Raw genomic sequence first — 144,179 nt, 5'->3', positions numbered from 1 at the left:
AAACACGAATTAAACAAATCGTTTATTTTGCACTCCAGGATTTTTCTTAAAAGGTGAAAAAGAGAGAGAATGGGGTGAAACGGGCTCGATACTCTGATTTCCAGCATCGTGCGGCGAATGAAACTCTCCTTATCTGAAACTATAGAGATTCTTGCAGTTCGTGTCAAAAATTCATTCAAATCCATCCACTCCGAGCAGAGATATTGAATTTATTCGCGTTTTATACCTATTTTTTTCCATTGTGTAGCGGAAGGCCTTTTGCAGCGCAGTATGCAACAACACAACATGTTTGGAAGTATCCATTGCAGATGGTTCATAATGCAGTAAATAAACCAATCGATAGACGTATTTTCTGTTGAAAAACGTCAATTTTAACAACACATACATCGGTGGCAGTAATTTTAAAGACGAGTATAGTGACAACTGCGTTACACAGCGCAACAAAAATTAACTATTGCTCTGTCTCAAGAGCAAACTTATGTGTCTCCGACAGATTTTGGGCCGTTGAATCCGAATCCGGGCTCAGAATTGATCCAGCACGTCACGCTTAATGGCTTGCAATAAAAAAAAAGCCCTAAATCGCATATTTTGCCCTATAAATTGAGGTATAGCTCAAAACAGTGGAGCAAATCTGAGCCCGGATTTAGATTCAGCGGCCCAAAATCTGTCGGAGACACATAAGTTTGCTCTTGAGACAAAAAAAAAGTTGCGCTGTTTATTGACAAGCACACATGCTCGAGGCATGACACGCGAGTTTGCAATTTATTTCTCACTTTAAAATCACATTCAGTATCTCATTTGTAGGTAAATTGATTACATGAGCGATGCTTTCAAAAGATTTTTTTCGAATTCCTCTGAGAAACTTTATCTCTTAAATCTACATCAAAGATAATTTTTTATTATTTATTTTTATTTAAAACGTATCTGGATGGCAGCAAATATCCATTTTGACTAAATTGCTTCACCATTCAGCCGTCACGTACGTGTAGGTACGTCGTAGAGTAGCGTCAAAAAACTCGAAGAACCCTCGACGGCGAATGCGCGAGAACGGACGGAAAAAGAACGCAAATATCGTCGCCGTGCGACGACGAACGCCTTCGCCAGACGACGACGACCCATTCATTCATGTAAATTCATTCATAGTTTTTTTTTTGTTGGCCTTCGTCGTATACGAAAGGCGAGCACAAAACATATTCGATTTTCTCGCGGCGTGGTGGTGGCTTCTTGTTTGCTTGCTTTGGTTCCTGGCGATGAGGTTTAGGTTGGTGCGGTGGTGGCTGGAGGAGCGGATACGAGATAGCACGCCGGAAGAGACGGGTTATAGCGTCCAGTCCAGCCCAGCCACGAGGGAACCAGTCAGGAAGACATTGAACACCACCTCAGTGCAGTAGGGGCTGCTACCGGACGAACGGGTGACTCAATGTAGCATAGTGGCTATGGGGGTAGTTGCTGAAAGCGTGAGTGTTTGCTTCCAGTACTGTGGTGGTCAATATATGGGTGTCAACAGGGTATTATTCGTTGAGAATTGTTACTTGTTGTTGATTTTGCTCGATAAAATAGACATTTTTGAATGCTAACCCTCATATGATACAAATTTGGAAACGTGAGGGGGTTTTCAGTAGCTGGGGAAAAAAAACTAGATTTCAGATCGTGTGTTACAAATTCATTGACCAACACTGTAGCTGGTGGGTGGTTGCATGACGGACAACTCGCCTTTGGTATAGGTACCGGTCGTCATCGTCATCTCACACCGCAACCGGCCACCGGATGGAGGTCAGGCAACCCTCTTGGGGATGACTGGCTCGCTATACTGTCCAGGTTTCCTGCTCAGGATATGTCATTCTCGGTTTTTCGTTATCTGCGGGCGAACATTGACGCGCACGCAAGCTGACCTGACGTTGCTGACGCTGACCGGATAGGGAAAAGGAAGTGGGTTGCAGCAGTAGCAGCGCTACAGTGGAAGCTCGACAACCGGCGGCTGCGGTGGCGCGCGGCAGCTGCTGGCTATTCTTTGTGTGGTGTGTGCAAATATTGTAAGGTAAAAGGTAGCAGAGTTTGTGTGGTGTGAGCTGACATAATATACAAATTCCCTCGTGGGCTAGGCAGAAAAAAAACAAACTGTCTGGTCTCCTCGGTGTGGTAGTCGAGGCGATTTGTGAATGAGATTGGCAATGTGTTACGCGATAGCTCTACTTTGTGCGGGCGTCTTCTTGCTCGCCGTTGTCGCAGTCTTGTTGGTGGTTAGAACTAATATTGATCGGGAGCAGTTCATTCAAGTTTACGACCGACTACGATGGAAAATTAGAATTCGCGATTACTATTCCAAAGTTAAGTGCACATAGTCACGCAATGAATGGGTTTCGAATCGATTTTGAGCTTGAACTGGAATAGATTGGCAGAAATCTGTTTCAATGTCACAAGATTTAGGAAACGAACCGTAGTTTGTTTCATAAAATTTCCCTTTTTTCATTTTATTGACATAACGTCCTAAATCAGGCCAAACATTTCAATAGGTCCTATCTGCATTTGAGAGGCTCTCTTCGTTTACTTTCTCTTTCAATTATTGCAATGTAATGGTACACTTTTCAACTATTTTTGCAGTACAAATCAAAGGACGATTGTTTTGACCATCGTTCAATGCAAGGAGACAATCAAAATACAAATAAACAGCTGAGATTAACAAAAGAGAGGGAAACCAAAGAGAGCCTCTCTTTTTTTTTTTTTTATCTAGTTCATTTATTTGGGGCTCAATCGCGTATAACGCTTTACGGAGCCGAAGATCTTTCTTTGTACTTAATAGTATACACTATACATAGTAATAACTTTTTAATGATATCTGTTAGTAATGGGTGGAAGCCAGGGTACTCGTGGCAGCTCGAGGTTAGAAGGTCACATTTTGAGGGATGGACAGGGTAAGGATTGGGCCAAAGGTTTCACTGCTGCTCATCCGGGGGTAAATCGCATCTTGCTAGCGAATTCGGTGCCTTGTGGTGTTGGTACCAACTTGTTGTGGAACTTGGTCTTCCGGATGGCCAGGAGTAGCTTGGAACACAAAGAGGACAAAACAGAGAAAAAAAAAAGAGAAGAAAACACAAGCGAATTAAACTTTTATACCAGCAGAGCGAAGAAAGTCGAAAATACATCCCATATATGTGACATCGCGGGTCCCCAACACATCTCTCACAAGAACAAAGGGTTGTCTACCTCGGGCCTCAAGGGTATCCAAAAGTAGTGCTCTGGAGGCGTCATTATCCGGGCATTGCCAAACTACGTGGTCGATGTCATCATAACCGGAACCGCACTTAGTACAAACATTGCTCAACGCGAGGTTAATCCTGTGTAAATGCGCGTCTAGCGAGTAATGGTTGGACATAAGTCTTGACATCACGCGAATGAAATTGCGACTTACATCCAAACCATACCACCACACTCGCAAAGAAACATTAGGAATAATGGAATGTAACCACCGTCCCAGCTGGCCATCTCGCCAATCATTTTGCCAACTTTGAAGAGAACTCTGGCGAACAAAATGGAAAAATTCATCATGTGAAATTCTTCTATCATAGATCTCACCTTCCTGTGCGCCCACCTTTGCGAGAGAGTCCGCCTTCTCATTGCCATAAATTGAGCAATGTGAGGGGACCCATACAAAGGTAATCTTGTAGGATCTTTCGACCAGTGCACCCATCTGCTCCCTTATTTTTGTAAGAAAGTAAGATGGATGTTTTACAGGTTTCATCGACCGGAGTGCCTCAATCGAACTAAGGCTATCCGAGAAGATGAAGAAATGGTCTACGGGCATGTTGGAAATCATCCCCAAAGCGAAATTGATTGCTGCCAGCTCAGCAACATAAACCGAACAAGGTTCCTGAAGTTTGCGGAAGGCGGTGAAATTTTCATTGAAGACACCGAAACCAGTGGATCCATTTATGCGAGACCCATCAGTGAAGAATCTCTTACAGGAATTGACATTTTGGTACTTTTCGTTAAAAATGCGAGGAATAGATAGACATCGAAGTTGATCTGGTATTCCATGAATAGCTTGTTTCATGGACAGATCGTATTTAACAGAGGAACTGTCATTAGTGAAGTGTACACGGGGAGGATTATAACTTGGTAGGCTTATGTCAGATGACATGTAGAACAGATAGATTCTCATGAATTTTGATTGAGTGTTCAGACTGAGCATTTCTTCGAAGTTTTCAATGACAAGTGTGTTGCTCACTCCACACTTGATAAGTAACCTTAGCGAGAGCTCCCAGAATCGGTTCTGGAGAGGTTTCACCCCTGCCAGGACCTCTAGGCTCGCATTATGCGTTGAGTGCATACAACCGAGAGCAATACGCAAACAACGGTATTGAATTCGTTCCAACTTTATTAGGTGGCAGTTTGCTGCTGAGTGGAAGCAGAAAGAGCCATACTCGAGAACAGAGAGAATAGTCGTTTTGTAAAGTTTTATGAGGTCTTCCGGGTGAGCACCCCACCATGTTCCGGTAATTGTGCGTAGAAAATTGATCCTTTGTTGACATTTTTGCACCAAATACTTGATTTGGGTACCCCAAGTGCCTTTTGAATCAAACCAGACCCCAAGGTATTTCGAAGTCAAAGACTGGTCGATTTCTATTCCCAAAAGATTGAGTTTCAGTTGGGCTGGGTTCCGCTTTCTGGAAAACACAACCAATTGAGTTTTTTGCGGAGCAAACTCGATCCCCAAATCTCTTGCCCAAATTGACAGATTATTTAGAGAATTTTGCAATGGTCTTTGCAACATTTCTGCATGTGGGCCTTTTAGAGAAACCACAGCATCATCTGCAAGTTGTCTTAGCGTGCATTGTCCTTCCAAACAACTATCAATGTCTTTCACGTAAAAATTATAAAGCAAGGGACTTAAACATGAGCCTTGGGGTAGGCCCATGTAACTAATTCTGGAAGTTGTCAGTTGACCGAGATTGAAGCTCATATGTTTTTCTGACAACAAATTATACAAGAAATTATTTAAAATTCCTGGAAGTCCACTATTGTGCAGTTTTTCTGACAATATTCCTATGGAAACTGAATCAAAGGCGCCCTTAATATCCAAGAAAACTGAAGCCAGTTGCTCCTTTTCCGCAAAGGCCAGTTGAATATCTGTTGAAAGCAACGCTAGACAATCGTTTGTTCCTTTGCCCTTGCGAAACCCGAACTGTGTATTTGAAAGCAAATCATTCGATTCAACCCAATGGTCGAGTCGTGATAGGATCATTTTTTCTAACAATTTCCTTAAACATGATAACATAGCAATTGGGCGGTATGAATTATGATCAGACGCTGGTTTACCAGGCTTTTGAATAGCTATTACTTTGACCTGTCTCCATTCTGGCGGAACAATGTTATTCTCCATCAATGAGTTGAACAGGTCCAGTAATCGTCTTTTCGCGATATCTGGGAGATTTTTGAGAAGATTGAACTTTATCATATCGCGTCCCGGAGCGGAATTGTTTGATGAAAGAAGAGCCATAGAAAATTCCAGCATAGTGAATGGTCTGTCCAGAGAACCGTCTCCTGAGGATGTTTCCCAAGAAATCGGTTGTGCTGGGACTGAGTCTGGGCAGACCTTTTTCGCGAAGCTAAATATCCAACGGTTGGAGTACTCGTCACTCTCATTAGAAGAAGAGCGGTTTCGCATGTTGCGAGCCACTCTCCAAAGCGTTGTCATTGAAGTTTCTCTAGAGAGGCCCTCAATGAAGTGTCGCCAATAACTACGCTTCTTCGCTTTCAGCAGGTTCTTCAGCTGTCTTTCGAGCTTAGCATACTCTTGAAAAAGATCTGAAGTACCATGCCTACGAAAAGCTTTGAAAGCATCAGATTTTTTAAGATACAACTGGGTGCAATCATCATCCCAGCCTAGTGTGATGGGTCTTCTTTTGAAAGTTGCACTTGGAACTCGTCGTTTTTGTGATTCTAATGCACTCTTGTATATCAGTTCTGATAGGAATCGATATTCATCCAAAGGTGGGGGGGGGGTTGAATGATTCGATGCCAAAAGATACCGCTTCTGCATATTTTTGCCAATCGATATTCCTTGTGAGGTCAAAAGGAACCTGAATTGGTTGGTCTGACCTTTCACTATTATGCTTTATGGTGGTTATAATGGGCAAGTGATCACTACCATGAGGATCCTCGATTACCTTCCACAAGCAATCGAATGATAGTGAACTTGACCCCAGTGATAGGTCGAGACGACTTTCTTTGCCATCAGATGCAATACGTGTCACTTCACCTGTATTTAAAATGTTCAAATTGAAATCGTCGCACAAATCATAGAAAATGGCCGCTCTATTATCGTCACATGGTTCGCCCCACCCTGTACCATGTGCGTTCATATCACCCAGAATTAAAACTGGATGTGATAGTGCAGCAACCGCATTCCAAAGATGACGGCGGTTAATTGAAATTCTTGGAGGAATGTAAACGGAAGCTACGCAAAGTTCTTTACCCTTTACGTTTATTTGGCAAGCGACGATTTCTACGCCAGGATGAGTCGCGATTGGAATTCTATAAAATGAGTAAGTCTTTTTGATCCCCAAAAGAACCCCTCCATAATGGTCATCTCGATCCTGGCGTATAATGTTAAAATCGTGGAAGTTGAGTTCATCTTCAGAAGAAAGCCATGTTTCACAAAGGGCAAATATATCACAGTCAGAGTTGTGAATCAAAAACTTAAACAGGTCTAATTTAGGTTTTAGACTATGACAGTTCCACTGTAGCACAGTGATCATATCTTGTACCTCACTTGATGAATTATCCATCGAAAGATATGATCGCAGCAAGGAGGGGCCATGATTGTGTCAGATTCCGAAGATATTCTTCTACTGTAGGTATAAACATATCAATAATGCCTCTAAATGTTTCTGGAAGGCTGAGGGCATTATATAAGCGATCCACGAGAACCCTAAAAGTAAACAGTCCTCGCTTGGGTCTAGGAGGCTTGCTTGAAGTGCGAGGAACTTTGGTAGCTTTTTTCTTGCTACCTTGTCGAATATTTGTCTTTGAAGTGTATTTAACAGGCGGAGACGGGGATGACAGATTCTTGCTACAACATGGATCTGAAGCTAAAGGAACCTGATTATTCGGAGTTTTTAAATTTACCCCGCCTCCTTTGACATTAGGCAAACTTTTGAGGGAAGACTTCAAAAAGACCTTTCGGCGCAATCCCGGGGAAGATGATGACTTCCTTTTTCCAGGTGCGTGTACCTCCGATAGAGATCCACCCTCATCAGTTTCGCCATCGTCCTGATCATCGGAAGACAACTCCTGATAGGGATTTTCAACTGGGACAGCTGATTCAGACACGGAATCTGGTGTTTTAAAAGATTTCACCATCTCCGCATATGTCTGTTTGGAGCGCCTTATGATAGAGCGACTCTCATTTCGAATGCGTCTTTTGTAAGCCGGGCAAACTTGCAAGTCATGTGGATCTCCACCACAGTAGCTACATTTTTCCGCTTCCTGTGTGCAAGAGTCCTCCAAATGAGCTTGGTTGCATTTGCCACAACGGGGCTTGTTGTCGCAAAAGCTATCACTGTGACCAAACTGCTTGCATTTGGTACAATTAAAAACCTTCGGCCTAAAAAGATGCACTGGGTAAAAACCACCATCGATTACAACAAATTCCGGGAGGACGGAACCTGGAAAAGTCACTCGAAAAAACGCTGAAGGCGAGTACACCTTTTTATTTCCTTCCATGGAAGCCTTAGATAAGCGTTTACAGTCTAGGATAGCCACATCAGGAATTGACCTATTTTTGAATCGACCAAAGCCGGTCTTGATGTCCTCACATGTCAGCATTTCGTCGAGGATCTTCCCCTCCACCTCCACTTCTCGTGCTGGCACATAGACCACGTATTCAACAGTAAACGCTTCGTGTTGAGCAATTTCATTTGCTGCTTTGTAGCTAGGTGCGGTAACACGCAGCTTGGATGCTTTCACTTGGTGAACAACGGTCCCAGGATACTTACGCGTCAGCTCTCGAGAAATCGAAAGCATATTCAATGGTTTGCATTTGCGCCGGAAATAGACAACCCAAGGCCCAGGCGAAGATGGCTGATAAAACCGCGTACGAGCAATGATATCATTGGGAGGCGTTTCGCCTCCATTGGATTCATCCATGCACAGGAGAAGAATTAATACAAAATTGGTTTATATTTTAACACACTCTGTGTGGAACGTTAGCTAATAAGAAGAAAAAAAAACCGGCAAAAAAAAAAAAAAAAAAAAATTCACAAGAAAAAATATATATATAAAGAGAAAAAATTTTTACAATTGCTCACTCTGGCCTCAGCCCACTGTTGAGCCTCAGCCCACTGTAGAGCCTCAGCCTACTGTTATTGCAAAGTGGACAAACAACTAACACGTGATGACGTGATGAGCGGAGGAATGGGACAACACAAAACGAGATCGAATATCGATTATACTTATCGAGTGTATAGATAGCTGTTTGTTGGTGATGCCTCGGATGCACAGACAAAACGCTGCTGCTGCTTTTGTATCACCCGTCACACTCGTCACCGCCGCCGCCGCGCGCCGCCGTTGATGTCGGGCCCGCTATTGATGGCGTGGGTAATTAAATTTCTGTTGCACAGTGCACTATTCCAATGCCTGCTTCCTTCCCGCGATCGCGGATCGCCCAAGACAATCGTCTTCGTCCTCGGTAGGATAAATAACTCGCGATATAAAAAACCACTAGGTGGGCAAAAAAACTCCACCGGCTACAAAGCGATTGACTGCGATTCAGACACGGTACACACGACCGGCTGCTTCAAACGATCGGTAAGGAATGAAGAGAGCCTCTCTTCTGCAGATAGGACCTTTAGACATGTTCGGTCTGAAATAAGACAAAAACTGCTTTTCTGTTTAATGTTCCATGAAAGTATTCACAGTTTAGCAGTAGTGGTCAGACTGGAGGACCGATGGTCAATTTTAAAGCATAGAAAAAAAAATAGCGGCCACAAAAACTATCGATCCTATAATAATAAAAAAAAAAACAAAAACAACATGTTTAAAACTGCTTAGAACTTCTTTAAGAGTCGGAATAACATATTAGGGGTACTCACTAAACAGATTAAATTGCTGCGTAAGCCATGATTTTCTGCTTATTTGAAATGTTTCACGATTTTGCGAATGAAATTATCAAAGATTGCCTTGGTGATCACGACGTTCAATCAGTTTAATCAGTTATTACCCGTCTCCTTTAATGCAATTTTGGTAACCTAATGATCAATTGGTTTTGTTTTTGAAAAGTTCTTTGTTTCATAATGAAAATTGAAGATAACTAGCAGACCCAACGTGGCTAGCCACGTTCCTAAATAAAAGTATTTTTTTATCCAATAAAAAATCCTAGAATGTCCTGGAAGGGAAATCTCTAGAAGCTTCATTGAAGTTGAAGGCTAATGCATCAATACATATGTATGTGAAAATTACTCAGCATGGTGCATCTCTTTGAAAAACGCCAGAAGGTATACTATTATGTATCCAACCTTGGTTAGTATATGACTGTATAAAAAAACTATTGTAGGGTTCTAATTCCTGGAATGAAATACACTTCTAGATATTTCTACTGGATTGATGCAGCAATGTAACGATGCACCAATACAAAAATACAGAAATGAAGAAAGAAATTTCTTTATACTTGAAATAGAAACCTTTCGAACCTTCATCATCGATATTGAAACAGAAAAATCTCAAACACTCGTGGAAAATTCTGGAACAGTTTTTGAAACCTTATCTGCCTTCCTATTCTTTCTTTGCTTTTTCTTCTCTTTATTCTTTCAGTAGATCATACAATGCTGTCCCCACCATTCCGTAAAATAATTTTAGAACATTTTCAAACCTTAAAGAGATTCTTGAACTTCTGAAATAACAATTTCCAGAGGCTTCCTCTGAAGCCATCGTATCAAAGCGAAACATTTCACTCAGCATTGTACTCATCAGAAGCGCCAAATGGTATACTATCATGTTTCCGCCTTGTAATTGTCAACAACTGTTATAGGGTTCTTGTCCATTGAATGAAATAATATTCTAGAAATCACTAACGCCAGAAGGTATACTTTCAAGTACACACCCCAAGTAACATTTTAAGTTTTGTTGTGCTCTATAAGAGGTCTTCATGACCAATTTCACAAAACTTGCAGTAAAACTGATTTTTACATCAAAACCTCTTGATAACCTCTTTAAGAGCATCTTCCGGCTACGTGGACCAATATTGGAGAGGTTTTGCAAACCACATTAAGAGTAGCAATAAAACTGTTTTAAAACTTAGTTGAAAAAATTTCCATTCTCGAAAAGAGGTTATGATGAGTGTTGTTGTTTTTTTTTCAACAAAAACTATGACAGCTGAAGATGCAGAGAAGCTTCTTCGATGGTGCGAAAAGTTCAGGAGGATACATCATTCGTAAGTAGAAAGCGATCATTTCAAAGCAATATTTCAATAGTTTTTGTGATGGTAGGCTTATGCGCATTCAAATTTACCGTGAATGTTGGGGTTGCAGAAACATAAAATTAATGCGCTCCGAAACTACTGAATTTTATCATCTTGGAATGAAATAAATCAATTTGTTAATTTTGTAGAACTATCTTGATCACAGGAAAACTCAGATGAGAGAGTTTATTTATGTGGGCAAGTTATGGAAATGGTGGCAAACTATCAATTTATTGCTTATTTGAGCAAAATTTACTATTTTCCATTCACGTCAGCTAATTCTTCAATATGGCGACGACCATAATTAGCGAAAATAAAACGAAAGCAAGTTTACTTTTATGATGACCGCAATAAACCTAGCAGTCACAGTGTACAAATTCGAGCAAAAAAAACGGACGCAATTCAGTTCCGGCCGCTAAGCAAACGACAGCTTCCCATTCCTGAGCAAAAAACTCCAGGGAATCGAATGGTGCCAACCCCGTTCCTGAAAAACATCGCCAAGTGTCTCATTTTGGCCATTTTCCCCTAAATTTGTCAGAAATATTTGAATATATCAAACTTAAATCCAAAAAAGTTGAGAAGAACCCCGAATATTTCAAAAATCTTCATGTAGCAATGTTAGACAACTTGGTTTAGTAAATGTTTTTCTCTTTTGATCACAATAAGTGTCTCATTTTGTCCAATATCCCATATAAAATGAGAATCGGATGAGTTTGAACAAAAAACCATGCAAAGTCGTTAAAAAATCATGCTACTGCATGGAGAAACGCCAAACGGGTTGTGTCTTGTCCATCACATTCAGAGATGATGTCCCATTTTGTCCAATATCCCCTATAAATAAGGAATATTTGAGAATTTCGAATGAATTTCAACAAAAAACCATGCAAAGCCATTCAAAAGTCGTGATACTGAATGGAGAAACCCTAAACAGATCATCTCTTGTACATCGCATTCAGTGATGTTGTCTCATTTTGTCCAATATCGCCTAATAATTAAGAATATTTAAAAATGTCAGATGAATTTCGATAAAAAACCATGTAAAGTCGTTCAAAAGTCTGATAGTTTTTATCTTTGAATATTTTTATGATTTCTAATTTGTGGGGGAAAAAGGACAGAATAAGACATCATTTCTGAATATAATAAGCAGAGATGATCTTTTTGGGTTTTTTCCATTAGGTAGCACGACTTTTGAAAGACTTTGCACGGTTTTTGATGAAATTAATCTGAAATTTTCAAATATTCTTAATTTATAGGGGATATTTGATAAAATGAGAAAACAGAGTGAAAAGGGTTAGTCGGGCTCGCCGGTTGGGGAAAAAAAGGCCTGCCGCGTCGTCGTCGTCGCCGATTTGGCTGTGCTCATTTTCGTACGGGCGGTTTAGTGTGATTTTGGAGGCAAAGTGAAAAAGCCGCTTTTTTATTCGGACCGGCTGCGTCGTCGTCGTCGTCAATTTGAATGTCCACATCGTCGTACCCGTGTGTAGTTGTAGCGGTTCAGTGTGATTTCGGAGAAGAGGCCAGTTAGTGGAAGATGCTGTAGCACATACGCACTGGACACTTCGAAGGATGTTTATTGGTGAGCTCTTTCCATTTTATCATAATAATTAATGCTAAAGGATTTATACAATTCTGCTCTGGTTTTTGTGTATTTATCTAACAAATATTGAAAAGTTCGTCACGTCATGTGTCGGCGTTAGTACCCAATGCACATCTAGTTGATAATAAATATGTTTCTTTCATTTTTTGCATTTACATAAAAATTTGAATGGTTTGTCATCTTCGGTGTCGACATTTGTAATATTTTAGTCAAAATGAATAAATGTTTTGACTCAAGTCAGAGCGTTGATGATTGATCATAAGTTTAATCATGATTGGTGATTATTGATTAAGATTAATCAAAATCATTAATCATTATCACAAAAAAATCTCATTTAATCTTTAATCATTAATCCTAATTTTGTTTTTGCAATCTAATCATTAATCAGTAATCATAATCATAAGAAAAAATATCAATCAATCATTAATCATTCATCACCAAAAATGATTCATCATATAAAATATATGATCCAATTTAAAGTGGTTCAAATGCTGTTCTAAATAATATAATTTATGATTCTGTTTTCAAAAATCTCCCGGACAGAGTGATTAATCATGATTTTTAATCAATGACTCATTTTTAAGGGCGGACGGGACGGTCGAGGAAATATCCGCCATTGCTCTGTTGCTACTAAGATGGTAATCTCAGATTCTACTTCATATAATGGAACAAAAATCTATCATTGTGTATGCTCACTTGCAGTGCATATGCTGATTGTTTTTCAGCCTCATCTGTGCGATATAAATCGAGATTACCATCTTCAAAATCGCGAGGCAAATTGTTAGAAAGAGAGGGAAGATAGGAAAAATAACACAGCGTCCCGATTCACCTTAATCATTAATCATAATCAATAATCACAGATAAAACCAGTTTTAATCATTAATCATAATCTTTAATCATCCTAAAAATCAAATTAATCATCATCAATCATCAATGATTAGTCATGATTAGAATTTTTGTTAGTCATGAACGCTCTGAAGTAAAGGTTGCATGAGAGTCCGTCTTGGTTCGTCGTTACATCGCGTTGCCGTTCTGTGTGCGTGCTTTAAAAAAAAAAAAACTAGTTTTTGTGCGAGTCGGTCGTGTGATGCCAGCAGCGGATGACATTTCAGCCCGTCTTGGTTCGTCGTTGCATCGCGTCGTCGTCCTGTGTGCATGCTCATCTTCGTACGAGGCGGTTTAGTGTGTTTTTGGAGGCAAAGGAAGTGCCGCTTTTTTCATTCGGATCGGCCGCGTTGTCGTCGACAATTCGAATGTGCACATCGTCGTACCCGTGTGTTGCTGTAGCAGTTCAGTGTAATTTCGAGGACAGTTAGTGGAAGATGCTGCAGCTCTGGTTTTTGTGTATTTATCTAACAAATATTGAAAAGTTCGTCACGTCATGTGTCGGCGCTAGCTCCAAATGCACATTTAGTTGATAATAAATAAATTCCTTTCATTTTTTGCATGAGCACAAAAATTTGAATGGTTCGTCATCTTCGGTGTCGACACTTGTAATATTTTAGTCCAAATTAATAAATGTTTTGACTCATATAAAGGTTGCATGAATTTCTGGAAAAAGAGAGGGTCGGTAAAAGATAGACGGCAAACCATGCGGTAAGATCTTTCTGATTTATTTATCACGTGTTATTTTGTTAATACTTGTGAATTGATCACGTTCAGCATTGTCACGCGCGGAAACGCAAACTACAGATGCGTCGGTATTTAGCATTGTGTTCTCCTTAGTTGCGAATGAATAACTTATGTAGGGTGAGTTTTGAGGCACGAAAGATCGCGTTCGTCGTCCAAGGTTTAGAGGTTTAGAAGGGTATTTCTTCGCGAGCGCATTATTAATCGCGAATCAAAACATTACACTCGTTTACCACGACAAAATCCTCAACACATCTCCATTTCCCCTGTCCAAACTCCTAGTGATTTCTCGTAGTAACGCAGAGAATTCCTCGGTTATTGGCCTAAGCGAGAATCACGTCATCACTTCCTTCCCTATCCTCAATTGACCTGCATTCGGACGCGGCCGGCGCTGGTATTGCTTATTGAAAAGTATTGGGATTCCAGCATTTACACAATGAAGAGAAAGCTAATCCCAAGCATCATTTGTTGGTTCTTTGTGTAAATGCAGTTGTCCTTGCAATAACAGAGGAGCAACCGCGGGCGGTCAATCATGCTCATGATATTTGATAAAATGAGAAAACATCATTGAATGTGATGGACAAGAGACGATCTGTTTGGAGGTTCTCCATTCAGTATCACGACTTTTGAACGACTTTGCATGTTTTTTTATTGTAATTCATCTGAAATTCTCAAATATTCTTTATTTATAGGGGATATTGGACAAAATGGGACATCATCTCTGAATGTGATGGACAAGACACGATTCGTTTGGGGTTTTACCATTAAGTAGCATGACTTTTGAACGGCTTTGCATGGTTTTTATTGAAATTCATCCGAAATTCTCAAATCTATATATACAGGGGATGGCCAAAATGTTTGGGATAGGCAACTTTTTTTTCTCTCACAAAAAAGTTCAACAAGCTATAACTTTTCATAGAGCGCATCAAAAAATCTCAAATTTTGACTGTCAACCTATTATGTGTGCATCATTGGTACAAATTTGGGCTCGATTGATTAATATTTCGCAAAGTTAGAACCGTTCGGGTAAAACACTATTTTTCAGACAACTCATTTTTGAGGTGTCATATCTCGGAAACCAGTGAACCGAATTGAATGACATTTTGAACGCACACTAACAATATGTAAATGCTTCACAAACTATTAAAACATAGGTACTTTTTAAACGTTGAAAAAAAATTATCATGGATTGACACTTTTTGGATTTTTCTCGAAAAAATGTATTTTTTTACATCAATGTCAATAAATTTTAGTGTTGATATCCTAAGATTTTCCACTTCTGTTCTCAACTTATCTCTAATCATAAATATTAGAGCCTATTTAAATTGAAGGAAGAACACATTTAGTAATTTTTGTGTAGTTTTGTAAATTTGACTTACTTTCCTCTATATGGGTAAAAATTTCAACCCGTATAACTTAATTCGCCGTAAGAAAATATTATATTTTATAACGTCGTATTAAGTATCAATATATTGTTGATAAACGTTAAAAAATTCATTCAATTCGGTTCACTGGTTTCCGAGATATGGCAGTCCAAAAATTAGTTGTCTATATAATAGTGTTTTATCCGAATGATTCTAACTTTGCGAAAAATTAATCAATCGAGCCCAAATTTGTACCAATGATGCACATATAACAGGTTGACAAACAGTCAAAATTTGAGATTTTTTGATGCACTCTAAGAAAAGTTACAGCATGTTGAATTTTTTTGTGGGAGAAAAAAAGTTGCCTATCCCAAACATTTTGGCCATCCCCTGTATATATGTATATAAATGCAGTGGCATACGTGGGACCGCGCATAACTTGCGAACGGAAGGTCCGATTTTGTTCGTCTTAGTTTTGTTCTGTTAGTTTTCACCCAAGGAGGCATAAAACATGGAAACATTAATAGTTTTTGAAAACCGGTTTTCCATATCGGGGCCGGGGATTTTGTCTTGGCTAGAAACTTAAAACGTCAAAAACGCAGTAGGCAAGACAAAGTTTGCCGGGTACAGCTAGTGTTCTTTATTTATAGTGGATATTAGATAAAATGAGACAACATCATTAAATGTGATGGACAAGAGACGATCTGTTTGGGGCTTCTTCATTCAGTATCACGACTTTTGAACGACTTTGCATGGTTTTTTATTGTAATTCATGTGAAATGCTCAAATATTATTTATTTATAGGGGATATAGGACAAAATGGGACATCATCCCTGAATGTGATGGACAAAACACGATTCGTTTGGGGTTTTACCATTAAGTAGCATGACTTTTGAACGAGTTTGCATGGTTTTATTGAAATTCATCCGAAATTCTCAAATATTCTTTATGCATAGGGGATATTGGACAACATTGAATACCATCTCTGAATGTGATTGACAAGACACGACCCGTTTGGCGTTTCTCCATGCAGTAGCATGACTTTTGAACGATTTTTCATGGTTTTTGTTCAAAATCAACCGAACTTCTCAAATATTCTCATTTTATAGGGGATATTGGACAAAATGAGACACTAATTGTGATCAAAAGTGAAAAACATTTGCTAACCCAAGTTGTCTGTCATTGGTACATGAAGTTTTTTGAAATATTAAGGTTTTCGCTCACCTATTTTGGGTTTAAGTTTTATATGTTCAAGTATTTTTGACAACTTTAAGGGAAAATCACCAAAATGAGACACTTGGCAACGTTTTTCTGGAAAGGGGTTTTCACCATTCGATCCCCCGGAGTTTTTTTGCTTAGGAATAGGTATCTGTCGATTGCTTAGCGACTGGAACTGAATTGCGTTCGTTTTTTGACTCCGACTGTGCAGTGTCGTAATTTATGCTTTTCCACCAACAGATGTCGTAACTAATCGAACGGACCGCCATCTGTTGAGATTTTGAACAATTTTATTGTGGTAATAATAAATGCCAGAAGCACAGACAAACAGATGTAACACTTGCGAAATTTCCATCGACCACGCTTTTAACGATCATTTTAAATTTTCATAGTTGTGGCTTTCACAACCAGAGGCGCGCGCATCATTTTTCTATGCGTTTGACGTTTCACACTAGCGCCTTCTGTTGACGATATGGCACAACACAGTGATTCGTGCAACTTTTCCACCAGGTGATGGTAGTGTGAACTGGGCGATGGATTTCCATGAAAATCGTTCAAGATGTTACGTCTGTTTGTCTGTGCCAGAAGGTTTGCATATCGGAGAGTTTTGTTTACTCTGGCATTATGGATATCTTCAAGTATATTATAAAACATTTCATCAATGGTTTTCATAAAAGTAGTAAAAAAACTGTGAGTTTGCTGTAATAAAATCCTAATAAAAATCAAACAAAACAAATCAGCAATGGAATTGTTACTCGGGACCTTTGACTCGTGAATGCCTTTTCTGAAATGGAAAGAAACTTCTAGAAGCTTCTCCGAAACTGGGATTTTTTTTTTCATTTTATTTCACCTACCGTGAATGTATGTTTGGGGTTCATATAGCCGAAGCAGTAACTCCCGAAGCAGTAACTCGCGGGTGTTTGGCAAAACCATGTTGAGAGTGACTGGTTCGATTTTCGCATTAGAAATTGTAGAATTGAATGAAGAATTACTGCAAAAGGTTCTTCCAAAAACTTTCGGGAAGTTGTGGAACATTAAAAAAAGAGTGCTCCAGAACATTCCAGTACTTTTAGTAAGTTCTAGAAATTTTAAGGATTTTGATGTTTCAAGAACATTCCCGAATGTTCTTCTTATTAATATTTCAGGAAAGTCGAATAACTTATATCGAATAAGAATATAGCTATGGTGAAACATTTCAATGAAACATTTCAAAGTGTTACGGACAGACAGTCAGACAACGCTGGGATTTTATATATTGTCATCGTGGTTGAAACTCGAATTTTCCCCACACGCGACAATCGATTTTCCTCTGAATCCATACGTGAAACCTAACGTCGGACGTAGTGCGCTGGGCAGCGGATCTGGCCCTCTATCCAGCGCACTTTGCCCAACGTACGTCCGACGCATGGTTGAGGAGAAAAATCGATTTTCGCGTGTCGAAAATTCCGATTTTCAACTGCACGAACAATATATGATTTCGGATTGAACAAAATAAGAACTGGACTAGTCAACAAGACTAATTTTCCTGTTTCTGCGAAAAAAAAACGAAATTTGCTTTGAAGTTGAGTTTATGTTAAACTCATTGACTGTTATCAAATATCTTAACGTTTTGCATACAAAATATACTCATAAAAAATAATAAAATTTAATTTGAATGCAGCATTTATGATTCTGATGTAGTTAAATTCAAGATAGGGTTTTGGCCCCATTTTCGGCACTACATGTAAACAAAATTTTTCAATGCCTAAATTCACAACGAAACGACTGTTTTTGTCCACTTCTTCCATTTGAATCAGATACCTTATTGCGTGAACTTGTTGTTAACAGTTATTGTTGTGAAGATTTTCTGCCGGAAAGTTGATTTTGAACGAGTTTACTGCACCTAGTTCAGCACCAATTCTCGGCACCAGTGCCGAACTTCCAGCAAAATCAAATGGGAAATCTATTCGGTACCCATCTTTGTGCTGACGAAGTGCACCCGTCCGCGTGTAAAAGTTGTTTTAAGTACTTGTACAGCTGTGGATCTCGTTGCGGAAATGTTGCGGGAAACAATTACCTACGGAAGTGCGTTTGAAAAATATGCGGCAAGTGATATTTTGATTTGTTTTGCTGTGAGGTGCCGGGAACTGACACGGGTGCCCAAGTAGTTCGAAACCCTGTGTTGACAAATTTGCACTTGCTTCTTACCAATAATACACTAAGACAAAGCGTGTTATCTGTATGCTCTAATATGAAATCATTAGCCTGTCAGAAAATACCACTTCTGATTGGTCGATTTTAAAAACAAAATGTCGTTTGGTACATTGTTGTTAACCCGGGAGCAGTCGCGTTGTGTATTGAGTACACGCACTATTTGCATGAACTAGTTGGGATTAGCCATCACTAGTACAGTGGTACACTAGACTGGCCCAAATACAAAAATGTCGAAAAATGTCAACTGGGCATCCTATAGAATCGTGCCTTTGAATGAGAAGAACAATCTGCGAAAGTTTAAGGACAATCAATTAAAAGCTGAGCTGTCACAAATGAGTTGAAGGTTTGTACGGGAATTCCAGTTCAAATATATGGGAAATTGAAAGATATTAATCCTGTTCAATGAAGCAGGCTGAACATGGTCAAAGTTGCTATATCCTGCTCTTTTCGATTTGTTGCCGAAAAGGTAAGAGCAGGATGCAGAAACTTCGCTGCCATGTACAAGACGCTAATAAGACCGGTGGTCCTCAACGGACACGAGACATGGACGATGCTCGAGGAGGATCTGCAAGCAATCGGAGTTATCGAGCGACGCGTGCCAAGAACTATCTTCGGCGGCGTGCCGGAGAACGGTGTGTGGCGGCGAAGGATGAACCACGAGCTCGCTGCACTCTACGGTGAACCCAACACCCTGAAAGTGGCTAAATCTGAACGGATACGGTGTTGTCAAGAATGCCGGACAACAACCCTACAAAGTTGGTGGTTGCTAATCATCCGCTTGGTAAAAGAAGGTGTGGAGCGCAGAGAGCACGATGGGCGGACCAGGTGGAGCGTGAGCTGGCGAGCGTTGGGCGTGACCGACGGTGCAGAGCTGCAGCTGCAGATCGAGTATTATGGCGCGCAAATTGTTGATTCAGTGTTATTCATGAGTTCAACATCAAAACTAAATAAATGAAATGAATAAATAAGTGCCAAATGTTGCATTTTGGCTTTTTTACAATGCAAGTAGCATCGTTTCAGCTTATTATTCACCATTTGATTTTGTTCAGCTTAGAATGTTATAAACCAGCAATAATTCAACATACTTGATTATTTATGACTTCGAATTGTTCCTTGGAATTGTAATATTTACCATGCAATGAATGGTAGATTTTTATCTGGGTACATATGGGTACGTTTATAAGCTATTGAGAATCTAACTTTGAACTTACAATCAATCCTGAATTGCCCTTTCAGCATTTTTTGACGAAAATAAAACAGTAAAACTATTTCGATAGCTTCGGTAATCGGTTTCACTGATGCTCAGTACACCAATTGTCAATACCTGGTGCAAAAGGTAAACTGTGCAGTATAGCTGTATACAGTTGTTCTATTTTCGTCAAACATTTACCGAACACGGTATTCCAAATTAAGTGTGTATGCTTTAATTATTGAGAAAAGCAAATTTCTCAAATCTGAAAAAGCACTTTTTCCCAAAATTTTCACCAAATCGAAGTAAATAGAAATGATTGTTCGTTTTCTTAATCATGACAATCAGACATCCTTATTTTAGTCGGTTTGTTGACGTTTCTGAAGAAAAGTGCTTTTAAAAATTTGGAAAATATGTGATTTTGAGCCTTTAAAGGTTTAACGGCCACGTCCTTACAATAACACTGTTCGACAAAAAAAAACTTTTGCCGTGATCAGAGACCATATTAGTAGGGCGTAAAAGTGCATAGAAAATGTAGAAAAATGCCATTTTCAAATCTGTTGGGGCACCCCTAGAAACTTTTTGAGATGAGTTTGAATTTTATTCATTTTTGAAAGTTCTACACGAGTTTCATAAATCATCATAAACACTTTTGAAATACAATATCTTTGACATGCAGTTTTGTGCACCGCTGAAATTTTCACAGATCTGAGAAGCAACTTTGATAAATAACTAGTCAAAATTGCAACTTATTACGACGACATTCCGTTTCATTGATGCATATCCGCGAAGGCTTAACTCTGACTTATATAGTGAAAATCTTTTAAGTTTTTTTTTTTAATGAAGATGAAAATTGAATTTCAAACATCTGGTTTAACTAAGTATGATTCTGGAAAGCTATACGAGAAATTTTAGGATTAGTTTACAAAGGATCCACAGGAAGAAATTTAGATCCATTCATCGAGGTCAGCATGAGTGTTTTAAGGAATAGCTTCTCCAAATAAATTTAATGTTCTAATAGCAGTTTTCAGGAACTTTTTTGTCACTTGTGAAAATGAACAAAGTTCATTGTAACATTTGACATCACTTTCATAATCATGTTTAAATATCAATTAACTGCGATTTTGAATGGGATGGATTAGGATCACAATGCAGGCAAAATACACTACGTCCACTTAATTCAAGGAAGTATTTTGTTTTGATCGAATTTCGAGTCGTGCCCAAATTTCAATATCCATATATCGCATATGGATGCGAATGCTTTTCAATAATTTGGTGTGTACCTAAGTAACCGTTCCAGATTGCTTGCAGGAGCACCTGTTTTGGACACTTGCTGCTATAACTCAGTCAATGCCAAACCGATTGACTTGAATTGTTGCACATGCGTATCTGATCGTGTCTCAAAAATCAAGTCAATCGGTTCTAAATTGACTGAGTTATAGACACAAGTGCCCAAAATAGGTGCTCCTGCCCAAATGGTCCCAGACCCTATTCCGCTGGAACTTATAAAGCAATTTTACAAGCGTAGAGGACATTATTAAGCTTGAAATTAAGGCGAAACTGGAAGCATCTCCCCGTTATTTTTGGTTTTTGATTTTTCTGATAAAACGAAAAACATTTTCCACCACAAAAAAATCAGATCTTCTGAATCTTGATCCATACTCTCCATGTGTACGAAAACCGATTTTGAAAATATTGCTTCGTTGTTTAATAAAAAATCCAAAACCAAAAAATCAGGAAATGTTCAGTTTCGCCTTAATATTAGAATATTTTACTACATGACAAATTCAATTAATCTTAAATGTGTCTTCAATGGTAATGCCCCAACATACACATACTTTATTGCGAAACTAACTTTAATGTGATGAAAACAACAGTGGTTGTACGATTACTGATAGTAAATGAGGAATGTTCTCATTTTTGGCTTGCACTTTTTAGGCTTGCATTGTTTTGAACTGTCGTGAACTTAAACCATGTTTTCTGCGCAATGCCAGCTTCAATTCATTGTATTGAAATATGTTTGTTTATTCAATAAAGTTATCAACTTTACTACCGTGGGTACACAGTCATGGATCACTTAGTGGTATTTTTGACCTTCAAAATTCAATTAAAAATAAAAGAAAACAAAAACTACGACTTTGAAAGCACCGTTGGCTATGTTTTGATTCGAACTTTTCATTACCGATCCATTTGAAGTATAATCGCAAGTCATTTCTGCGTAAAAAAGGAATATTTCACTGTTTACAAAATGCCCTATTATGAATCAGCTTCACAGAGTCCCACATATTATGGATCAATTTTTGCCATATTATGGATCAGTGCAAAATTACTCAAAATTCCAACTCTAATAATAAATTTGCGTTTGTAAGGCTAAACTACGCAGTGTATTCATTATTTACTGATGGAGTACCCGAATTTACAACAGGAATAAAGAGAAAACAATAAAAAATTCCGAATCCATTTACTTCGATAGATGTGCGCCACTAGGGTTCAGTGATGCTCTCCATTTTAAGTGTTATTATTACAACTCTGTGTTTCAAGACACCTGGTTTTCAAGGTTACATGTTTTTTAATAATACTTTTGATACTTTAAGGTAAAAATATTGTATCAAGAGCGTTGAGTGGAACAAAAATCTATATTTGTTTAAAGTGATCCATAATAGCGTCAAACGATCAGTTTTTGGGTCACATTATGGATCACTGTTGAAAGTCACATTATTTTAGTATTTGAATCCCAGAATGAAACAAAACTTCTTTTAATAGATACATACATATCTTATCCAACGTGTACGAGCGATTTTTATATCAAAATTGATGGATTTCGACACTTTTAGAGCTTACCGCTGCAGGAGTAGCTTCTTATGGAATTCGGTTGTTTACTGGCAGATGTGAGAGGACATCACTATCGTTGCATTAAAATACATTTTATTTTTAGATTGAACTCTTGTAAATGACTTTTTATCTCAGAAAACAAATAGAATCATGCTACAAAAATGAATTTCGTGCCGAAATATATGTTTTGAGCAAGATATTCAACTTCAAACAGCAAAGTGATCCGTAACTGTGTGTGATCCATAACTGTGTAGGGACGGTACTTTGGTATGACTAGGAGGTTCTTCGAATCATTAAGTGAATATAGACAACCCACGAAAATACTGGAAACGTTTTTATGTACTGAACGCAAAACATGAATCCAATAGATTTTTTTTTTAAATTCTTACACAACCTTTCCACGTTAGTAATTTGAAAAATCGACCGGATTTTCTTCTTAAAAATTTGAATTAAATTATTTAGATAATAAGTGTAGCATTTCGAAGTCAAATCAAGGTAAAATAGATATTTTGTTATGCATAGATAAGGATAGGGGCTTGTTTTTTGTAGTTGAATTATTAGAAAACTTCAAGGATTAGTATTATATAAGTCATAGTTTGATTCTTCCCTGACATGTATCAATGAAATGGAACGTCGTAATAGGCTAAAATTTTGACTAGTTGTTTAGTTATTTCCCAGATCTGTTAAAATTTCAGCGGTGCACAAAATTGCATTTCAAAGATATTGTATTTCAAAAGTGTTTATGATGATTTATAAAGCTCGTGTCAAACCTTCAAAAATGAATAAAATTCAAACTCATCTCAAAAAGTTTCTAGGGGTGTTCCAACAGATTTGAAAATGGCATTTTTCTACATTTTACATGCGCTTTTATGCCCTACTAATAGGGTCTCTGATCACGGCAAAAGTTTTTTTTTTGTCGAACAGTGTAATCGGGAAAAGAAGCTCGAGAACAGTTGCTAAACCGAGTATACCTCTGCATCTCCATAGTTGGTTTGGGACTCAGTTGTTGTTAGATGGATAAGGTTGAGGGTGGAATTTGATCAACCTATGATTGGTAATGCAAACCCTCAAATGTTTTATGCAGTATTGTAACACGTTGTTTGGTAACCGGAGACAGTACTCTCAAAACAAGAAAAGGACAGATAATATCAATCACTAAACTATAGGGCACTGCATAAAGTTCTCTCCTTCTCTTTCACTCTTACATAAATTTTGTAAACAACAAGGCCAAGAAACGTCAATATCCCATACAAAATCAAAACAATGCAGTGCCCTATTGTATTTTGAACGTATAATTGTTTCTTTCTGTGAAACGTAACTGTGTCTCGCGAAGAAAATGATAATGTAATAAAGGAATTTGTTTTTTACCACAGCTTTGTCACACTTCGCACACAATGCCTCAGCGATTGTATTCATTCGGAGGTTTCTCGTTTCGTTGCGTATTCATTTTTAGACGCCCACCACAACGTGGAACGGACACGACAAAATCCGAACTCGGTCACCGCCGCCGCCAAGTAGACCGATTGAGGAAAAAGCATCCAGCCATTCGTTTCAGTTCGTGTTGAACCAGCAGCGTCGTCGGTCGTGTTTTCTTGCTTCCGTGGTGTGGTGTGTCGGTTCGTCACCGACGACCATCTACACACCGTCCGTCTGTCCCCGTGTATCGGCTCTCGAGCGAGCGCGTGTCGTGTCACACTACTGTGGCAGCGATTTGACGTGTTTTTTTTTCTCTTTGCTGTTTCGATGCAGCACAGTGCTTTAAAACTGGATTCATATCCACCGACGCACGACCAGGTGTTGAACCCACTTACATCCTTCTTCGCCTATCTCTAATGCCTGCCTACTAACCGATAGAGCGCTGCCTACAACTGCCGCAAGCCTTGGATATCCATAAAAATGCTAATTCGAATGTTTATTCTTTCTTCTTTTTTTCAGGCTTTTAATTAATTGATGCAACTTTATGGACATCCGATGCAACCGTTGAGCGAAAGTGCGCGGGTGTTGTGGGGGTCGACCCCCTGAAGTGAGTGAATTTAAGGAAATTTACGATTCTCCACCGTAAGTTGGGAAGAAACCGAAGAGCAGCACAAATCCAGGTTAAACTTGCGCTGGAAAAAGGTAGGCGCTGTGACCGCATGCCGCCCTTGACGATGTGTGATGGAATGGAAGAAGACCGAAAAAATGCCTTTAAAGTGCGCTGAAATGTACGAATATGTATTAAAAAAGATGAATGAATAATAACAATAGGCTGAAGACGAAGCAAAAGTAGCAGGCGCAGTGTAAAAAGCACAGAAGAAAAAAAGAAGTTTGATCAAAACTAACATCCTGTCCACTCACGTTGTGCACTCCGTGAGTGCTCGGCACTCGTTGTGCAACAACACTCTGTTCCCTGTGGGCTAGTGTGTATACGTTGGGGCCAGTGAGAACAGCTTGGGTGTGTTAGTGTTGTTTGAAAATTTCTGAATTAAAGTGTACTGGAACGCGTGCGGCGAAGACGTGAAAGAAACCTACCGAGATTTTTTTATGAATAAACTCTGGTGAGTGACCCGTCGGTGTGGTGTGAGTGTGTAGCAATCGGTTGCTTCAACGTAGCGAAAGGTGCACAGTTTCCGTACGAATACAGTGTCGAGTGGCAGTCATTCGGCAGCAGCAGCAGCAGAGCTGTTTTGTGTATACACATTCGCAGTGCTAGTTATGGATTCAATATGGCTGACGACACACGCAAAGTCCGTGTTGAGGAACAATTAAAGATAAAAATAGGTAAGTTGTGCTGCATTTTTATCCCACTATGATACCCATTATCATCTGGAAAAATAGTGCCAAGTGAGTGAACGGTAGTGCAATTTATGAGAAAACTAGTGCAACGCCATAAAACCATCTCAAAACCAATGAAACAAAACCGAGATTTCTCCGTCGGATCTGTGGTGTTTCCTCCAGCTTCTCAATGGTAGAGCAGAAATCCCTGGAACCCAAAAAAAGGTTCCAACCCATACAAGTGAAAGGAACTGAAGAAATATCTTCCAGCTAGCAAAGATCGTGTGTGGTTGGTATTGGTGAAATTGATTGTCAACAGTGAGCGACGACGAAGAGATGTACCCGAAAAAATATCTGTCAATCGACTCAGAATTATTATGAATTACTCAATGACCAGTGACAACGGCGGCAACGACGACGACAACTAAGACGAAGGCTACCAAGAAGAGACAAAAACATACGGCACCACCAACACCAGCGCAGAATACCATAGAAAAATCCAAAGAACCTCTCCGTGTAAGACAGGAAGCTGGAACAGGTGGTAAAAAATCCTGCTTTTCTGGCTGTGCTCCTCGTGGGAAAATTGTGGGACCTTGGCCGAAGCAGCTGCACCGACAGGAAGTGTGCTGCTGGGCTCGTTTCCTGGCAGGGTTTTTTCTGCCGGTTCGAGCTGTGATTCCGTTTACCGAGGTCGCTCGCCAACGCCAGTCGTCTCGGACAGAAGAAGCGAATGTTTGATTGTGCTTCTGAGGGTGATGGTGTGTGCAAATTTATTGATCTGTGTGTTGTACTGTTATGGATGATGGGTTTTTCGTATCAATGCTATTGAACTGCAGATAATTGTGAATGCACAAAGTGAGTTTAAGGAGCGGATGTGGTAGGCGAAGGGCCGAGGGTCGTCGGTGGCGATAAAAAATCGTGAATAATAATGATTCAGGGAAATTTAAAACATTTATGCATATTGAGTACACAAGAAAGAGAGGTTTTTGAATCTGATAAATTGTATACATATAGTTTTCATAAAACTTAATCTCTGATGTCCATAATGATTTTAGAAGAATATTCCATTGACTGTTCTACACTGATGTCCTTGTTAGGGAAACACCATGGAGTTCTAGTAATAATACCTCATTAGAACGTTATATAGAATACGATACTCTCCTCCAATTCTTACTATGAATCGATAATCGGAAAGGTTAATCGCCAGACGAATTTGTCTTTAGGATAATGAAAATTTCACTGCCACTCCTGTGCTATTTGAAACCTCAATCCGAGTGGTTACAGGATGGTTCATAAAGTATACCTACTGTTAGCAATTTCTTGTGGCAATTAGCCTCTCGACCCTGATATATATCCGTTTCTAGTATGCCTCCCTTTAGTTTTTGAAGAATTTTGTTTGCAGAGAGATCTTAGAGGTTCCATCCAGAAAATTCAAGAAAGCTTTGGTTGATTTTTTTTTTTTCGGAAAAACCGATCAAGAAGTTTCTTGATGATTTTTTTTTCTTGAATTAACTTTTAAGATTGGTCCTGAAACTCGCAAGAGGACATTTTCAGATATTACGAAAAATTTTCTCGAGGATTTCAACAGAACTATTTACAAACATTTTTTGTTTTCAAAGGATTTATCCGAGGGTTCTTAAAAATCCTAAAATAAACTGCACCCAATATTTCTCCAAGGTTTCCTCTGAAACTGTCTTCGAAAAATCTTCAAAAGATTGCTTCAGATATTTTTCCATGGATTTCCTTAGAAATCCTACCAAAAAATTGTCCATAAATTTCTTCGAGGAATGCTCAAGAAATTTTACCGAATTCTTCTAAAAGTTTCGGTGAGAATATACCCTTAGGTCCACCCACCATTTGTTTCAAGAATTTCTCCAAAGTCTCTCCTATGAATTTCTTCAAGGAATAATACGATCACTCTAAAAATTCCTCCGAATCCTTTTCTAAGGCTTCCTCCATTAATTTGTCCAGGATCTCCACTAAGCATGGTTAATCAAAAATTCGCCAAAGGATTGTTTTGAAAATTTAGACGAGGTTTTTTTTCTAAAGACTATTTTCAGACATTTTTGCGATGAAATTTCAAAGAAATTCTTCTGGGAAATAAAATTCTCCCGTAGATTCGTCCGAGGATTATTCATAAAATGTCTCTTCCAAAAGTTTATCCGAAGATGAGTACAGATAATCTTCTTCAAGTCCTCTTTAAGTTTATCCATATTTTTACAATGATTTCTCCAAAATTTCTCAAAAAATCATAACAAGAAGATCTCCTAACACTCTCTCAAAGACTCCTCCAGAAATTTCTCCGACTTCTGATCTAAAAGTTAGTCCAGTAACTCTTCAAAACATTTTTCCAAATTGTTATTCGAAGAACATATCTACGGATTCATTACTCTGAAATTTGCTCAAAGTTGATTTTAAGAGCTCTTCCGATGTTTTCTTGGATAATTTATGAAAGATTTCATTTAGGAACTACTCCAGAAATCCCTTTGATTACTCCTCCAAAAATTTCCTCGATTCCTCCAGGAATGTGTTAGAAAATGCGAAGCTGATGAAAAACATTTGGAAAGCTGCTCAACTGAACGCTTGAGAGTCCATGTACATCGTCATAGCTGATCGTCCTCTTATGAACGAAGACGATGCTCTTCTCTCTTTAGCCTGACAAAGGTGAGAATTCAGTGAAATTTCAACAATTTCGTCGAATACTGTGCGCAGTATGATGATATTAGTGCCTGACGTAATCAGTCGAAGCTCGTCCTGTCGATAGGCAACGTCAAACCCAAAACCGGTCGACTTAAACAGATATTTTTATATCCTTTTGTTTTGTTGTAAGAACTATAACCGATGTGTCCTGTTTCGATTAGCGTTCTATGTGTATTGTCGAGATTCTTATGTTACCATAAAACTCAACAAATCGAAGTTCCTTTAAGTATTTCTTCAGGAATTTCCCAATTTATTTATTTATTTAACTTGCAGAAATTTCAACCGGAATTATTCAAGGTTTCCTTCTCAGTTTTCCTCACTGGATTACTAAATGATTACTTATAACCATTCCATCAGATTCCAATAGTTCTTGCTTTTGTCTTTATGAACGAGTTTTTTTGCAAGTCGTAAAGTTTATCTCGGGATTTCAATGAGTGTTTTCCCACAAATCCTTTTGCGATTTTCCCGGAAATACTACAGCATTTCCTCCTCGTATTTCAGTGATTCCTCTCGAGATTATTCCACCGATTTCTCCTGGAATTATCCCAGTGTATCTTTGCTGCCGGGATTCGGTATTCTTCCAGGGATTCATCCAAAGATACAGTTCAGGAATGTACTAGAGATGCCCATATTTAGATTTTTTTTCGGGGATTTCTCCCAGGACTTCTTCAAAGTTTACTTCAGAGATTTTTCTCGGGATTTCTTCAAGAATTTTCTTTGGAAGTTTGGAACTCTATCTTCCCGGTGTTTCAAACTTCATTCTGTCTTATAGAAAACAAAACAAGAGCACTGATAATTGGTCATGCATCGGATTTAAGAATATCCTAGCCCAACAAGAGATACAGTTTTGATGTTTTCTGTAAATATGTTTATCTATCCAAACTTAGTTCGGCCAATCAATCATTAGTAAGAAATCCTAAAACAAATAGCATTGGGAAGGAAAAAAAAATGTTGCTAATATCTTGACTCAGTGAAAAGATGTCGTGAAGATAGCGTCTTCAACGCAATCATTCAAGTGTATAAAATCAATGTGTCTATATGTATCTATTCAACTATTCAGCAATTCCTCCTTATAAATGAATTTCTCCTAGGATTTCTACCAAGTTTCCTTAATAGTTCCTCCAGGATTCCTCATGAGAACCCTTAAAGCATTCTTCGAAAGAATCCTGCATGTTCCTACCAGTATTCTTCAGAATTCCTTCGGGTTTCCATGTTGAATCTCTCTTGGGATTCACTCATTAATTTCTTCCCCAGGTTTCCTCTAAGAAATCTTCCCGATACTCATTGTTTCGGATTCTTTCAAGGATTCGCCCGGGGCATTCTTTCATGTATTTCTTCAAAATTTTCTTTAGTGTTTCTTTGTTTTATAACTGTTTTTTTCCTCGTTTCCTTCAGGAAATAATCCCAAATATCCTTCGACATCCCTCCACAAATTTCTCCCAGGATTCTTTAAGAGATTTCTTCAGATACTCCTTTGGAATTCCCTCAGGGATTCCTCTTGGTATTGCTTCCTGGATTTTTTTCGGGGATTCCTCCAGCGAGAATCCTACTTATTTTTCCTTGGAGTTCCTCTAAATGATTTCTTGAAGGATTTCTCTCGGGATTCATTCGGGGGTTTCTCCAGAATTGTTATAGATATATCTCCCAAAATTCCTTCATAGATTTCTTCAAGATATTTAAAAAAACTGCTTTTGAGTTCCCTCTCAGAATAACTTCCAGATTTTTAAAGGATTTCTTCCAGGCATCCTGCAGGACTTTTACCGGGTTTCTTTCATTGATTCGTTCCGAGTAATTTTCCCAGGATTCCTTCACTGAGTACTCCCGGGATTCTTTCATTGATTCTTCTCAGGTTTCTACAGGGATTCCATCTGAGATGGAATGGATTCTTCCGGGAGTGCTTTACGAATTTCTGTCAGGATTTTTGTTGGGTTCTCTTCCCCTATTCTTTCAGGTATTCTTCCAGATATTTATGCATGGATTTTTCATTGCTTCTACATGGATTTATTTCAGGGGTTTCTTATGACATTTTTTTCAGGAAATTCTTCTGAGATTCATTCAATGATTTCTCCAGGAATTTCTTTCATGCAGTCCTCTCGGAATTCCTTCCTAGGTTTCTCCTGAAACTCCTTCCGGGATTTCTTTATCAATTTCTTCCGGTATTCCTTCAGCAATCCCTCCAGGACTCTCTCAGAAAGTCCGCTTGAGATTCTTTCAGGGAATGCTCCCGGGATTACTTCAGGGCTTTGTGCTGAGATTCTTCCTGGATTCTTTCAGGGATTTCACCAGGAATTCCTTCTGATTTCTCCCGGGGTTCCTTCCGGAATTTTCCGGTGATTTACGCTGGGATTTCTTCTACTTACGATTTGGCCATCGCAGACGCCACCTCTCTCTCTGGACTTTTGTCCATATTCAATTTTGTATGGAGCGTAGACTTTGGCCAGACATCCCCCTCTCCCCTAAAAGTCTTCGTAGTTTATGGACAGGTCCTGGTGTCCAGATGCTCCAAATGCATCGTCATTTATGGATTGTCCCTTACGAATAGATCTTGGACCAGCTGGCAATCGAATCCGAACACTCTCAGTATGGTCATACAGAGAGTGTCTACTACCTGGAAAAACCTGGAAAACCGATAATCCTCAGCGAATTTCATTTAACAGGCAAAAACCTGGAATACTGAGTACTCAAGGAAATTTTACTCCGATAAAAAATAAAACATTCGGTAGTATGCAAACTTTTAAACTTGTAGATCTACTCAAAAGAAGAGTCCATGAAAAAAAGCTTTCTAGTATGTAGCGCTATCTTCTTTAGAACATGAGCTTTTAATACATGTAGAACAAACTGTGAAAACACATATTTTTCCGGTAATGCTGCAGGTTCTTACTGGTAGCATATGATTCCGTTAAGACGTTGAAAATTCCTCTGAATAATTATTCGAAAAGCAAGTTAAATCAAGAAGGAATCTGGATAACCGTGGAACACTAGGAGAGCTCCTGTTGCAAATTCCACGTGACATGAATAAACCTGGTAGTTAAAATCCATCTAAAAATTCCGCTACAAGGTTTTTTCCAGAAATTCCGTCAGGGTTTCTTTTTGGAATTTCTTTAGAAATACCACCCAGGATTTCTCACAAGATTTCTCGGATATGCATACTTCCGGATTCCTTCCTGCATTGTTTTTCCAGGATTCCTGAATTCCGACCGGTTTTTCCTGGAGTTTTTCACGGGAATGCCACATAATTTCTTCCGGTTATTGCTCCCAGAACCCCTCGTGGGGTTTCCAAAGTTTCTCCTGCGTTTTGCTCAAAATAATTTTCGTAGGACATCTACCAGTAAAGAGAAGAACAAGCCTAGGGTTGAAAATCTCTATAATAAAGTAATATGTAATAATAATAATTCTACCAGAATTTATCCCAAATTCTCTAAGAATTTTTGTCGGGATAAATCAGAATTTCATTTTTATTTTGGGGATTTTCTCTCAGAGTTGCTACAGGACTTATTCCTGGCAGTTCTACTAGAATTTCTCCAAGGATTTCTCAAAGAGTTTTCACCGAATTTTCTGCCGGAGTTCTTCCCGCAATTTCTCCCGAAGTTTTTCCTATAATTTCTTCATAAAATTCCAGCGAGTTTTGTCCTAGAGTTCCTTCCTGGTTTTCTACAAGCGTTTCAGCTGGCATATGAAGTTTCACCTGAGATTTTTCACGGAGTTTCTCCTGGAGCTTCTCTCAGAAGAATCCTTCGGATGTTGGTGCTGGGGATGTCTCCCAGAATTTTTCTGAATTTACTCTGGACTTTCGCCTAAGATTTTTTTTTTCAGTGTGCCTTCTGGGATTACTACAAGAACTATTCTGCCGTGTCCAGCTTAGAGTTGTCCCATGTTCTATTGGAATACCTATTAACATGGGACAAGTATGCTGCACACGGCAGTAGTGCGGATAGGGATGTGGAACCATCTCGACAGGGCTCCTATTTTGAGCACTTTTCTGCTATAATCAGCCAATTTTGAACAAATTGACACAATTTTTGGAACGCGGTGAGATACGCGTAGTATATCCCTTTCGTGACGAACCAGCACAACTGTGCTGTTGAGCAATAACAGTTTTATGTAATTTTTTCAACTGTTTAGTCTTTGGTTTACCTGATGTAAATTGTTTTGATGATTGAGCCATTACTTATACTTGCATGTGTGTAAACAAGCTTTTGGATATGTTGTGTGTGCAATTTACTACATGTTTAACTAAACAAAAAGTGAGCAAAAATTTAAAAAAAAAACATGAAAAAGTTTTCTCTGTCGCAATTTTTTTCTTTTTCATTTATCTAGGTGGAAAAAGCTGGGAATCGAAAGACAAAGAGTAGCTCTAGCAAATGTCAAAGAAAAAGTATTGATATGTTAAAAAGTTTGAAAGTTCTGGAGATCCAAATTTGACCAATTTATATGGAAATTTCACGTTTTTGAGCTCTGTCGCGAAAGGGATATAGCCGTGTACAAAATTTTAAGTCAATTGATTTGGAATTGACCGAGTTATAGCGAAGAGTACCCAAAATACCGGCCAAGTGGCTCGCTACCCTATTGAATCAAGAAGGAATATTTCTCATTGAATTCTTCCCGTGATTTCTTTCAGAGCCGAGCTTTTCCACGTAGTTGTGCTGGATTTCTTGCAGTGATCCACCTATTTTTTCGCCGATTTTCTCTGGATTTTTCCCAGACCTTTTCCCGGATTTTTTACCGGATGTTTTTTTCCGAGATTCTGGATACTCCTTCAGGGATTTCTTTAAAAGTTACTCCCAGAGATCTTGCCGGGATTTTTCCACAGGTTTTCCTCAGAATGTCTGCTGGATAACTTACGATATCCCTCATGAGAAATTCGTGGAATGATATCCGAAGGAATCCAAGGGAAATCTTGCGACAAACTCCGCAAAGTCTTATAGAAGAAATCTCGAAAAAACCTGAGAAAAAATGAGACATCTCGGAAAAAAGTTTTAAGAGTAATCTCGACAGGAAATATTAAGGACATCCAAGCAGGAGCTCTGAAAGAAGGAACTCTGGTAAAAATCTCAGGAGGAACAACACTCAGAAATCTTGGAAGATGTTGTTTCAATTTTTAGAAATATGTTTGTAAAGTTTTGAAAAATAGGGTGACGTCGGCTATTAAAGGCAGGTTTGTTCTCTTTGTCATGAGGGGTTTTTGTCGGCCAAATTACCTAAAACTTGGTCGTATAATTCAATTCTATTCAATTCACTTCTATCGAGCTAATTCTACACTCGACTCAAAGTGCGTTTTTCGGTATTAATCGTAACTCCTTACGGTTACAAGAGGTCGCCTAAACCAGCTCCCAGGATTGTCGTCGCAAGAATCCCACATATCACCAGCGGTAAAAGTGCATTCATCTGGACTCGATTGCGATGTTCCACTTAAAATTCCAGCGTCATACCGTGAAAAATTATCCCATGATTGATGTTTGTTTGTGCGTTACGCTTCCAAATGAGCGAAACAATTCCAAATGACCGTTCAACTGTCTTCATTCCACCACTGCATTGCTGGCTGGATCGCCGACTTGAACATGGACAGCACTGCACTGGTGGTAATGCGATCCATATTGTTTCCTCCCAGAGCAATCTCGCACGACCTACGCCACAGTTAAGCCCGCGCGCAGCGCACACGTTAGTGCTGGTGTAATTTATCTTCTCCAATTAACATTTTGCACTAATTTACCACTTTCTATTTCATTCTATTTAATTAAAGTCTGTTCAGCCGTCAGACGCGCGATGGACGTAGGCTGTGCGCAAGCGTTCAACGCTACTACGTAAGACTACGAGTACGGACAAACGCTTCCATCTGCGCGTAAGACTTGACACTTGGCGGCGGTGGCGGGGCGTAACACTGACCCCAGCGATCGTCCCTCTTGTCCCTCTTCACCGTTCGTGCGGGGGTATTACGCCAGAACCGGAGAAGATGGTGAACACGGATAAAGTCTCACGGGGGTGCTTATCGCATCCGACCGACAGACGCGACGCACGCCAGCGCAGCGTAGTGACCATCATCATTGTCCATCATCCGGATCGGATGGTTGTATAATAATTATATCTGCAATTCATGAGGCAGAAGCCAAAACAAAATTTGCCGTTCGTAATAGTTTTGAATGGGGTGTGTCTTCCCCCAACCAGCCAGCCAGTCAGCAGCGGCGAAGCTACCTGGACTCGGGCCGATCCGGAGTGGTTGAAGTAATTTATGGCATTTCTTTTACGACCGGTCGTGTTTTCTCACCTGGGCTAAGGCCCCAAACAATTGTCGTTCGTGACAATACAATGTGCCAGTCAGTCCAGGTAGTTCTCGGAGGAAGTTTTGAATTGCAAACCGGAAATTTCGGAAGAAAATGTCGCCCGTTAGTGGCGATGAAATATGGTCAGTGGAACGTAGCACGGTGGGACAAAAATGAGTATTTGGCGACCAAATTCACAATTCACGACGAGGTAATTTTGTCGTCAATATCTCTCGCTTCTTCTTCTTCTTCTTTATGGCTCGTCGTTCGCATTGGAACTTAGCCTGCCTAACTTCAACTTAATTTTCTTAGCGCACTTCCACAGTTAAAGTTATCAATTGAAGGGCTTCCTTTACCTGCCATTGCATGAATTTGTACATTGTGTGACAAGTACAATGATACACTATGTCCAGGAAGTCGAGAAAATTTTCCCGGCCGGAACGGGAATGGAACCCACTGTCTCCGGTTTGGTGATCCATAGCCTCATCCACTAGGCTAGCTGGAGACCCTTCTTCAATATCTAAGAAATTATAATGAAAATGCAGTCAAAATATCAGGCAGCTTCTTCTATTGGCAAAATTTCATAAGCATTTATTGAAGGATTTGTGTTGTACTTTTTTTTATCTAAACTTTCTAAGAAATTTGTGAATAAAATTACGAAACCAACATGCTGTGGATTTATTTGTCAGAAAATTCGAGAATTATAATCCGGAGGTTTCTCCCTCTGGAGTGTTAAGCTCAATTCCCTTATGACCCTTCTTAGGGCACCAAAGGCTACTGCTTATATGAATCTGTGTTGGTTATAAAAGACAGATGACTTTTTTGGAAATGTGAAATTTTTTTTTCGCTCTTTCTGTTTTATTATGCAATACAGTATTGTCTCTATTTGAGGAATCATTGTTCGAATCTCTCAAGGAACCTTACTCAAAATTCCTGAAGGAATCCCCAAGGAGTTGTTGGATAAATCCTTGATGAAATTCGTTAAGTAAACCCTGCGCCAATCCCACCAGTAATCCTTTAAAAAAATCCCCGCTGGAATCACTGATGGAATATCGAGAGGACTCGTCTTAGGAGTCCCTTATGAAATATGCGAGTATCTCATGGAAAAAACTTCTGAATTAGGAGATAATCCTGGAACCATCGCATGAAGAATTTCAGCAGAATTTCCGGGAACAATTATAGTAGAAATAACTAGAAGAATCCCAGTCGGAATTTCTAGACGGATCTTAGGAGGAATCCACGAAAAAATACCTGGAGAAATTTTTAAGAGAATCCTCAGAGAAACCCCAGGGAAAATTGTTTGGGAATCCCAAGAAGAATTCCTGTAGAAATCTCATCAAAAAGTACTGAATAGAAAAGAGATATACTACCCGTCATAAGTATAGACTCACAAAAAGTATTGCAACAATATTGCATCTCCCTGACTCACTTCGATATCTCTAAAACCAGAACACCTACGAAAATACCGCCTTCAGAAAAGTTGCTGCCTTTGGGCCTCTGAATCACTTAGCTGAAGACAGCATCTTCGTAAGTCAATGTGATGCAATATTGTTGCAATACTTTCAGTGAGTTCATGCTTAAGACGGGTAGTGTACCTTGGTAAATCCTAGAAGGAATTCATGGAGCTATTTCAGCAGGCATTTCTGGAGGAATCCTAACAGAAGTAATTTATGGATGAATTACCAATTGAAGTTTTTGAAGGCACTTCTTTAAGAGTCCTTGAAGAAATTCTTACAGAAACCCAAGAAATATTTCTGGAGGAATCTTGTCAGAAATTCTTGGAGGAATTCTAGCAAGAATTCCTAGAGGTTTCTAGCTGAAATAAGTACAAGAATTCCAATAGAAACTTCTGTATATATCAAAGAAGGAATCTTTAGAAACAAATTTCTGAAACATTTTTTTAATCCTTGGGAAAACTCAAGGAGAAATCAGGGAGTGTTTCTGTGGGAATCTTATCTCCATCTCCTAGATGAATCCCTGCAGGAATTATTATGAATACAATGAATAATGATAAAATAATGTCACAGAAAACAGACATAACACTTGAATTATGTCTATCCTACACCAATATAACGATCAATAAAGAAATTATAGTTTTCCGAGTGCAAACGCACAGCGCTCGCTTCATTTTTGTTCGAGTTTAACGTTTACACACTACTGTCTCCTATGTCATGGTCATGACCAGACACCGTATTTCTACCATATTCTGCGTGTGTATGCTTCCGTGAATATAATTTTAATCGAAAAATATTTAAAATGTTCCATCTTTTTGTTTCGTGATAATGTGTTATTCATTAGTTATAACTATGAAAGAATATGTAACCTCAATATAAAGTAACGCAAATAAAAACACAGGGTTCCTACCGTATTGTTTCACGGTATTCTATTAAGCATTCTTCCTCGAATTCTTTCCGAAGGGTCATCCGGATTTCTGTAATTTCATTAAAGATTTCTGGGAACATGCTTCTAGAGTTTCTCCCAGGATTTCTACCAAAGTCTCTCTCAGTGTATTTCTTAAGGGATCTCGCGTGATTTCTCTTGTAGTTTCACCTGAGATTGCTCTGAAAGGTCCTTCTTGGCTTCTTGACAAATTTCTTCCGATGTTGCTTCCACGATATATCTTTTGGAGTTTTTCAGGATTTATTCCAGACTTTCTGCCAAGATTTTTTTTTCTGGGGGTTCTTCTGGAATACTTTTTGAAAATTGTTCTTGGTATTGCAAATATTTCTAATAAAGCTTTTCTTGCGAATTCAGAGATTTTTCCAGGCTTTGTCTCGTAATTGTTTCAGAACTTCGAAAGCCCTACAGGAAATTATCACTAAATTGTGTGTGTGTGTGTGTTCTTTTTGGGGCTTCTCTAATAGGGTTCTTCTAGGGAAGTTTTTTCGATGTTTCTCCGGTTATATCCTACAAACTTTCCTGTAACTCATTACTTGAGTATTATTCCCATGATTTCTGATTAATCTCATGAGAAACTTTGGAAAGAATTAATGGAGAAATCTAAACAGGAACATAAGAAGAAGTCCTGAGTAAAACTGAGACATAATGATGATGATCCTGTACCCACCATCAGTAGTGCAAGGATTACCTATGGTTGCAGAATTCCTGAGTAAAACTGGGACATCTCGTAAAAATGTTTGGAAGTAATTCCGGGGCAAAATATTGGGGAAGTTCAAGGGAAATCCCAGGAGGAACTCTGAACATCTCTTAAAAGTGCGGGAGAGACTGCGGTAGCAATCTTGCGTAGAATTCTCTGCAACAAGAGCTTCTACAGAAGTCTCGCCAAAATCTCAAGAGAAATTATTGGAAAGCCATCCCGGAAAACCACTAAAGGAAATCCCTGAATTTTCAGAAAGTATTCGGAAAAGTCCCGTGAGACACTCTTTGGGAGCATACCGGGAAAAGCTCCCGGGAGTAATCCCGGAAGATAGTTCTTCAGAGTCTCCATGAAAGACTCCTGCAGAAATTATGGTAGAAATTCCAGCAAAAACGAAGAAATTCCAGAAAGAGCACCGGAAAATCTGGTATACCTCTAAATGAAATCTTAGAATAAACTTCTTTGGATGAAATCTTGTAACAAACTCTTGGCAAAAAAACATTAAAAAATCTGGCAAACCTCCAGGAACATTTTTAGATAAATTCAATGAAGAATTCTGGGAGGGAAATGTGTAAATAATTCTGTAGCAAACTCCAAATCAATTTAAAGCAGGGTAGTGATAGAAATTAAGAAAGCATCCCGAAGGGGATTCAAAGAAGTATCCGGGAGAAATCCTCAGAGGAATTTCGAAACGAATTCTGGATAGGTTATTATTTAAAATATTAAACAAATCACTAAAGACATTGGCAATCCCTGAAGAAGTTCTTGAGATAAAAGTACACAAAGCTTATCGGTATATCTCGGAAAAATGTTTGTGAGTATGTAATTGCAGAAAGACATTTTAGTAAAATTCCGAAAATTACACTGAACACCACCTCTAATAGAAACCGCCGGGGAAATCATGTTGGGAACTCCAAGAGAAATTTTTGCAAAGCCATCCCGGAAAACTACTAAGAGAAATTTCTGAGGAAACTTTGGATAAGTTTTGGAAGGATTTCCGGAAGGGAGCACTCTGGGAGTCGACCTCGTGAAACCTGGGTTGAAATCTGGTAGATATCTCAGAAAAAAACTCAGAACTCCTGGAATGAAAACCGGAACAAATTCAGAAGGATTTTGGGAATCAATTCCGAGATACCTTTCTGGATAGAATCGTAGGAGGAACTTCAGAAAAAGAAAGACAAAAAACACTGGCAAACATCCAGGAAAAGATCCTCAGATAAATTCAAAGACAAACTCAGGAAGAAAACGCGGTAACAATTTTATAAAATACTGCAAAATAATTTAAAGAAGAATGGCGGTAGAAATCCAAGAAACACTTCGGAAGTAATCTCACTGAGGAACCATGGAAAGTATTTACCCTTAGAGGAATTTCTGAACAAATTCTGGACAGCTTTTTATGCGACATTACTATACCACCAAAAATAACCGTTGCGCATTACCATGCATCAATGCATTTCAACTCACGATGTACGACGAAATGTCATCCACAATCCGTAAACTTTATATAAATCGATCAAGCGTTTTACGAGTCAGCCTTATTAGTTTCGTCAGAAAACCGTGTTCTAGTTAACTTATTTTCACTGAATTGTATGCCGCTTTGATATCAGCAAACACATGGTGAATCTACAATTTGTCATCCCGGAATTGGTCTAGAATTTATCGCAGAATAATCATCTGACCGTGTAGTCGATGGGGTCTCACGAAAACCCCGCTTGGTATTCGTTGACGAAAGGTTTGTCCAACGGATTCAATCCGCTGAACAGGATACGTGACATTGCTTCTTACGTCGGATCAGGGTTGGAAAATGTCATAAATATGTCATTTAACTATTTGCGAATTTCACTGTCTCTAGTAAGAGATGTTTATCGACGACATCGGTGTCTTTCCTCAAATAAACAGCAATATTGAAGGTTTATGCTCACGGACGGAAATTGGCACAATAATGGTGGAACTAAAAACTGTCATGACATTTTTTCCATGACATTTTCGTGACATATTTCAAATCTGCGCCGGATTGAGGAGTGTTATTTCTGAAGGAGTATGATTTGACAATTGATGTAATTTAGCCTGTGTCCCTTCCTGCGAAGAGGACAAATGAGGTCCTCTAGTCAGCTAGCAAGTTAGTGTAGATCTTCTTCCCATATTTTCAACAGAGTGTGGTGAAGTATTTCTTGGAGCTGCTTACTACCGTGGTCAAAAAATTTCAGTCGGGAGTTAATAATAATAATAATTTCCAGACATCACCTTTTTTTTGTTTCTAACCCATTGTGGCACAACGTAAGCCAACACAACGCTTCAAATTAAAGTGCGAATCCCTCACACACCGTTTGCTGTCACCGCGTGTCGGGTTGTTTTATGTCCCAAAAGTGCCGTAATAGGCGCAACCAACAGCAGAGCAGTCAGTGGTATGCATGAATAGTGCAGTACTACACTACGCGCAACGCATCACCACAGACAAACAGACGTAACACCTTGAACGATTTTCATGGAAATCCATCGCGCAGTTCACACTACTATCACCTGGTGGTAAAGTTGCACGAATCACTGTGTTGTGCAATATCGTCAACAGAAGGCGCTAGTGTGAAACGTCAAACGCATAGGAAAACGATGCGCGCGTCTCTGGTTGTGAAAACCACAACTATGAAAATTTAAAATGATCGTTAAAAGCGTGGTCGATGGAAATTCCGCAAGTGTTACGTCTGTTTGTCTGTGGCATCACCATTGTATGGCCCTCGTCGTGGTTGCATCGCAACGGCGGCAGCCGAAGAAGAAGCCACAACGCGTGGGCGTTGTCGATTTCACTGCCATTGTATGCCACCGTGTGGCATCCTGTTTTGCATTTTTCTGCTCCCATTATGGGTGACGGACGACGACACCGCCCTGCCAGCTTGGACCCCAACCCCAAGCAATTGACAGGGCCCGGGCGAAAGCGAAAGCTCGTCACTCTGTCTTCTTCTAAACAAGCGGGGTGAGTTGCGCCAACAACATCCAACGCGCAGCGCGTTGCGCCGATGATGGATGAAAGTGCTACTACCGCCGCAACCGCCCCCCGGTTAGGGGTTGGAGGGCGATGAACTCCCCCTTGGAAACTTATGGAGATATCGTGGGGACTTTTCCCTTTGGGGCTGCGTTCAATGGGGCATCTTCATAAACAGGTGATTTCAGCGTAGAAAGTGAATATTGTGCCGCTACAACAGATTTTGAGCTAATAATGACAGTTAATAATGGTAATTGGCAGCAGTGAGCAGATTATCAAATTACGTTAGTAATTAGAAGTAATGGAATCATACTATGTAATATAGTTATTGTGAACAGTACAGCCAAAAAATGTAGAAGAGATAAATTGTTGTGAACAGAAAGGTATGAGATAATTCACTCAAAAGCAATCTTGTTCGGGTGTTTTCTTAGATATCGAAGGTGCTTTTAACAACGTGTCTTTCGATGCCATATTAGAAGCCGCACGGAGTCATGGTATATATCCAATTATTTCCAATTGGATTCACCAAATGCTCAAATACCAACATCTTGTCTCGACATTACTTCAAGTAGTGATTGAAATTAGGGTTCGTGGATGCCCTCAAGGGGGAGTCTGTCCTGCTGGGTTGCAGTCTAACGCTTGCTTGCAGATTTCGTTTCCGCCCCTGCGTAGAGTGTGGCCGACCTACCTAACTCGACTTTCGCTCCAGAATTTCTGTCGCAATCGGCTTCTGATGACATCGACGATGGAGCTCCACGTTGGCGATCCAATTGTGAGACCACCATGCACGAATTATATACCGGCATCTATTGATAAGACTTGCAGACGTTGAGTGTTATCCGCTGATACACACCACGTTTCACTGGCGTATAGCAGCACAGATTTCACGTTCGAGTTGAAAATTCGGATTTTGGTGTGTCGACTGATCTAGTTGTTTTTTCCATACATTTCTTAAACTCGCAAAAGCAGCCCTCGCCATCTTGATCCGTGTACCTATGTCAATCTTGGTGCCGAAATTGGCCGCCATTTGGCTACCAAGATATTGGAAGCTTTCAACATTCTCCACTGATTTCCCAGCTACCGTGTTTACATCCAACGATTTGGTCTTGTTGACGTTGATGGTAAGACCTGTCGCTGAGGAGCAATTGGCAAGATCATCGAGCTTGCTCTGCATATCAGAGCGCCGTTGAGCTAGGAGAGCAACGTCATCAGCCAATTCAAAGTCATTGAGGTGCTCCATGGTAATGGGCTGCCACAGCAATACACGATTTGGTTCACGGTCGATCGCACCTACCAGGATCTCGTCGTTACGATGAGGAACAGTAGCGGTGATAGTATACATCCTTGCCTCACTCCAGCAACGACCCGGATGGGATCGGACAAAACACCGTTGTGCAGTACTCTGCACAAAAATGCCCTGTACTGTGCTTCAATGAGGCCGATGATTTTCTCAGGAACACCCTTGCGCCTGAGGGCTTCCCACATGTTTCCGTGATTGAGACGATCGAAAGCTTTTTCGTAATCAATGAACAACAGGTAGAGAGACTCTTGGAATTCATTGATTTGCTCCACAATGATACGGAGCGTGACAATATGGTCCACATAGGATCGTCCGTCACGAAATCCTGCTTGCTGCCATTGGAGAGATGCGTCAATCTTCTCCTATATCCGGTTAAGGATCACTTTGCATAGGACTTTGAGAACGATACACAGTAACATGATTCCCCGCCAATTATCACATACAGTCAGGTCACCCTTTTTGGGTACCTTTACTAAGACGCCTTGCATCCAGTCGGCCGGAAATGTTGCGGTTTTCCATATGTTGCGGAATAATTGATGCAGTAGTTGTGCGGATACTACGGGGTCAGCTTTGAGCATCTCAGCTGATATACGATCGACCCCTGGGGTCCTGTTCGATTTCATGCTACGGATGGCTGTTTCTATCTCCTGCACTGATGGAGCTTTAGTGTTGACACGGGTAATGCGTCGAACCCTTGGTGGATCATGCTGATGTGTTGATAGCGTGGCCGACACTTGAAAAAGGTTTCCAAAGTGCTCGAACCAGCGTTTCAACTGGTCAGCCGGGTCGGTCAGCAACTGTCCATATGTGCTTTCACGGGCATCGTAGCATTCATCTTAGTCCCACTAAGGCGACGTGATACATCGTAGAGAAGACGGATGTCGCCGGTGTTTGTGGCTTTCTCGCCTTCGTAGGCTAGGGAGTCCGCCCACGCCCTTTTGTCCTGTCTACATGAATATTTCTCTTCCTTCTCGAGAGCCGAATAGCGCTGACAGGCTACGGCTTTGGCTCCTCGTGTTTTCGCTCGCTCTATCCCGGCTTTGGCGTTTCTTCACTCCCCTATCTTCCTCCAGGTATCATCCGTGATCCACTGCTTTCTTCGGGTGCGTAGCTCACCCAAATTATTCTCGCCGGTGGCTATGAAGGCATTCTTGATGGCGCTCCATTGATCTTCTACGCTTCCACCTTCTGGGATAGCACGGTTCTCTAGCTCCTCACCGAAGGACTTTGTCACCGCAGCATCTACCAGTCGGCGTGTACCGAACCCGATTTTCTCCTCCTGTCGATGGATCCTACCAATGCGCAGTCGGAACTCGCCGATTAGGAGATGATGGTCGGACGCAATGTCAGCGCTACGTTTGTTTCGCACATCAAGAAGGCTCCGTCTCCATTTTCAGCTGATGCAGATGTGGTCGATTTGATTTTCCGTGACGCCATCACGGGAAACCCATGTCACTTTGTGCAATGTTTGATGAGGAAAGAGTGATCCCCCTATCACCATGTCATTGTTGCCACAAAACTCTGCAAACAGCTCCCCGTTTTTGCTCATTTCTCCGAGACCATGGCGTCCCATGACGTGCTCATAGTCCGAGTTGTCGGAACCAACCTTCGCGTTGAAGCCGCCCATGAGGATCTTGATATCACCTTTCGGAATCTTGTCCACGACAGCATTCAGTTGACTGTAAAAGTTCTTTTTGTCTTGCAATTCGGCAGCATCGGTTGGCGCGTAACATTGGATCTGGTAAGGTTTCGAACCCGTGTTCAGAATCTGGCCACATTTATCCTCTCATTAATAGGTTCCCACTTCATGAGCGCAGCGTGGGCGTGAGCGCTGAGCAGAAAACCAACTCCACGGTGGCGAGGAGCGTGTTCACCTCGTAGGCCAGAGTATAGCAGAATTTGACCCGACGCCAATCTGTGATCCCCAAAGTTCGGCCAACGGACTTCTCTTAGTCCTAGGATCTCAAGCTTCATACGGCATGCCTCATTGGCTAGTTGCGCCAGTTTACCCTGCTGGGCTAGGGTTAATACATTCCAAGTTCCAATTCTTGTCCGTTGTTTCGCGTTAAAAGTCGATGGCACGTAAAGTTCAGGAGGATTTATCATTCGTAAGTAGACAGCGATTATTTCAAAGAAATATTTTAGTAGTTATTGTGCTGGTAGCCTTATGCGCATTCGAATTTACCGTGAATTGGGGTTGCAGAATCATAAAATTAATGCGCTTCGAAAATAGTGAATATTATCATCTTGGAATGAAATAAATCAATTTATGAATTTAGTAAAACTATGTCGAATCACAAGAAAACTCAGCAGAGAGAGTTTATTTATGTGAGCATGTTATGGAAATGGTGGCAAACTATCAATTCATTGCTAATTTGGGCAAAATGAACTATTTTCCATTCACGTTAGCTAATTCTTCAATATGGCGACAACCATGATCAGCGAAAATAAAACGAAGGCAAGTTTACTTTTATGCAATAAACCTAGCAGTGCCGTAGTTTCTGCTTTTCCATCAACAGATGTCGTTACTAATCGAACGGATCGCCATCTGTTGAGAGTTTTAACAGTTTTATTGTGGTAATAATGATTGCCAGAAGGTTTACATATCGGAAAGTTTTGTTTACTCTTAAAATCTGTCTTTATGGATATCTTCAAGCATACTATAAAACATTTTATCAATGGTTTTCATAAAAGCAGTCATAAAACTGTGAGTTTTAATTATTGCTGTAATAAAACCCTAATAAAAATCAAAGAAAACCAATCAGCAATGAAATTGTTACTTGGGGGGACTGCCACTTTAGGTATAGCTTCCGGTGGAGGAGCATTTCATACTCAGCCGCTGGATGCCAGAACAGACGCTGTTTGAGCCGCACCTTCTTGGTGAACAGACGCTCGAGAGTTACCTCCTCCTCAGTCTAGCTGAAGTCAGAAGGACAACAGTGCCCAGGCTGCACTACCAGCTAAGCGCACAACTCTTAGCTGTCAGTCTTTGTCATCGCTTGACCCGGGGAAGCATGAGGTAGGAACTTGTGAGAACCAGAGCTATGTTGGACGCTCTCCTTTTCGACTCACCGTTTTGCAGCCCTCACAGCGCAGTGTCCATATATTTTGGTAGTTCCCTACCCCAACATACTTTTCTGTGATGTTACGAAAGGCGTTTCAGTTTCATTTCCATCTAATGAGTTCATCAAAGAGCCTCATCCACATTAACTTCATGGCATAATTGTAGAGTCCATCCAACAAAAAAAAACCTTCGAACAACGCATTAAATTTTCACTCCAACGAAAGCTACCTTCGCAATTACCGCACTAATCACCAATGACGACGACGACGTTACGATGGTGATCGGTTACGCCGCGCGCGTATACTCCCGTTCAGCCAAAAGTGTGTTCCTCGTCGTAAAGTGAAATTCGACTACTGGCAGCTCAGCTCTGAGCTCACATTTCCTTCAACCTGAGTTAATTGCAAAAATTACCACGCCCTCTAACATTGCCGAAAATAACAGAAACAAAAAAATCGGAGAAAAAATCGACAACTTACCTGACTATATTGACTACTGCTGGCGCTCTGTTGTACTGGCCCAACTAACCATCCCATTAGATGCCAGTGGAGTGCCCTAGGGTGGCTCATCATGTTATGGACTAACTAATACTTCTTTGGCCTTAAGATCTACTATGCAAATTTGTTCCCAAGAGGTAGTTCCTACCTCTTTTATCAACATGACGTATGCATTACCGAAATAAACGAAAGTAATCGTTATATATGTCTTATATTCATCGAATTTGGTAGTTTTCAGAGGGTTTGTAAAGTTACGCCAAGAAGGTGGCGGAGATCCACCCTGTTGTTGCAACACTATTGCTTACCCCCAGCGAAGCGAAAACAAAATCTGCACTTCGAACACCGGAAGCAACGCGGCGCCCCCCGAAAAGCATCAGCTGCTTCCTCTCGGAGTCACAAATGCGCAGCACCTCCAGCGAAGCGGAAAATCAGTCCCTCTCTATTCATATCGACGGCGGCAGCAATTTTCTAATTGGGCTCGTGCCGTCGGCCGCCGTCTCTCTAACCATCGTCATTACGATTATTTATACCGAGTTTTGTGGTAGTCGCGCGTTCGTAAGGCTTTTTACTGTACGCGCGGCAAGAGCCACACTTTTCCTGGCTTTTTTTTTCTCTTTTTGCTGTAAACCACCCAAAGAGTTAAGTTTTTTTGCTAATGTACTGTAGATTTGGGTGAAATTACTTATTATTTAACAAAAATAAATGAATAGAGAAACTAATATGAAACGAGCTCACCAACACCAGTCCAAATTCATTCTAATTCTAACCAAATCGTACACACCAAAAATCGATTGGGGGTTTCAGCAAAATTTTGTTTAATTTTGCCGAGCTGAAGGTTTCAGCAAAAAATTTACTGAAATTCAGCAAACTTTGCCGAAAGTTCAGCAGAAAAATTTGCTGAACCCTTCAGCTCGGCAAAATTCAGCAAAATATTGCTGAAAGCGTTTGGTGTGTATCCATCACACACCAAAAATCGATTGAGGGTTTCAGCAAAATTTTGCTGAATTTTGTCGAGCTGAAAGTTTCAGCAAAAAAATTGCTGATATTCAGCGAAATTTGCTGATTTGATCAGTAAACTCTGTCGATCACCAGTAACGTTTTGCTGAAATTCAGCAAACTTTGCCGAAAGTTCAGCAAAAAAAACAATGATGAGATTACCACGACAACATGGTGGATACACACCAAACGCTTTCAGCAATTTTTTGCTGAATTTTGCCGAGCTGAAGGGTCCAGCATTTTTTTTTTGCTGAACTTTCAGCAAAGTTGGCTGAATTTCAGTAAAACGTTGCTGGTGATCAGCAGAGTTTACTGAATAAATCAGCAAAATTTTACTGAATTTCAGAAAAATATTTGCTGAAACCTTCAGCTCGGCAAAATTCAGCAAAATTTTGCTGAAGCCCTCAATCGATTTTAAGTGTGTAGTATCGGGTTTTTTTATGTACAAAAATAAGCTCAATTTTCTGAAGAACGATCTAAATATGAGATCAACTAGTCTGGGACATAAATTTTCCTTCCAATGTATATCCGATTCCATGCAAATTGTATCCATCCGTGTTGATCAACTTCACCCAAAACAACGGTAGGATAGGGCTGCGTCCGCCCGCTCCATCTTAGGTCAGCGAATCGGTATCGACAATTTCCGAAAGTGCGTCGAACGTAATTTCGCCGCGCAAGCCTCTAGCGTAATCTTGTGCTTGGGCAAATAATGGGGTCGAACGGAAAGAAGCAAAAAAAAACTTTAAATTTCAGCTGACTGGTCATCCATGCCATCCGATGGCGCTGCTGTATGGCTACAATTGTGATGATTGCAATTAAAAGCACGTTCAGCTGAAAGCTAAACCAACCCAAACACCACCACCGCCGCCGCCAAACCACTAAAGCTTAATGGAGGGCTGTGCGAAAAAAAAAAAATATCCGATGGTGCGTACTTAACTGCTCGATTGGTCAATCAAGTGCGCTGTGCGATGTAAATCGAGAAATGTACGCATTTGGGTAAATTGTTTCGAAAGTGATTTTTTTTTATCTAATGTGCTCATTGAGGAATAGGAACTATAGCTTGACTGGTCCTATTCCGTATTGTATAGCCGTAAAAAAATACACGTTTTCCAGTTATAAAATGTGTCCTGAAACTTTCTTAAAAAAATGAATTTCTAAAATAAGCGTTTTTGTTGGCTCTCACAATCTGTCTTCACTAATTATTTTGCCCCACATCCCTCTACTAGATAAAATTGGAACAATTCTGAAGTAATAACTAATAACTCATAACCCGGGTAGAGCTTAATGGCAAAAGAATGGCAAATTTTACCATTAAAATATAATGTTTGAATGGCAAAATGTGTTATTTGTTTGTTTGAAATAAGAGTTAAAATAACAAAAATAATAACAAAATTTTGGTAGCAGAAAAACATAAAAATAACTTATTTTGCCATTGTAATAACAAAGTAATGGTAAAGCATGCGGATAAAATTGAAGAAAAAAATAAGTTATTATTGAGATATTGATAACAAAATAAGACCCAAATTAACTGTTATCGGCGAATAACAAAATATGACATTCTTGAGTTATTGATAATAGAATAAGAACAAATTTAGCTGTTTATGTGGCGATTATAATAATGGTAGGTTTAATTGTTCAAATTCAATTTCAAAATAATGGTAGATTCAGTTATTATTTCAAAGTAGCAGAAGAAAGGTAAAATGAGCCATTTCTTTTTTTCTTCAATAAAATTCAATCAATGTAAAAACAGTTTTATTTTGTGGAAATTAAAAACTCAAAACGAAACGAACTTAAAAATCAAATTCACTCTGATGAACGTAGCCACCGTTATGCTTGAAATATACAAAATAATAGTTAATGGTATATTAAGAGTAAAATATGTTATGCTGCCTAATGTTTATAAATAATTTCTCACAATATCAAAATAATGGTAAATTTAGCTAGGAAAGTAAATTATGTTATTGTTTTGATATTTTATACAATTCATTATAAAAGGTGCTAAATTGCAAGTTTTACCATGATAGTAATTTTTGTTATTGATGTGTTATTTAGCATTATTCATGAATAACATATCAATGACAAGATTTGCTATGATTGTATATTTTGCTATTGATTAGCTATTTTAAGTTTTTCATAATAACAGAAGAATGGCAAAACGAGATATGATGGCAAAACCAGTTATTATTTTGTCCTTTGTTTGCCATTAGCCTCTACCCGGGAAGTGATCGATTTCTGAGCAATTTAAACATTTATAGAAGCATTATTGTATCAAGCAGAACAATAATTATAGAATAGATATTTTTTCAATAGAGAATCCTGAATTAATTTCAGACATAGGGTATTTTATCCAATCGTGAACCCCTTAGAAGCTGAAATTTGCTCTGATCGACTGTATGATATCTTGATTTTTTTTATCAAAAAGCTCTATATCAACTATATTTTTTTCCTAATCTGTAGAGCCTTTTAATCACTGCGTCCATTATTTAGGAATATTGTGGTATGACCCATATTGAATTTGGTGCTAATCGATTATCCTGTCACAATAGAGCTGTGATGGATCAGCTCTATATATGTCCTTCACATTGCACATGAAACTGCAAGAAAACAATTTATATTTCTCAAAAAAAAAAAAAAAAAAAACATGTGTAATCTATATTGGTTTGTTGTTATCCTTTAGTGAACCATCCATTTCTTCTGTCATGTTAAATGATGCCAAAGTGGCCCAGTAAATATTTACAAATTTGTTGTAATATTCGAATTAACGCTTACAGACCAAATGGAAATACCAGGAACATGATCCATTATTTACTAGTTCAAATATATACATACATATAGGTAAAGAATTTAGATAACATATCCAACCACCGATTCCACTCTTTGATCTTTCTTGAAGGGCTCCGAAAAAAACATCTTTTGGGTCTCTTGATTTCGTCAGAAATCTTCGAAAATGAGTGCCAAGTTTTCAGAAAGCCATTACTGCTTTTAGAAGTCGTAGAACGATTAACATTCCTCCCACGCAATCTTGAACTTCTACTAGATAGAGCAAAAGCTTGTCTTTCATATAATGGTGGTTTATCGCGTAGAATTGATTGGAAAAAAGAATCCTTACAAAAGTTCTTCCTGCAGTAACCTTCTTCGTCAGAGGTGTGGCAAGTTGGAATATGCTACCAGCTGAAGTTAAACGTTCTACTACAGAAGCAATAGATAAATAAGTAATCAGTATATTTTTTGAACACGGTATACTATCATTATTAGTGCCCATATAGCCGAGGCGGTAAACGCACGGATATTCAGCATGACCATGCTGAGGGTGATGGGTTCGATTCCCGGTCGGTCCAGGATCTTTTCGTAAAGGAAATTTCCTTGACTTCCTTGGGCATAGAGTATCTTCGTGCCTGCCACACGATATACGCATGCAAAATGGTCATTGGCAGAGGAAGCTCTCAGTTAATAACTGTGGAAGTGCTCATAGAACACTAAGCTGAGAAGCAGGCTCTGTCCCAATGAGGACGTTACGCCAAGAAGAGAGAGAGAGATACTATCATTATTAGAATTATTGTAAAAATATTGTAATTTATCTCATTTTTGCCGGAAGTAGTGCTATTGAAAAGGTATGTGCCTTAAGCTACTGGATTATAGATAAATAAACAAAAACCTTTCTGCAGACATGTCCAGTAGGATATCCCAAAATAAGAAAAGTGTCAAAAAGTTAATTTAGTGGTGAGATTCACGAAAACTTAATAATAAAAATGTAAAGGTCGATGTTATGAAAAATGGTCGATTCTAGATACTTTTACCAAAAAAAAAATCACATAGGTTGAAAAATTAATGATATAATACCCATCAATCTCAGTAAATCATAGTTCTGGATCCCACAAACAAAGTGGAGGGACTCTTCTAGGGGACAAGCTTGGTAAAGGAACTGATTTCAAATAGATACTGCATGTAGAGCAATGCCCACTCGGTAATACTAATATAAGCCTTTTACTGCCGTTATACGCCCAAATATCCCATGTTATATGGGAATGCCATATAACATGGGGCAATTATGCGTATAATGGCAGTGTAGTCGATGAACAGATGATGCGTTAGGAGCTGTTATTACAAGTAAAAGTTCCGTTTTTAATTCCGTTCCGTTTTTGTAAACATGGTCCGCATTTTTGAATTGAGAAAATATTTTACATTTCAATATGAAGCTGAGGATTTACTAGAAAACACAATCCAAACCTACAGTTATGCTGCTTACTATCAAACTGAATGGTTTTTTTCTTCAATATTTCAGGACATTTTAGTTGCGAAATTCGCATTTTACAGTAATTAAACTAATACTGACAAGAGGTTTTCTCCACAGTTCTACCATTTCGATATCCTAATCAAGATGTATATCACCTGTTGAGGTTCTTCCTGTTATTCCTTTACGGATTTTTTAGAAGTTTATTCTGGGATACTAAATCTCAATAAATGCTTTTCTGTATTTTTTGGAACTCTTCCAGAACTACTTCTAGACTTCCTAAGGTAAAGCCTTCTGGAATTTCTGCAAGACTGTTATCTCGTACCATTTCGTTTGGTTTTCTCTTAGACCTCAATAAGAAATTTTCGAAAACAGATGTCTTTTTTTTAATTCCTTCTTGTGTTTTTTTTTTACGAGGATTCCTTCATGAGTTCCATCAGGAGTCGGAATTCATTAAGGAGCACATATTCCTCAAATTCCATCAAATTCCCCCAAGAGTTGCTTTTGAGATGCTCCAAGATGTTCCTGCTGAAATTCCTGCAGGAGATCCTCCGAGTTTTTCACCGTCTTCAGCCAGAGGCTGCACAGTAGCATTGAGCAAATCTGGCTGAGACATCGATTTTTGTAAATCGATTCGAACCGGATCAGCAGAATCGGTTCACTGATTCAATCGAATGCTTTGAATCGATGTTTTCACATCGATTCGATATCATAAAATATTAAAAAAAACTATGAAATGATTCGTTTATTGCATGTAGTTCAAGTTCATGGTATGTTTTATTTGTCTCAATAAATTCGATATCAAAATTCTAGTCAAAATTTGAGATTGTACATCGAACATTTCGCGACTCTGATTCGAAAATAGAAATAACGTTGAGACAGTGCATTCTGCAAAACAAATGAAATTTAATATTTTTGAATCGAAAGAAAAAAATAGATCCTGAGATTTCCCAGAATTCTAAGAAGTATACCAATATAGTACTGAGATAAATTCCCGCAGACTGCTGAGCGAAACCCTCACAGGATCTTTAAAGAGATTCCTCCACAATTCTGAATTCTAGAATTATGAGAGAGATTGATTCAGAATGCTGAAAATGATAACACTAGAATCTTGAGTGAACAGAAAGCAATACTCTTCCGGTATCTTGGTTCTAGTTCTCTCTGATTTTCGTGAGAGGGATTACTCCATATCTATGAGACGGATTGCCTCAGAGCCCCGAGAGGAATTCTCCCAGAATCCTGTGATAGATTGTCTCAGAATCCTGAGAGAAGTTTTCCCTTGGGATTCTCTCAAAATGTTTCAGAATCCTAAGAGGGATTATCCCAGAATCCTAACACGAAATCCAAGGGCGGGTTTTCTGCATTCTTGAAACAAATTCATCTAGAATACTGAGAGAGATTTCCACAAAATAAAAAACCGAAATTCGAAGATGAATTCCCAAGAAACTTAAAGAAATGACCTAGAATCCTGAAAAGGGTAGCTTAGAATACTTAGAAGGATTACTCCAGAATCCTGAGAAAGGTTCCCTCCCTGGGCGGGATTGCCAAAGAAACCTGAGATATACTCTCACAGAACTCTAGGAGATAGGATTCCCCCAGAATCCTGAGAAGAATTCCTCCAGAATCCTTTTAAGTATTCTCCCAGAATTTCCTTAACATCCTGGGTGGATTCCTTTAGAATGCTGACAATAACTCTAGCAGAATCCCGAAAGGTATTCCCCAGAGTTCTACGAGTGATTCCCCCAGAAGCCTGAGAGGCATCATAAGAGGGATTCTTCAAGATTCTTAAGTGTGGGCCACCCTAGTATGGATACTTGCATGCAACTTTTGGAGGGTGACTTGTATGGGAAATATAGTATGTAACATAAATCGCTTAAAACTATCAAATTCGATTTGGTGAAACGAAATATTTGGCCTGAGTCGTTAATTTAGATGCTCTACCGACACGAATGCACACTAATGTGTAAAGTGTCGAAAATAAATTAACTAACTAACTTACTAATTTAGATGTTAATTGACCAATTTACCTTTTAATAGCATAAAAAAAATATTTCCATGCCTCAGTGGCGTCTCGTATAACCTCACTTTTTACCTGTTCAACGACCCTAAAACTTGCGGAGAGTTTCCATCCAATTGAAATTGGATGGAAACGGCTATTCTCGGCATTGTCTACAAATTACATGCCAATTTGTTGAGAAAATTCAAGAATTTACATTTGTTGTTAGGGAATGTGAGGTTAGGGAATCGCCACAGCCATGCCTCATGGCTTGCAGTCAAAAAAGCCAAAAATCGCATATTTTGCCCTATAAATTGAGGTACCTATAGCTCAAAATTATGACGTGCTGGAGCAAATCTGAGTCCGGATTCGGATTCAGCGGCCCAAAATCTGTCAGAGACACATAAGTTTGCTCTTGAGACAGACCAAAAGTTAGTTTTTGTTACACTGTGAAATTCATTTGCTCCTTTTTGAAATAGGATTTTTTCAAGTCATTATCCTTTAAACTATGAGAGATAAAACATTGAGCTTTTTGGAAAAAAATATGGTTCGTTAATAGTTCTAAAAGTACTCGGAACAAAGTTTTCACGAGAAACGAATTAAAAGCTATTGTAAGACATCTATGTTTTATGTTTCACCATGATTCTTAAAAAAAATATAAGTTAGTAACTATAAGAGATAGAATATGGTTTCTTTGGAAAACTTGCTCCAAATAAATAATGTTACAACTTTGTAGAATATTTTCTAAATGTATTTAAAACTATTAAAAGCCATATGTTTGGATCAGCTAAACAAGAGGAACCACCCTAACTTCACAATGTCGAAAAAAAATGACAAAAAATTAGAAGAATATTCCCAAAGACACCATGTATCTTAAACTTACGGTATAGGCAAAAACATTTTTGTCTTCGTAAGTACGGCTCTAGACCTATTGTGCAATGTGGTATGAAAAAAAAACTGAAAAAATAAATCAAGTAATCAATCAAAATTTAATTTTTTTTTTCAATTTTTGATTTTTTTTATTTATGAGTTCCATGTATTTGTGTCTGGATTTCAGAAAAAAAGTCTCAAAGAAATACCTCCACTAAAAAGGAGATACACGAAAGTGTACAGGGGATAGACAAAATGATCGAGACATGCAAAATTTTCACTTATCAAAAATAGTTTAACTAGCTGTAACTTTTCGGAAAGTGCATCAAATATTCTCAAATTTTAACTGTAAGTTGATCTACTAGTTGTGTATCAGTGGCCCAAATTTGGAAAAGATCAAAATTTTATTGCAATCGGTTCATCGAATCCGGAGATATAACAGCTCAATGTTGGCTATAGGATAATTAGAATTGGTTAGTTATAGGATATTTATGACACATTCTACCGTGACGTTACAACATTTCCCGCTTAGCAGATTTTTCGCTGTAACTCATAAATACGACCGTAAACCTCAAATATTAATTTATATTCGGATTTCTTGTAAAATTTGCAATAAATAAGATCTGTTTTACATTTTGTGTTCATTAAAAAGTTTATTGAAAATCGGAGTTTGTAGCGTGACGTTACAACGTTGTAACGTCACGCTACTGATTCCCATTTTAAGCAAGTTTTTCTATTGAAAACAAAATGTTTACTGAAATTTTACTAAGAATCCGAACATGTAATAATATTTGAGGTTTACGGTCGTATTTATGAGTTACAATGAAAAATATGCCCAGCAAAGCGGGAAAATTTTGTAACGTTCCGGTAGAATGTGTTTTATACCTTTAGATTACTACACTAATTTGGAAAGATTCTAGAAAAAGGTTAAATTATCCTATAGCCAACATTGAGCAGTTATATCTCCGTATTCAATGAACCGATTGCAATAAAATTTTGACCGTTTATGACTAATATAATGGACTTTGAAAAACGATTGACTTAACTTGAAATTAATAATAAGAAAAAAAAAAGTTATAGTGGTTTCATTTATGTAATGATTTTTTTTTTGTAAATTGATCTATTTTTTTTATATGCATCCCATTACTTTTTTGTTTATTATCGGTTATTTTGTTACTTTCCTTCAAAACATATTCAGATTCAAGTCAATTTAAGGGAATTCAAATAAACTAATATTACCATCTCGAATATTGAAACGATGTTGAAGTTTTGGAAAATTTTGTGTTATATCAGAATCAGAAATCAATTTTGTCCACCTGAATTCCCACAGTATGATCGTGACTTCGAAATAGTAGGTCGATCTTACGGTTGCGACATTCTACTACGGCGGTAACGACGGCGGCGACGCGGCAAGAACGGTAACAGCTGGGTTTTGTCTGGAGATTTCTCACACGCACGAATGACGACGACGACGTACAACCCACACAGCCAGCGCAACCGATTCTCGCCCCTATTGAGATCTTGTCGTTTCATTCATGTTTGAAGAAAATAAGCTCCATTTGCGAGGGCCGTTATGTTCGCGCGCCGCGCGCGTTTGCGTCGTATCGTAACAACAACACTGCACTGCTGATCCGAACCCATGGATATAGTCATCTCGCGCGATTATCTACGCAATGGATTACGCCCGGATGGGCGTAAGCTCTTGTGTGCCGTCGTCGCATCGATGGACGTCGTCGCGTTGTTGTGCTGGCTGGCGGCTGAGAACGTGTGTGATTTATCTCCAACGCGATCGGCGGTGCTGATCGGTATACAGCCAGCCGAGCGCTTGATCGCAATTCGCTTCCTACAACAATCCAGTAGTGCGTGTCGAGTTGGGAAACCAGACTGGAACCAAAAAGGGCGACACTGCCGCACCGTTACTTCGGATCGATCGAGCAATCGATCGATCGGAGGAACTACAATCATCACCTCCATTCGGTGGCACTCGGAGAAGAAGGTTTTGTGACTCGGACCCAAAAACGGGCAGATTAAAATCTAATTGAGGCTGCTGTGCCCAATACCGGATTGAATTGGTTCGAAGTTTCCGCCCCAAAACGACACTGACGGTGGATGGCGTCTCGTGGCTTATCAGAGGGTCGTTTTGTATGAATTAAACAAAACTCTGAAGCATAATAATCTGCGGTCCACAATCGCGTCGCATTGACGGACGATCGGTCGTAGGTCGAATCAAGGCGGAAATTTGAACGATTGAGGAGATTGTTCGTGCAAATATGCGTTACATGTGGAGGAGATATAGTCACTAATCAGGTGCTCTCAGGAGCCTACGCAACTTGGTCGTTGGGATTGGAAAAGGCGAAGCTTGGTCAATACTTGACCCACGTGTGAAATCTAGAAAATCCATTTAAAAATTTTGAAAAAATATTAAAGATTGACAAAAGTAGCTATTTTTATTACCCCACCCCATTTTTATCCGCAATTATGTGATTTCTGAACTTTTTTATATTTTTTCTTAGAGCCTATATGGATTACCGATTTTTTTAGTCGCACACTATTTGGGATTTAGTTATTAGGGCATCTGTCCCCTTACGCTCCCATATTTATCCCATGCAAAACAGTTGAATGAAGCACTGTTTATTTTGTTTCTTATTTTTGTATTTTTTGTTAGAAGTGAGCACTGAGTACGAAAGATAACAAAAAGAACAAACATTTTTTTTTTGAATGAATCAAAGAGCATAGGGTTAACAGAATGCTGAATTAATTGTTCAATAACACAAACTCCAACGATGAAAATGTGTCCTGAATATTTAGGTAATTATTCTGAATTTTCATAATTTCAAGACATATATAGGGTTAGTAGCAAAAACTTATGTCTAAAATAGTTATTTTAGGCATCCAGTGTATGATAATACATAGTGACATAAATTTTGCAGTAAAGTGACAATACATACGGGTAGACAAAATGATCGACAACAAATGACAAAATGATGACAGCAAAATTTTCACTTTTCAAAAAATGTGCAACTAGCTGTAACTTTTCAAAAAGTGCATCATATATTCTCAAACTTTCACAGTAAGTTGATCAACTAGCGTATCATTGGTCCAAATTTGGAATAGATCGGCCTATTCTACACGAAATAAGAAAGATTCTAGAAAAAAGTATAATTATGCGATAGCCAATTTTGAGTTGTTATATCTCCGCAATGAAATTTTTACCATTTATGTCATATAGGGTAGGGTAGCGAACCACTTGGGCAGCGGCCGGTATTTTGGGCACTCTTCGCTATAACTCAGGCAATTCCAAACCAAACAAAAAGATCGGAATCAATCGGTGCCGTAATCGCTTGTTTTCGAATAGGATGAAATTGGGAGCGTGAGATTACTGATGGCACACATACTCTATAATGAGCTTCGAAAAAACGTTTGACTTAACTTGAAAAAATAGAGACTTAAGGCGAACTGGAAGCATTTTCTCATTTTTTCGGTTTTTGATTTTTTATTAAATAACGAAGCAATATTTTCAAAATCGGTTTTCGGACACATGTAGAGTATGAATCAAGGTATCTTCTGATTTTTTCTGTGGTGGAAAATGATTTTCATTTTTGCAGAAACCTTTTTTTTGTGAAATTTTTTTTTTTTAAATGGTTTCTGCAAAAACGAAAAACATTTTCCACTACAAAAAAAATCAGAAGATACCTTGATCCATACTCCATACTACATGTGCACGAAAACCGATTTTGAAAATATTGCTTCGTTATTTAACAAAAAAACAAAAAGTGAGGAAATGCTTCCAGTTTCGCCTTAAAGGTATAGTGACATCATATTCCTATTTTAACATGTCTATAGTTTGTTCGGAGCAGCAATTTATATAGATATAACAGATGATCGATGTTTTAATTTTGATATTGACTCTACTCTGAAGATAATCCAAACACACATGTAAAATGTAACAATAAAAAAAAATAACAATAGGAATGGACGATCAATATGGAAAACCATAAGAATGTTGTAGTGAAATTTATAAAGATATGAGGGAACTTATGTATTTTCGATGGTTTTGTTCTCTTCTTCATTGGGTGTTTTTTGTACCCCTTGAACTCGGAGTTGGTCTCAAATCCTTCCCAACCAAGCTGGAACATATGACCATGTTCCAGCCACCAAAAATCCCCATGACAAAGAGAGCAAATCCGCCGATAATGCCTGAAGTCACCCTATATTGGTTGTACTTTTTGCAGGAATTTCTTGCAAAACTCATGTTGGCAGATCTACAAAGCAAGTTTCTAAGAGGCTGTAGAGAAATTTCTTGTGGAGTTTCTCAAAGCTCATCGCCTTTCAGAAATCTAGTCGAACTCTCGGGATTTTGAAGGTGGTTTATTGAATTTTGAGAGAATTCTAAAAATGAACAATTAAAGACACTACACATCCTCAGACAGAGGTCGTAAAGACTAAATATTACTTACACTAGACAACAGATAACACATACGACACCCAGTGACCCAATGAAGAATTTTCCGCTCGACGAAAAGCTTTCTCCGACTGGAGTGGGAAACGAACCCTCACTCCTGGGCTTGCAATACGCCCAAACGACTGATACCGCTAACCGGACGGCCACGAAGCCCACTTAATTTACAATTAAGATCGAAATTCAGAGTCTATACCAGTATAATCGTAAGTCAGCAACAGTGGCGCCACTTGCCACTTTAAATCAACTGTATTGGTTAATCTAGGGCAATACATGCCAATATATGTGCTTTTTATATGCAATACGTACAGCTTCGATAGCGTGGTTACTTGGGAATGCCTTAAGGAATTTCATATAGATTTTCAGAATTTTCAAAATTTATAGGAGAATTATGAGCTAGAGTTCTTTTTTGAAGTACTGCTGGGAAAACCTGTAAAAAAGCATGCAGTCCTATCTTCGACTCTATGAAGAACTAGCAAGTTAAAATTCAAGAAATAAGAAATCCAATCGCTGCTATATTTGGGGAAATTCAGAAAGCATCTTTTAAAATGCCTGTTTTTATCTAGTTGCATGTTTAATGATTGAAAAAAGAGACTTCCCGACTAGATAGGGAAAACAAAATTATTACAGGTTGTGTTATTTTGTTACAATGATTTTTGTAACAAAGGTTGTTATAAAACTTGTACCGTTAGTAGTTAAAATAACAAAAATTCTAACAAATTTCGTTCCAATTAAAACAAAAGTATAACAAGTTGCGATATAATAATAACAAGATTTTATCTAATTTTGTTATATATTTCAGTACAAATTTAATACAAGTTTTGTTATAAATTCATTGGCTCGAGTGACCAAAATTTCAAAAAATATGAATCTTTTTCGCGACATCACAAACAGTTTTACAAATTTTGAAACAATTTTGCTACAAAAAATGTAACAAAGATTGCAATAAACTTGTTACGAAATTATGTTAGAGGCAATCATATTGTAATGCATAATATAACTAATGTTGTTATACATCTCTGAATAAATAAAACAAGTTTTGTTTTAATTTTGTTATTGCTAATTTAGAGAAAACTTTCCGTTTTACGGTAGAACAAAAAGCTACCGCAGCTGTCAGACTAATGATTTTCACTGAGGTATCATCGATCTACCCTAGCGAGCCCTTGTGATGCCTTGGATAGCCTTGGATACGACGCCGATGATCATTGTTTGTTGTTGGTTTTCAGTTCAATTCACCTTGCAAGCATGCTTTGATTTGGCCTTCAGTTTCAATGATAGGATGATTTTCAAGCCTGCGGTAGGACTTTGACAGCTGCGGTAGAACTCGGCGGCTACCGCAGGGTGGAAATTTTTCTAAAAATCCGCAATACTAAAATTAAAATAAAAGTTCATATATTCCTTGTAACAAAATTATATCAACTATTGTTATTTCTAACAACAGTTGAGGGGGTTAGAGGCAGAGGGGTGTAAGTGACCAAAAATTCAAAATTGAAATAAATATCGCACGTGATTCTACGAGATCAGCTTTGCTTGTTGCCAAAGACCCATAATTTAAAAATGTTTGAGCATATTTAAACATTGATTAAAACTATGACGCTTAACCGTTGAGGAGATTTGTTTGGAGGCAGAGGGGTGTAAGTAATTTATTATATATACATGAAGTATTGCTCAACATTGTTTCAATCAATTTAAATTCTCAAGTTAATAATGGCAGTGATGGTATTGTACTATTTCGAGTCTTACTGAGAGGGGAAGTTACCTTTTCGTCATTTGCCCTTCTCATTATCCATTTCTCACTCACGCCAGTATTTGCAAAGTCTAGCTTTTGGAATAAGATAAAACATTCACTCGACTGGCTTAGCCGCAAACAACGATAGTAAATTAATTGACTGATATTTTTGCTGAACTTTTCACACAAAAAAGTGACAATATCACCTTCTTTTCGTTGCACATCGTGAATACGAATGACGATGATGTACCAATTAAAATTTCAACACTGCATTTTATTCACAATTGTTCATTCCCAAATTTAGGATTTTATGACGATCGTGAAGATCAGAATTAGGTTATCAATTTGATTACCAAAATTTTGTTCAGTCTGACGAATTCAAGCGGTGCTTTGCTAACTAGCCGACGTTTCGGCTGTGTTTGGCAGTCTTCTTCTATGGAAAATTAGGTCTATTTCTCCTAAAAGAAGGCTGCCAAACACGGATGAAACGAAGGGCAGTTAACAAATTACCGTTTGAAATCGTGAGACGTCTAAACTCCAAATTTCAGTACTCGTTGGAAACCACTGTCAGGGACGAGTTTACATACGCAGTATTACACTAAAAGTGCATCATTACGTCGTGTATGGTGTCGTTGAGACTCTGTTTTAGAATCCGTATGATAAATCATTAGATTTTAAATCGTATTGTTGGCGATTTCCATAATTTGGAAGGATAAAACATGTATTAGTAGCGCACGCCTATCAATTTTTACATTTAACCCTCGAGCAGTCGCGTCTTCGACCACCTGCAGCGAAGTCACGCTCACGTTGTATACCACAAGCGTGTATTTTTCATGGCGCGTGTACTCAGTACACGACACGACCGCTCCCGGGTTAATAATGAGTTTCTGTCTGTCTGTATTATCCTTATAGACTCGGAAATATCTAAAACGATTGGCGTGAACATTTGCATGCCAGTTTTTTTTTTTCGAGCCGGGGAAGATTCTAAGCAACTTGACAAATTAACTGGCAAAAGAGGCCCCAATACACATAACGGGGGACTTCTCTATGGAGCTGTGTATCAAAAAGCCGCACAGCCGGTTTACTATAATTTTTGGCTTTTCAATATATCAGGTTTAAATGTATTTTTATTTACATTTAAAAATAAAATAAACTTACATTTTTGAAAATACTATGATGATTAAATTGTAGGTCCTTACTGACGTAACAATGATCCGACAAAATGGTCACTAAGGTTTTATGTTACGCTAGACGCATCACGATAGCGCAGTGTTCGTCCAGAAAGCCTGGGTCATAATCCCAACATCCCACTAGGGTTAAATTTAGGGCTTTTTCTTAATTTCTCAATACTTCATCTGATTTTTGAATTCAGAAAAGTAATAATTCTTCCACATCATCATGGTTGCTTGCATTATTCATTTAAAACGAAATTAGACGCTGTCCATAAACTACGTAGACTTGATTTTGGCAACCTTAGACCCTCCCCCCTCGTAGACTTTTGTTCATACAAAATTTTCGAAATTTGTAAGGACCGTAGACTTCCACCAGACTTCCCCGTCCCCCTCAAAGTCTACGTAGTTTATGAACAGGCCCTTAAACATTTTAGGGACAATTTTATTCATAGTAATACTTGAGTCTACATGTAGAGTATATGGCCTATTGAGAACTTGTTTGGTGCCAAAGGGGTGTAAGTCAACAGTTTGGTGGTAAAGGGGTGTAAGTGACACTAACTCAAAAAATCAAATTTTCCTATCTGTAAAAAAAACAGCGTATATAATGTCTGTTTCCATCTCAGATGGTGGAGTTACTTGATAGTAGAGTGTTCGGAGCGAATCCAATTTTTTTCGAATATTGTTGATTTTTTTATATGTCAAAGTTTTCGTTTAATATCTCAAAATCAAGTTTTGGTCACTTACACCCCTCTGCTTCTGACCCCCTCAGTTGTCATAATTTTGTTATGATCTTGAAATGTGCTTCTGGTCGGGTTCCTATATAAAAAAGTGACCAACTCACCACAATGTTATCTGCTACTAGGCCAAATATGGCTTCTACAATGGCTGTCTTGTCAATACCAAAAGTACGAATATTGTCTTTCAAACGACGAACAGAGCTGAAAATGCTACACGCTGCACACTCGATTGAAGAGAAAAATCTTTTGACTATTCAACATCCAAAACAATATGCTGTCAGTGTTGATTTGAAAACCAAAACAAACGCAGCGGAGAAATTAACTGAAAGTCACTTCGATTTGCCCTAAGCTACAAAGCAGTACGATCCAAAGTGAAATGCTGTTGATTTGATAATGATTTCTTTGGGCATGAAAGTAAATATAGATGACAGGTGGTAGAAAGTGTTTTGCTTAGATTCGCACCTCCAACAGATGTGAAGTAGTGTATTACAGAAGTAGTAATAGTAGTGTAGTGTAATTCCAGGTTTCAACAACTTTTCAAAAATAAGCCCCAGCCTATTGCATATCCCGACTAGATGGGACAAACAACGGTATCATAAAACATGTACCGTTTGTAGTTAAAATAACAAAAATTCTAACAAACTTCGTCCCAATTAAAACAAAAGTATAACAAGTTGAGATATAATAATAACAAGATTATATCAAATTTGGTTAGACTAAACTTGCGAAATCATAACAAAATTATAACAAGTTCTGTTATATATTTCAGAACAAATGTAATAAGAATACAAGTTTCGTTATAAATTTCTTGGTCGAGTGAACAAAATATCATATTTCCCAAAATATTGAAATTTGCGACAACACCAACAATCTTACAAATTCCGAAAAAAAAATTGTTACAAAAAATGTAACAAAGATTGCAATAAACTTGTTACGAAATTATGTTAGAGGCAATCATATTATAATGCATTATATAACTAATGTTATTATACATCTTTCTGAATGAACGAAACAAGTTTTTGTTTTAATTTTGTTACTGAAATTATAACAAAAGTTAATATAATTTTGGTATGGATGTCCACTAAGGTGGCCCACGCTTACCGTCAAGGCGCCATTCACCGTGGGGGCTCCATTCACCGTGTGCCTTCGAATATGTTTTCATTATTTCCATATTATGATTGAATGATATGACAATAATGAAAATCAATTCTCCAAAATCAATTCTTTTGGACTCCCAAGAAGCTACGTTCAAAATTTGAGCAGCTCAAAACGCTTACAATTTTGTCAAAGGCCGCAAAGTGATTCAACGTCTGTGAAATAAGTTATACCCTAGGGAAAGTGAGGATAAGCTTCCAATACATGTAAAGGAATAATATCAATAATGAAATCTTAATAACGGGTGGCCACTAAATAACGGGAATGCTTTTAGCAGCTGATTAAAAACAATAGAAGCGTCCATAGAGTAAACATTTTTTAGACAAAACCATCGTCTATCTATCCACAAAGTCAGCGTATTTTTTATTTTGTGTCAACTTATTCTGTTCTGCAGAAAACGACATTGAAACAGGAAGCACTACCAAAACGCCTTGGACGGCTCTACTGATTGCTCAAAACAACCGTAAAAAAAGTTAATAGTAAACCATTATAAAACTAGAACCCGCCCGGTTTTGAATGAATTCCACATCTCGGCATCCCAAGAAACAGATCCTGAAGGAAATAGAGGAAAACTAGCAAAACCAATAAGCATGATATCATTTCACATAATAAAATCTTCTTTTGTGACATGGGCTGGATAAATCAATAGAATGCCTTGTTAAATAACAAATATTAACATCAAATCACATTTACACATTGAACAACATGTAAATAGTTCGTTATAAAAAAAATAGCACAAAAAAGTTCAACAATGAACCGCAGTGCACAAATTACATCGACACGTTTTGGTGATACAGAAAAATAACATTTTTTGGAAATTTCTATAAATGTCATTTACGGGAAAAGGCTACAACCAAAGCAAAAAAAAAACAAGTCAGTATCCCCATTTTTTCTTATTACTGTTTGAGTGTGTAGATGCTAAAGGTAGCTGAGAAACCATTTATTTTGACCAACGATTTCACAGACGCAGAAAATGCGTGAAAGTAAACTCTGAAAAGTCGTACAAAGCAGTTTCTCCAACATCACTGCAAAAAAATACTATACAAATTACTACGTTCAACTTTCTTAAATTTTATATTTTCCATGGACGTACATTGTTAAACCTTTATGATAGTTAAATTCAGATTGCCATTTTTAAAGATCATATATTTTTAAGAGCACATTCAAAGCATTCCCGTTATTTAGTGGCCACCCGTTACTTTGCCTCACTTTGCCTAGGGTATAACTTTTTTCACAGCCGTCGGATCACTTTGCGGTCTTCGACAAAGTTCTTTGGCATATAGTCACCTACAATAACACCAAAGGGTTTATTCATTGAACGCTTACAGTGCCACCTAGCGGCAAAATTCGAAAACTTAAAATTTCTGCATACATTTGGCCAAGTTTTCCCATACAAACTTCAAGCGTTTTGGCTCCCACTTAGGCTCAACCGATTTTGCTCAAATTTTGAACGTAGCTTCTGGGAGTCAAAAACAACTGATTAAGGAGGTAAGCCTTGGCATTTTTCGATTTTTTTGGTTTTCATACAAGTGTGGGTCACCCTAATGCCCACATGGAAAAGTCCTTGTAACGAAATTATATCAACTATTGTTATTTCTAACAACAGTTGTCATGATTTTGTTATGATCTTGTAATGTGCTTCTGATCGGGATGACATTCAATTTGGGTAAGCACAGAAAACGTGAAACGTTCTGAAAGAAATCATTCAAGGAAAAATTAAAAAAAAAACAGCCTAATTCGATCCAAAAATGTGAGCACACCTATAATGAAAATTAGTTGGCACCTAATCCACTTGAAATCGCAAAACTAAAGTGCCACCCAGACGGGTGCCACTCCAAATCACATCAAGGTTGCATCTCCGCTTGAAAAAGCCATCCGCTGCGCTACGCCTGTCAAGAGTCCCATAAACCCCCTAATCTGAAGTGCACTAACAGCCAGCGCTAAGAGCGCAGCAGTGGCAGCGCACGAGTTAATCATTTCCGGTCGTTGTTCTTTTGTCTTCCCGCGAGCGAGCGACTGACAGTTGTACTGTACGCGACGACGTCCGTTTGTCTTCCACTTCCACTTGTATTCAGCTCTAGGAGGGAGAAGTCCCTCCAGCAGCGTGGCGAGCTAAGCCAATTCATTATTAGAGCGATAATGCATGAATGAATGAATTGATTCAACAATGTGGCGCATACATCCACGCTCCACCAGAAGAGCAAACCGGACGAACTATCCCGGTGTGCGACAGTATCTGTGCCGCCAGCTATTTCAAACAGAGACCTGATAATTACGGTCCACAACAATTATCACAGTGTACCTACACTCCCGTTCAAAAGTTTGGGGTCACCCCCTCAAAAACATGTCATTTTTTTAGGCCCATATCTCCGCCAACTTGCGTCCGATTTCAAAACCCTAGGTTGCATTCAAAAGATAATAAGTCAAAGAAACTTTAAACATGATTTAAAAGAAACTTTTTCAAAAAAATTTGTATGTAAACTTAACCCAAAGTTGCCAAATTTTCTAAAAAATGAATATAAACTTACGGCAGTGTCGCTGGAAGTTGGGTCGACCAAATTTTAAGATGAGAGCGGTAATATGACCCATTTTCTATTAGCTTTCAACTGCTTTTTACAGAACTTAGCTAAAAAATCTAGAAAAAAAGTTATTAAGTAAATTAATCCTTGATGTCATCGACCAAAAGTTTGGGGTCACCCCTCAATATGATGTATCGGCCAAAAGTTTGGGGTCACTTTCGTAAAACATAGAAAAGTGATTTGGTGATATCTTCGTTATCTATAGTTCAATTTTAATTATTTTTGGCTCATTTCAAAGATAATTAACTAAATTTACGTTTGATGTCTTCAACTTAACGTATTTAACGATTTTTGTATATAAAAAAATTATGTAAAGTTAGCACATTTTACCACGCTTCAAAAAATGAGGCAACTTTACGTTAAGTTTTAGTATGTAAATTTCAACAAATATGTGTGGTTCAATGTCTATGCAGTAAGTATCATTCATTTTGTTTCAAATAAGCCAAGAAGAATTAAAATTGAATGAAAGATGACAAAGATATCAACAAATCACTTTTCCATGTTTTACGATAGTGACCCCAAACTTTTGGCCGATACAGCATTTTGAGGGGTGACCCCAAACTTTTGGTCGATGACATCAAGGATTAATTTACATAATAACTTTTTTTCTAGATTTTTTAGCTAAGTTCTGTAAAAAGCAGTTGAAAGCTAATAGAAAATGGGTCATATTACCGCTCTCATCTTAAAATTTGGTCGACCCAACTTCCAGCGACACTGCCGTAAGTTTATATTCATTTTTTAGAAAATTTGGCAACTTTGGGTTATGTTTACATACAAAATTTTTTGAAAAAGTTTCTTTTAAATCATGTTCAAAGTTTCTTTGACTTATTATCTTTTGAATGAAACCTAGGGTTTTGAAATCGGACGCAAATTGGCGGAGATATGGGCCTAAAAAATGACATGTTTTTGAGGGGGTGACCCCAAACTTTTGAACGCGAGTGTACAACAACAACAGCTCTATAGTCATCTGCTTGTGTCGCGTTAATGGCCTGGCCTGATAGAGGCGTCCACCTAATACACATGATGGGTCTTCCCAACCCATTCATGAAGCTCGCGCGCGCTCCTATCTATCTGGTCTCTTCCCGAGCGGGTTCGTTTGTTTGTACACCACTTAGGAGGACGGGGGCTCATATCAGTGCTTTTTGAAACTGTCAATGAAATTCATTCACAATCTGCGCTAGACAAGCAGCGGCCGGTGTCAACATCGAACTTCCGGTATTGTTTGCTTTAGGAGAACAAAAAAGGGGTTTGGCCACCGAGCTTTGCTCGATCAATTAGGAACTTTACGAAATGTGCGTGGATCGATGGGTGTTGCGTAATGTTCCGTGGATTTTCTGAACAGAAGGAATACACAGTGTTGGAATGAATTGAAGTTCTATTCTCATTCTTGTTTTGTCTCAATTGATGTTTATTTTTTCAGCTTCATAGATATCATACATTAGATCCCCACTAGATTGTCAATGACTGTCCTGAACAGATTCACAAACAGCCGGGATCATCTGAATAGCTGAATCTTTCGAGTTCAAAAATCTGTCGATCTCATGATTTGAACTGATGTTCGAGTTGAACTGTTGTAACGTACAGTGACATCAGTGACATAATCACTTTGATACCTAGTCTAGTCTAGTCTAGTCTACACATACACAGCCATTCATTGAAAGAATCCTGGAAAATGATAGGTTCGACTATTCCTATAATTTTTCTTGTCATTATTAATATTTGCAGTGCATCAGAGTTGCATTACAAGCATTAAAGCGGCCAGGCCTACGTTTTTATTGTTTTTGGAAACAGTAAACAAGGACATCTCGTACCAACCGTTTCTGTGAAAAATGAGAATATACCGCTTCGTTGGGAGTGACTTTGCTAAGAACGTTAATGTCACTCCATGTCCTCCGGAATCCTGGGATGGGGCGACGGTATTTCCCCCGTATGCCCTGGCTCTCAAGCCTAGGCTTAAGCGCCTTTACCCGCTCTGTGACATAATCACTTTGATACCTGATTATTTTTTTGACAAAATGAGCCTTTCGAACAAATTGCGTTCGACCAAAGGACCCAGAACAGTTCAATGTATTCGATCACATTAGATCTCGTAAACACCTCTTAACAATTACCTCTTGTCTCTTTACGTAATTGCTCAAAGTAAGTCAGCCTTAAACAAAGCTTGAAAGAAACTCCAACTTCTTGGAAGTGCCCCAAATTACCAAACAACTGCAACACCGGTGGTGTTATGAATGAGAAAAATCTGGCCTTTGTGCGTGCCGTCGATGTAAACAAATGCCTCAAAAGAACAAGCCGCAATATCGACCCAACCAATAGGCCGAAAAGTAGTATCACGCAATGTCCTCCCCACTTCCCCACGTTGCCATTCAGTCCTGCGCGCTGTCCTTCTAGTAGGCCGTTTGCGTGGGCAGACCTTCCGCCGTCGATCGGATCGGATTGCAACAGTCGATTGTGCAGCGAGCGCGATCGCCACCACACGATGAGGGTCATTTGTTTCGTCGATCCGCGCGTCGATCGCGATCGCTCTGCACTGCACGCATGCCTGAACCGCGCGCACAGACCGACCGACCAACCATGTCTAATGTGAGGGCATGTGGGCGCCTCCAGCCGTTACATATCTCCTTCACTAGTACGATTACGGTGCGGCTGGCGGCGAGGGCCCATCAACTTCATCATATTGCTGAGCTCAGTCGTCGGAATATGGAAAGTGTTTGCCATAAGTTACCGCCGGGCGATCAACGCCAGGACCATTATCGCATTGTGTAGGCTAATTTTAATAAATGCCTCCGAATGACCGACCAGCAGTTTGTTGGGGGCGATGAGCGCACCTCAATCGATCCGATTAACTCCCCGGTGGCGTGGTGACGATAACTGCCACCTTCTGCGCTTCGGTAGTCATGACATCGGTGGGTGGGAAGCCGGTCGCTACTCTGTGTGTAATTTGGGCAATGATTTCTACCCTCGCAACTTTCCAACGGGCCTTCGAAGATCTGGTTGGGTCACTGTGGGGATGTTGCATACAGGTAGGTGGCCAAAAATTTTGTTACGCAATACATCGTGGTAATTAGTACCATCGGGAGGCCTTCACATAATAGCTAAGTATCTGACTGACTCACCATCTGTTCATGGACATTAAAGAAGTGTTTGTTTCAGTAAAAAATAGCATAGGTAGATAATGTCAAAACCCGGTTTTCCGACGAAATTGCACAAAAAAATATTCATGTAAAATTTAGCGAGAAATCATGCACATAAAGGGAATACTAGAATTAGTACACATTTACATGAGATATCATGTAAAGTAACATTATTATCGTGTATGTTTCCGACAAACATCACGTAATCCACCATGAACTCTTACCGGTTACGCGACTATTAGCAAAAATTTACACGATCAAAATGTTATTTTACATGATATCTCATGTAAATGTTCATTAATTCTAGAATTTCTCGCTGAATTTTACATAAACATTTTTAAGTGTAAAAAGGGCTGATACGTGCAACGCCAAATGCATGAAAACCAAGTTTTCGGATCGCGGACAGTGTCACCTGCGAATTTACTGTTCAACATTGCACTCAAAGGAACGATTAGGAACTGCAGAGAATGGCACTATTTTCACGCGATTGCATATTAGGCTGCGGTTTATTTTTCAAAACTTGTTGAAACCTGGAATTCGTAAGCTCTTTTGGATTCAAATTACATAAGAAGAGAGATATCTGAGTTTGAGCCAAAAATATTGAGATTTAGAGCGCCACCTCACCGCAAAGTTGAATTTTCGAGTATTATAAATGTGCTACATATCACTTCAAGTGCCATAACTTTTTGAATTTTCAACCGATTTTCAATCTTTTTGCCTTTTTCGTACACTTAAGTGTACTGAAAAGCCATATGTTCTTTTAAAAAACGAATTTTCGATAAAAGGCTCGGTAAAGGTGTGCGCCGATTTGAAATCGGTCGGCGGCGGCGTTTTGCAATTTTTTGGCCGGCAGCGGAGGCGTGATCGGCGTGACGCCGAATGCATTTTCGGCGGCGGCGACGGCGGCGTGAAACGGCGTGGCTATAATTTTTAATTTTTTGTTAATTCCGTTAATCAATATCAGTGTTTATTTTTTAGTACCTCATCTTGTTGAAGATGCAATGACATGTTTATAGTTACGGTTTAGTTATATTTTTTATTTTTACATGTTTTTTTATTGAAATAGTTGTTATGGTGAATCATCTATTAGCTGCGCAATAATTTATCCAGTATGTCTTAAAGAAATTCCCGGAAGAAAATCTAGAGGAATTCCCGGTGTAACTTGTAGAGGATTTTCCGAATAAACTCTTAAAGGAATTCCCGGAGGAACTCATAGAGGCATTCCCATGTACACCTAGAGGAATTTCCGGATGAACTCCTAAACGAATTTCCAAAAACCATCTTAAAGAAACGTTTGGAGAAAATCCTAGAAGAACTTCGGAAACAAATCTTAGAAGAACTCTTAGAGGAATTACCGGAGGAACTCATAGAGGAATTCTTGGAGGAAGCTCTGGTCATTCCTTGTGCAACTTCCAGAAATACTTTTAGAGCAACTTGTAATTGCCGGAGGAGCTTTCGAATGAATTTTTGGAGGTACTCCTAGAGAAATTGCCAAAGAAATTCGGACAGGAATTCAAGGAAGAACTCGTAGAGAAACTACCAGAGTTAGTCCTAGATGAGTTCCCGGACGAACTCTTAAAGGCATTCTCGGAAGAATTTCTTGAGGAATTCCCGAAGAAATTCGTAAAGAAATTCCCTGAGGAACTCATAGAGGAGGTCGTAGAGGAACTCGTAGAGGAGTTCCCAGAGGTACTCCTAAAGAAATCCCGGATGAACTCCCACAATTCCTGAAATAAGTTGTAGAGAAATTCTCGAAGAAACTCTTAGAAGAATTCCCAGGAAATTCATGAAGAAATTCCCGGAAGAACTCGTACAGCGATTCCCGGATGAACTCATAAAGGGATTCCCGGAAGAACTTCTAGAAAACTTCCCCGAGATATTTTTAGAGAAATTGCTGGGAGAACTCCTAGATGAGCGTTTATGGAAGCTCCTAGATGTATTCCCGGAAGATATCTTGAAGGAACTCCTTAGAGGAATTCCCGGAGGAACTCCTAAAGGAATTACTGAAGGGCTTTACAGGAATTTCCGGAAGTACTTCTAGAGGATCTTCCGGAGAATTCTTAAAGGAATTCTCGGAGGAAACTCCGGCATACCCAATGCAACTTCTAGATAAAACTTGTAGAGCAACTCGTAGTGAACTTGCCTGGGGAACTTCCGGTGAAACTCGTAAAGGTGTTTCCGAAGATATTCGAATTCCCAGAAGTACTCCCAGACGAGCTCCCGGAAGAACTTCTAGAGACAGTCACGGTGAAACTCTTAATATAATTCCCGAAAAAAAAATCGGCAAGGAACTCGTAGAGGAATTCCCGGAAGAATTTCTGAAGGAAATCCTAGAGAAATGACTCCTAGAGGATGTCTCGGAGGAAACTCTCGGAATTCCAGAAGAACCTTCTAGAATTCCCGGAGGAACTCCTAGCGGAATTCTTGACGAAACTGCTGGAAGAATCCTCAAAAGAGTAGCTGGAGAAATTTCATCTTTTCTGGAGATGAACACGACGAGAACATATCTTTTAGAATCACAAACTTTTTCACTTTTAAAACATCGTTGACGCGACATGCGAAGTTTAGAATTTCAAACAACTACCGGTGGAACTGAGCGTAATTTGATCTATTTTTAGCGTTCCAAATTTTTAGAACTGTTATACCTATATTTGAACCACCGCTGAAAACGACCTTACAAATGCTATGTATGCAAATGACTTCAATAAATTGCTTGAAATAAAGTAATGAAATAAATCAAGAAATAATATATTTTTTTAATGCGTTTTTGTGATCGGCGTAGAAAATTGGAGCTCGGCGGCGACGCGCCGGATAATAATCAGCGGCGGCGGCGTGAACTAAAAATCGGCGGTGGCGCCGGCGTTGCGCGGCGGCACACACCTCTAGAAGGCGGCTGTTTGATGATGTTTTTGGATTTAAATTCATGCAATATCCCTTTCGTGACGAACCAGCACAATCGTGCTGTTTTTCGGTATTGGTTTTACACATTTTTTTCAATTGTTTTTTCCTCAAAATATGTGATGTAAATATTTTTTATGATCGAGTTATTACTCTAACTTGTATTTCTGAGCCTCAGCTTTGGTTGGAATTGTTTATGAAAAACGCCACAATAGGTTAAACAAAAAGTAAACAATCACCCTAGAAGTTGAAAAAGTTTTATCCGTCGCATTTTTATAAATATTTGTTTAATCCAATAAATTAATATGCAGACATAAAAATCAATAGAAAAAGAGTAGTTCTGCAAAACGGCGAAGAAAAAGTGGTGTTTTGTTGAAAAACTCAAGATTTCTGGGTGGTCAAAGTGGGACCAGCACAATTGTCCTGTTCCGTCCCCAAGGCGGTCCAAGTTCCATCGAAAATTGCATATTCTTAGGCGTTTTATGGTATAGAAGATTGATTTTAATTATTAAATCACTACAAAGTGATAGTTTGTAAAAACTTAGACGTATAATTTCATTTCAAGGAACACGATATCAGCTTGTACGAGTTTTTTAAAGAACTTTAAATACTTGGGTGAATAATATTACTCCATATTATCGAAATCATGAATTAGATTGGAACAGGGATTTGCTATTCTTATTATCTTCTTCTTAGTCACTTCTATGATTTGAATACCCTGTCAAGCTGATCTCGTGTTCCTAGATTTGAAATTATGCGTCTAAATTTCTACAAACTAACACTTTGCAGTGATTTAATAATTACAATAAATCTTCTGTACCATAAAACGCCTAAAAGTATGCAATTTTTAGCAATTACTTAGAGAACATCGACCGGCTTGAGGACGGACCAGCACAATTGTGCTGGTCCTAATTTGATCCTAAAAAGTGAATAGGTGGATAAAGTAGCCGAAGTAAAGTAAGTTTTATTCTAGAGGACGTTGAGTTTATAAGAGAAAATATGAGATAATCATTCTTTTATGGTCCGTCACGAAAGGGATATGGGTATATTTGGTCACCCGGAGGCTAAAAATAGCGACCAGAATTTCCTAAAGGAGGACTTAAATCCAGAAGGGCGGCTCAAAATTCAAGATGGTGTTTTTGAACCATTTTTGATATTTATCCATGTTGAAAAAAAAACCATTGTTTTAAAGGTACAGTTTATTCACAGCATTCTTAGTCAACATAAATATCTACCCTGATAAAAATGAACATAGTGATACAACAAAATATATTGTTACAACACGGTGAAATGAATGGTATTTACCATTAACCCTTTATAAGGCCGAGAAAAGCCGGGGCCCGTGGCGTAGTTGGTCACACGTTCGCTTCATATGCGGATGGTTATGGGTTTGATTCCCAGCCCCGGCACTTGCAATTTTTCGTCAATTGCTCTTCCCCCGAGAGCGGCTGGCATTGACCCTCTTCTGAGCCCCGTGGCTCAAACGGACCCGGATACCTGGACATCGGCGAACTGCTACTCATAATGGACCCTCAATCGGACTGGAAATAAACAACGGCCATCCATCATCCTTGCGCTCATCCTTCTACCATGTGGTCGGGGTTCTGCTAAACCGAACCAAAGACCATTTTTTGAAAAATTGAGTTTTCTTAACCATTGGATGAAGAAATTGATGATCCTCCTTCCATGTAAAAATGCAGTAATTCTGACAGCTCTTCGTGGAGTAATTTCAAAATTTCTGTTTGGCAGAACATACAAAAAATAAAATTGCATCCAGCCAGAGTGAACTGTAAACCATTCCATAGAATCATCGAAATGTTCCAGTTTTGGTCCAGATGAAGAACATTTCAAGTTATGCTCATCGCCGTCAAATTTCTAACTTCCAACCGACTCATAGTAACAATCTGTGGGAGAATTGAACACGTTATTAGTAATACGGATGTTGGAGGATACAATTATGTTTCGATGGTGCTGATCGCCATTTTTCCAAATCACATTCAGCCAGACCGAACCAAATCCACCGCATTTTAGAAACTATTTATTCTCAACAAAACAAAAATCAACTGGTTTTAAATACCTGCGATATGTCGACACACCTCATAGGGTAAGTGCTCCAATTATGGCTATAGTACCAATTATTCGCCATAGTTGATTTTCACCCTTAAACGATGTAAATCAACAAGAAAAAAATACAGACAACAGATCCCCTTTCACAAAATATGGTTGCACTCATTTAAACTCCACATTTTGCTCAAATTATGGTAGGAATAAATCATTTTCCTTAAAATTTCGGTTTCCTTGCACCCTTTTTCGCCATAGTGTACCAGTTATGGCTAATCCCATAAGGAATGCATGCAAATAGTGCGAAAAGGAACCGAAGTTAACAAATGTAGCCATAACTGGTACAGGGTTCCTATCATTGGCACACGCTTTAATAAATACTAAAGGTAGTTTTGGCTCCGTTTCTATATTTTTCCTGTAAAGTATGCTAGCTCAGCTATCTTTTAACATATTGGTGACATTCGTTGGTCTTCTTGTTATTTTTATACAAATCGTTTTGCTTAGGTAGTGCCATAATTGGTACACTTACCCTACTGATAATTTAACACAGAAGCCGTCATTGAACAACAAGGCTAATAAGAATAATAAAGCTTGAAAAAAATCAAACACTTGCTTCGCTTTGGCTGATCGAAAAATGGCGTTTTCACGAAAACCATGCTAGAGAAGAATGTTTAGAACTTGATTCAGACTTAACGACTGACCTTCAGCTAAGTAAAATGACCTAGAGGTAACGTGCCTGGTTATCACTTTAAGGACCCAAGTTCGAATCTCTTTAATATTTTCGGTTTTTTTTGTCTTGGTTCACTTTGGCAGATCATTTTCATGGTTTTCTTCGACCAGTATAAATTTGAAGTACACAAATTGCTCCATTTTCACATCTCAGGATCTCAGGACATGCAAAGACATCATTTTACATAATCACTCTTGCTCTGTGCCTGCACATGCACCGCCTATAAAAAAAAAACATAGGTGGTAAGGGCTGAGCTGGGAGGGCTTCCGCCGTTCATATTTCAACCTATTTTGAGATCTCCGTACTACCATACTTTACGCATTGTTTCTGATTGATGTGAAGGATTGTGAGTGATATCGATTCCAACTTCATAGACGATGAAAAATCGAGATTTTTTTTACAATCCGGCTGGTTTCCTCTAAAACAAATAAACACAGTCAGCCACACTGAACTATAAACCATATTCCAATGTTTTTGTTCAGCCAGAGTGAACTGAGTGCAAAGTACTAAGAAGTTAAATGTAATTTTCATCCCCCAAGAGTAAACAAAACAACCACTAGCGCAGTCTGCCGGCCAATACTGGAAGCTCGCCCCCGTTTACTAGTTCAAATTTAGATTATAAATGGTTCAACTTAAGATAACATTCTCCAAGTAAGAATTACTTAAATTTGATAATTTTATGTCGAATAATGCGGAATATTATTCGATTGGTCGATTCTACGATAAAAAAGCTTTCATTTGACGTGTTCACATATTGCGTGTGATACAATGCATGAGCTGTACGAGTGCACCGAAAATGTGCTTTCTCTGGGGGGAAATGGGTGAAATCGCAGTGATTTTTCAATTGACTATTTTCCATGACAAAAACGCTTTTTTCAATGCTTTTAAAGTCCATTTTATCAGGTTATATTACGGAAAGCTGTTTAACATCTTTTTCGGGACAATATTTGCCTAAAAAGTACGTTTAATGAATTACGAAATGGTTCAAATTAAGATTAGGATTTGACTAGTTCAAAGTTTGATTTCTTACCCTATTATATTAGGTTAATACTGTCAAGTTTAACTGAAAATCGCAGCAGTATTGACAGTTTTATAGTTGAGATAGTGCAAACGGACCTTACAATTGTTAGGAAGCATTAAATTCACTCAGAAGCGGTTTGAGTTTTGAATTTTATAAAAATAAGTACTCAACCGATTTCGATGAAAATTTGACCACTTTATATTTATTATGTTGAAAACTTGTAATCAAATTTTCAGATGTTTTGACACACTAATAGGAAAGTTATAGCCTGAACCATTTTCAGAATTAGTGTACAAGTTTCCCAAAATCTAATATTCTCGCGTCAGAGATATCTCCGTCAATACTTAACCGATTCTGATGAAATTTGTATGGCATTATCTACACATAATATACTGTTGCTGGTGAAAAAAAAAACAATTTGAAGTTTGTTTGGGAGCGGTACGATGAATCACCCCTCGTCTGATTTTGTACTGGGTAGAGTTGTCAAGCAGTTGCCCAGCTGTCAAAAGATGGTTTTAAAAAATCTCTTTTAAATTGTTTTTAGGTATCAACATAAAATTCTAAAAATCTGAAAAAAATGATACTGGTTCAGAAAAAGATGCCCTTTCTTATAAAATTCAAAAATCAATATATTTTCCAAAATTTAAAAACCCAATTGGCCAAGAGGCGTTAGGTGAGGTACAAGAATAAAATCGATCATTATTGGTTGGTGCGGCACAGGCGGGAATCAGATGAAAACCCTAAAAATAAATCGCTGAGAGCGGGACCTTCAATCCCACTTATTGATGCATTGATTACTCATCATCATGACCATCGGAATGAGACTGGCGTGATTCAGAAACAGACATCGAGCCAAAACGGAAGCCCACACAATCCCACCGAGGCCATACAGGAACTGATAAAACAAAACCAAACAATCACTAACCGACCAGAACATGTTTAGTCTAGTCAGTCTGCACAGAACACTGTCTGTGTTCCACGACCACGGTGGTTTGCAGCAGCAATACACATTTTATTCACTGAGTGCATGATGGAATGCATTTTACATTCAACAACAACAACGAGGGAACGAGCACATGGCCTGACGGTTGCGATGTGTCACTCCACTCCCGGCACATGGGATGTTATATGGTGGAGAAGGGTTACAGCGGAAGTTCGGCGGTAACTCGTTGTTGACTTCCACGAAACGTGGCAGAGGAAGAGCTGGCAACACTCTTTAGGCTGCTGCTACATTAGAACCCGAGTTACGGTTCGGTGCGTTTCTGTGGCAGTTTATTTTTCCCACAGTATTCCTGGGTTGAAGAAAGTTTTATGAGAAGAAGAAATAAAGCACAACGTAAGTTTTGTTAAAACAAAGCTCTTAATTCTTTTAAAAATTAACTTAGGGTTGATAAACTTTGCTATGATTGCATAATTTGTTATTTGTATGTTATAGAATGTTATTTATGTTCAAACGAGATATAATCTCAAAGAATTTCAAAATTCTGTTCTTGATTTGATATTCGTTTTTATAAGGGTACCGTCGCCATCATCAGTCATCGTAAGTAGTAAGACTAAACCATTTGGGAGGAGAAAGAGACCGGCAGACAAGAGGAGACGAAGTGCCCGGGTTTACATTGCGTGGGTACGGGTGTAATCCGATCCGAGCAGTGCGGATTCCAACGAGGACGTGGCAAGAAGCTTGGGTGGGAGAGGGTTTATGTGACTGCATTAGTAGGTAGCAGCACTTCGGTCCAGGAAGTGACTTCGCTCCGGTGCGATGGTTGGCGTAATGAGGTGAGCTCAGTGAGCGCTACTGCTACTTCAGACATGCGACCGACCTTGATAACCCTTTTCTGGTGCGTTCCATTTGTTCACTAATTGACAGATGGCGTTGTCGGTATGGTTGACTCTGCCTTAGCTGGCCTTATTCCGGCTATTGCATTGCAGTAGATGAACTCGACCTATCCTAACAATAAATGGGGCCGGAGCGATTTGATTGACATCGAGCGATGGAAGATAATATGGGAGCAAACCCGGACAGAAGTGAATAACAATTTAAGAACAATTTTGAAAATAAAAAAAAATCAATGATGATTAACCGTACTTTCACGTAAAACAAAAAAAAAACAAATTATGCAATCTTAAAAATATCGTTATATAGATCTATGTAAAACTTATTGCATTACAGTACCTTTGTTAACCCTTTGAAGCCGAAACTTTTCTAAGCATTATTATAGAGTTTTTTTCTAAGTATTTCTGCGGTATTGGTGCTCAACAGCATAAATACGTAGAGCATGATGAAGAATTGTTTTTTTCTGGATACCCTAGGTCATCCAAACTGTTCTTGAGTTTGAACAGTAACTTCTTTCATTATACAAAGCTACAATTTGTATTCTATCATGTCCAGTGTGTCTTCTGATAGTTCAATAGACAGTATCCGATTAGTCAGGATATCCTAAACGTGATCCTAAGTCATCCAAACTGTTCTTGAGTTTAGATCCTAAAGTCTACGGGTGTAACGGTAACTTCTTTCTTTATATAATGCTACGATTTGTATTCTATCATGTCCAGTAAGCCTTCTGAAAGTTTAATAGACAGTATAAGATCAGTCAGGATATCATAGGTCGTCCAAACTGTTTTTGAGCTTAGATCCTGACGAAGGATAAATGAATACACATGAACTTAACCCATATCCAAATTCAGCTTTTAGAACAACTGGTATGTCAATTATTTCGTTTCTCCAAACATCATGGTGTTCAGGATGTTCTAGGTTGTCAGTAAAGTCTAATATACAAATATTCCCATTTGAGTTCTCAACAGATGACTTAATTTGCAACAACTTTGCCGAGGACAGCATTTTATTTTATTCAATGTGTGAATTTATGCAGCCATTTCTACTTACCTATGTTGAAACTATATATGACCCCTCCGGCTCCAAAGGGTTAAAAAGGTATGTTTGTCTTATTCTCTTCAAATGCATTGTTCTCAGATGATGTGTATCAACACATTCTAAAACGTACTCATTGGGCTTTCCAAATACACCAGTCACTTTTTCAACTTTGGATTTTTCATTGTATTGGCAATCCCTCAAAGCTTGTATGTGCTTCCAGACCGGGTATCGTTGAACTATGGCATTTTCCATTCGGTCGTTCATTGATAACTTAATAAATATTCAATTCACAAGCGACTACTGACTCTCCGCCCGGGTCGTCAATTGAATTAAACCCACTGCTACTGCTACGGCTGACCCATTCATCAAGAATGCTCTCATGATGATGATAGTCGTCGTCGTCGTTGTCTTATTACTTGAATTTGCGGTAGCGATCCTCGTTCTCGTCGGAAGGCAGGCAATACGGAGGGAGTCACGACTTTTGCACGATACCTAGCATCACCAATTGAACTGATCGATCGATCGCGGTCGCGATCGCGATCATTCCCCACTCGTGGATGGTTATAGCCTGTTATAGTACATCGGTGGAAAACTATTGAGGCTCGTGTTATGCATTCATTCATCAATTCGCTCGTTTGAACGTGTTTTCCGCCGTTTATTAGCGTGTGGGCTGCGGCGGCGGGACCTACCGCAATACCAGTGTGGCATTGCGATACAAACCGTTGATACGAATGATTTTGTATGCATTATAGATACATGTTCCGGAAGGAACATCCAGGTTAAATTTTAATTTGTATTAGTGTTCATTCACAACTTCAATCATGATTAACTTCATTCTATTTTGGAAGCCGTTGAGGAGCAGGTATAGGAGAACTATTTTGAAAGGTTCAAACTTAAACTTAATATCATAGATTGTTGCACTCCCGGCACTCCAGTATTTCTCGTATATTCCAAAAATTACAATTCCTAATCCAGCCATCTCGTTCTCCCCACTCTCTCCCTCCAGGCGAAGCGAAAAACCTCATCGGTCGCAATGGCAACAACTGCGGCGGCTCCTCCTCATCGGGCTCGAAGGAAAACCGGGACGTGTACTGCACGATCGCCCTGGACCAGGAGGAAATCTGCCGGACGCCGACGATCGAACGGACACTCAGTCCGTTCTTCGGCGAGGAGTACCAGTTCGAGATCCCGCGGCACTTCCGGTACCTGTCGGTGTACGTGTGGGACCGGGACCGGCACCTGAAGCAGGACAAACCCTACGGCAAAATAGCGATCAAACGGGAGGACCTGCACCAGTACAACCACAAAGACCACTGGTTCCCGCTGAGGCCGGTCGATGAGGACTCGGAAGTACAAGGCATGGCCCACCTGGAGATCAGCGTGGACGATGGTGTCGGGAACCTGAAGCAGAGCAATGAGTTTGACGATTGCGGGAGTCACCATAACTTCCAGTCGTCGAACAATAGCACTTCCTCGTTCGGCAGCGTGATCAGCAGTAGCGGAAGTAGTGATACGAAAGAGAATTCCAGCTCCTCCCACCTCAACCATCAGCACCATCCCCACCTGCATCTCAGTCATCATCATCATCAACAACAACAGCTACATCATCCAATCATGGTGAACAATTCTGTGCATAGTACAAATTTTAAGTTAAGTTTTCCATCCAAAAGTGGCCACGGGACGCTCAAAACCATTTTCGGCGGCAGCAGCGATTTTGGCAATAACGTGCAGCAGCAGCAACCATTCCGGAACATTCTCGACACCAGCAGTAGCAGCTCCAGCCGAAGTTCGCGCATCACCATCAAGCTGACCGAGTGTATGAACTTGGCGCGCAAAAATGGCCTCTGTGATCCGTTCGCAATCATAACTGCTCACTATTCGAATAGGAAGAAAATGTCCCACCGTACTAAGGTGAGAAAGAAGACGGTCAATCCGGAGTTTAGTGAAATAGTTTGTTTCGATCTGTGCGTGGACGTTTGCGGGAGTGACTCGAGAAGTGATAGTAACAATACTTATACGGTGGCGCCCCTGGGGGGTGCCGATCTGTGTGAGATCGTGATAGCTTTTATGCACAAAGGGGGCATGGGGGATGATGTGTTTCTCGGTGAAATCAAGCTTCCCGTTCGCGGGAAGCAGCAACTGAACGCGGTGCAGCAAAGTGCGTGGTACTATCTACAACCCCGGACAAGCCATTCGCGGCCGACGCGAACCTGTGCGACTCCCCCGGGAACCCGGCTCTCTTGTGATAACTCGCTTGGATCGCTCCGGCTCAAGCTCAACTATACCGCCGATCACGTGTTTCCCTTAGCCACCTACGACCAGCTCATGAACATCCTCATCCAATCCATCGACCAGAAACCCATCACAGCCAGTGCCGTCCACATCCTCGGTGAAATCATCCAGAACAAAACCGAAGTCGCTCAACCGTTGGTCCGACTGTTCACCCACACCAACAAGATCGCTCGCATTATCAAGGCCCTGGCGGATCACGAAATCTCCAAGCTCACCGATCCGACCACCATCTTCCGGGGTAACACCCTGGTCTCCAAGATGATGGACGAAGCGATGCGCCTGTCCGGACTGCACTACCTGCACAACACCCTCCGGCCCATTGTGGAGGAGATCTTCGCCGACAAAAAACCGTGCGAGATCGATCCGGCCCGGGTCAAGGACAAAGGCCAGATCGACACCAATCTGGTGAACCTGCAGGAGTACGTGGAAAAAGTGTTCGAGGCAATCACCCGGAGTGCGGTCAGGTGCCCCGCGGTGCTGTGCCAGATCTTTCACGATTTAAGGGAGTGTGCGGCCAAGTACTTCCCGCAGAACAAGGAAGTCCGGTACTCGGTCGTGTCCGGGTTTATTTTCTTGCGGTTTTTTGCGCCGGCGATTCTGGGCCCAAAGCTGTTCGACCTGACGACTGAACCAGTGGTGAGTAGTTTTCTTTTTGAGATTGTGCTACTTCAATAGCGTTTCCCTAACATTGAAACCGTGATATCACCTAATTGTAATCACTTTTTCAGTTCCTAATTCCGTTCACACTATTTGTTTAGCATGGGTGTTCGGAGCTAGGAATTGAGAAAAAGTGATTGGAACTAGAAGATGTCACGGTACAAACAATATCAAATCTACCTATTCTGCAAGTTGGACCTTTTGAATTATGCTAATCAGCTTAGAACAAGTAGAAAATGACTCAAAAAGTTGATTCTTGTTTGATTATAATCATGAATTTACCTGCTGATAATGATGAATTAGAATGGTGGTTATTCTTTTATTTTTCCTGGAGAGTTGAGGATGAGGATTAGATCTCCAGAAGATGCGCAGATACAGTTATAGACATTCGTTTAGCCGAGGCTAAAAAATTTTCAAGAAAATGCCAGGAAACTCGTACAAAAGATTTTATGATAAAACTTTTTTATCGTAGTGATAGTATATCTAGTACTGTTTTATAAAAATGTGATACATCATACTTACATATACACTGAAACAAAAACGAGGACAAAAACCCTTAAAATGTCAGTTTTAGCCTAGACATTCGTTCAGCCGAATTGAACATTTTTTAAATTCCATAATAAAAAACTAACAAATTTCGAAAAATATCCAACAAAGTCATTTTGTATGGTGACCTGCATTATAGATCGACTTGTAAATCATGAATTAGGTCATTTTTGGAAGTGCTTCCATATTAATTTTGCATGCATCTCATATTAATATGTCATAATATTGTAAATGTTTCCAAATTGAGATTTGATGTAGTTATTTTTATCGGAAGTGTTTCAAAAGCATGCAATGAAAGTTTCATGACCAAAGCAGGTTGAAAATTTACGAAAAACAATGTTTTTAACAGAAAAAAATAACGCAAACCATCAAAAAATCACGTATTTAAGTATTGTTTTGATGAAATATTATGGTTTCACTTGCATAAATCACAGCGTTTACTACTATTACGTCTTCTAATAGCTCTCAAGATCTTTCAGACTGTATTCTGGCTAAAATAACATATCGCAAGGTCGCCATTCACCGCTCATGCCCCATTCACCGCTCATTTTGGGTCAATCATACAAAAATGGTCAAATGTTAGTAAAGTATCGTAACAAAAGTGAATGTAATATGTTGCTACATTTAAAAACTTTCATTTCACCATGATTTTATATGGGTGTACCTGAAATCACGTTCTCAAAAAATATTTCTCACACTGCGCTGCAGGAAAACATGGGAACTGTTCAGGGCAAACAGTGGAAAAAAATATCCAATAGGTAAAACCCGTTAAAGATTCCATTTTGACAAAACAGGATGAACTGAACGTCATGAATCATCAATACTTAGGTAAATAAAAGTAATTTTGTTTTTATAAATGAATAGTTTTTGTGATTCCATGAAAAAATAATCCAGTGAGCGGTGAATGGATCCATTATGAGCGGTGAATGGATGCATGAGCGGTAATAGGAGCCAAGAGATTACACATTTGAATTTTTATTTTTTCGGCTGTAAACATATTTTACAATCGTTATATATTTTTTCTATAATAACAACATAATTGTTGAGTTTTTAACGTAAATTAAAGTGCAATATTCGCAAACGTCGATTTTTAATGTCATATACTTTACGAAAATACCGTTAAATGAGCGGTGAATGGCGACCTCATGGTACATTGGACGGCTCATATTTCGAGAAATGGCACTGAAAGTATTAAAATTTCTTGCATGAACTACTTGTTTCATAATTTAGACATTCTTTTGAAATAAATCATGTTGTGAAAATGAATGTGATTCACAACTAAGACTTATTTATAATATATTTCTTCAGATTGAATAAAATAAGCCTATTGTTTGACCATATCTTGCATTTTTGTATGAGCATCTGCTTTTAAATAAACAGGATACAAAAATTCTGACACTACTGGCAGTTCTTTCAGGCAGTCTTCTAACTCATTTAGTAATGCTAGTATCAAACAGGTATACTCCACAGGCATTAGCGCACGTCTTTATTTCAATGCAGAACTATTTATTTTAGCTTTTATCAATCACATTTTCAAGTTTAAACATCCAAAACCTAGTATACTTAAATTTTTCATGACATTTTATGCAATAATTTGAACATTTCGAACAATAATTCTGTGTCATATTTTCAAAACTGCTAATCTAGTTTATGTTTGAGCGTTTACAGGAATCATTTTTCTTAAATAAATTTGTTTATCGTCGCTTCTCCTTATCGGGAATTTTTTTTGAATATTTCTCTGAATTTCACAAATAAATAAACTTTTAAGGTCAACTATCTTGCTAACACGTCATAAACTAAATGCCTTGAAGTATATCCTCGAAATATACTCACGAAATTGCAAAAAAAAAACTATTGAAAACCAATTTTTCATTTACCTCGGCTAAACGAATGTCTAGGCAAAAAATGACATTTGAAGGGTTTTTACCCTCGTTTTTGTTTCAGTGTGTATGTAAGTGTGATGTATCACATTTTTATAAAACAGTACTAGATATACTATCACTACGATAAAAAAGTTTTATCATAAAATCTTTTGTATGGGTTTCCTGACACTTTTTTTGGTCTCGGATAAACGAATGTCTATTACTGTAGTCCAATTCATCTATCTCTTTAAGGATAACATGCACGAATAAAAGACAACATATAAATTGTAGCTTTGGTCTACTCTCATATCCTACTACAGTAACTAAACAGGTGTCTTGGTCTTATATCTTTGAATTGGTAATTGGCGTAGCTAGAATTATTTCAGAAATTTCTCCTTCTGCAGAGATTTTCGCAAGAGATTTTTGCAAGAATTGCCGCTGGTATTCCTCCAGTAATTCCTGTTGGCATTTTTCTAGGAATTCATGCTTGGAATCTTCCTGGAATTTTCGCTTAAATAGCTCCAAAAATTCCGCTGGAGTTCCCTTGGGAATACCTGTGATGGTTCCTCTTGTAATTTCTCCACCGATTTCCTCTAGGATTTCTACTTTATGGCCTCTAGTATTTTTTCAGGTTTTTTTTAAATGAGTTACTGCTATGATTTCTTCAGGAATCACTTCCAAGATTCCTCTTGGAATTCTTCCAGGAATTTCTTCTGGTATTTCTCAAGAAACAAATGCTGAAATTCTTCCAGAAGTGTTCCAGAATTTCCTTCCGAAGTGTATCAGGTTTGTGTATCATGTCGTTCTGAATTTAATGCTCAGAACTATCATAAGCAGCGAGAATCGCTATTTTCTTGTAGGGATGTTGTGTCAAGAACAAGATGTATTAGTTCTGCTGTAAAAGGCTAGGCTCGTGGAAAATGATGTGGAGGTAGATTATGATTTAAATTTCTAATGATTTGGGCACGGCGCACCAGATCAACATCGTATGGTCCACTGCACGAATTTATGCTGACCTGCTTACTCTCACCAAAAATTTGAGTTTGAGCGATGCCGGCACCTGAAATAAAAATCTGCTGGACGTGCAAGAGCTCTTGGAGAGTGATGATATTGTTTCATAGTTCCCAGCTAAATTCGACAGAATCCATGGAGAGAGAGAGTGTGTAAACCCCAAACTAACTTCCAGTGAAATCCTCAAAACAATGGAAGTCCTTGAATTGAGTTGATTAAAAGCGAATTATATGAAGCAATTCTCAAAGCAGGAATGCCTGATGATTTTTTTTTTCAAAATCTATACGACTCATTCGGAAATTCACTTACAAATCTTTTACAAAGAATTACGTAAAATATGTTGACGTACAACAGAAGTCAGCTGGAGTAATCAAAAACACAGGTAATGTGCAAGAAGACATTCAAAAAGCAACATAAAGTGATGCTTGTAATATTATGAGGTACAACAGAAACAATCGCGAATTACGCCGATAGAGTAAAGAGAAACATGAGTAGAGCCCGTAAATCTCGAAGGTCCTGATTCCAGATATTGTGAGCCATACTTCAAAATACCGTCAAACGGGGTGACTTGCAACGGCGGGGTGACTTGCAACACTTGATGTCCTCTGTCTATGTTCATCAACAAAACATAAAAATCGGACGTTTACGTACCAAAACTCAGTTGAACTATGAAGTGCACATACTATCTGAGTAGTAGCCACGATTTTTACTTTTATGAAAATTGTTCCAACAAAATATTCATAAATTTAACATTAGTCTGAAAAAGTAACAAAAATGTGAGGCTCGAATCGTTACCTGCAAAAGAATGAAAACAAAATTTCCCAAAAATAATATTCTATATGCGGATTCTATACATAATGAGCTATATGAATTTCCATTTTACTTTATAAAAATATTACAATATCTTTGTTATATTCATATGTTTTGAAATATTGTACCTAGACGGGGTGACTTGCAACACTCATTTTCTTAACAATTCAAAGTCCAGAAAAACGAAATGTTGTTGTTTAACTAATAATTCACCAGCAAAAGTCTGAAGGATCATCATATGAACTTAAAAATACATTAAAACTTATGTTAAATTAACAATTAGTAACTTGGTGTTTTTGAGCCCAATATTTCCATATAAAAATTCACAATTCAATTTCCTATGTAAAAACAAATGTAAAAATAAGTATGTCAGCTCAAACAATATCACAATAGTAGCAAGAATACTTATCAAATATGCTCGAAACTAAAAATTAATATCTGCGTGTTTGAAAAGGGATTTATATTGGGTGTTGCAAGTCACCCCGCACGACGTCTTGTATCAAAAACAACCTTATTTGGCTTTTTCAACATAAATAAATCAATCTATAACTTGTTCACTCTATTTTATAGAGGGGCCGGCTATTAAAACTATTACAAATAGTTTGAATTTTAAAATTGAGTTTAATCAACATTTTTTGTTAGTTGAAGCTAAAAAGTGTTGCAAGTCACCCCGTTTGACGGTACATTGGAGACATTTTGTTTGCCAGAAAACATTCAAAGAATAACACAAATAACTACTCTTGATATTATGAAGTACAGCATAGATAATAATGAAAGAGCTACACCATTAGAGTAAAGAGAAATAAGAGAAAAGCTTGTAGGACTTGATGATCCTAATTCTAGAATAGTGTTGATGGCTCAGAATATCCCATGAATGTTCTAATAGCAATGTAGGTGTTCACTGAGATTCCATCAGAAACACAAACTGCATTCCAGGAACATACTCTACAATTAAAGGACAACCCAAACTTCAACGTGTATTTAAGGCCATTTGTTTTCTATTTAATGTCCAACGACTACAGTATTGAGTTACTCGTAATATTGAGAGGTAAAGCGGCCATCAATGTTAATAAGTTTCTTGGACAGGATGAACAGTAATAATGGTAGATCCTGTAGATCTAAAAAAAAGAATTCCAGGGTTGTTTGGATGACCTAGATATCCCAACTCATGTACCATGAAGTTTCTAGGTGTGCTTTGAGGCTTTTTGAGGCTTTGCCGTAGATTATGTTTTGCGAGCTTTTATCGTGTATACTTTAGTATGCTGGATTGCTGACATAAGCTTTGGAGTGCTTTGGAGACTTTGGAATAGTTCTGGGATGAAAGCTTCAACCGATTTTGATGGGTAGTGATACAGTTGACGTTCGATAACTGCAACATGTTTATTGTTTACGTTTCACTTACCGAATGCAATTCGATAATTGCAACAACTGACAGACGTCAAAGAACTGTCAGTCGCTGCAGAATGCAGCCAATGTGCATTCAGAAAACATCGCACTGCAACAAAAGTGCATGCGAAAAACATCGCATCGCTGTTGACATTTGATTTTGACGGATAGCGGTGCGATAACTGCAAAATTGTTGCACTTAGCGGACTTGCACCTAAAAAGCATTGCAGTTAAACCGTTTGCACCGAGCGAACGTCTACTGTACATTGCTTGTCGATGATCAGTGGAAACTGTTGATGATTAGAAAAACGATGAAATTTCAGCAAAACCATGAATGAACCATTATGAAGAAATGCTTAAAAACGTATGTTTAGCTATCATTAAAAGAAGAAGGTACGTACCATGCATTAACATAACTATTCTCTTTGACTATAAAAAAGACTACAGAAGGTTGTCCCGGGTATTTGCACTTCCTCAGTAAAAAATTTCATCTTTGAATGCTCTAACGTCTAACGTTAACCATACAAACAAATACATTCAATAATAACTGTGGAGGTGTTTACAGCAGGGATGGGAACACTCACTTGCGAAGAGTTACACTCTCTTGCTGTTTTCTCAGCTCAGAAGCGTGCTATCAAGAAACGATGTATGGACGACTTTTGGCTTGTGGTTTTGTCTAAAAGTTTGTCGAATAGAGTAGGGGTCGCACACCCATACCTAAGTCGTGACAGAGCTGCGAAAGCGACTCTCCACGAGGTGAGTGTAATTTACATTCACCTCGTGGAGAGTTGTCTTCGCAGCTCCCTCACGCCTTCGATATGCATGTGCGACCCATACTTTGTTCGGCAAACTTTTAGACAAAACCAAAAGGCAAAAGTCGTCCATACATCGTTTCTTGATAGCACGCTTCTGAGCTGAGAAAACAGCAAGAGAGTGTAACTCTTCGCAAGTGAGTGTTCCCATCCCTGGTTTACAGAACACAAATTTGAAGAGAGGTAGACCGAATTGCAGTGGGCACGCAGAGCCGGAATCTCCTTTGCTTGGACTCTTCACATAGATTTCAAGCGGTCTTGCTTACCAAGTTTGATACTTTGGTAGGCTTTGATGTTTTTGGCTCCGCTACTCGTCATCGAGCCTTGGTCAGTTGACAACGTGGAATGCTGGAGGTTTGGGTAAACGTTTACATTTCATTATGCCACAGTTGTCGAGGAAACCGTGTTTCAAATGGTTGGACATAGTCGAGATTTTAGTACCTACGCGGAAGTAAAGTCGACAAAGTTGTTAGTGATGGTAGGTCTGAATATACACATTTCCAAAGATGTATAATGCTCACTTCTTTCGAGCATGAGCTGTTACTACATACGTATAGTGTAGAATTGGCAATGCCATATTGCCGAACATTATGAATGGGACCTTGCGGTTCCGTGAAAAAGTTGAACATGGTTCCTGCTCATCAGAAGAGTTCTTCAACTTTGGAAAGCAAATCGAATTCAGGAGGAGTCTGGATAACCTACCGGACTAGAGGAACAGGAGGAGGGCTCCTAGTTCAAGCAGACGGTTCTGGCAAACTGACGATTCCAATAGGATGGTGCGAATATCAAGTGGACGAGCATGAATCTGGAACACGCTATATCCAATGGGAAGTATTATGAAAATTGAATATGGGACGAAATTGACCTTAAAATGACTTTTTTCGATGTTCGTATGGGAAAATAGGAAAAAAAAATTTAAACCACACAGATTCTGAAACTAGAGGTCCAAAGCTACGATCCTAGGGGTATGAGGTACATTCGATTTTCATAATACTTCCCTTTGGGCATAGCGTGTGGGAGTTCAAATCCATCCAGTAAGTAAATTCTTGCACAGGGGTTTCTCAAGAAACTCTGTCGAGTTTTTTATGGAGCTCTATGATTTCCAGTGATTTTAGAAGCTTATGTTGGATTTATGCCGGACTTTCTACACGGGTTATTTCTGTAATACTAGATGATTTCTTCATGAGTTGTTCACGAGCTCTTTGCATCTGCAGGTGTTTCTCCCAGGATATTTTCTAACGGTTTCCCCTGCATTGCTCCCAGAGTTACTCAAGGTATTTTTCTGGATTTCCATGAGCTTCTAGAATTACTCCCGGGATTTCTAGAAGGATATTTTTTAAAGCTTCTCGTGGAATACCTCTCGATAATTTCTTCAGGATGCCTCTCAGAGTTTGTCAGGATTTATCCTGGATTGTCTCCAGAGATTTTCTTCCGGAGTTCCTTTAGCTATCTCTGCGGGAGCATTTGATATTTCTCATAGAGTTCTTTCAGCGACTTCTTTCAGAGCCTTTTCCAGGTTTGTACTTGTATTTGTTTCTAGAATTTCTTTTTCTTAGAAATTTTCCCAGAATCGCCCCAATAGTTCTTCCCGGAAATTGTTCCTTTTGGGATTTCTCTAATAGTTGCTCCCGGAGATCTTCTGCATGAATATTACTCTGAATACCTCCTGATATAAGCTACAGAATTTTTTGTAACAAGTTGCCTGAAATTTTTTTGGAAGGATTCCTGATAGAATCTCGCTAGAAACTCTGGGAAGAACTATTGAAAAAATCCCGAAAAGTGAAACATCTCGAAAAAAAAAATCTAGAACTAATCTCAGGAGGAAATATTAGAGAAATCACTGGAGGAAGCCTGTAATCCTCTGTGAAGAAATATAAGAAAAATACCGAACAATTCGCTGGAAGAAATCGCTGGAAGTACTTCAGCACAAATCCCCGGGAAAAGAATTCTCCCAAGAAGGAATCCCGGAAAGAACTCAAGGAATACTCCTGGAAAGCATTTCCGGAGCATTCATATGAGAAATTTCGGTATTCAAGATGAATTTTCAAGCAAGGTTCTCTCCAGAATTTACTAGTATCCGTATTTTTTATCTGTATTAGCGAGATTTTTAACCTGAGGCTAGTTAATCCTGGGACTTACATTTTACTTCCCTCCCGAAGGAAAAAATCACATTTTGTGAGTATGTCGGGAGTGAGATTCGATCCCAGATCCTCGGTGTGATAGTCACGGGCTTTAACCACTATACCAGATCCTCTCCACCCAGTATCCGTTTATATTGCCAGGATTTCATCGGTACTCTATGTTAGTTTTCAGATTTGCGTACGAATCTCATCGGAACATTACTACAACAGCAGCAGCAACCCCTACTTAACACTACTTTTATTCATACTAAATGTTTTGTAATACCACAAACAATGTTCGAAAGTTGTAAATAGTGTTCTCAACTCGTTTTTATTCAGACGAACCTGTCTTGTTGCTTAAATAACTGGATGCATAAACATCTGGTGACATAAGATTACCTGGAAGACTTCAATCACTAAATTATGAGATGGGATTTTACGGAACTTATTTTCATTTAAGATTTTCAATAGGAATCCGACACAATCAACTGATCTAAAAAAATACGTGATTTCTGCAAAAAAGGCACCTTGCTAAAATGTTGAAAGGAGAATCATGGGGTGGAACGGGGCACTTTCAGTTACTTTCACTGCATGCAGCTAGTACTGGTAATACATTGATTAAAAGTTTTACTTCGAAACCCTGTTTGGGGGAACTGTTTGGAAACCACCGAAAAGCGGACATCCGTGTTTTCGCACATCGTGATAGGGCTCCAAAGTTGGGTGTGTTCAGTTCAAACAGGCTGATAAGAAGCGACCAACTGAATTGACTCAGTGGGTGTCTATTTTTGGGCGGAAATGATTAACAGTCGGTGTATGGGGTTTCCCGGTTCAAAATAGATTTTGCTGGCGGAGCTGGTATCTTATCGCCTGCCGGTGACGGAAACCTTACCTTGCTCCGGCCGGCAGTGTATTAATAGACTGGGGTTTTATGAATGGAAAACTTTGATGGGGTGTCTATTGATATCTCCGGCTCATAAAATCAAACAATATTTATGGTGAGGGGTTGCTACATTTGGTTCAATGAAAGGGTTTTGGAATTTGTGGAAATACTTGACTTAGTGATTCAATGTTGGATTATGCATCGCCAATTTCAGAAGCTTCCAAGCAATAATGAGATAAACAAGTGATACGTAACAACCTTAATAGTTTCGTCGGAAAACCTTAAACCGCAATTATTTGTAACGATGTATTCCTAAGCCAGGCTTAACTTTTTAATCAGTTCTGAACATCAGAAACTAGAATTACTGATACAATTTGTCCTACGATAGAATTTTTGCCTTTAATATCTCTAAATAATTAATTCTAAAATTTTGCTTTTCTCTCCCTCAGGACGAACAAACCACCCGTACTCTAACGTTGATCTCGAAAACGATCCAATCTCTGGGGAATCTGGTCAGTTCCCGATCGGCGCAGCAGCCCTGCAAGGAGCAGTACACCGGCCAGCTGTACAAAAAGTTCTGCACCGAGAAGCACGTCGACGCGATCAAACACTTCCTGGAGGTCATTTCGACCGTGGGTGCCAACATTTGCGACGATGACTCGACGACGGTGCTGGAGCCGGTTGTGCTCAAAGAGGGGTAAGTTTCCGGTTTCGGGTTTCGGATGATTCATCGTTCGATGGAACTACTTGTCTTACACTTGATGTACCCTGAAAAAGCCCATAGTTTATCCATGGTGTCGTAGCCCAGGTAATCTTAGAATTGTTTGGTCCACCGTTTTTGAAGACCTTCTTCCGTGACCCACATATCCGACGTAACTAACCTATCTCGTGCTCTCTCTCTCTCACACTCTTACTTTCTCCCTCTCTTTCTCTTCTCGTTGAATCTCGATCTCCGATCAATCCGACAATCTACTGCTACCTACTAACTGTGAACTGTAAATACCGATATATCCAAATTGTTACACACACCCCCCTAAACTTCTTCCCGCGGTGCTGATGTGGATCCGTCGCGCAAATAAACGTGTGCGCCGCTTCAATCCGAACAGCGAATGGTAAGTCTATTGGCCGCTGCCGTCATCAATCTCTCGAAAGGCGCTCGAATTACCCTCCCCATAATCGTCTCGTTTTAGTGTCTCATTGTTTATCCTCTTCCTTCCTCGTCGATGTTTGGTTATAAGCACGTACCGTCAATTGGGGTTGTTAACAATTTGATGGTACATATACTTTTTTTAAAACATTGTTTTTGTCGAGATTGTTAATATTTTTTTCCTTTTGCACCACCTTGCACTAAATTTCTACATGTGAATATCATGGAACGAGCTCACCAATTCATATATTCATCTCAAAACTGCTCTATTGCTAGTCGAACACTGGACAAGGTACTGATGGTCAAAGATTTTCAGACTGAATGAACTCTTCTTCTTTCTGGTGTTACGCCCCAACCGGAACCGAACCTGCTTCTCAGTTATTCTATGAATACTTCCGCGATTGTTAACAGAAAACTTCTTTTGCCAGCATAGTCTTGCTGAATACCTGCGTTTATCGCTTCGGATATACGACAAAGGTTCATTTCTAAAAATTATGGTACTGTTTAACCACAGGAAAGTGTTAAAAATCATCGAAGTTTGGAGGCCAATGAACCCCAATCGACGGTACCCTTCCCATTTTTGCCGCGTACTCGCGTGGTTCACTCTTTTCTGTTGTGTTTTTTTTTCGCTCCTAATTTACAACCCATTCTCCGGCCAAGTAAGCAAGCAAAACCCGAAAAGATATGCACATACCTGGTAGTACTTACACCTCTTTTCGTTTAGCTCGTCATTGTCTTTATTCACTGAACGTGAAGTTATTCCTCACTTCGAAGAATAATAGCACGGTTCTGTGCCCATCGCCGTCTGTAGCCGGCGAATTATTCTTACCTGTATCGAACCATATATCTAACGCTTGGAATCTGTTCTACCCTTGTCTCTTCCCTCTCCCCTTACCGAAAACAAAAACTACGACGGCCATCCACCTCTGCACCACATACAGGATGATGACCAAACGGGCCCAAGGTCGGAAGCGCTTTGGCCGGCGGAACTTCAAGCAGCGCTACTTTCGGCTCACAACGCAATCGCTCAGCTACGCCAAGGCAAAGGGAAAGCAACCGCTCTGTGATATACCGCTGGCGGAGATTCTGGCCGTGGAGCGGCTCAACGAGCGAAGCTTCAAGATGCAGAACATCTTCCAGGTGAGTCTATACCTACAAATTTTATATTGTTTCTGCACTGTTGGTGGCGGTGGAATCGCTAGTGCCCGCGTAGCGTCTTAGACAGAACAATGAACGGATGTCGAACGAACGGTTTTTTTTTTGTTGGAGAATTGATGGCTGTCCCAGTTGTTCAGTAGGTCGGAAACGGATTGGAATCTGTAGGTGACCATCGGATAAACTCTGCGGAATTGTACAACAATATGTAGACGACTTAATTTGCTCAATGGCGTTAAGGCCCATGTAGATGAAATTTTAAAAAAAAGCAATGAAACTTGTTGCCGCAATCTTCCAAAAACAGTTCTAGTCATATCTCCACTCCATGTTTTCAGAAATTGTTTAACCCGTTAACGCCAATGGTGATTCACAATTGTAATCTTTATAAAAAGTTGTTATCAACAGTTAAGTCCCAATAAAATAAACATGATTTCACGAACAGAAAAAGTCTTTGGTACAGTTCCAAAAGCATCTTCAATGTGGGTCCTCAACTTCTGATATTTTTTTCAAGCTCTGTTTCACAGCTTCTATACTCTGATCCGTATAAATGATGTATCAACATTTAGTGTATGAGAGAAAAGCCACCCAAGAAGAATAAGAAAAGGGCTGTCAGATAACGACATGGTTTATTAGAGATATCTACGTGCATTAAAAAGGATATTTCTCACTCTGTTTCTCTATTTTTCTCTTATTCTCATTGGCTGTAACTGACGCTGACTGAAGTCCTGTAGAAATTCCGGGAAAAATCCCTGACAATCACGAAATAATTCGCTAAGGAAATCCCGTTCAGAATCCCTCATGGGATCCTCAAAGAAATCAAGGAAGAAATTCTGGCTGGAAGCTCGACAGGACTCCCTGGAAGAATAATTGAAAAATCCCGAGGTGGGATCATAGTAGAAATCCCTTGAGGAATGTCATAAATCGAGAAAAATCTTTGAAGGGACCACTGCAAGAATCTTGGCATGGATTCCTGATACAATCCCGGAAGATTTCTTGAAGTGATCTTTGAATGATTACAAAGAGGAATCCCTGAAGCAATTCTAGCAGGAAACGCTAAAGATATTCTTTACAAAATCCCAGAAAGGGTCTTTGAAGGAGCTTCAGCAGTAATTGCTGAAAGAATGCCAACTAGAATATTTGTCTGTTCAAGATTTTCTAAAGCAATCCCGGCAGAAATCCCTAAAGAAACTCCAGTAGGATTTCCTAAAGGAAATCTGGGAGTCATATCAAGTACAATCCTGAAAGGAATCCCAGCTGGAAACTTGACTGAAAGAATCACAGAAGAAAACCTGGGAGGAATTATTGGAGAAATCCCGAGAGAAAGAAAAGAAATCCCTGAAAAAACTCGGGAAGAATTTTTGAAAGAATCTCATCAGTAATTCTGACACGAATACCTAAAAATCTAAAGTTGCCTTGAGAAATTTTGGCAGAAATGTATATTCTTCCATATTCGTTTTCGAGAGCAATCCCTGATGGAATAATAGCAGAAATTCCTGAAGGAATGTCGAACAGAAGAACTAAGAGAATCCTTTCAGGATTTTCTAAAGCAATTCCTTAAGAGTTCTCAGGAGGAATCCCCACAGCAATTCCGGAAGGAACATCTGAAGGAATCCCGGGAGGAATCCTGGGAAGATTCTCAAGAGGAATGCCTGAAGAAATTCCGGAAAGAATTCCTGAAGGTACAAGACATAATCAACAATAGTACGCCACAATACTCTGTCGCGCCCAATGCTTGCCAGGTCACGCTCCAGCTGGTCCGCCCATCGTGCTCTCTGCGCTCCACGCCTTCTTGTGCCAACCGGATCAGTTGCAAACACCAGCTTTTCAGGGTTGTTGTCCGGCATTCTTGCAAAGTGCCCTGCCCACCGTATCCGTCCGGCTTTGGCCACCTTCTGGATGCTGGGTTCGCCGTAAAGTGCAACGAGCTCGTAGCTCATCCTTCTCCGCCACACACCGTTCTCCTGCACACCACCGAAGATCGTCTTTAGCACGCGTCGCTCGAAAACTCGGAGTGCTTGCAAGTCCTCCTCGAGCATGGTCCATTTCTCGTGTCCGTAGAGGACCACCGATCTTATTAGCGTTTTGTACATGGTCCGTTTGATGTGTGGGAGAATCTTTTTCGACCACAATTTCTTCTGGAGCCCATAGTAGGCCCGACTTCCGCTGATGATGCGCCTCCGAATTTCACGGCTCACGTTGTTGTCAGGCGTCAGTACGGATCCGAGGTAGACGAATTCCTCCACCTCTTCGAAAGTATCCCCGTCTATCGTTACATTACTACCCAGACGAATGCGGTCGTGTTCGGTTCCGCCTGTACTTTGTTTTCGAGGCATTCACCACCAGTCCGACCTTTGCTGCTTCGCGTTTCAGGCGGGTGTACAGCTTTGCCACCGTTCCAACTGTTCTGGCGATAATGTCCATGTCGTCCGCAAAGCACACAAATCGACCGGATTTTGTGAAAATCGTTCCACGGCTGTTGAGCCCGGCTCGCCGCATCACACCTTCCAGAGCAATGTTGAATAGTAGGCAGGAAAGTTGTCGTAGTCCCCGTCGAGATTCGAATGAACTGGATAGTTCATCCGAAACCCTTACGCAGTTTTGCACACCGTCCATCGCTGCTTTAATCAGTCTCCCAGTCTGCTTTAATCAGCTTCCCAGGAAAGCCGTTTTCGTCCATGATTCTCCATAGCTCTGCGCGGTCGATACTATCGTATGCCGCCTTGAAGTCGATGAACAGGTGATACGGTGGGACCTGGTATTCACGGCATTTCTGGAGGATTTGCCGTACGGTGAAGATCCGGTCCGTTGTCGACCGGCCGTCGATGAGGCCGGCTTGATAACTTTCCACGAACTCATTCGTTTTAGGTGACAGACGACGGAAGATGATCTGGGATAGCACTTTGTAGGCAGCATTCAAAATAGTGATCACCCTGAAGTTCTCACATTCCAAACGGTCGCCTTTCTTGTGAATAGGGCATATTACCCCTTCCTTCCATTCCTCCGGTAGGTGTTCGGTTTCCCAGATCCTAACTATCAGCCGATGCAGACAGGTGGCCAATTTTTCTGGGCCCATCTTGATGAGTTCAGCTGCGATACCATCCTTACCAGTAGCTTTGTTGGTTTTGTAATGATGAATAGCGTCCTTACCCAGCCAGCAATTTGGTTGCTATATCGAAATTGCAACCGAAATAGTCACACTTATATAGCACCAAAGAAATCGTATTCACTGCACGAAACAGGCATATACATACTAAAGTGGAGGCCATATCGAAACATATATACGATTACTGCGATTCCATCCAACATAATTTACGATTTCTCGAAATTTCTACGATTTCGCCGATTTTATCCGTTTAAATATACGATTATGCATGATCTTATTACGATTAAGAGTACCAATATACGACTGAAGATTTTCAAATTAAAAAAAAACACTTGGTGTTCAGTGGGAATCGAACTTAGGTCCTTTGATTGAGAACTGCGCGTTATCTCTATTGGCTATATTGCCTAGTTGAAAATAGAGAGTTCAAAGTGAATGGCATGAAACGAATAAAAATTAGCATGATACGGTGCGAGACTTGTGGTGGGAGCGTTGTTGTTGTGCATTGAGTGGCACCAAAAGTGGTGCCGTGCAAGAGGCCCGGAATTCACATGATTGTTGGAATCTATACATCACTTATTGTAAGTCATCTGCTAGTATGAAACCCTATATATTTGGCTGAAATTATTGCTACCGTGGTTGGAATGTGTCAACAACAACAAAAATACAAATTTGTGATGAATACCATTTTTTCTTTTTCCCCATCATACAAATATGTAAACAAAACAATTTACGATTTCCAAGATTAAGATTCGATTATTAAAAGTGCAGTAACAATCATATGCGACTGTAAAAATGAATATACGATTTCTACGATTTCATTCACTTCGTATACGACGCAAGTGTGACGCAAACGATCAATATACAACATTGTTATAGTTGTATACGATTTCACCGATTTTCATCATACCTTTAGGTAGCAAGCTCGATTTAGCAGATTCATATACGATGTGAAGCGACGGTTTCCACGATTCAAAGAAATCATATATACGATGCTAGCGAATTTGCAGCTTGACACTAACAATGTATGTTTTTTTCACGATTCTATCCGATTCTGTGCGATCTTTCCGATAGTATCTCGCATCTTTTATGATTGGAGACGACTATGTGAAACAAAATCACAATTGAAATTTAATTTGGCATGAAATGCGATTTTACGCAAACATTGTCAACAAATATATATGATTATACAATTCTGATTCAATATATGAAAATATACGATTTTTTCCACACAATGATTTACGATATGTGGTTGGCTGGGTAACTTCCCTCAACGTGGTAGTTGGTTCATTTCCGTCCTGCGCTGCTCGGGCGTCGTCGTTTTCTCCGTTGCCGTGGTCTCCCGTGCCAACGTTCTCCACGCCATTCAGGTGCTGATCGAAGTGCTGCTTCCATCTTTCGATCACCTTACGTCCTCCCGTCAAGAGGCCTCCGTCTTTGTCCCTACATATTTTGGCTCGCGTCACGAAACCGTTGCGGGATGCGTTGAGCTTCTGATAGAACTTTCGTGTTTCTTGGGAACGGCACAGCAGTTCCATTTCTTCACACTCCGCTTCTTCCAGGCGGCGCTTTTTCTCCCGAAAGAGGCGGGTCTGCTGTTTCCGCTTCTGTTTATAACGTTCCACGTTCTGTCGAGTCCCTTGCTGCAGCATTACCGCCCTCGCTGCATTCTTCTCCTCCAAAACCGTTCTGCACTCTTCGTCGAACCATTCGTTCCGTCGATTCCGTTCCACGTACCCGATGGTGCTCTCGGCTGCGTCGTTGATGGCTGCTTTCACTGTACTCCAGCAGTCCTCAAGAGGGGCCTCATCGAGCTCGCCCTCGTGTGGCAGCGTGGCCTCGAGATTATGCGCGTATGCTGAGGCGACATCCGGTTTTTTTCAGTCGCTCTAGGTTGTACGTGGTGGTCGCCGGTACCGTACATTGTAGATGACGGAGAGTTTTGGGCGCAGTTTGACCATCACCAGATAGTGGTCGGAGTCGATGTTGGCGCCACGATAGGTCCTGACGTCGATAATGCCAAAGAAGTGCCGTCCGTCAATCAGAACGATTTGTCGATTTGAGATTCCGTCTGCTGTGGTGACCTCCAGGTGTAACGATAAGGGAGGCTGTGTTGGAAAAAAGTGCTAGTATGGCCATACTTTTGGAGGCGGCGAAATCAAAGTCTAGAGGTGAGGCCTCTCACCGCGACTCTAAAGCTCAAAACCAGGACGTGGAAGCGTTTGTCACGACACTGCGGTAACAGTACGAAGTGCGGGTGACGCTAAGTCTGTTAAAGCAGGAAATCTCAAGGTGGGCTGGTCGGTATGTCCGCTGGGCAAACACCAGCTACCGGAGATTCACATATCGTGGGAATTAAATTTCCAGGTAATCCGCGAACAGCAACCACACGACAGGAGGCCCGGCCTTCAAAAGCGCCACAGTTAACAATTCACAGTGCAGGTGACGCAGCTGAACCTGAACCACTGTGACTCAGCCCAGCAACTACTGTGTCAGACAATTCAGGTGACGGATAACGCCATCATAGCCCTGCATACGGAGTACCCGCCGGTAACTTGTTAGATCGTGGATATGGACAACAAGGAAATACAAATTCTTAGCATCTATAACCCTTTCGTGACGGAGCGCAAAAAAGTGAAATCTCCATACAAATTGCTCAACTTTGGCTCTCCAGAACTCTCAGATTTCCCGAAAAAAGCAATAATTATGTTTCCTCATTTGAAAGAACTACTGTTTATCTTTTAATTTCTAGCGTTGACTGTGTAGATAAATCAGAAATAAAAAATATGCGACAGATAAAACTTTTTCATGTTTTACCGTTTTGCCCCACTTTTTGTTTACCTTGTTGTGGTAAATTTTACAGTCAACGTAAACAAAAGTTTATTTTCACACATACAAGTATAAGTAATGACTGAATTAGTGAAACAATTTACATCATATAAAACAAAGCCTAAGCAGATGAAAAAAATATGCAAAATTGTAACCGCTCAACAGCACAATTGTGTTGGTTCGTCACGAAAGGGATAAATGCAGCAAATATCCTTTTACAACTGATAATACTGCGATGGAAGCTTAAAATTTCATGCTTACTGTCAAAGAATGAGTAATCCTCTGCATTTCCATGAGTGCAGTATTTTTTTAAAGGAAATTACCCTTGGTAAGTTTTGAAACTTGTTGAGCATCATGATCAATTCGATATCTGAGTATTATCATTGGTATCAATGCGCGACAAAAAAAGCTAGGTATTCAATTCTCAACCCTTCAGCAACCGTGACCATGACTCAGAACTGTGCCCGCTTTAGCTACGCTACCCGGCCAGACAAATTAATAATCATCCGTCTGCACACCGGAACGGGACCGAATCGCACGCTTGGTCAATCTTGCCTGAACCGAAACCGCAAGTTCGCTACAGCAACAAAGAAACCAACCAAGTTCACACCTCCTCCCTTCTAGTCGTCATCATAATCCAGGAAAGGATCGCTACCGCCCACACCCCGCTACGTCCCACCGTTATTTACGTCTCTGAGATGATTCATTCGTCTCGTCGTCATCACCATATAGAGGGGAAACAGTTTCGAAGAATCATTGGTGATAGAGGGGGCCAATCGATATAAAACAGATTTTGATCACAGACTACAAAAGCATAGGTATCTCGTAAATTTTCATAGTTATAGCATATGCGTAACAAATTTTGTCCAGCAAATACGACTCCGCAACCATTGTGCATTTATGGCGTCCAAATTGACAATTCTCACCGATGATGGTTGCACGGCTATAAAATTCCAATCACATCCTGTGTCTTTTTACGTGCGCCTGGGAATGTGCGCCCAGTCAAGTGATGCAAGTGATAAAGGAACTGCCGTGCGTGGTACAAAAATGGCACAAGGTTGTTGACCGCTCGATAGGCATGAGCAATAAATTTGGGTCAGGACGGCGAATGTAGGCCATGGCAGTTAGTTTTGCTCAGTGCGCAGCTGCAGCATAAAGTGCAACTAGAGATAGGTACCCACCACTAATGCATTGCAGTCAGTTTCACGGTGATGGCCTGATGACGCGTGCCGCAAAGCTAATTAGCATTAATTTCCACATATCATTACGAAGGTACGTACGTTGATAATGTACACTTCTTGTGTGGACGACCTCTTGCCAGATGTGGTGCGTAGACACCTACAATACACAGGCCGATGTGAATTCCATTAGTCGGACTGTGAGACTTTGAAATTATGCCATTCTTCAATATACATCACTTTCACAGCGTACATATGGGCAGGGTTCTTGATTTCCACTTTTCATCTTCTTCCACAATCGAGGACAGTCAGCAGCGAACGGTTGTCGCCTTAGTTTGTGTGTTTGCTTGTCAGCGACGACAGCAAACTCCGGCGAACGGTGGGAAGCCTCACTTGGAAATTACTCATTCGTCCACATTCGCATCACAAGCGATCGAGCGGTGATGCGATTCGTGAGTGATACGATTGATATTGTGCATACGATTTTTTGATGTTTTCAAATTATTTTCTTTGTTAATTTAGTATTTCAACAACAATACACTAAAAATGTATGCATTACATGCATAAATTCTCTTCTAGTTATGATAATAGCCGCTTCGATCGCTCACCAGCATTCTTCACCATTCGCCATTCATTCATTCGCTTGCGATCCATACTGCGACGAACGGCAATCATGGATATTCGCAAGCAGCTTGCATATCGCCTCCCACTGGTGATGGGGTTGCGTGTTTGATGACGACAATCCGTTTGCTGCATCTTTCTCGATTCGCTTCAGCAAAGAGGAGTGAATATGAATGGAGTGAGGCGAATATACCGATCCTTGCATATGGGGTAGTGCAATACAGTCTCGTCTAAGAAAATGTAACAAAAACTAATCGAATTTTAATAACTAGAGATGGAATCATGACGTGGAAAGAGCCCCTCGATGATCCTCTCCAGCATCTATGGAGACTGCTCTGTAGGAGCCATTACACCTCTTGTCTTGGCTATCACGATCCTGTTGGCATTATCCCACGGGTTCGTATTGGAACTCTGACAGCTACAAAGCTTATTTTTGTCAAGGCCTCTTTGTTAAGTCCCACGACTTCTTCAAGTCCCCATCCCAGCAACACACATGGTTACAAAACAGTCACGGCAGTGAGTGGCCTTGCAATTAAAACGCTTTGCGACGAGCGAACGAACGCTGTATTTAAAAAGTCAGTACAAATTTGCAAAAAATGACTTATTTTATAAATTTTCGTGCTGGTGGGTCGCCAAATTCTTTGAAAATCAGAAGTGGGTCGCAATCTGAAAAAAAAAGATAACCCCTGATTTAAGCACATTTTGAATCATAGGAGTAGCACGAGAAAATGGCTCTACCCCATTTGGCATAATGACCATTTGGCATAACAAGGATTAAGCACATTCTTACCAAGGAAGCTGTTTTTTGTATTATGCCAAATGACCATTATGCCAAATAGCCTTTATGCCAAACGGCGTTATGCCATATGGCATTAGGCGCCGTCCACAAATTACGTAACGCTCTAGGGAGAGGGGGGGAGTACGACCAAGCGTTACGGTCCATACAAAAATTTAAGGATTTTCATACAAAAAAGCGTTACGGAGGGGGGAAAGGGGGGGTCCAAAAATGACGATTTTAGCGTTACGTAATAAATGGACGCTGCCTTATGCCAAATGGGGTAGAGCCGGCGGCTACATGGCTGTTGTGGTAGGCCATACATACCATAGTGTCTGCGCAAGTTCATGCCGATCTCGAAGTGTTAGCCGAATAGCTGTTTGGCAGAGGTTCCCGCATGCGCTTATTTTTTTTCTGGATGGGGGCCAGGGAGGCCTGATATGAGTTGACTTTTAAGTGGAACTGTCGCCTGAATGTGCTAATCGGAATTGCAGTTTTGAGGAATCAAAATGGCTGTTTTAGATTGTTTCCTAGTTTCGTAAACTATATGAGTATGTACAATACCCCCAGGAATTTTTCCATAGCTTGCTGCAGTGCATCATGTATTCCTCCAGAGATTTCTTCAAGAATTCATCTAGGGATTTCAGCAGACATTTCTTCGGGGATTTGCCCTGGGACATCTTTAGAGGTTCCTTCAGTGATTGTTCCAGTGCTTTTCTCGAGGTTTCTTTCAGGAATTTCTCCAGAGATCGTTTTTTTGGTATTTCTGCAGATTTTCCTTCAGAGGTTTCTAAAGGGATTTCTTCATATACTCTTACTAGAATTCCTCTAGAGATTGCTTTAATAATTCCATCTGGGAATAAAGTATTTCTGCAGGAATATCTTCCGGAAATTCTATCAGAAAATTTTACTAGAGTACCAAGTACCAAGTATTCCTTCAATATTTCGTCCAAAATTTACTGCAGACATGGGTTTGTTCAAATTTTCTATCCAGGCATTTCTAGAGAAATTCTTCCAGGAATTCGCTAAGAAAGCTCTCCTTAGATTCCCTAAGGAATTCCTCATGGGATTGTTTCCGAGATTTCTCATGGGGTGTCCCCAGAAATTCCTCCAGGGTTTCACCGAAAATTCTTTCTGCGATTCCTTCAGGAACAACTTTCGGATTTAATTAAAAAAAATGCCTGCAAGAACCCCTCCAGGAATTAATCCAAGGCTTTTCTCAGGATTTCCTCAGGAATTTCAGCGATTTTTTTCAGTACTTCCTCTGAGATTTCTCCAGAAGCTCGTCCTGTAATGCCCTCAGAAATTGATCCTTCGATTTCTTCAGGAATTCTTCCTGGGATTTCTCCATGAATTCCTCCAAGGATTTCTATAGGGATTTCTCATGAAATATATACATACAGGGGTTCCTCCAGGCAACCTCTGGGGATTGCTACATTCAGGCTATTCCTTCAGGAATTGCTCTAGGAATAACTCCAGGCATTTCTCTAGGAGTTCCTCCAGGGACTTCTATAGGGATCCAGACATTCCTCCAGGAGTTCATTCAGTGACTTGAATACCTTCAAGAATTTCACCAGGAATCCCTTCAGAAATTCCTCCAGGATGTCATCCAGGCATTTCTCCAGGAACTTCTCCAGGAATTCCACCAAGAACTCCTCCAGGAACTACCCCAGGTATTTCTTCCTCTGAAATTTCTCCAGAAGCTCTTCCTGTAATGCCCTCAGAAATTAATCCTTCGATTTCTTCGGGAATTCTTCCTGGGATTTGTCCAGGAATTCCTCCATAAATTCTTTCAGGGATTCCTCCAAGAATTCTTTCTGGGATTCCTCCAGGGATTTCTCATGGAATATATACAGGGGTTCCTCCAGGCATCCTCTGGGGATTGCTATAGGAATTCCTTCAGGAATTGCACTAGGAATACCTCCAGGCATTCCTCTAGGAGTTCCTCCAGGGATTTCTATAGGGATCCAGACATTCCTCCAGGAGTTCATTCAGTGACTCCTCCAGGAATACCTTTAAGAATTTCACCAGAAATTCCTCCAGGATTTCGTCCAGGCATTTCTCCAAGGACTTCTCCAGGAATTCCACCAAGAACTCCTCCAGGAACTACCTCAGGTATTTCTTCCTCTGAGATTTCTCCAGAAGCTCTTCCTGTAATGCCCTCAGAAATTAATCCTTCGATTTCTTCAGGAATTCTTCCTGGGATTTGTCCAGGAATTACTCCATAAATTCTTTCAGGGATTCCTCCAGGAATTCCTCCAAGAATTCTTTCTGGGATTCCTTCAGGGATTTCTCATGGATTATATACAGGGGTTCCTCCAGGCATCCTCTGGGGATTGCTACATTCAGGGTATTCCTTCAGGAATTGCTCTAGAAATACCTCCAGGCATTCCTCTAGGAGTTCCTCCAGAGATTTCTATAGGGATCCAGACATTCCTCCAGTAGTTCATTCAGTGACTCCTCCAGGAATACCTTTAAGAATTTCACTAGGAATTCCTTCAGAAATTCCTCCAGGATGTCATCTAGTCATTTCTCCAGGGACTTCTCCAGGAATTCCACCAAGAACTCCTCCAGGAACTACCCCAGGTATTTCTTCCTATGAGATTTCTCCAGAAGCTCTTCCTGTAATGCCCTCAGAAATTAGTCCTACGATTTCTTCAGGAATTCTTCCTGGGATTTGTCCAGGAATTCCTTCATAAATTCTTTCAGGGATTGCTCCAGGAATTCCTCCAAGAATTCTTTCTGGGATTCCTCCAGGGATTTCTCATGGAATATCTACAGGGCTTCCTCCTGGCATCATCTGGGGATTGCTATAGGAATTCCTTCAGGAATTGCACTAGGAATATCGCTAGGCATTCCTCTAGGAATACCGCCAGGCATTCCTCTAGGAGTTCCTCCAGGGATTTCTATAGGGATCCAGACATTCCTCCAGGAGTTCATTCAGTGACTCCTCTAGGAATACCTTTAAGAATTTCACCAGGAATCCCTTCAGAAATTCCTCCAGGTTGTCATCCAGGCATTTCTCCAGGAACTTCTCCAGGAATTCCACCAAGAACACCTCCAGGAACTACCCCAGGTATTTCTTCCTCTGAGATTTCTCCAGGAGCTCTTCCTGTAATGCCCTCAGAAATTAATCCTTCGATTTCTTCGGGAATTCTTCCTGGGATTTGTCCAGGAATTTCTCCATAAATTCTTTCAGGGATTCCTCCAAGAATTCTTTCTGGGATTCCTCCAGGGATTTCTCATGGAATATCTACAGGGCTTCCTCCAGGCATCATCTGGGGATTGCTATAGGAATTCCTTCAGGAATTGCACTAGGAATACCTCCAGGCATTCCTCTAGGAGTTCCTCCAGGGATTTCTATAGGGATCCAGACATTCCTCCAGGAGTTCATTCAGTGACTCCTCCAGGAATACCTTTAAGAATTTCACCAGAAATTCCTCCAAGATTTCGTCCAGGCATTTCTCCAAGGACTTCTCCAGGAATTCCACCAAGAACTCCTCCAGAAACTACCCCAGGTATTTTTTCCTCTGAGATTTCTCCAGAAGCTCTTTCTGTAATGCCCTCAGAAATTAATCCTTCGATTTCTTCAGGAATTCTTCCTGGGATTTGTCCAGGAATTACTCCATAAATTCTTTCAGGGATTCCTCCAGGAATTCCTCCAAGAATTCTTTCTGGGATTCCTCCAGGGATTTCTCATGGAATATATACAGGGGTTCCTCCAGGCATCCTCTGGGGATTGCTACATTCAGGCTATTCCTTCAGGAATTGCTCTAGAAATACCTCCAGGCATTCCTCTAGGAGTTCCTCCAGAGATTTCTATAGGGATCCAGACATTCCTCCAGTAGTTCATTCAGTGACTCCTCCAGGAATACCTTTAAGAATTTCACCAGGAATTTCTTCAGAAATTCCTCCAGGATGTCATCCAGTCATTTCTCCAGGGACTTCTCCAGGAATTCCACCAGGAACTACCCCAGGTATTTCTTCCTATGAGATTTCTCCAGAAGCTCTTCCTGTAATGCTCTCAGAAATTAAACCTTCGATTTCTTCAGGAATTCTTCCTGGGATTTGTCCAGGAATTCCTCCATAAATTCTTTCAGGGATTCCTCCAGGAATCCCTCCAGGAATTCCTCCAAGAATTCTTTCTGGGATTCCTCCAGGGATTTCTCATGGAATATATACAGGGGTTCCTCCAGGCATCCTCTGGGGATTGCTACATTCAGGCTATTCCTTCAGGAATTGCTCTAGAAATACCTCCAGGCATTCCTCTAGGATATCCTCCAGGGATTTCTGTAGGTGTCCAGACATTCCTCCAGGGGTTCATTCAGTGACTCCTCCAGGAATACCTTTAAGAATTTCACCAGGAATTCCTTCAGAAATTCCTCCAGGATGTCATACAGGCACTTCTCCAGGGACTTCTCCAGGAATTCCACCAAGAACTCCTCCAGGAACTACTCCAGGTCTTTCTTCCTCTGAGATTTCTCCAGAAGCTCTTCCTGTAATGCTCTCAGAAATTAAACCTTCGATTTCTTCAGGAATTCTTCCTGGGATTTGTCCAGGAATTCCTCCATAAATTCTTTCAGCGATTCCTTCAGGAATTCCTGCAAGAATTCTTTCTGGGATTCCTCCAGGAATTCCTCCAGGGATTTCTCATGGAATATATACAGGGGTTCCTCCAGGCATCCTCTGGGGATTGCTATAGGAATTCCTTCAGGAATTACACTAGGAATACCGCCAGGCATTCCTCTAGGAGTTCCTCCAGGGATTTCTATAGGGATCCAGACATTCCTCCAGGTGTTCATTCAGTGACTCCTCCAGAATACCTTTAAGAATTTCACCAGGAATTCCTTCAGAAATTCCTCCAGGATTTCATCCAGGCATTTCTCCAGGGACTTCTCCAAGAATTCTACCAAGAACTCCTCCAGGAACTACCCCAGGTATTTCTTCGGGAATTTCTCCAGGAATTGATCCAGGAATTCCTCCAATAATTGCTTCGGAAATTCCTACAGTAATTCCTCCAGGAATTTCCCCAGGAAATCCTCCAGGGATTCCTTCAAAAGTTCTTTCGGGAATTTCTTCAGGAATTCCTCAAGAAATTTTTCCAGGGATTCCTCTGAAAATTCTTCTAGGTTGTCATTCTGGAATTTATCAACGAATTTTTCCTTCGTGGATTCCTCAAGAGATTCATTTGAAAGTTATTTCATGATTTTCTTCAGGAATTTGTCCAGGAATTTTTCCAGGGATTCCTCCGGAAATTCTTCCAGGCTGTCCTCCTGGAATTTATCCAGGAATTCCTCTAAGCATTCTTCCAGGGATATCTCCAGAAACTCCTCCGATGATTCCTCCTGTTTTTCCTTCAGAAATTCCTTCAAGAATTCCTCCTGGAATTCCTCGAGAAATTCCTCTGGGAATTCCACTAGGAATTTCTTCAAAAATTTCTTCAGGGATTCCTTCCAGAATACCTTGAGAGATTTATCCAGGTATTCATTCAGGGATTCCTCCAGGAATTCTTTCTTGTGGAATTTCCCCAGGAATTTCTCCTGGGATTCCGCCAGGAATTTTTCCAGAATTTGCTCCAGGAATTCCCCTGGGTTTCCGACAGGAATTTGTCCAGAAGTTCCTTCAGGCATTTCTGCTGAGGTTCCTCCAGAAATTGCTTCAAGAATTCCTCCGCAGATTTTTCCAAGGATTCCCTAAAGGATTCTTCCAAGAATTTCTCTAGAAGTTTCTCTAGGGGTTCCTCCAGGAATTCCTCAACGTGTTTCTTCAGAAATTTGCCAGGGAGTCCTCGCAAAATTCCTCTATTAAATCCTCCAGGAATTCATCCTGAGATTCCTTCAGGATTTTTTCCAGGGTTTGCTTCAGGAATTCATCCAGGACAAAAAACGAATTATATGAGACACTGAGCTTTCCGGTTGATCTACTTATTCTGTTGACGCTGATCTTTACTAACATATGTACTCCACCTGTTCAACACTCTATTGATGATTGTGAGGAAAACCCATTTCGTAGTAATACGAAGATTCCACTAATCAGGAGTCTCCCTTTTTTCGTTTGAAGTGGACAAAGTGTTGTCATCTAGGGAATTACCCAGCAGGGAAAAATTTAACACCCCCGCAAAACAATTAAAACCGATTCAACACGAATTCAAACCTACACGTTGCTAACATTCTAGTCTTCTATATCGATTAATTGAGTGCGGCTCTGCAACCGTGTATGCAGTACATTTTATCACGCAATATACGGCGCCAACGACTCCGAGCTGCGTTTACAAACGAGACGCGAATAATCAAATGCCCTGTGGAGTACGGAGGGAACATTTATGCAAAACGGTGCACTACACTCATACGAATCGGTTCTGAAGTCTGAAACTTCGTAGACCAAATACCGAAAGAACTCTTATTTATTTTTTCTATGATTTATGCTTTCGAGAGAGAGAAAACAAAAGGTATTCGCTGGCTGGCAGCATTGGCCAGGGTTTCACCAGCGCAACCTCGTCAATGAGATCGCGCAACATAATGGTGGGGAATTCGAACCCCTTGTGGTCGACTTTGAAAACGGCGGGTAAATTGTCGCTCTGCGCGTAGGTTTCGGCGGGCACTGCTGCGTGCTCCCTCCTAGGGGATATCGGAGTGAGATGCGTCTACAAAAGGGACAGTTAAACCATTAACTAAGCCGTGTTCTCCACCTATCAAAATGATTATTGACAGAGGAAGCTCTCTGTTAATAAATATGAAAATTCTCGTAGAATACTCAGCGAAAAAATAGCCTGTGTTCCAGTTGGGACGTTACGCTATATAAAGAAGAAGTGTACGGTAGCATACTATCACAGTTGTGGTTGTTATTTACCAGCTAGTTATTGATTTGTTAGGAATCCTCCCAATAAGGTTACAAGTTACGATCGACATTCTCATTCATCTGCCTGGCACGTAATTCAACAACTCTTTCATGGGAAACAGTTTCAAGAATTTGACTAATGGTTGCTCCTGATCCATTTTTTTTTTCGATATTTTTCTTCACCGGCGAATAGTCGTCCTTGTCGTGAAAAATGTGTGGTTATCTTAGGTAAAGCGATTAAAAAGACAACGGAAATACCTAGAAATACGCGGCAGCCTCTTTTCCTGAAAATATGGGTGATTGATGGAAGGAGTTCACAATCTTCTGTGCAGTCCCCAAGGCACGAGTGCACAACGCATCTTGATAAGGGCATCTTACCCCCTATTCCCCCGAACGTAAAATAATTATTATTAAAATGCAAACAATTGGATTGCAGTAGTGGCGGCGTTTCAGTAGATCTCCATGAGTAGACGGCGCAGCGGTGAGCAATATGGATTGTTACCAGGTCGTAAAATAGCGCCAATATGGCCGTGTATAATTGTATGGCTTTTGTTGTGTTGTTGTCGTCGGTGGGAGGTGTTTCTTCATGGCGGGTTTTCCTGCATTTAGCATTTATTCGACGTCATCGGTGCGAGTCGTCCTGGGAAAATATCAATGAGTGTGATTGGGCAATTACTGTTTTACTAACGGTGGTGGTGGTGGTCCAATTGAAGAGATGGAATTTCAAGCGGCACTTTAGTGTGATTTTGCGATGCTAGGTTAGAGTCAATGGTTCACAGATGCGTATAGTATATTGAAGGCGATTGCACGTGTGAAAATTGAATGGAAATTTTCAGGCAATGAGGTTGATAATGGTAACGATCTTGGGACATCGAGTTGTTAGCAAGGTCGATTGCTGTGATAATCACTTGGAAGTTTATAATTAGCTTCGGTACACCTCAGAGAAATAAATTTACCTCATTTGTACTTCATGGGGTTCTAAATACAGATGTGATTACTAATTGATCCAGTATGCAGACAATTGTGCTGGAATTCAGCAGTATCTGCCCGGGTGTCCCAATTGAAGGTGCTCCATTAATATCGTTATTATTTAGACACCTTTTCATCGGAAACAATCGCCATTCTTCGTCACAGAAACGAAAGGGAAACATAGCTTCCATTCATAAATTTTTCTAGTAACTGTAACTTCACCAGCACACGATTAGAGCTACGATTATAGCCAAAGAGAGAGTTGCGTGTGAGCCGGGTCCGATGCGTGGGACACCGTCCCACACTCACGGCGGCTTTATGGAATACTATAGTACCCTGGGATGGGCGGGCGCCCACTTGAGGGCAATAGTTCACATCACGTTTTGGTGTCATCCTCCAAGAAGGTATGTGCCAGTTGCGCGTCATTGCATTATAACAACGCTATTCGGTTGTTTTATTACCCTAAGTCAGAGTGATTATGATAGAAACAAATGCGTCTCGATAGTTTCAACGGTTGTATGAAAGAAGTTAACATCATTGACGGGAAGAGTGGTTCATTTATCACTTCGGCTTCCAAACATTGCTAGCCTTACTGTTCTTTAGTTCGTTGATAGCACTTTTACTTCATAGGTGGTGTTGCTCAAAACTGTTCTGGCTTCTGGCAACGGTCTTCTCATCCGTCTCATGGCATCCGTTCTCATGGCACTCCTCATCGTCCTCAAACGTTTATGTGTCGTTTCTGAGCAGTACCTATCACTTCCCTCGCTGCTGTGCTTTCGGCTCCGTAGATAGAATCCCACAGTTGTTGAGGTTGTTCACTACGTTGATTCCCCGTATCTGTTATCAAACTTCCGGTGGTCACATCTTCTGCTGAGAAGCGCTGGATATTAAAACGCAACCGTAACTGAGTCCCTGAGTTCGCCATGGCTGATTACCTGTTAAAAATAAACAATCTTACTGACAACGAAATAGTAAATTAGTAATCAAAATCGGTGTTTGGCCCTGTGAAGGTCGTCCTCACATCAATGTCATCCGAGAAGTTCCGGCCGTTAACCAGGATATTGTCTATTGAATTGCAAGTTTTGCAATTTGGGTGCACAGGCACACAGGGGTGTTTACAGATGTCATGCAAAAAAGCTGCTGGTGATGTCCACCCCAAGCTGAAGCGAAGGTTATTAGTTTCAGGCCGTTATCATTGGCAGTACAGCTAAGGATCTTCAAGTATTGGCGTCCATAAATACGAATTGCACATGTTGCTTCGGGCACTTTTTGTAAATGTTGTCGAGGCATACGTGGCATTCCAGGGCATTTCGAAGGGTTGCGAGAGGTTTCAGAAGTGTTGCAAGGGTGTTCTGTATAGGCGTTCCAGGGATATTCGTGGTGTTACGGTAGTTCGCACCTATCCCTTATAACTGCCACCGCATTGGTGCGCCCCTCGGAGAAAAGTCATAATGACAACTGAAATTGTCATCGGTGACATGTAGGATTAGATGTCAAAGGAAAGGAGATGAAAATCATACATGAAAGTCAAGTGAACTGCATTTGTGAATTTATAAAACTTTATTTCCCTAATTTCTATAACAAACAAATTGTAAGTAAATATCAATTAGTGAATTCGATAAAACTAATCCTTATGACCCTCGATTAGGTGGCATACAGCCTGCAAAAACTGTTATTATCCCGTCAGTTGAACAACGTTTGTCAGTTGAGGTTATAAGATCGTGAGTTGCCTAATTTATTGATAAAATGATGAATTTGTAATTTTATTATCAAATATTAATGCTTTGTAGCGTATAACGGCCTCACTGGTGCTCATCGTAGCTTGTTGGGTTTACCAAAAGGGGAAAAGAAGACCAATGTAAGTAAATCTACTCATAAACAGCCTTTAAGAACGTATATTAATAAAGAAATGTAGCTTTAGCTCTCACACACGTTACACACAAACGAAGGTGTTTGCTCAGGAGACTTCTCGAAACCCCACCACCCAACACGTGGGGTTTTAGGTTCATCGTTGCAGGGCGTATCCCAACATCCCAGCCTGTTCTCAGCTTAGTGTTCTATGAGCACTTCCACAGTTATTAACTGAGAGCTTCCTCTATCATTGACCATTTTGCGTGTGCATATCGTGTGGCAGGCACGTAGCATAGTGTACAGTGCTTGAAATTTCGTAAACAAATACTCGAGGCCACACCGAAGGTTGCGGCTCCAAGAACTAGTGATTTCTTCAGGGGGTTGGGTATTCAAGGGGATGTTAAAACCGTTCCAGGGATTTCACAGGTGTTCCAGGGGGTTTCAGGAGCGTCTCAAGGATATGCCAAAGGGATTTCGTGTGTTTTAGAGGAAATTCCTGGGCGTTACAGGGTGTTTTAGAATGTTTCGAGGATGTTGCGGGGCTTCAGGGCGTTCTATGAGTGCTCCAGTGGTTTCAGAAAAGCCACGTACATTCCAAAGGGTCTCAGCCGCCTTCAGAAGAGTTCCAAGGGTAGGTTTTAGGGCCGTGCCATGGAATTCCAGGTGAATTTAGGGCGGTTACAGTATGATTTGAACACAATATCCAGGTTTCTACAACTTTCGAAAAATAAGTCGGATCCAAAAATACCAATTATTTGTTTCTTTACGCATATTTTTAGAACCTCCCTTAGACAGATGAAGTTATTCAATAATACTTGGCAAGATCAGGGATGTTTTCGATCACTTGGCAATCGTTTGACCCATTTGTCCATAACTCAGTTTATATGCATAATATTGAAATGTGATGTTCGGCCAAGTTGTAGATTAGTGTTTTTCCTACAATTATCACCAAGGGCGCCATATTCTAACTTTCATATATACTATGAACTAACACTTTTGCGACGTAAATATTAGAGTAAGAATATGGCGTCTTTGCTGATAATTGTAGGAAAAACACTAATCTACAACTTTGCCGAACATAACATTTCAATATTAGGTTTCTGAACTGAGTTATGGACAAATGAGTCAAACGATTGCCAAGTGATCGAAAACATCCTTGGGCAAGACAAACAAGGGTTCGTTAACGCTAAGGGAGGAGGGAGGGTTGTGTAGCGTTGTGTTACGCTTCATACAAAATTTCAAAATTTTCCATACAAAATTTGTTACGTGGGGGAGGGAGTTTTTACTTTACGTAATGTTTGAATGAACCCACAAGTGGTTTCCTCAAAACATCGTTATTGTTGCAAACATTTTTTGTGATTGGGCCTCCATACTGTTATTACGGAAAAATAATGAAGCACTACAAATGCACATTAAAATATAACATATTATAGTGAAACCTTACAAATGCGTAATAAACTTGGTCACATATGGGCGAACACAACACAGAACATATATGTTGCTCAGTTATCCTGTTGGATGCAATCGATCGGTGTGAAATTTTGTATGCGGGTATGTTTGAGGCCGGGGAAAATTCTTAGCTTGGTGTGAGACCTCTCCGGTCTCTAGAAAACAGGGGGCTCCCATACAGGTGACTTTGCGGGGGACGTCTCTACGGAACTGCATGTCAAAAAACACAGTAGGCAGGCAGTACGACGTTTGCCGGGACAGCTAGTATTATATAAAAACTTATATAAAGGTACCCTTAACATATAACTTGCATTCAACTTCAACAAAGGCTCTTCTGTCCTGGTAGAAGATTTTGAAGTGGGTTCGGCTAGACCTACTGTAATACACCAGGAACACAACGAAACTGTACGTAGGCTACAATTCCAGATCGAACAGAATAGTCCATTATTGGATTTTCGATCTTGGCGGCACTAGTACAAACTCCACAACAAAAACTCCAAATCGATCAGGAAAATTCCATTATTGGATTATCGATCTTGGATTAACTAAATACACACAAAACAAAATAACTGGAATCTTGCTTCACAACGTGATTTGTGCAGATCAGGCAAAGCTTTCCATTTCCGTACTCCGTCACGATCGCGACGAAAAATCTTCTACATCTAAACACAAGCCTAATCTAATACGATTGCTATATGTACACTATTTACAATGCCCGCGTGGGTTTTGCGGTTGGGCGCCATAACATGGACACCTAAAAAATCCGTGCCCCACGTTGGGCGCCATTATTACGGAAAAATAATGAAGCACTACAAATGCACATTAAAATATAACATATTATAGTGGAACCTTACAAATGCGTAATAAATTAGGACATCACATATGGACGTACACAACACAGAACATATACTTTGCCCAGTTATCCTAGTGGATAACAATTTCCGATGACAGGAGGGCGAGGTTTCATTCATGTTGTTGGTCCATCAGTCAATCCTGTAATCATATTTACTCTGGCAGGTTGCCTCTTGTTCGCAGCATTCGTTGCTTTCATAGCTTGAGTTTTGTCTAGGATTTCTAATCCTAAGGGGGGCATCCTGATACGGGTTTCATAACTAGAGTTCTATAACTTGAAGGCTGTGCCAGGGAAAGGTTTACATCTGTAGTACTTAATCGCAGCCTGAAATGGCCTAAATGTTGGCAATCGAAATAGGATTGCTGACCTCCATTCTGCTAGAGCCCTATAAATGTGCATTATTACTTAGCGAATATTTACAAGTTAAAACACAACGTTTAACACAAAAATAAAACTTGTTATACTGTTTCGATGTCTGTTGGATGCTTCTGCAGGGGTCGCTAAAACACGTAGTAAAATTCTGCCGTGTGCAGCATAGTTGTCCCATGTTAATAGGGATTCCCATAGAACATGGGACAACTATGCTGCACACGGCAGAATTATACATACAATGTGCAACGTATTACTCATCGTAATGAATTTTTAGTGTCATTTAACAGTTTTAAAGTGAATTCTACGCTTACTTTTCGTTCTTTCAACAATGTGTAGAAGTTTTATTTTTCTTCACACGACTCTGCAATGATTTTGAAAATGGATTCAACATCATCAACATTACATTAACGGCATTAATGGATGATAAAACCGATCCAAGATATTGACTGATGTTACCTAGTCAAACCAGCTGTTTCAACCATTGTTTGTTATTAACAATAAATTAGTGTAATATCACTACATAACAGAAAAAAACAATTAATTATTATATTTACGATATGTTTATGATATATCGCTTGAGCTTGATTGATCGCCTGTGGATGCTACTCCAGTATCGCCAGACCAGCTTCACTCACACAATTAATCAATGAGATATCTACCGGGGACTAGCAGGCATATATACCTCTGCATCTGCACAAGTTCATGTTGATGTCGGAGTAGTGGTTGGATAAGGTTGGCAAAGGGTTCACACATTGGTGCGTGGATGCCAGGTGATAGTTTTGTGAGATTATTACTATGCAGCTTGTTGCACAGTACGCTTGATTGCATAAATCGTATGCGTTATCTGATAGATTAAACACTGTGCTGTGAATTTTAGAAGGAGGAGAAACGGCTTTTCAACCTTTTCTGATTCTAGCGATGCCTATGGACATATGATTATACATACATGAGTTGTATATGTAGATAGGAGAGAGATAGTATTCAGAAAGATATAAAGTAGGAGGAAAGTTTCGTACCTTTTAATTCCGCCCTATGTTGTTTATCCTTTGACAGATACGCGTAGTCGAAATACGCGTATCTGTCAAAGGATAAGCAACATCTAAAGGTACGAAACTGATTACACTCATTCGAAGAGGGTATTCTGCTTAGAGGGTTCGAAAAGTCGGTACAAGAGTCTTTGTTTGTTAAAACCGTTGTTCAGTAATTCGTAGAATAATCGAAAGAGGAAATCTACAAAGAACAATCGATTATTCCAACTATGTTCATGGGATACTAAAAGCAATGCTTATTTATTATCATTAAAATCTATATTACGACCGAAACCACCCTCTAATCGAGACCGACCAGTGAATGAACGAATCCCATTCATTGAGCATGTGCTGATTGATAGTGCTAAACAGCGCACACGTGAAAAACAACCGAATGAATGCGACGACCCGACCGTCGTCGTTCAATAGATGAATGAAATTGCATCCCTCCTCGAAGACCGAATGAACAGCAACGAACCGGCGATGATGGTTGCACTGCGTCTGCGCTTTTGCTTGCTCACCGGCTGGCTCCTCCAGCTGTGCTGTAGCTGTGTAGACTGTTGTAGAGCATTTCTTTATGAATGAAAAAATACCCAACCCGCGCGCGGTGGTGACTGATGACTGGTGGTTTCGTCGGTGAAACGAAGCGTGACAATTGAGGGATGGTGGTAGCTTGCCTTCGCACCCCTGTGCACTGTCCTTCCCCCCAGTCCCCGAGAAGCCTTGAGTAGTTTTACGTTTTGCTACGGACGGTGTCGGTGGTGTGGGGGTGGTGGTGTGGATGTCTTTTGAGCAGGCGAACACCAAACGAAAAGCTGTTTTCCCACGCATTTCTACACCACGACGACGACGACCGACGACGGCGGATGGATGGGGGTTGAACGTGTGTACATTACCAGCTGAACGTGCTTTGAGAAGGGTGCTGCTGGTGGCAGCCGCGTGTGATACTGTATGTTGTATCTATGCGAGGTTTGATAACTTTAATATTATTGAAAGGTGCAAAACTGTAGCAAACTTTGGAGGAATTATTGGGTGATTTTTATAGTCATGAAAACGCTTGGATAGTTTATTAGAATGAAACAAGAATATTTGAGCAAATTCACTAAACTTCAACTAACATCAAGTTCATCATACTAGACCTAAACAGTAAACACTCAAGTTGGCGAGAAGTGGGAATTCAAATGAAAAGTTCAGCACCCTCCAGACGAACGTGAATGGGCCTATACGACTCATCGATTACGCATGGCCATTTGTAGCAGCTTCTTCCGATACAGACTCCCTTAATATTACAGCTCGATGTATTAAGAGGTGTTTGATCTGAGATTTTTGCAATTTAGAGACATACGCGTTTTAGGAAGAATCGGTTTAATATCCGCCTAGTCTAGGGCGGCGTCTAGACCCTAACTCATACTTGAGACTGGACGAAGGGTACACGCACCAGTGACCATCTGACGATTCGGTACAAGGGTTGAACACGGAGAAAGACGGCTACATCCGAGGGTCATCGTCATGGGCGTAGCCAGAACGCACAACCCCCCCCCCCTTGCCCTCAGATATTTTTTAATTCGAGCCAGCTCAAATAGGGTGACATTGGGTATTATCGGCAGGTTTGTTCTCTTCGTCATGGAAGGTTTTTGTCAACCAAATTGCCTGAAACTTGGCCATATCATTCAGCTTAGTTGGGAAGGATTCGAGGCCAACTCTGAGTTCAATAGGATTCAAAAAATCCCCCAAGGCGAAGAGAACAAAACGGCCGAGAATAGGTAATTTCCCCTTTTATCAATAATTAAGAGTTCCAGAAAAAATATCTCAAAAAATAAACTATTCTAATAATTAAGGTTTTTATCCAAACTTAAACCTTTTTTACTCGAGAATCATAGGAAATTTTGCCAAGTATTTCTCCAAAAGAACCACTTCAATCTTATCATAGAATTTTAACAAATAACAAGCTTGGTTAAATGGCTAAATTTTGTGATGTTTATTCATGGAATACAAAAACAGCATGTGTAATTTCCCAGATATACCGAAACAAGTTCTGGTAGGGAAAAAAGGACTTTGTTGAATCATATGCTGCTATAGAGTGCAGTTATGTGCTACTGCTACACGAGTTTCACTAGTATACAATTCAAACAAACGTCATGCTAAGACTAATATACCTGGGATTTCTTTACGAATTGTTTCAAGGATACCTTCAAAAATTATTTAAATCATTTATTCAAGAACTTCTCCAGGGGTTATTTCAGAAATACTTCAAGGAACTTCTCCAGGAGTTTCTTATTCATGAATTCTTCCATGAGAATCTTGCAGGGTTTCGATAGTGATTATTTTAGACTTTGTTGCAAGAAATGCTTCAAGAGTTCCTCCCACGATTCTTTCAGATTTTTTTGCAGATACTTCTGCAAGAATGCATTGACGAATTCCTCCAGGATTTTTTTCATAGCTTCCTTCAGTGATCCCATCATGGATTGCTCCAGAGATTTTTTCAAGAATTCCTCTATGGGGTTCACCAGACATTCCTCCGGGAATTTCTCCCGGGAATCCAAAAGGGCTGTCAACACTAGTGTCAACATAAATTCTTTTATGTATTTCTACAAGTATTCTTTCACATTTCTTCAAGGATTTCTCCATATAATCCTTCAAAAGTTCCACTAGAGATTGCTCCAATAATTCACTCTGGAATAATTCGAAGTATTTTAGCAGCAATATCTTCCAGAAAACCTTACAGGAAATTTTACCAGAGATTAGCTAATAATTAATCCAGGAGTTCCTTGAAACATTGTACAGAACATTATTTATATATATCGCAGACCTGAATTCCTTCATATTTTTTTCCTACAGAAATTCTTCCAGGAATTCTTTAAGGGATTTCTTCAAGGATTTTTTCCAGAGACTCGTACAAGAATTTCTCTAAAGATTTCGCCAGGAATTAATTCAGAGAATCATCCAAGAATTCCACCAGGAATTCTGCGAGGCTTTCTTTCCAGGCATTCTTCCAGGGATTCCTTCTTGGATTTTTGCAGAGATTTATCTAGGATTTTTTTCAGCAATTCCTCCAGGAATTCCACCAGATATTGCTTCAGGGACTCCTGGGATTGCTTCAGGAATTCTTTTTGGGATTCCTCTAGAAATCCATGCAGGCATTCCTCCAGGAATTAATCAAAGAATTCCCTAATAAATTATGTCAGCAGTTCATCCAGGAATTTCTCCAGGAAATCCTTCAAAGATTCCTTCAGAAATTCTTCCAGGATTTTCTCTAGGAATTTCTTCAAGAATTCTTCCAGTTCTTCCTCCAGTAATTCCTGCAAGGATTCCTCCAGGAATTCCGCTAAAAATTCCTCCAGGAACTTCTTTAGGGATTTTTCCAGGAATTTCTCCACGAATTTCTTCAATGATTTCCCAAGGATTCCTTCAGATTCGAGGATTTCTCCTGGAATTCCTCCAGAAATTTCTCTAGAAACTCTTTCAGGAATTTATCAGAGAATTTTTTTCAGAAGTTTCTCCCAGAGTTCCTCTAGAGATTCCCCCACAAATTTGTTTAGTAATTGTTGTAAGGATTCCTCCAGCAATTACCAAAAGAAAACTTCTAGGAATTCCTCCAGGCATTCCTCCAAGATTTCATTCAGAAATTTCTCCAGGAACTCCTCCGAGAAATTCTCGAGGAATTACCCCAAGGATTTCTTCAGGATTTCCTCTAGAAATTGATCTATGAATTTCTCCTGGACATCCTTCAGAAATTATGTCAGCAATTTCTTCAGGATTTTCTTCAGAACATTTTCTGGGGATTTTTTTCAGAAATTCTTTCAGGAAATTCTCTAAAAATATCCTAAGGAATTTTTCAGGGATTCCTCCAGGCATTTCTCCAAGAATTTCTCCTGAGATTCCTTCATGAATTGCTTCAGGTAATCCTCCAGGAGTTTCTTCACGATTTTTTTCAGGGATTTTCCCAGGGATTCCTTCAGGAAATCCTTCGAAGATTCCTCCAGGAAATCCTCTAGGGATTTCTTCAGAAAATATTTCCGGAAATTCTCCAGGAATACGTTCAGGATTTTTTTAGGTAATTTCCCTGGAGATTTCCCTAGAAATTCATCCAGTATTTTTTTCAAAAAATCTGCTAGATATTCCCCCAAGAATTCCATCATTGATTCCTCCAGCAATTCCTACAGGAATAGCTCTAGGAATTCCTCCATGCTTTCCTCCAGGATTTTATCAAGGAATTTCTCTAGAAACTCATCCAGGAATTACCCCATGATTTTTTTCAGGAATTCCTTCAAATATTTCTCCAAGAATTGCTCTCGGACATCTTTCAGAAATTATGTCAGCAATTTCTCTAGGGATTCCTCCAGGTGATTCTCCAGGAATTTCTCCTGAGATTCCATCAGCAATAGCTTCAGGGATTCATCCAGGAATTTCTCTTTTCCCAAGAATTCTTCCAGGTAATCCTTCGAAGATTCCTCTGGGTAATCCTTCAGAAGTTCTTCCAAGGATTCTTCAGGAAATCCTCCAGGAGTACCTTCCGAAATTCTTCCAGGAAATTCTCCAGGAATACCTTCAGGATTTCTCCAGGTATTCCTCCAGGCTTTCCTCCAGAGATTCCTCCAGGGATTTCTCCACAAATTTATTCAAGGTTTCCCTCAGGGATTCTTTTAGGAATTCCTTCAGGATTTTTTAGATGATTTTCCAAGGGATTTTTTTTAGAAATAGAAAAATAGTAGAAATAGCAGTCTCTCTGAATTCCTGTGGAGATTCTTCTAGAAATTCATCCAGTTATTTTTTCAGGCAATTCCCTCTGGAATACCTCTAGGAATTCCTCCAGGATTTTCTCCAGGAGCTTTTCCAGTAACTCCAGGAAATAGCCCAGGAATTTCTTTAGGATTTCTTCCAGGAATTGCTTCTGGACATCAGCAATTACTTCAGGAATTTCTCCAGGAAATCCTCTAGTGATTTCTTCAGAGATTCTTCCAAGGTAAGGTTTTGTAAGGTATTCCACCAGGGGTTTTCAGGTGTTTCTTCAGGTATTCCTTTTGGAATTTCTTCAGAAAATCCATCTATGAATTCTTAAAAAGTTCCTGTTTTTTTCTCAGAAATTCTTTCAGGAATTCATTTAAAATTTATTATTTCGGAAATGTCATTAGAGACTTATGGTAAGTGGGGGCAGGATGGGTCACCTAAGAAATGGATCCCTATAACATTCTGAATATAAATAGCATTCCAGATACACTAGTCAGCTATGATATAAGGGTATAGAAAGGTCATACAGTTTGAAACTTGCTTCTTGACAAACAATTGTCAAAATATAACCCATCTTGCCCCACCTCATTTCTACGGGGGCAAGATTGGTCAGCTATCAGAAATTCGATTTTTCTCCAACAAAAAATACTAGATCTTCTATTTTTTCTCTATACATCTAAGCTTCACATACGTACAGATTACATGAAACAAGTGTTGAAACATATCGGTAGATTATTCTCAGAAATAGAATATTTTTATTCAAGTAGTAGTAAAAAACTTTGAAAACTTATATTTTTTGTAGAAACATATTAAAAATATGTTCACAAATTTTCAGCGCTCTAGTCGCTTCGATAATGTAGGTCACATAATAGCCTTTCTATGAAAAATAAAACATTTTTAAAAACTATGCAAACATACCGAAAAATTAGGGTGACCCATCTTGCCCCGTCTACACATTACACGTAGTTATATGGAATGTATAGCATAAGGAGTATAACGAAAAAATATTTTATATTTTTTTCAGCGTAAGGAACGTAAAGATTTTTAAAAACAATATATCACTTTTTTGTGTATCCACGTCGTTCATCTGGGAAAATTATAGAAAGATTCAAAAAATAAATAGTACGGTTGAAAACGGTACTGACCCATCTTGCCCCCTGACTTTTTTCAGGCAATTCCCTCTGGAATACCTCTAGGAATTCCTCCAGGATTTTCTCCAGGAGCTTTTCCAGTAACTCCAGGAAATAGCCCAGGAATTTCTTTAGGATTTCTTCCAGGAATTGCTTCTGGACATCAGCAATTACTTCAGGAATTTCTCCAGGAAATCCTCTAGTGATTTCTTCAGAGATTCTTCCAAGAAATTCTCCAGGAATACTTTCAGAAATTTTTCAAGGATTTCTTCAGACATTCCTCCAGAGATTCCTCCAGGATTTTCTTTAGGGATTTTCCCACGAATTTCTCCAGAAATTCATCTAAGGGTTCTTTCATGAAATCCTCCTGGAATTTATCAAGGGATTTTTTTCAGGAATTTCTCCAGCAATTCTTCCCAGAATTCCTCTGAAGATTTCTTCAGGAATTCTTTCAGGGATTGCTGAAATAATTCAACCACGAAATTTCTCCAGGAATTCCGGCTGGGTCTTATCCAAGTATTCCTCCAGGAATTACGCCCGGAATTCGTTCACAAATTTCTCCAGGCATTCCTCCAGGATTCTCGCTAGAGTTTTTCCCAGGAACTACTTCAAGGATTCCTCCCATTCCGGGTCATTCTCTTCGAAGTTATAAAGATTCTTCAAAAAGGTAAAATTATCCGATAGCCAACTTTGAGCTGTTATATCTCTGGATTCAATGAAGCTATTGCAATGAAATTTTGACCATTCATGACTTCTATAATAAACTCTGGAAAACATTTGGCTTAACATGAAATTTTTATATACAAATGTGGACCACTGATACACAACTAGTTGATAAACTTACAGTAAAAATTTGAGAATATTTGATGTACTTTTCGAAAGTTACAGCTAGTTGAACATATTTTGAGAAGTGAAAACTTTGTCTGTCCCGATCATTTTGTCTATCCCCTGTATATAGAAATATACAAAGTAGGAGGAAAGGGACGTGCCAGGGATTGAACCCAGGACCTTCTGCATACGAATCAGAAGCGGTAGCCACTAGACCTCCAAGCCCGTCTAATTCCCACAGCAACTTAATTCCTGCAGAAATTCCACTAGGGATTCCTCCAGAAGTTTCACTAAGAGTTGTGTAAGAAGATTGTGTAAGAGTTTCTGCAGAAATTCTTCCAAGGATTTCTCTGGAAAATCCTTCAGAGATTTAGCCTATTTCTCTCAGGACTTTTTTCTGGATTTTTCTGGATTTTTTTTCCGGAAAATCTTTCGGAAATTCCTTTTAGCATTTTCTTAAACGATTTTCCAAGGATTTATTCCAAAACTTTCTCCGGTGTTTGTTTAAGAAATTGCCCCAGGTTTTTTTTTTTTGAAAATCTTAATTATTAATCGAAAAATTTCCTGGGATTTCTGTGGAAATTCCTCCAGGGATTTAAAAAAAAAGTGAGAAACTGTCCTAGGGGTCATAAATGTTTCAGGAGATTCATTCAGAAAATCTCTCATGGCTTTTAGCCTAAATTCCGCTAATAATTTCTTCAGGAATATCTTCAGATTTTCCTCCAGAGATTTCTTTACAAATGTCTCCAAGGATTTACTTTGAAAAGACTTCCACAGATTCCACGATAATCCTTTCATGAACTTTTGCAGAAATTCAACCTAGGATTCACGAGTTCCTGAAAAAAAACTTCCAGGAATTCTTATTTTTTTTTATTGAAACGGCTATTGCAGTCTTAATTACTCTCAATTTATTTTATGGATTTGGCCGAAACGGCGGGTAGAATAAAAAAAAATCGTCAGTAATTAAGACTGAGATAGCCGTTTCAACGCAATAACATCCAGTTCCAGTGAAATTCCTGAAGATATTCTTTCAGGTACTCCATTGGAAACTCCTCGTAGATTTACCTAAAAAAAAATTCCTGAAATCCTAAAAAAAAAAATTTCCTGAAATCCAAAAAAAAAATAGATAATTTTTACACAATCTTCTAGGGATTCCTTTAGACTTTAGAATGTCATCCAGAAATTTCCTTAAGAAAGGTTTGCACGCATAGCTTCCAAAAATGTTGCATGGATTCCTTTAGAAAATACTTCAAGAATTTCTTTCAAAAAATATTGCATAGATTGTTCTAGAAATTCATCTATGAGTGTCTTCAGATTTTTGTTTTCATAGAGATTCCTCCAGAAATTTTTCAAAGCATTCATCTAGAAAACCTTCCATGAACTTTCTCAAAAAGTCTCCATGGATTATTTTTAGAACATGATTCACGAATACATTGAGAATCACAAATTCAGAACTGCTTCAAACTGCCTTCTCGGAAGCTTTCTAAAGCATTTTTTTCCAAGGATTGTTTTAGAAATTCTACAAGAAATAATTAGGGAAATTTCCAAGATTTCTTCACATTTCATTAGATATTCCTTCAAGAAATTCTTGAAAGATTTCTTAAAAAAGTCTTAGCAAGTCCTCCAATGATTCCTTAAGGTTTTTTTTACGGACTTTCAGAGATTCGTATAATAATTCTTAGGGAAAGACTTGAAGACATTCTTACTGAGATTCGTGCAGAAATTCACACAGAGATTTCATCAGAAATTCCGCCGGGTATTGCTCTATGAATTTTCTCAGAATTTCTCTTTGGATTCCTCCAGGAATCCAGGTAAGGTTTTGTAAGGTATTCCACCAGGGGTTTTCAGGTGTTTCTTCAGGTATTCCTTTTGGAATTTCTTCAGAAAATCCATCTATGAATTCTTAAAAAGTTCCTGTTTTTTTCTCAGAAATTCTTTCAGGAATTCATTTAGAATTTATTATTTCGGAAATGTCATTAGAGACTTATGGTAAGTGGGGGCAGGATGGGTCACCTAAGAAATGGATCCCTATAACATTCTGAATATAAATAGCATTCCAGATACACTAGTCAGCTATGATATAAGGGTATAGAAAGGTCATACAGTTTGAAACTTGCTTCTTGACAAACAATTGTCAAAATATAACCCATCTTGCCCCACCTCATTTCTACGGGGGCAAGATTGGTCAGCTATCAGAAATTCGATTTTTCTCCAACAAAAAATACTAGATCTTCTATTTTTTCTCTATACATCTAAGCTTCACATACGTACAGATTACATGAAACAAGTGTTGAAACATATCGGTAGATTATTCTCAGAAATAGAATATTTTTATTCAAGTAGTAGTAAAAAACTTTGAAAACTTATATTTTTTGTAGAAACATATTAAAAATATGTTCACAAATTTTCAGCGCTCTAGTCGCTTCGATAATGTAGGTCACATAATAGCCTTTCTATGAAAAATAAAACATTTTTAAAAACTATGCAAACATACCGAAAAATTAGGGTGACCCATCTTGCCCCGTCTACACATTACACGTAGTTATATGGAATGTATAGCATAAGGAGTGTAACGAAAAAATATTTTATATTTTTTTCAGCGTAAGGAACGTAAAGATTTTTAAAAACAATATATCACTTTTTTGTGTATCCACGTCGTTCATCTGGGAAAATTATAGAAAGATTCAAAAAATAAATAGTACGGTTGAAAACGGTACTGACCCATCTTGCCCCCACATACCATATCTAATATTTCTCCTTCAGAAATTTCAGCAGGAATTTCTTCAAAAATTGTTTCATGGATTCTTTCTGAAGTTGGAGTCCAGCAGTTCCTTCAAGAATTGCTCAACTTAATCATTTTATGGCTTTATCGGTCATTTTATACTAAGAGATCAAAGTAGATAATCAAATGTTAATGTTGATTGGCATTCACTTGCACTAGTGCATACAGCAATTCACAAATGCTAAAGAGTCCATCGTGCAAAAGGTAATACATGAATGCATAATTGAGGTCATTTCATAGGTACATATGACTGTTGTTCTCGCTCGAGACCCACTCTAGGCCGGTAGATACGTGCATATGATCATTATGCTGGCTGGGAGGGAGGAACTATTTGGACGAATGTTTTCAAACAATGGAACAATTGCGTGCGTCCATTATTATAGGCCCTCTACCTGCGTATAGAGCAATTTCCTTTGGCAATAAAACTAACACACTATTGCTAACGGCAGTTAGCGTACGTAGTTTCTGTAAAATCCACCCACTGGAACCAGTTGAATATTTCCGGGGATCTGTGATGGGAGGGGCAAATACGGGTCAAATAGTTGTATAATAAGGTTTATCTTGGTTTCATTCGAGTACATATTACTGCTTTGTCGACATCCGTTTTTTCTCAATAAATTGTAATTTAATGTAATTGTAAAGCTTTAATGAGATGATCGTAATTATCCGGTTTACTAACACCAACTTTTCATCTGTATTGTAGATCGTTCGCAAGGAACGGCCACTCTACGTTCAAACAGCCAACTGCGTCGAGGAGAAGGAATGGGTCGACCTGCTGAGCAAGATCTGCCAGAGCAACAAAGCCCGGCTGGAGCACTTTCATCCCTGTGCCTACATCAACGGCATGTGGACCTGGTAAGTTCTGCAATTCTCCATGGTTTAGGAACATTCACATGTGATTTACCCTTTTATCTTACATCCGTCTCACCTTCTCCCCACTTTATTCCAGCTGTTCGGTAAATGACCAGTACGCAGCGGGCTGCACTGCCGTTTCCCCTTCACCATTCCAGATGGAGCTAGCGACGGCTCTCGATCCAGCCCGGGACCTCCAGCGGCTCCATTCCCTCATCATGGCCAACTTCCACGGGCTGGAGGAGCTGGATTCGACGCTGACGGCGGCCTGCGAAGATCCGGCGGCCGCTCGAAAGACCATCAAGAAGCTGAACGAGATTGCCAACTCGCTGGAGCGGATCCATCGCAAGTACAAGACCATGCTGGCGCGGGAGATGCGCTACGGCAGCCGGCAGGCCCCCATAGGTGACGACAACTATCTGCACACGTCCCGCATGATGGCGGCGGCTGCGGCCAGTGGTGGTGGCGGAGGCGGGGGCGGCCTAGCGGCTACGGCAGCAGCCGCTGTGGCCGCCTCTTCCATGATGCTGCCAGCATCGCAGCACTTTGACAAGTCACCGGGTCTGTTCCACCGGAACCATCCGCTACGGAGTTCCGACAATGAACGATTCTCTCAGTGTTAAGTTTTACTGTTCACCCCCTTTGCCCCTTTTTATGTACGTTTCGCTGTATCTAGTAGGAAAAGTTAATTTATTTTTGTTTTATGGATGCCCTTCTCGTATATTTAACGACATTTTAAGTTTAGGAAATTGGACCTTGGCGATCGTGCAAAATCTTCACAGCCCCCTCCATTGTGTTTGTAAGCTTTAACACCAACGATAATTTTAGATGAAACAAAAATCCAGAAAATACGTGTAAAGCAACCGGAAATATTTAAGAGCGTTACGCACATTTAATTTTCTGATCGAGCGTATGCAGACAAAGTTTATTGTACAGTGGATACACATATATTAATCCCCGACAAAGCAAGGCACACCAATATCACAGCGCACTTCAGAGTTAAGTATATTATTTCCGCACTATCATTAACACGTCGGCACCATTTCATTGCGATTAAAACACACAAACACACCCATGCACATATGAAAATATACATACCACCTGCAAAGGAATTCGGCAAGTTGGACAAACTGATGTTTGGTTCATGTATCATACCGGCGGCAAAGATTGCATATTGAGAGCATTTGAGATTGCAAGATTCATACTGATGAACGATGTTCTTGTTTGACTAAAATGAACACGTTCTATTTTATTACTTTTCATGACTTCAGAGGACCAATGGACGTGTTCATTCGTTTGGCCTAGCAATGTTGTGTTATCTAGCTACCCAAGAGCCTATGCACGTTTTCACTCGTTTAACTTTTGAGCCGGGCCATGTTATCTAAGTTGCCATGGATACGGGTTCATTTTCTGTAAACTCGGCTCCACTCAAATGAAAATGACCTAGATCTACTGTAATAATTCACGGACTGAGTGCATTCTGTTCACTGGTTTATAAGTCCAACCGAATTCACTCGGTCCGAGAGTTTTGTCTCAAGAGCAGGGGCATTTCCAGTCAGAGTCTTCCGTTGTTCACTAGTTCATTTATTTAACGTTTGAGCGACTCCGCTCATAAATCAAACGTATGAACTCGTCCATACAAAGGTCTACATAAAATTGTTCATTTCAATATGAATGGAAGTCGTGTCCTAGTGTAAATCTCATGGTAAATCTGGATAAATTTTTAAAAAAGAAGGAAAAGCTCAACACGTTTTCAACGCAAAATTCGTCAAAAATGCAACTCAATTCTCTCGATATGCAACTCCCAACGCCACCAATTGCGCAATCTCAAATAACAATTCAATTCAAGAAAAGTTTAGAATGAAGAAAATCCTTAATGAAAAGTGTTTCCATTGCACTGCTCTGCATGGTACCTGCATCCCCATGTCTCTCTTTCAGTCGTCAACAAAAAAAAACACTGGAAACCCACGTAATGGTCATGGATTCACTTTGATTTGAGGATGATGTTAGAATTCATCGGTGACCCGGGTGGTTCAATATTTGAGCCACGGGGCCGAGCGAGAGCTTTGACTAACTAACCTATAATGATGTGGAAGCAAAAGTATGATTTATGTTCGTTTATAGGGCTAAGTTGCTACACTTACTATTACCGTGAACACAAATTAAACTTAAAAGATGCGGAATATTAGTTTGACGATGGGAAGGAGATTGCTGCTGAATATCTAATATCTCTAGTTTTCTTTTTGCTGAAAATCCATTTATAAATAAAACGAAATCAGATGCAAACAATCTATTTACGGTGGAAGTAACTGATTTGGAGTGTGATAATATCATCAGCCATGTTTTTTTTATCTAGTTCATTTATGTGGAGCTCAATCGCGTATAACGCTTTACAGAGCGGAAGATCTGTTTTGTACTTAATATATACAATATACACGCGATAATAACTTTTTATTTATACTTATCTATTAAAAATGGGAAGAAGCCAGGGTGCTCGTGGCAACTCGAGGTTAGAAGGTCTCTTATAAGAACAAAGGGCCTCGGGCCTCAAGGATATCCAAAAGTAGTGCTCTGGAGGCGTCATTATCCGGGCACTGCCAAACTACGTGGTCGATGTCATCATAACCGGAACCGCACTTAGTACATACATTGCTCAACGCGAGGTTAATCCTGTGTAAATGCGCATCTAGCGAATAATGGTTGGACATAAGCCTTGACATCACGCGAATGAAATTTCGACTTACATCCAAACCATACCACCACACTCGCAAGGAAACTTTAGGAATGATGGAATGTAATCACCGTCCCAGCTGGCCATCTCGCCAATCATTTTGCCAACTTTGAAGAGAACTCTGACGAACAAAATGGAAAAAATCATCGTGTGAAATTCTTCTATCATAGATCTTACCTTCCTGTGTGTGCGCCCACCTTTGCGAGAGAGTCCGCCTTCTTATTGCCATAAATTGAGCAATGTGAGGGGACCCATACAACGATAATCTTGTATGATCTTTCGACCAGTACACCCATCTGCTCCCTTAGTTTTGTAAGAAAGTAAGATGGATGTTTTACAGGTTTCATCGACCGGAGTGCCTCAATAGAACTAAGACTTTCCGAGCAGATGAAGAAATGGTCTGCGGGCATATTGGAAATCCTCCCCAAAGCGAAACTGATTGCCGCCAGCTCAGCAGCATGAACCGAACAAGGTTCCTGAAGTTTGCGGAAGGCGGTGAAATTTGCATTGAAGACACCGAAACCAGTGGATCCATTTATGCGCGACCCATCAGTGAAGAATCTCTTACAGGAATTGGGAATTGACATATTGGTACTTTTCGTTAAAAATGCGAGGAATCGACTGAAGTTGATCTGGTATTCCCTGAATAGCTTTCATGGACAGATCGTATTTAACAGAAAAACTGTCATTGGCGAAGTGTAGGTACAGGAGGAGGATTATAACCAGGGAGGCTTATGTCAAATAACATGTAGAAAATATAGATTCTCGTGAACTTTGACTGAGTGTTCAGACTGAGCATTTCTTCGAAGTTTTCAATAACAAGTGTGTTGCTCACTCAACCACCCGTAACGTGGGTAGATCACCTTAGAACGGTGCGTTACGGTGTAAGATCTACCACACTGCATCAAATTTTAATCTTGCTATTTTCCTGCCTAAAGTGGTAGCATTGCAGATTAAAATTTGATGTATTTTTTGTTATGTTCATGTTTTATTTTATGTTTTGTTTCTAACTGCTAATAAATCTTTTGTTTCAGGGGGATTCAGGTAATTTTTCTGTATAATACAATTTTTGAAAAATAGTAACTGTAACGAGCGTATTACTTATGCCTTATCCAGTATTTATTAATTAATCCATTATTCTCTTTTTTCAGTGAATCTCATCACCATAGCTGGCGCATTAATCATTTTTTAGCAACCGTACACATCATCATATTGATATGTGCACACATGTTCAAATATTTATATCGTTATCTGGAAGCGTTTGGTACGGGAGGTCCACGCTTCCATCTTTCCCCTCGATTTCAAGGTGTAGAATGTTTTCAAATATTGAATATGTTGAAATCGTTTTATCCCTTGAAATCTTCTCTGCGGTACATGCTGCGCAGTTGGCCTGGCCGTTAGACAAGAAAAATGATAGACTTGAAAAGTCTTCATTTTCCAGGATGCATTCAAGAAATGGCTGCGTTAGTGTGAGATTAGATTAGATTAGATTAGACAAGTGTGTTGCTCACTCAACATTTAATGAGTAACCTAAGCGAGAGTTCCCAGAAGCGGTTCTGTAGAGGTTTCACCCCTGACAAGGACTCCAGGCTCGCGTTATGAGTTGAGTGCATACAGCCGAGGGCAATACGCAAACAACGGTATTGAATTCGTTCCAATTTAATTGGGTGACAGTTTGCTGCTGATAGGAAACAGAAAGAGTGAATGCAGCCATCAACGACGCAGCCGAGAGCATCATCGGGTACGTGGAACGGAATCGACGGAACGAATGGTTCGACGAAGAGTGCAGAACGGTTTGGAGGAGAAGAACGCAGCGAGGGCGGTAATGCTGCAACAAGGGAACCGACAGAACGTGGAACGTTACAAACAGAAGCGGAAACAGCAGACCCGCCTCTTTCGGGAGAAAAAGCGCCGCCTGGAAGAAGCGGAGTGTTTTTTTTTTTTTTTTTCCTTCTAAACCATAGGGGGATAATCTGCTCAACAGACACCCTAACAGAAGGTTAGGGTAGTGTAGGTCTGACAGGCCGTCTTCTACAACAAAAGTAAAATCCAGGACTACTCTCTCCTCGTACCCACTAAACCATTCCTATGGTCGCCAAACCCTACGTCTCTCCGGAACCACCAAGAAGGTATTGCTTCAGAGAGGGGCTAGTGCACATCGCACCCACAAGGTTAGCTGCGTAGCCTGCAGCAACGAACATCGATGACTCGCTTTGGAGAGTCCATCACGGTAGCATGCTGGCGCTTAGCCAGTTTCCCGAGTGGTCCTCGCCACTCCCTTTGTCCTCGGAAGGCGGGCAGGGTCAACCCCGCCCGCGCCCTACTGCTGAGCGGACATCAAGAACTGATGCCCACGTGCAACCCGATCTGACCTGCCCGTAAGGAAGGGTATCACTACCCTTCAGGCCCTATCAGATGCACCCGTAGGTTGCAGACAGCAGGATCTCACCTACCCCGACCCTTGCCGGGGACCCCTTTCCAACCGCGGGCTCGGATCCAACCCAGTAGACCGACGCCACGACAGCACCGCTACCGGGACTTCCTCTCCGCGGCCACTTAATCGTTGTAAGGGTCGATCTCGACCGCAGGGCACCGGTATGACCTACGAAGCCGACTCCGAACCCCTGGACCACCTCTTGTACTGCATCTGGACTAGCCATTCTCCGAGTCCACGCGCCACCTCCTCTGTAGCTCCCAGACGATGTGGGTAATAGCCGTTGAAACGGCGTTCCAGCCAAACTCATCCCTACACATCCTCTGGACCAAGTTGTCCGGAGTTGTGTCCTCCCCGCATGTGGCAAGCATGCGGTCACGCATTGTGCGAAAACGCGGGCACACGAACAAAACGTGTTCCGCCGTTTCCTCTAAACCATTGCACACTGGGCATTCGGGAGAATCCGCATGCCCGAAACGGTGTAGATACTGTCGGAAGCAACCATGACCTGTAAGGACCTGTGTCAGGTGGAATGTGACTTCCCCATGGCGCCTATTAATCCAACTATCTACCCTCGGTATCAACCTATAGGTCCACCTTCCTTTGGTGGAACTGTCCCACGCGCGCTGCCATTTGACCATAGAGGCCATCCTGACAGTCCTGCGTATGCCTCTTGTGCCGCGCATTTCGAAGCACTCCATGTCCTCACTGATAAGAATGCTGATAGGCACCATACCAGTAATGACGCAGAGAGCGTCGTGTGACACGGTACGGTACGCGCTCGCAACCCTCAGGCACATAAGCCTGTAAGTACTTTCCAGCTTCCGTCGGTAGCATTTAGTACTTAGCGCGGTGCCCCACGCCGGGCCGCCATACCTAAGTATGGATGTAGCAACACTAGCCAGAAGCTTGCGCTTACTGGCGTACACCGCAGAGCTATTGGACATCATCCGGGACAGTGCCGCAATAGCTGTGGAGGCTCTTTTACAGGCATAATCGACGTGGCTACCGAAGGTAAGCTTATCGTCGATCATCACGCCCAAGTGTTTGACGGAGCGCTTTGACAGGATAGTACAGTCTCCTACACTGATCTCCGTCTGCTGCTCCGACTTCAGGTTGTTAACAACCGTCACCTCTGTCTTGTGGTGAGCCAGCTCCAGTTTCCTGGACCGCATCCACGCCTCCACAACTTTGATCGAGTGGTTGGTAGTCAACTTTACCTCCTCGATCGTTTCACCGTAGACTTCGAGCGTAATGTCGTCGGCAAATCCGACAATCACCACTCCCACTGGATACTCTAACCTCAACACCTCGTCGTACATGACATTCCATAACACCGGACCCAGGATGGAACCTTGCGGGACTCCTGAGGTTATGTGAAAGCACTTCCGACCCACCTCCGTGTCGTAGACTAGTACACGATTCTGAAAGTAACTTCCGAGAATCTTGTACAGGTACTCCGGTATCCCCAGACGCAAGAGCGCATCGGCAATAGCAGACCAGCTGGCGCTATTAAACGCATTCCTTACATCCAGAGTCACTACCGCGCAAAAGCGAATTCCCCTCCTCTTAGGCTCGAGTGCTTTCTCGGCGGTTTTTGTAACCGACAAGATAGCGTCTACGGTGGACCTCCCCTTCCGGAAGCCGTACTGGTTACTCGAAAGACCATTTTCGCCCTCGGTGAACCGCAACATTCTATTGAGGATGATCTTTTCGAGCACCTTCCCCGCCGTGTCAATCAAGCATATTGGTCTATATGCCGACGGGTCTCCGGGTGGTTTCCCCGCCTTTGGCAATAGTACCAGGCTCTGCCTCTTCCAAGCTTCTGGGAAAACTCCCTCGTCCAGGCATTTCTGCATAGCAGACTTGAACATCTCGGGAGCCTCTGCAATAGCTACTTTTAAGGCCAGGTTCGGAACTCCGTCCAGACCTGGGGCCTTACCTACGCTAAGGGACTTAGCTATCCCCGCAAGTTCCACATCGGTGACCCTCTCCTCATCGCCAGCCCCAGTCCCCGGCTGTCCTACGAAAGGAGGCCAAGGACTAGGATCATGACGCGGAAAAAGTCCTCCAATGATCCCCTCCAACATCTCTGGAGATTGCTCTGTAGGAGCCATCACACCTCTCGTCTTGGCCATAACGATCCTGTAGGCGTCACCCCACGGGTTCGTATTGGCACTCTGACAGAGACCTTCAAAGCAGGCCTTTTTGCTTGCTCTTATCTCGGTCTTAAGCGCGGCTTTTGCAGCGGCGAACACCACCCGCCGTTCGTTTCGCTCTTCCTCTGATCGTGCTCGCTGCATCCGCCGCCTAGCCCGTAGGCAGGCGCGGCGCAGGTCCGCAATCGCGTCGGTCCACCAGTAAGCCGGTGGCCTCCCATTTCTAGGGTGGACTCGCCTAGGCATGGTCGCATCACACGCACGTGAGAGCACCGCTACCAGCTCGTCGCCGTCTAAACCGATTAAGTTTCGCTCACGGCGGAGCGCCTCCCTAAATACCCCTTCGTCGAAGTATGATGTCTTCCACCTGCGAGGGCTTGGCCTTGGCCTAGCCGCCTCTTCTTCTATCCGCTGTCTGCTGTTATTGTAGTCGATACTGTAGCGAACCGCCAGGTGGTCGCTGTGAGTGTAGCCATCATCTACTCTCCAGTTCGAACTACTTGTTAGGCCAGGACTACAAAAGGTCACGTCAATAATTGACTCCGCTCCGTTTCGACTAAAGGTACTCTTGGTACCGACATTAGCCAAGTCGACATCTAAGATGGCCAGTGTTTCTAGCAGGATCTGACCCCGCTGGTTCGTGAAACGGCTTCCCCATTCCACGGCCCAGGCATTAAAGTCGCCCGCTATTACCACCGGCCTTCGCCCTGTTAGCACGGTCGTTAAGCGGTCCAGCATTTGCGTGAACTGCTCGATCGGCCACCGCGGAGGCGCATAACAGCTACAGAAGAAGACCCCGTTTACTTTGGCGACCACGAAGCCCTCATAGGTAGTAGACACCAACTCCTGAACGGGGTATTTACCCGTCGTCCATATCGCCGCCATTTTTCTGGTCCCATCCGCGACCCAGTTGCCGTTGCCGGCGGGTACTCGGTATGGGTCCGATATGATGGCGATATCCGTCTCCCACTCAGAAACTGCCTGACAAAGCAGTTGCTGAGCCGCATCACAGTGGTTTAGGTTCAGCTGCGTTACCTGCACTGTGATTTGTTGTTCACTGCGGCTTTCTTGAAGGCCGGGCACCTTGGACCACCCATCGGATGTCTGTTGTTCGAGGATTTCCCGGTACAGATCATGCAGATGGGCGGACTCGTGCAGCTTTGGGCCTTATGACCTTCAGCGCCGCATCGCCTGCACAGTTTGCGCCTGTCGGGGCCTTTGCAGTCCCACGACTTGTGTCCTGGTTCCAGACACCTGAAGCAAACCTCTGGTGGCTCGTGGAATGTCAGGTGACATACACACCAACCCACCTTTATGCTCCCTACTTTAACGGACTTTTTGACGTCCGCCACAGGTAGCTGAACCAAAGCTATCTGTGTCCCTGCTGGCCCTTTCCGTAGCTTAACGGCTGCGGCGGCCACCTGCACATCGCACTGTTGCCGCAGTGCCGTGACGAGCTCTTCCACTTCGGTGATCTCATCGATGTCTTTGACCTTCAGAGTCGCCTCATGTGTCAGAGCCCTCACCTGCACACCCTCACCAAGGACCTCTTCTGCCAGCCTCTTATAGGCGGCGCCCTTGTGCTCCTTCTGGCGCTTCAGCTCCAGGATCATCTCGCCCGTACGAGTACGTCTAATACTGCGTACGTCGGCTCCAAGACCCTCAAGCTTGGCGTCGCTTCGCATCATCTTCAAGACGTCCGAGTACTTGGACTGTTCCGTCTTGATGACGATAGCGTCGCCTTTTTCGCGCTTGGCACCTGCCCTCCTACGCCTTGGCTTGGCGTCCTGCGCTACTACCTGCGGATTCGCCTTCTTCTTCCTCTTCCGCTCTACCTTCGTCCAAGGGGGGTCCACCCCTTGGATCGCCCTACTCTGTGGCTGTTGAGGGCCCACTAGCGGTCGCAACCCCTTGTCCCCATCGTTCCGGGACGGGCCAGCCTTTTCAGGCCCACCCTTCCCAGCTTTCCGGGAACCCTGGCTGGGGTCCGACCTTCCGGCATTATTACCGACTTTCGGGGTAATGATTCGCCTGGCCTTGCGGGCACCGCCAGACAGCTCCTCGCCTGACGGTTGCCTCGCCCGCTTCTGCGATTGCTTGCCCCGTTTGTCGCGAGCAGTCGCTTCCGCCTTATTCGGACTTCCTGCGAAGGAGAAGGCCTCCGTTTGGGTAAACTTCGGCACTTTCTCATTTGCAGGCTCCGCTGCTGCAGCAGTCAGCAACGCGAGTGCCGCGTGCTCCTGCTTGGCATTGTCGATCGACGCCCTAAGTCGAAGCAAGGCCGTTTTCAGGTCCTTGCTTATATTCGACTTAGTGGACGCAAAGTCGATGATTTTGCCAAGCTGCTGCTCAGCCACCTCTATTGCGGACCGTCCTTTGGATCCTCGGTTGACGGCCCTCAACAACCACGCTCCGTCCATAACCTCCACCGGCTGGCTTGCCGGGAAGTGGACTGGAGCACCCACGCTTGAGCTGCGTACGCAACTCCCAGCGCCTATCTCCTCACTTCTCCTTGTCGGAGATCTCATCAACCCGCTTCTTGCGAAGGGGTTGATCCCACCACTACTACCTGCTACACTTGATTTCTGTATTGGTTTGTTACTCATATTTTATTCCCACGAGTCGCACGAGAAAGAATGTCCACCACGCCAGAGCTCTGCATTAACGCGGTAAGGGACAGCTTACTGTGGGGGGTGCCCAGGTGCCCCACAGGCTCCGTTAAAGATCGAGCATCTTTTTCACCCCCTCGATCACTCATTCCTCGGCACGGGTCGCTTGACACCTTGAATTGGGGTTAGTAGTCCTATTCTTAGCCGGCAACTACGCGGCTGACTCGCAAGCGGGGGGGTGCGTCAGGCCCCAGGACATCCGTCCCTGCTGCCCCAAGGAAGCGGAGTGTGAAGAAATGGAACTGCTGTGCCGTTCCCAAGAAACACGGAAGTTCTATCAGAAGCTCAACGCATCCCGCAACGGCTTCGTGCCGCGAGCCGAAATATGCAGGGATAAAGACGGAGGCCTCTTGACGGACGGACGTGAGGTGGTCGAAAGGTGGAAGCAGCACTTCGACCAGCACCTGAACGGCGTGGAAAATATAGGCACGGGAGCCCACGGCAACGGAAGAAACGACGACGCCAGTGCATCGGAGGACGGACATGAACCAACTCCCACGCTGAGGGAAGTTAAGGATGCCATTCACCAGCTCAAAACCAACAAAGCAGCTGGTAAGGATGGTATCGCAGCTGAACTCATCAAGATGGGCCCAGAAAAGTTGGCCACCTGTCTGCATCGGCTGATAGTCAGGATATGGGAAACCGAACAGCTACCGGAGGAGTGGAAGGAAGGGGTAATCTGCCCCATTCACAAGAAAGGCGACCATTTGGAATGTGAGAACTTCAGGGCGATCACTATTTTGAATGCTGCCTACAAAGTGCTATCCCAGATCATCTTCCGTCGTCTGTCATCTAAAACGAATAAGTTCGTGGGAAGTTATCAAGCTGGCTTCATCGACGGTCGGTCGACAACGGACCAGATCTTCACCGTACGGCAAATCCTCCAGAAATGCCGTGAATACCAGGTCCCAACGCATCACCTGTTCATCGACTTCAAAGCGGCATACGACAGTATCGACCGCGCAGAGCTATGGAGAATCATGGACTAAAACGGCTTTCCTGGGAAGCTGACTAGACTGATTAAAGCAACGATGGACGGTGTGCAAAACTGCGTAAGGGTTTCGGGGGAACTATCTAGTTCATTCGAATCTCGCCGGGGACTGCGACAAGGTGACGGACTCTCATGCCTACTCTTCAACATCGCTCTGGAAGGTGTGATGCGACGAGCCGGGCTCAACAGCCGGGGAACGATTTTCACAAAATCCGGTCAATTTGTGTGCCTTGCGGACGACAGGGGCATTATCACTAGAACATTTGGAAAGGTGGCAGAGCTGTACACCTGCCTGAAACGCGAAGCCGCAAAGGTCGGACTGGTGGTGAATGCCTCAAAAACAAAGTACATGCTGGTAGGCGGAACCGAACACGACCGGATCATTCTGGGTAGTAATGTTACGATAGACGGGGATACTTTCGAGGTTGTGGAGGAATTCGTCTACCTCGGATCCTTACTGACGGCTGACAACAACGTGAGCCGTGAAATTCGGAGGCGCATCATCAGTGGAAGTCGGGCCTACTACGGGCTCCAGAAGAAACTGCGGTCGAAAAAGATTCACCCACGCACCAAATGCGCCATGTACAAAACGCTAATAAGACCGGTAATCCCCTATGGACACGAGACATGGACCATGCTCGAGGAGGACCTGCAAGCACTCGGAGTTTTCGAGCGACGCGTGCTAAGGACGATCTTCGGCGGTGTGCAGGAGAACGGTGTGTGGCGGAGAAGAATGAACCACGAGCTCGCTGCACTTTACGGCGAACCCAGCATCCAGAAGGTGGCCAAAGCCGGAAGGATACGGTGGGCAGGGCATGTTGCAAGACAACAACCCTGCAAGCTGGTGTTTGCAACTGATCCGGTAGGCACAAGAAGGCGTGGAGCGCAGAGAGCACGATGGGCGGACCAGGTGGAGCGTGACTTGGCGAGCATCGGGCGCGACCTAGGATGGAGAGCGGCAGCTACGAATTGAGTATTGTGGCGTACTATTGTTGATTATGTCTTGTCTTAATGATGCTGAACAAATAAATGTATGTATTCGACCCAATGATCGAGTCGCGATAGGACCATTTTCTCTAACAATTTCCTTACACATGATAAATAACTTAGCATTCGTTTAAGGTTGTGATCGACATTAGCTGAGCCAGCTTTTTCTTTTTCTTACTCACTCTCCTAAACATGCAGGAACATGAGCGAGATGAAAGAGGAGGCAAGCTGCCCCCTCTTCCATCTGTATCTTTCTCGTGTATGTTTAGGAGAGTGAGTAAGAAAAAAGAAAATGCTGGCTCCGCTAATGGTGATCGATGTATATCTGAAAGATTTAGCAATACAACCATGTACTTGGCCTGTAGGACCAAGATACCGCGAATTTGAAAATCGTACTGATCTATGGATACCAAAATGTAAAACCTGAATGTAACCGTAATTTGTAAACCTATCATTTTATGTAAACCTATCTTAGCATGTTTTTGCAAGATGTGTCGCTGTTTCGTTTTATGTAGCTTTTTCGTTATTTGAAATGTTTAGTGCCTAGAAGTAGATAAATATTAATTGATGTTACATATTTTTGTATTGGTTATGTTGTCAGTAGGTTGTACGTGAATTTGTATGTGATTGCTTTGTATTTAGTTCTAAGATACATCATTGGGGCAAAGATGCCTGTTGATGTTTACATTTAAATAAATAAGCAGCAATTGGGCGGTATGAATTGAGGGGGTCAGAAGCAGAGGGGTGTAAGTGACCAAAACCTGATTTTGAGATAATGAACATAAACTTTGACATCTTATAAAAAAATCAACAATTTTCGAAAAAGTTTGGATTCGCCCCGAACACTCTACTATCAAGTAACTCCACCATCTGAGATGAAAACAGACATTATATACGCTGTTTTTCTGCAGATAGGAAAATTTGATTTTTTGGGTTAGTGTCACTTACACCCCTTTACCACTAAACTGTTGACTTACACCCCTTTGGCACCAAACAAGTTCTCAATAGGCCATTTATTCTACATGTAGACTCAAGTATTACTATGAATAAAATTGTTCCTAAAACGTTTAATTTCGTGTTAAATGAATAATGCTAGCAACCATGATGATGTGGAAGCATACTTGCTTTTCTGAATTCAAAAATCAGATGAAGTATTGACAAATTAAGAAAAAGCCCTTAATTTAACCCTAGTGGGATGTTGAGGTCCCTGAATGAACACTGCGCTATCGTGATGCGTCCAGCGTAACATTTTTTAAAATACACAAACATAAAACCTTAGTGACCATTAGTAAGGACCTACAATTTAATCATCATAGTATTTTTAAAAATGTAAGTTTATTTTATTTTTAAATGTACATAACAGTTATAGAAAACCGGCTGTGCGGGTTTTTGGCATAGAGAAGTCCCCCGTTATGTGTATTGCCAGTTAATTTGTCAAGTTGTTTGGAGTCTTCCCCAGGTAAAAAAACAACAACTGGCATGTAATTGTTCACGCCGATCGTTTCAGATATTTCTGAGTCTATAAGGGTAATGCAGACAGACAGAAACTCATTATTAAATGTATAAATAGATAGGCATGCGCTACTAATACATATTTCATTCTTCCAAATTATGGAAATCGTCAACAATACGATTTAAAATCAAATTAGTTATCATACGGATTCTAAAACAGAGCCTCAATGACAACATACACGACGTAATGATGCACTTTTAGTGTAACACTGCGTATGTAAACTCGTCCCTGACAGTATATACTGAAATTTGGAGTTTGGAGGTCTCACGATTTCAAACGGTAATTTGTTAACTGCCCTTCGTTTCATCCGTGTTTGGCAGCCTTATTTTAGGAGAAATAGACCTAATTTTCCCTAGAAGAAGACTGCCAAACACAGCCGAAACGTCGGCTAGTTAGCAAAGCACCGCTTGAATTCGTGAAACTGTACAAATTTTTGATAATCAAATTGATAATTAAATTCTGATCTTCACGATCGTCATAAAATCCTAAATTTTGGAATGAACAATTGCGAATAAAATGCAGTGTTGTAATCTTAATTGGTACATTATTGTCATTCGTACTCACGATGTGCAATGAAAAGAATGTGGTATTGTCACCTTTTTGTGTGAAAAAGTTCAGCAAAAATATCAGACAATTAATTTATTACACAAGTTTACAAAATAAAATGAAAGTCGTGAACTTCTGTCAACGACCAAAATTTTTGAAGCACAATTAAGTGCTGATTTCGAAACTGACCTTTTAAAAATTTTAAGTAGAACAGTTTTTGAGTTTTAGCTCAATATCGAGTTTTGCAACTTTTCAAAATATGTAATTTACTAAAATTCAAATATCTTGCGTTTTGTTCAACCAATTTTAAATCTTTTTCCATAAATTAAAAGCTGAATACAATACCATTCGATCATCTGAACACAGATTTTGCGTCAGATTGATGAAATTCAAGATATTGGCGAGTTTTAGGGACGATCTTCTTAAATTTTAGCAAAATTCCCAAAATTTTTTGAAGAAATGTATTTTTTTCAATAAGAAAAAACAACTTAAAAATTCTTTCTCGACGTTTATTTGACATATCATATGTAGGCGAGTTACAGTAAAAATTTTGGCTCAATCGGATCATTGATTACGGAGAATGAGATGTTTGAAGTTAACGACTTAGCTTAAAAATAGAACAAAAATCGATTTCAAATCATCAACCTTGTATGGAAAGTCGAAAAAATTTCCGCTCTACTGTAATTTTTTTCTTTCGCGTTTTCGAACTCAGGGCATAATTCTACACCAAAAATGATCATCAGCTTACCGAGTTCAAAAATGCTGTAAACTAGTGTTATCGATGATTGCAGCTAAGCCAGTCGAGTGAAAGTTTTACCTTATTCCAAAAGCTAGACTTCGCAAATGCTGGCGTGAGTGAGAAATGGATATTGAGAAGGGCAAATGACGAAAAGATTACTTCTCCTCTCAGTAAGACTCGATCTAGTAGAATACCATCACTGCCATTAGGCGCTGTCCATAAACTACGTAGACTCATTTTTGGCCATCTCAGAACCCCCCCTCCCCCCTCGTAGACTTTCGTTCATACAAAATTTTCAAAATTTGTATGGAGCGTAGACTTTGGCCAGACCCCCCCCCCCCCCCCGTCCCCCCTAAGAGTCTACGTAGTTTATGGACAGGCCCTTATTAACTTGAGAATTTAAATTGATTGAAGCAATGTTGAGCAGTTATATTGGAACAACAGCTTCAATGCGATTTCAACATTTTTTAGAATACATTCGTTAAGTGCGTCGTGGGTCCATGACATAAGGCATGATTAAAGCCATATTCAACGAGATCATAGATGGACATTAAATCATAATAAAATTTGATTCAATACTTCATGTGAATATAATCAATTACTTACACCCCTCTGCCTCCAAGCAAATCTCCTCAACGGTTAAGCGTCATATTTTCAACCAATGTTTAAACATGCTCAAACATTTTTAAAAAATAAGGGTCTTTGGCAACAAGCAAAGCTGATCTCGTAGCATCACGTACAATATTTATCTCAATTTTGAATTTTTGGTCACTTACACCCCTCTGCCTCTAACCCCCTCAATTATGATCAGACGCTGGTTTACCAGGCTTTTGAATAGTTATTACTTTGGCCTGTCTCCATTCATGAGGAACGATGTTGTTCTCCATGAATGAGTTGAACAGGTCTAGTAATCGTCTTTTTGCTATACAGTAGACGTTCGGTCGGTGCAAACGGTTTAACTGCAATGCTTTTTAACTGCAAGTCCGGTAAGTGCAACAATTTTGCAGTTATCGCACCGCCATCCGTCAAAATGGTGCGCCATGTTAGCCCTAATGAACAGACGGATGAAGTTCGCGTTCATTTTACGTCAGTTGATGGTTTGTTGACACTGTCAGGCGTTGCAGTTATCGGATTTCGTTCGCTAAGTGAAACGTAAACATGTTGCAGTTATCGAACGTCTACTGTATCTGGGAGATTCTTAAGAAGATTGAACTGTATCATATCGCGTCCCAGAGCTGAATTGAATTGTTTAATGAAAGAAACAAGGAAGTTTCCCAAGAGAGCGGTTTAGCTGGGACGCAGTCTGGGCAGATCTTTTTGGTGAAGTTGGATATCCAGCGATTGGAGTATTCGCCACTCTCAATAGAGGAGTTTCGCATGTTGCGAGCCACTCTCCAAAGCGTTGTCTTCGAAGTTTCTCTTGAGAGACCCTCAAGGAAATGTCGCCAATAACTCCGTTTTTCCGCTTTCAGCAGGTTCTTCAGTTGTCTTTCGAGTTTAGCGTACTATTGATAAAGGTCTGAAGTACCAGGCCTACGGAAAGCTTTGAAAGCATCAGATTTTTTAAGATATAATTGGGTGCAATCATCATCCCAGCCTAGTGTAGCTGGTCTTCTTTTGAAGGTTGCAGTTGGAACACGTCGTTTTTGTGATTCTCATGCACTCTTGTAAATTAGTTCAGACAGGAATCGATACTCATCCAAAGGTGAGAGGGGATTGAATGATTCAACTCAGGGGGATGACGAAAGGCCAGAATCAGCATCCCAGCATTTGGTTCAACATGGCGTCCAATGTTTTTGTTTTTATTGTTTTATTTATGGCAAAAATGCGCTTGAAGTATCGACACTGCTTCGCTGTTACATATAAAATCGTACAAAGTGATAAACAAAGAGAAACAATTATCAGAAACAACGATTTCGTTTGAAATGTATAATTTCCGAAATAAGCACTAGTAACATACGTGCCACACACCCGAAAATCAAGAGCAAGTTAGGGTAAACCGATCAGAAAGTGGGTATCAAAAACGATGGTGGTTAAAGCGGCGATGTACCGAGTTTGGCAGCTGTGTCACCCACTGATTCAACTCCAAAGGATACCGCTGCTGCATATTTTTGCCAATCGATATTCCTAGTGAGGTAAAAAGGAACCCGAATTGGCTGGTGTAACCTTTCACTATTATTTTTGATGGTGGTTATAATGGGCAAGTGGTCACTACCATGAGGATCTTCGATCACCTTCCACGAGCATTCGATTGCTCGTACTTGATCTTGATCCCAGTGATAGGTCGAGACGACTTTCTTTGCCGTCAGATGCAATACGTGTCACTTCACCTGTATTTAAAATGTTCAAATTGAAATCGTCGCACAAATCATAGAATATGACTGCTCTTTTATCGTCATATGGTTTGCCCCACCCTGTACCATGTGCGTTCATATCACCCAGAATTAAAACTGGATGTGATAGTGCAGAAACCGCATTCCAAAGATGGCGGCGGTTGGTAGAAATTCTTGGAAACGGAAGCTACACAAAGATCTTTACCCTTTACGTTTATTTGGCAAGCGACAATTTTTACGCCAGGGTGAGTTGGGATTGGTATTCTATAAAAGGAGTAAGAAAAATGCAAAAAAAACGATATTTTCTCATATAAACCCCATACACACATCAAACGAGTTTAGCACCACCAAATATCAACGGGTTCAGCTGAAAATTTAAGCACAGCACCGTAGCATCATATAGAACAAAATGAGAAGGGTGCCCAACGCTCTTTATGAAATATGTTTTTTTTTCATACAAGCTTGAGCCATCCTAACGGATAGCTTCCAAAAATGTTGCATGGATTCTTTATTTTTTTCCCCATACCCGGGCAGAAAAGAATTACAAAACAATTGCAAGTTTTACCATTCAAAAAGAATTACTGGATGGTAAAATTTGTCATTGGTTTGTTTGAAATAAGTGACAAAAGGGCAAAAATAATAACTGACATTGTTCGATAAAATAACTAAAAAATGTCAAATTTTGACATTACAATGGCAAACCAAGAACAAAAAAATTAGGATAGAGAATTGCAAAATATACCATTATTGAGTTATTGAAAATAGAACAATATCAAAATTAGTTATTCTCTTGTTATCCAAAAGAAGGGTATATTAAGTTTTTTATTCCAATAACATAATGAAAACTTATAAGTTTTTTGGATGGAAAGTAATTGCAAACAAATATCAAAATTTACCATTAGAATAACCAAAATTCAAATTTTGTCATTATGTTGTTCTTGATAAGTACCAAAACTGCGAGTTCATCAAACTCGCAAAAGGTCAACAATATCTCACCAATTGCAAAATTGGTTATGTTAGAAAAATAAGACATTCAGTAGTTATTCTTCCAGATTTTAAAATGACAAGCGAATAGAATATTTTGATATGATATCATATTATGCTATTCACATGTTGTTTTAAGCTCTTCATGAAGAACTCATGAATGACAAAATAAGTTATGACAATAAAATTTGTTATTCTTTTGTTTTTGGTTTGCCATTCACCTCTACCCGGGTAGAGATTCCTCCAGATATTTCAAAACATTCATCTAGAAAGCCTTCCATGAACTTTCTCAAAAATACTCCAAGTGTTTTTTTTTAGATAATGATTCACGAATACATTAGACTCCAAAATTCAGAACTCCTCTCAGAAGCTTTCCAAAAAAAATTTCTCCAAGGATTGCTGTAGAAACTCCACAAGAGATTATTAGGATTTATTCACATTCCATTAGATATTCCTTCTTCTAGAAATTGATCCAAAAATTTCTTAAAAAAGCCTTAGAAAATCTTTCAAGGAATCCTTCAAAAAAATTTCTACAGATTCTTTTAGAAATTCTTATAAGGATGCTTATGGAAAGGCTGGAAGACATTCATGCTGAAATTATCACAGAGATTTCATCAGAAATTCCGCCGGAAGTCCCTATGCGTTTCTCAGTTCTTTGTTAGATATTCCACCAGGGGTGTCCAGGTGTTCAGGTATTCCTTCTGGAATTTCTTCAGAAAATCCACCTATAGACTCTTAAAATAACCCTGTTTTTTTCAGAAATTCTTTCAGGAATTCATCTAGAATTTTCTTCAGATTTTTTCTGAATTCCTTCTGAAATTTCTTCAGCGATACTCTCGGAAATATCTTTAGAGACTTCTTCAATATTCTTAAAGTTACTTCAGAGATTTCAGTAGGCATTTCTTCAAAAGTTGCTCCATGGATTCTTTCAGAAGTTTTTTCTGAGGTTGACAAATTTTGGTCTTCGTGGTTTGTGAACAGCCGGGAACGGAAGAGAAATTGGCAAGAACATTAATGATTTTGTTTATTTTGATCAAATGATTAGCAAAAGAGAGAATCGATTAAAAGAAATCGATCAAGTCCGTTAAGCCCTAATGAAAAATCACTGTCGATTTTTTCTATATTATTAATAGATTTGCTATCATGCTGTAAATTAAAGGACAAGTCGGTCCGCATTTCGTTTTTTCATAGCTGTTTGAATTCAAAATTATCGCAACGGCGTCAAATATGGCGCCTTCTCAATACGATTTTCTGTATGTATTTTTATGTTAGCAAGGAGAAGCTGTTATCTGTCCAAAGTCTATGCCATAGACTCTATGGTCCAATTTGGTATAGACAAAAGTCTACGAGAGGGGAAAGAGGGCGGAGGGATTGAGAATGTTCAAAAATGAGTCTACGTTGTTTATGGATAGCGCCTTAAAAATGGCGCGAAGATTGTTTCGAGTGTAGACAACGCGCTATGTCATATGACA

At 40.3% G+C, this 144,179-nt stretch overlaps 1 protein-coding gene across 1 annotated transcript; it reads left to right on the top strand.

The window, feature by feature from the left end:
• The first annotated feature begins 24,025 nt into the window (after positions 1-24,025).
• On the top strand, positions 24,026-126,914 carry LOC109415018 (GTPase-activating protein). The gene is made up of 7 exons (XM_062856668.1): positions 24,026-24,274; positions 24,414-25,238; positions 78,768-80,689; positions 90,587-90,834; positions 92,226-92,424; positions 124,473-124,624; positions 124,719-126,914. The coding sequence occupies exons 2-7, from the start codon at positions 25,184-25,186 to the stop codon at positions 125,242-125,244; spliced, it is 3,102 nt and encodes a 1,033-aa protein (XP_062712652.1). The 5' UTR covers positions 24,026-24,274; positions 24,414-25,183; the 3' UTR covers positions 125,245-126,914.
• The last annotated feature ends 17,265 nt before the right edge of the window (positions 126,915-144,179 follow it).

This window comes from Aedes albopictus, chromosome 3, assembly GCF_035046485.1.
Source record: "Aedes albopictus strain Foshan chromosome 3, AalbF5, whole genome shotgun sequence".
In the NCBI taxonomy this organism is placed as follows: domain Eukaryota; kingdom Metazoa; phylum Arthropoda; class Insecta; order Diptera; family Culicidae; genus Aedes; species Aedes albopictus.
The sequence above is the reverse complement of the archived record's forward strand: the minus strand, read 5'-3'. Positions and strand labels throughout refer to the sequence as shown.

What these genes read in the sequence shown, in the direction of transcription:
- LOC109415018 (XM_062856668.1), top strand. Translation starts at nt 25,184, where the DNA reads ATGGCTGACGACACACGCAAAGTCCGTGTTGAGGAACAATTAAAGATA. An exon ending in ACCTGACGACTGAACCAGTG is followed by an intron (nt 80,690 to 90,586) that starts GTGAGTAGTTTT and finishes TCTCTCCCTCAG; the next exon opens with GACGAACAAACCACCCGTAC. An exon ending in AGATGCAGAACATCTTCCAG is followed by an intron (nt 92,425 to 124,472) that starts GTGAGTCTATAC and finishes TCTGTATTGTAG; the next exon opens with ATCGTTCGCAAGGAACGGCC.